The sequence below is a fragment of the Trachypithecus francoisi genome, unplaced genomic scaffold, assembly GCF_009764315.1.
Source record: "Trachypithecus francoisi isolate TF-2019V2 unplaced genomic scaffold, Tfra_2.0 Lachesis_group12, whole genome shotgun sequence".
Taxonomy (NCBI): domain Eukaryota; kingdom Metazoa; phylum Chordata; class Mammalia; order Primates; family Cercopithecidae; genus Trachypithecus; species Trachypithecus francoisi.
In genome coordinates this window covers 120,293,865-120,402,717 of record NW_022681457.1, presented here as the reverse complement: position 1 = coordinate 120,402,717, position 108,853 = coordinate 120,293,865, and the positions used below count along the sequence as shown (strand labels likewise).

Below are 108,853 nucleotides of genomic sequence, written 5' to 3'. Positions count from 1 at the left end.
AGAGTGGACTCTGTCGTGGGCTGGGTGGCCAGCAGGGCCTCAGACCAGGAGGGGAGAGGGTGCCCCTCGGAGACATCCTTCCTGGAGAGGCTGAGGCTCCCACTTCTACCTGCCCTCAGGGGGCTTCCTGAGCCAGGGGATGCCAGCCAAGGGTGTGGCACTCCACTTCCTGGGCACTGCCGCAGAAGGTGGGAGGGAGGATGGGAGGATATCAAGGAGCAGGCCGGGGCTTGTGGGGGCCTCTAGTACCTCTGCTGGGAGCTCGCGATCCAAGGGACACAGCGGGAGGGGGCACTGCAGGTGTTGAAACGGAAGTGGCTGGTGAGCCCTCTGGGGGTGGGAGCCCTCCAGAAGTGGGATCCCTCCAGAGGTGGGAGCTGGCTTGGACTCGCTGGCCCTGAACAGGTACCTGGGTTCTCCCTGTGGGTGAGAGCAGCGGGCTGGCAGGCTGGGAACTTAGCGCTGCAGGACCTGCTGAGTGGGTGCCACTTCATCCTCCCAGGACTTTGAAGACAGAGGTCCCTGCCTAGAGGACGATCTGCTGGTCTGTGTGTGGTCGTTGCACCCTGGGCACTTGGCCTGGAGCTGGGCCTGGGCCTGGGCTGTGCTTCCTGATTCAGTGGGGACAGGGTCCAGGGGACCTCTCCACCCTGTCCCCAGCATGACCCGGTCCAGCTTGTTCCCGAGTGATGTCAGTGAGAGTTGCCCATGGCAGCAGGGCCAGGGTCTGAGCAGAGGCTGAAGGCCTGGCACCGGCAATGTCCCCTTCTCAGGCCAGGGTCTGGGCTCCAAGAGATCGGCCAGTACCCCATGGCCAGGGTGGGGAGCAGCAGGCCTCACTGGGGAGGGCCCCATGACAAGACCAGCCGGTGCTCCTCTGACCTGCAGGCCCTTTGCAGGTCTCCAGGAGCTGCAGAGACCAGTGTGGCTGAAAGCAAGGGCACCACTCTGGGGCCACGGTGGCTCTCAGGGCAGGACTGGGTGGGCAAGCATGGGGTGTGGCTGTCCTTCGCGGGGACTCTGGCTCGCCCGGTGCCGTGCTGTGGGGCCTACGCCAATGGCTGACCTCATGGTCCTCCATGGCCTCGTCTAGGCTTGCGGCAGCCGACGTGGCATTGTTGCCTAATTAGGTTGGACTGTGCCAGCCCCAGCGGAGCCCACGCCCGGCCCTCGCACTGGCAGACGTGTCGGGGCACAGCTCCTGCACTCCCGCTGCCGCAGGAACTGCTCAGGAACCTGCTGGTTGCCGGCCGGGACGGTGGCTGGATCAGCTCAAGCCTCCAGGGCCCTGCGGCTGAGGGACTCCTCATTCCCGCCGCCTCAGGGAACCTGGGCTGGGAGACCCCATGTCTAGGGGTGAGCCTGGAGCCAGGGCAGTGCGGTGAGGGGCGCTGGAGAGAGGGCTGGGCACCACTTGGCTTGGGCAAGGAGGGAGGCCTCTGGTCGAGAGCGAGCCGAGAGTCTTGGGGGCCCTGGGGTGGGTGGCCTGACGCTGTCTCCCTGCCATCTTCTGGGGCCAGGGCTGCCAGAGGCGCCGGGCCAGCCAAGTCCAGGTCTGTGCCGATTGGAGGGGGTGGGAGAGGCTGGAGGGCCGGGGCCTGAGGTGTGCAGGGTGAGGGGACAGGTGGCCGAGGGGTCCTCCTTCCTGGGGATTGGGTGTGAGGAGGGAGGCGAGGTTAAGGGTGGGGATCCCACCTGCCAGGGCTGCTTCTAGAGCCCCAGGGAGACAGACATGCCGCCAGAAGCCTGGCCCTCCCGGCCTGGCTGTTCTTCCCACCTGGTAGAGCATGGCTCTGGGTGTCTGAGGGCCCAGGGCTCCTGACGTGCATCTGTACTGGGCAGGCAGGGAAGAATCCAGGCCCAACGGCTAAGGCCTCCCACCTGGCTCCTGTGAATCCCCTCCCCAGGGAGGGCTCTCATCTCCCTGCGGGGCGGGCACCAAGGAAAAGGTGGCCAGAAAGACTCTGAAAGGAGCTGGCCTGAGAGTGAGAAGTTGGCAAATTGGTGTGGTGGAAAGGCAGGTTCTGGGCAGGGAGGCTGGGCAGAGGCTAGTGGGACGGAACCCCTGGGCCAGGACATGGAGGCTACTTGGAGCCTGGGGCCCCTTCTAGGGGAGCAGTGAGAGTTAGGGGTCTGGAGCTCAGCCAAGCAGGGCTACCCTTGGCAGATGTTACCAGGGAGACCAAAGGGGCTTTGATTCACTGCATGGGCTGAGTGGTGACTAAAAAAGCCTGAGACCCTGGCCCCAGGAGTGACACCAGTGAGACCATAGGGCTGGAGAAAGGAGAAAGGGCTGCCTGCCATGCCTGGGGCTCCTCCTTGGGTCCGTGGGGCTCCAGTGTGCCCTGAGGACTGGCAAGCACCTCTGCACCCAGCACAGCAGTAGGGGCTGGGCCCGGCTCACAGACACCCCAGGCACCTCTTTTTTTTTTTTTCTTTTGAGACGGAGTCTCGCTCTGTCGCCCGGGCTGGAGTGCAGTGGTGCGATCTCAGCTCACTGCAAGCTTCGCCTCCTGGGTTCATGCCATTCTCCTGCCTCAGCCTCCTGAGTAGCAGGGACTACAGGCGCCCGCCACCACGCCCAGCTAATTTTTTTTTGTATTTTTAGTAGAGACGGGGTTTCACCGTGTTAGCCAGGATGGTCTCGATCTTCTGACCTCGTGATCTGCCCGCCTCGGCCTCCCAAAGTGCTGGGATTACAGGTGTGAGCCACTGTGCCTGGCCCCCAGGCACCTCTTGCTTTGCAAATGTGCTCCTGGGAGAGTGGCTGGTTTCTGTAAAGTGACTCCCATTTTGCCTTTGAATTTCATCAAGCTGTGGGGAAAGTGTCAGCACAGAGAAACAGCTGGAGCATCGAGGAAGCTGTGGCCTCAGGTCCCTGGTCCTCTGGCTTCCTCTGTGACTCCCCCAGAGACTTGAGGTTTCGGGGAGGGGTCCTGTGGCTCTCCTCCCCTGCCCTTTGGTCCTTCCCACCTGACTGTTCAGACGCAGCTACCCGACCTCACTGCCTTGGCCTACACCCACTCTGGTGGCCTATTTACCTATAAGGTGCAGTGAAGCTGGGCTGCAATGCAGAGCCTGCCAGCAGGGGTCGCTGGGCACACACTGTGCTCTTTCTCTCTAGTTATGCACCTGCCTGGACAGACCTCAACCGCTGACTCCCTCTGGCCTTCTTGCTCTCTCTAGGTGTGTGATGAGCTGCCGGCCCAGGCTACACCCTGACAAGGGACACCGAGGGCCCTGGGAGTGGAGGGACTTCAGAGAGGCCTCCTCCTGCCTCCTGTGGACGGCTGGCCCCAGCTGGTGATCCCAGCCAGTCCCAGCTTTCAGCTGCTGTCCCCACCGACAGTCCTCAGTCCCTCCATGATGGCTCCCCCAACAGCCGGCCCCCTTCCTGGCCCAGCTTTTCCGCCTGAAGACCCAGGGCCAGATCTGGAGAGCAGGTGGCTTTTCTTGAGCGCCAACATTCTGCCTGTGGGTGAGTGAGGCCCTGGCTGCCCACACCAAGCCAGAGAACATTGTTCTTTTCCTGCTGAATGCATCTGTTTCCTGGAGCCCAGAGACAATATGATTCAGGGTTCAGTTCAGTGACCCTGATGTTCCGTGATGTCACCTGGGGAGAATGGGAGCTCTGCTAGCACCCCAGGACAGGTGGGGTCACCACGTGCAGAGGAGCCCGGTGTGCAATTCAAGAGCTCTCAGTGTGTGTTCCTTCATGTGGGCAGAGAAGGCGTGGGTTCATTCTTGGGGGACGGCTCTCTGCCCACCTGCTGCACTGCGGGGTCTGGGAGAGGTGCCCCTGCAGCTCACGATGCTTCCTTCTTGGTGGTGGTGTCACTGTCAGAAGTGCGAAGGTCTCCCGATGTGGCAGATGGCTCTGGGGTCTAGTGTGGAGACTTTGGGGCATGGAGCTGGTCCCCTGAGCTCCTGAGCTTCTGCTGGGGTGCCCTGGAGCAGCAGGCCTGCGGCTGGCTGCCCTGCGTGTGCGTGTGTTTGTGTGTGCACACCAGTACCTGCCACTTCTGCTCCCCCTGGGGGCCCTTGCTGCTCTCTGGGCAGCTGCTCCCAGGCAAGAACCATGGCAGCGGTGAGCGCTTGTGTGTGTGCATGTGTGTGCCTGCACTCATGAGGGTCTGCACCTGTGCCTACGTGGTGTGTGCCCAAGTGCGTGTGTGTGTGTGTGCTCATGCTCTGTGCATGCCTGTGCCTCACAAAGGTGGCTCCGGCTTGTTAAGCTCACATTCTCCAGATGTGCCCAGACAGGTCTCCGCCATCTGAGGGTGGAACTGCGCCTGTGTAGCTGCACACAGCCCCTGCCGGGCTTGGGGCCCTGGCTTTCAGCAGCTGTCTGGAATGGACTGCCAGGGAAAGGGGAGACTGGATGGGGGAGGGGAGCAAGCTGCGCCCCTCCCTCCAGAGCTTCCAGCTTCCATCTCTGGCAGGGCCTGGAGGGGGAAGGAGCTTGGAGGGGGGAGGAGCCAGCAGTCCTGTGTACAGAAACAGTGTCGAGTCCTGGGGCAACAGATCCCAGGACAGGGGACTCCTGCAGCATCCCCTTCTGCTGCTGGCCCTGCCCCTCATCACAGTCCCTGACTCTCTGTCCCTACCGCTTGTCACTGTCCCCACCCCAGCCTGGTTGGTGGCTGCTGAGGGAGGGCAGTCTTGTGCTGGGTGCTGGCCTACCCTCATCCTGGGGGCTTTCTGGGAGCCTCCTTCTTGGTTGAGCCTGAATCGTGTCCCATCCCCTTGAGTCGGTGTCTGCCCCCACTGATGCCAGCTCAGTTACCTGTGCACATTAGGGCGGTGATTGGCAAGGTGCCTCAGGTGGTGTGGGCCTCCAGCCTGCTCCAGGACAGGCTCGGCCCTGGCCTACTGGGTTTCGGGGTCCCGGGTAGGGAGGTTTGCATGGAACCTTGCGCATTTACCAGGCGTCAGCTTTGTGCCACCTCCTCTGGGACTCACGGCCATGGCCACCCACAGTGAGGCCAGGCCCGACTCTGCAGATGAGGCAGCGAGGACCCCAGGATGCTGGGGCTGGTGCCTGGCTGGCGGCTCTCTCATCTTCCTGGCTCACACCCTCAGCCCTGAAGCCGTGGGCAGTGTTGGGGACGGGGGTCGACTCTGCTTGGGAGTGCAGCTTGAGGGTGAAGAACTGAGCACTCCGGCTGGAACTGGGGCAGGTAGACAGCAGACGGCCCAGGCTGGGGGCCATGGGACAGCATTGGGGCCAGCTCCGTGTGTTGCTGGCCCCTCATGGCTGACAGCACCCCCCATCCCCTGTGCAATTTGCCTTACCCCAGTTCCCGTGTATCCGTGGTAACGGGCTTTCATTTAGAGCAGCTTGATCTAGCTCCCGGGGCTAACGGGTGGGGAAGAATGCAAATAACTGCTCGGCACGTGGCTGGGCCCATGGCACAGCCTGGAGTGTGCACCCGGCCCCCACACTCAGCGCCCTGGGCCTGGGAGCCCCTGCTGGGCATCTCGAGGGTCTGAGCTGCCCGGACAGTGCACCCTCCAGGCTCTGGGAACCCCCCACTCCTGATCCCTGAGCCTCTCAGTGCCTGGGGCCAGATGCCAGAGGTGGAGGGTCAGAGCCCACTGTGCAGGCTTGCATGGATGCACACCACCGCCCTCCCACACAGGGAGGGTCCCCAGCTGCCCCTCTGGAGGAGCTGTCACAGGAGCTGCCCCGGGAGGTGCCTGGCGGTCTTTCCTGTCGGTCAGGTGGGGAGGGGTCTGTGGCGGTGCCCCCTTCTCTTCCCAGTGCACACACGGGCTGGGTGGAAGAACCTGGGGACCCTGCCTGCCTGTGACCCACCAGTGCCCATGGCTGGGCTTCAAGTGCCTGCCCGTGCCCCGTCCTGTCCCTGAGGTTGGGACCATGTTTCCCTCTGGGAGGATCGGGCCGCTTATTGAACTCGGAGGTGAGAGCCTTCTTCGGGCTGCCCCCTACCACTGAGCCAGTGAGGGTAAAGGGGGGTAAAGGGAGTCCTCCTTCCACTGTTCCCCTCCCAGCTCAGCTCCCGGCCCCTGCTGTGTATGTGCTCAGGTGTCCGGGGAGGACCAGTGTGCTGTGGTGTGGGTGGTGGTGCTGGGAGCAGAGGCAGGCAGGTTTGTAGGGCTGACCGCATGTGCACCTGGCCTCTGAGGGCTGGTGGGCCCTCCCTGGCATCTCCATGTGGATGAGACTGGCAGCACGACCCTACTTGACCGGGGGCTGCTGAGGCCTATCCGGGCTGGTGTGATCCTGTCCCCTGGAGTGCTCCAGCGGGAGGCTGTGGCCCTTGGGGCTCAGGGCTGCTGGAGTATGTGTCCCCCCATTCTCACTGAGCTGGAGCTGGAGCGGCTCAGCCTTGGCGCCTTGAGGCTGGCACAGGTGGGAACGGTGTGTCCGCACGATAGGAGCCTCCCCGGGGGCTTTCCGACTTCAAAGTGCACTCAGATCTACGTTTTCCCTCTGACTCGACGCCGGCTCTTCTGTTGGCGGCTCTTGCATGTTTCTTTTTTCCCTGATCATGAAAGCAAGACTCACTCAGAGGAGATACTTTGGAAAATACAGAAAAGGACAAGGGAGAAAATCAGACCAGGCATTGCTGTCCGCCTCTCCCTGCTTCTTTGTGCCTTTGTGTGCCTGGGTTAGGCAGAGCCCCTGCCTGCTCCCCAACCCCCTCAGAGCCACTGACTCCCTCCCTAGACGCGCCCACGCCCACGCCGGGGCCCTGGATGATGCTGGCTGCTTGGTCCCTTCGAACCTTCGACTTTTCCCCTGGAGCCCGGCTTTGAGTGTCTGCCTCATGCTCCGAGGGTGCAGCAGTGCGGTCTCCCCCGGCACCCAGGAAACTCGATGCACTGCTGTCGTCAACGTTGCAGGAGGTTCCTGCGCAGGCATCACGCGTCCCACTTCGTGGGGGTCCCCCTCGGTGGCGTTTGTTATGTGCACCGAGCTCTTTGAAGCTCCCACCTTCAGCTTCTTACTGAGCAACCAAGAGAGGTGGCTGGGTGTGCTAGGGGCTGGTGGGGCCTTCGCCTGGGCGCCTGTGCAGGGGGCACTGCGCCTTCCCTGGGTTAGTCCCTGCCTGAAGTCAGGTCAGAGGCTTTTCTAGAAGGAGGCAGGACATACGGACTCACCTTCAGAGCCGTCTGCGACCTGGGGAAGTGGCCCTGGCTCCTTGTGCAGTGGCAGCATGGGGCCCTTCCTCTCCCAGGCACCCCGGAGGCTCTGGCAGGTGCAGTGGCTGCATGGGGTCCCTTCTCTCCTGGGCACCCATGGGGGCTCTGGCAGGGGCGTATTTCCCCCATGCATAGGTTCCTTATCTGTCTCCACAGCTGTATCCAGAATGCAGTCTGGTTGTGGAAAGCAAAATGAAAAGGCTGCCTCTGTAGACAAAGCAGCTGCTGCCAGGTCCGGGCGGCACAAGCTCCGTCACTGGCCTCGGAGGCCTTGACTTTACTTTGAGTTGTGGAAGCCTGGATACTGGGCCGTGGGACCCTCCAGTCCTGGAAGGGCCAAGTGTGGCAAGGGCCTGGCTTCCAGCAACCCCCTTTCCCCCAGCTGGTAGAGGAGCCCCAGGCTGCCCGGGCTGCCAGCTGCACGAGAGGTGGGGAGAGCCGGTTGTGCCTCCACTCCCTGGTGCCACGTGCACTAATGATGTGCTTCACCTGGAAACCGAGGCTCCCTGTGGAAACCACCTCCGAGCAGAATCAGCTGTGGGTTGGGTATGTCCTCGGGCGCCCACGCTGTGCCCAGGCTGTCCGGGAGACCTGAGCCCACACGGGAAGGCAGGCCCCTAGAAGTGTGTCCTCGTGGCGCATAGCTGGCTTCACAGGGGGGATTTGTTCTAAGAAGTTCATGGCCTGCAAGCCTCAGCAGGCAGCAGGCCGGGCAGAACACCGGGGCGCAGGGACCTGGCTTTGCCAGCAGCAGGATGCAGGTACACTGACCTGGACGGTCCTGCCCGGGCTGCAGAGAAGTGGGCAGTCCAGGAGCTCTGCTGGGAGGAGGGGTGGAGCTCACCAGGATGAGGGAGAGCATGTGGAAGATGGTCCCGGGGGTGAGGACCTTTCTTCCAGGAACCCCTGTCACCTGGGGACAGTGAATAGGCCAGAGGCCAGGCAGGGGCTGTGGGTGGGGGCCTGGGTGCTGCCTCTTGCAGGGAGGGCACCTGGGCTCGGGATGTTTCCTTAGAGAGGACAGGGGAGTCAGGCTCATGCCCAGGGTCCCTGGGCTCTGGGCTGATGGGTGCTCTCACACCACCCTGGGTAGTCAGAGGGCTCCAGCAAATCTGTTTTAGCTTCTGAATGGCTAGAGGCTGGAGGCATGTGTTAGTGAGGTGGGGATAGCAGGCATGGGGCCTCTCTTTGCAGGGACTGGGGAAGGGGCCGGGGGCCTCCATGGGGTCCCTGGGGAGGACAGAGGTGGGAAGAGTTGCTGGCCAGCAGGGCCCGAGTGCAGCGTGACACAGCTCTCAGAGCCCACAGCACGCCTGGCCGGCTGTAATCTCCAGGAGGGGAGACTGGGTTTTCAGGGTCCTTTGCTGGCTGTGGAATACAGCTGGGGTGGAGAAGATGATGAACTGTGGGCAGCTGGGGTACAGAGCCCCTGCGATGGGAGGCTCAGCTCAGCCTGGAGTGAGTGGCCCCACACCTGCAGGGCTCACCTGGGGACACCTGCTCTGCCCGGTGTAGGGCTGAATTTGCTGCTAAGACTTCAGCTTTCATCATCTCTCTCCCTCTGGCCAGGAAAAGAGTGAGGGCCTTTCCTCCCTCCTCCCTTCCTCCCTCTTCCCCTCCTCCCTCTTCCCTCCCTCCTCCCCTCCTCCTCCCCTCCTCCCCTCCTCCCTCCTCCCCTCCTCCCTCTTTCCTCCTCCCTCCTCCTCCCCTCCTCCCCTTCTCCCTCCTCCCTTCCTCCCTCCTCCGTCCTCCCCTCCTCCCTCCTCCCCTCCTCCCTCCTCCCTCTTCCCTTCCTCCCTCCTCCCTTCCTCCCTCTTTCCTTCCTCCTTCCTCCCTCTTTTCTCCTCCCCTCCTCCTCTCTTCCCCTCCTCCCATCCTCCCTTCCTCCCTCTTCCTCCTCTTCCCTCCTCCTGTCCTCCTTCGTTCCTCCCTCCTCCCTCCCTCCTCCCTTCCTCCCTCCTCCCTCCTCCCTCTTTCCTTCCTCCTTCCTCCCTCTTTTCTCCTCCCCTCCTCCTCTCTTCCCCTCCTCCCATCCTCCCTCCTCCTGTCCTCCCCTCCTCCCTCCTCCTCCTTCCTCCCTCCTCCCTCCTCTGTTCCTCACTCCAAGGTCAGTGGCAGCTTCCCAGGGTGGAGCTGTCACCTGTGGCTCTGTCTCCTGGGAGGCCTGGAGAGGCAGGGGTGGGTGGCTCTGCAGGCTGTGCCCGTGGGCTAGGCTAGTCCCTTCTCCTAGTGCCCTGGAAATTGGCACTGAGTGGGTACATGCAGCCTTGTCCCGGGCACAGTGGCTCCTGGAGTCTGGTGAAGCGAGCAGGGCTGGTCTTCCCAGGCCAGGGTGGGTAGCGACCTGCAGGCAGAGGAGGGTGTGGGCAGCATGGCCCATCTGTTTAGAGCGTCCCAAGAGACCACCCAGCTGAGGCCTCGTGGGGAGCTCTGGTGCCAGGGTGCACCTTGGGTGGGAGCAAGCATGGGGAGCTGAGGTCCTGCTGGGGCCCCTCCCGGGGGCTTTGCTCCCAAGACCCTTCCACAGTCCCCAGCCCAGGCAGGGCCACTGGGCCTCTTGCCTTCTGTGGGGCAGGGCAGCCCCCGTGGGTCAGGTGCTCAGTGTTGCCCCGGGCCCAGCGGGCAGATGAGGGAGCAGCAAGGCCAGGGCAGGTCCCCGGGTCATGGAGGGCTTGGCTGGAAGGGAGCGGGCTTGGGCTATGGCCTAGGGTTGCTCTGCCAATTTCAGCGCCTTGGTGGGCTGCAAGCCCCTCCAGAGCCCCCCACATTCTCTAGGGTTGCTCCATGCAGTGCTCAGCCCCTACTCCTGCCCAGGACGGACAGACCTCCCCTGGCCGGCTGGATGGCTCTGCCCAAATCTCAAACTCATCATCCCTGAAAACTCAACCTCAGACCCCGACTCCAGGCCTCCCTGCTGGACAAATAGCACCCACCGCAAATGGGGGGTCCAGATCCTGGGAACACACTCCCGCCCACCATCCAACTCACCCCGGGGGTTGCTCTCCTGTCTTGTGTCCCCCTCTTTGCTCCACCCCTGCAGCCTCCACCCCTTCAGAACCACCTCAAGTCACACCTGGTTAAGCAGGGGCCATAGACAGATCGCCTGCTCCCTGCCTCTCCCTCTAGGGACAGGCAACACACACATGCATATGCGCACACATTTGTGCAGACATGCACATACACGTGTGCACACCACACACATATGTGCACACACATATGTATACCCATGCCCCCCCACACATGGGGAAACACATGTGCACGTACACACAGCACATGTTCACACGCACTCAAACCACACACACACACACAATACATGCACCCAGACACATGGCTGTCCATCTCAGTGGTCTTCTGGAACTTGCCTGTCACCACCTCCTCTGGCCTCGAAGGCCTTCCACAATCTGGCCCCGCCTGCCTCTGCCACCCCACCCCCACTGAGCGGCTGCCAAGGTCCCTCCAGACCCGCCTGGCACCTGCTGCCTCAGCGTTAGTAAAGCTCTAGGCAACTATGTTGGATGCTGGCTTTGCAGGTCCCTGGCCTGAGGCCTCCCCCAGGGCAGGGTCACACTGCACTCCCGGCCACCTGGCTCAGAGCCTGGGGACGCTCAGAGCATGCCTGTCAGCAGCCGTGGAAATGAGCAAGCGCGGAGATGAACGGCACTCAGCAGACGGCATGCACTGGCGCCCGGCCCCGTGCAGGCGACAGTTGATTTATAAGGAAGCGTGCAGTGGGCCCGGCTGGCATGGGGTAAGAAGAAAGGGCAGGGCCCAGTGTCCCTGGGTCCCACCGGTCTCTGCCCCCAGTCTCTGTCCAGGAGGCAGTCCCTCCTGTGCCATTTCCCATCCCCCTGCCATGTCCCCTCCAACTTACCCCCAGCAAGGGTGTGCACACGTGGCCCTGGGCTCCGTCAGAGAGGGCAGCGTGAGGGCTCTGGGTGTGGGTGCCCACAGGAAGGGGAGGGGCCTGTGCTTCTCCACATCGTCCTCGTTGACTGCCCAGGAGGGGGCGCCCCGGCCACCGTGGCTGGTGCAGGTGAAGGCCCCGTCTCGCCCCCTCCTCCCAACACCTGCTCCCCACAGCCTGCAGGTCTATTTTCTTCCAGATTGGCTTGAATCATTCCGGCTGGGAGCACCCCCGTCATGCTGTCTGCCCACCAGTCTGCCACCCTCCCTGTGTGCCAGAGGGGCCTCTGGTCCCATGGACACCTTCCCTGCAGACCTGGGGGCCTCCGGGGGCGCAGCGTGTGCAGGGGGAACCCAGGCAGTTCACGGCAGCATTGAGTGTTTTGCCTGCCTCCGCCGGCGTGGGCTGCCCTGCCCAGGATCTGGGCGGGCCGATGGAGCCCGGCTCTGGCCATATGGGTGGCGCCTGGTAGAAGTGGCTTTGACTGTGCCCTCCCAGCCCTGACCCAGCTCCCAGGGTCCCTGTCTTGCTAGACCTGGATGGAAATATCTTCCTTGCCAATGAGAGAGGCTGTTTCAAGGCAGGGCACCAAGTCTCTGGGGACCCTGGGCAGGTGCCTTTCTCTCGTTGTGCCTCAGTTTCCCCCTCAGAGAAAAAGATGTGCCAGGCCTCGATGATTCCTAAGGGCAGGCAGTGCCTCTAAAGACCTTTGGCCCCCAGAAGGTGTCCTCACCCTTCTTGCTGGCATCAGCCCCTGCAGCACAGTGCCTGGGGGTCTCAGGGCGGGAGGCTCAGCCCTTCCCTGTCAGGGCCTGGGCATGCCCTGTGGGCTCCCACCCACCCCAGTGCAGGCCAGACCTGGTCCCTGACCACAGGGCTGCCCCCCAGCTCTGGGCCTTGTTCATGGGAAGCCAAGCCAGGGCCAGCTGATCCGATCCCACCCGTTCGTTGTCTTGAGTTCTGATTGAGAACCGGACGTCTTCAGACCAGATGCTGGTGGAAAATGAAACCATACTTTCTAAATTTAGCCGCTGAGGATTGCACGTTTACCCAATTAGGCCCATTGATTGGGTTGCGTGCACTTGGTCTCTCTGCAGTGCTCAGCTGTGCCTCTCCGGCCTGGGGACCTCAGGCGGCAGAAGGAACTCTGAGACCTCCCGCCCAGGTCTCTGGCCCGGAGCCATCTGTTCACCTGGAGCTGATACTGCTGCCCGCGGGGGAGAGTCCCAGGGTCTGTGGGGAGAGGCTGTAGAGTCAGGCTGGATTCTTCTCAACTGAGGAAAGGCATTGCCTCAGAGACACCAGGCCTGGCCGGAGTGTTTGAGGGCAGTGGGCACACAGCTCCCTGCCTGCAGGGGCCTCACGATCTTAATGTGAAGGGCAGACTCAAAATCAGGGCAAGGTCGTCGGGACACTGTGGGGGACAAGGCAACCAGGGAGGCTTCCCAGAGGAGGTGCCTTGTTCCTGACCTTGGAAACCAGGCAGGCGTGAGTGAGCAGGGGGCCTGTGGAGCAGGGGGAGTCAGACCTGGGGGAGTGTGAGGGAAGGCAAACAGGATAGAGAAGGCAGCCGCAGCCTGTCCACAGGGCCCTGGGTGCCAGGCTGAGTGGGCTGATGTAGCCTGTGGTCCAGCTGCAGGGGTGGGTGTATTGGAGTGAGGCCTGCAGGCCAGATGGGGTCTGTGGGTATGGCCCAGGAAGTGGCCCATCTGGAGCGCCTGGGAAGGAAGACTGGCTGGGAGGGCTGGAGCTGGGGAGGCTCTCGGGTGGGGGGCAGGCGGTGTGCCCTGGCTGTTGGAGTTGGCCCCAGGAGTGCCCAGCGTGGTGGTGGCTGCCTCCACACAGCCTGCCGTGAGCAGGCGACCTCTGTCCACGTCTGTGACTGGCCCTGCCCAGCCTGCCCGGGGATCTTGTGTGCTTCGACCAGGGATTCTTGGAGCCCCTGGCTCAGGATGGAGATTTCTTTCATAGTTTCCAATTTGCATTTCAGTTTTGGCTTCGTGCAGGAGGCCAGGCTTCTGTCTCATTACTGTTGGTTTCATCTCTCTGCCTCTGTCCTTGGGTCCCTGGTGCTTGGCCACATCCCCCTGGGGACCGAAGGCTGTGGGTTTTTCCTCCTGGGGCCTCATCTGAGGCCACTGAGCTCCACAACTGCTGAGATCTGGCTGTGCCCAGGTGGTCCTGCCCCCAGGAAACCGCCCATGCTGTCCGGGAAAGGGGGTGCAGATGGGCATGATTCCGAGGGCACTGCCCGCTCCAGGTGCCCAGGAAGTGGAGGGGGTGGGTTCCCATCCTGACTGCACCCAGCTCCCGGGGATCTCTAAGCCAGGCAGTGAAGAGGGTGCTCAGGCTTTAGTCTGAGAAAAGCCCTTAGAGGGCCAGGGAATGGGAAAAGTGTTGGAGACAGCCCCGCTGCCAGCCCCGCTGCCAGCCCCTGCTGCCCGGCCCCTGCTGTGAAGCCTCAGAAGCCAAGAGGTGCTGGCACCACAGATGTGGTCCCAGAGCAACTCCCAGCTCCAGGCAGGCATCCCATCCGGCCTGGGCTTGGCTTCTGCCAGCTCCTGGGCCTGCGCTGGGAGGGGCTGAGCGTGGGGGCATGGGGGTGGGCAGGAGCCTGGGCACGTTCATTCACAGCACAGAGCTCTGTGGGTACTCACTCATTCACCCACACCTCATTTATTCCTCCTGCACGTTTCTGAGCGTCGACTGGCACGTCCATCCTCCACTCATCTGCTGGGTCCATTCTCACTTTGGGATCCCAGACCAGCTGGTGCTGTCACGGCGAGGTTTCCTCCTGGGGAGGAGAGGGAGGAGCAGCAGCTCTGCCCTGGCCTGGGCATTGGGTCCCTGGTGTAGGGGTAAGCAGAAGAGCTGCAGGAGCCAGCACCCCGGGAGAGGAAGCCAGGATGGAGTCTGGGAGTCCTGTGTGCTGGTGTGGCCAGGAGAGCCAGGAACTAGCCTTTCCTTTGAGAGGAAGCTCTGGAGCTGCAGCAGGGTTTGCCGGGGGAGGAGCGGCTCTCTTCGCCTTCCATCCACAGCCCTCATTAAGGCAGCCACACCTCAGGGCGCAGGGCTCTGTCAGCCCCTCACGGTAGTGATGGAGGCTTCACTGCAGGCTCATGGCCCTGGGCAGAGGCCACTGGAGCCCGCCCAGCCTCAGCCAGATGAAACATCCGGGAACACACACCCGGCACAGTCTCCAGGGCTGTGTGGAGATGGCACTGCCTGGTGCTCCTGGAAAGCAGAAAGCCTCGGGAGCGGAGCTGGCTCTGCAGGCGGCAGGATGCAGTCTCTCCGTGGTGAGCTTTGCACCAGGAGGAATCCTGACCATGCCCCAGGCTCTGGGGAGCAGCCAAGCAATAGACTGCTTGGGGAAGTCAGAAACCACCTGGGCTGCAGCAATTGGGAAAGAACCATAGACACCAGCAAGTCTATTCCTGGGGAAACTGAGGCCTGGCGGGGAGACTGAGGTCCCTCGTGAATCTGTGGGGAACCAGGACGTGCACCTGTGTCTTCCGTCTCCTCTTCAGTCACTATGCCAGGGCCAGATGGTGGGCAGGGTCTGCTTTGGAGAGCAAAATAGAAACTCTGGCAACACGGGTCCCGAGTGACACGCTCTCACGCACCCCTACCCCGCCCCTGGCCTCCTCCCTGGTTCCCAGCTTGGCGCCTATCTTGGGCCTCATCTCAGACTCAGCCTTTCCTCTCCCTGGCAGGCGGAGCTGACGGGCCCAGGGATGTGTGTGTCCTTAGTGGCCTGTCCCCCTTTTTCAGCTCTGGCAAGGACCCCCTCCCGGTCTGAACCACTCATATCAGACCCAGAGAACAAAGTCCAGGGACCCTTGGGTGCAGAAGCAGCATGGCATGGTGCACCGGGCTGCCTTAGGGTGAACGCTGTGGCTTCCCTCTAAGACCAGAGGCTGGCCTCGTGGGTAAACTGGGGGGCTGAGCGCAGGAGCCCTTCTTATTCCAGAGTCTGCCAAGTTCTGCCTCTCCGCTCTGTGGCCAAGGCAGGCCTGGGGGAGCTGAGGCCTCTCTGGACACAGGCGAGAGCTGGGCAGTCTCTCTTGACTTGTCTCCCCCCTCCTCCTTCATGGCTGCCTGCAGCAGAGTGGGGAAAGGAGGAAGTGCCCGGAAGCAGAGAAACCTGATGGGCAGGGAGGGTCCTCAGGGTCTAGGTCCTGTCTGTGTGGCTACGTTGGGCCTCCAGGTTCTGGAACAGTGAAAGGGGTGGCTGGTGTGGGACTAGGGACCTGACCAGGGGAAGGGTCATCCTGGTTTTCCCCAGGGGCACAGGACGCAGCACCAAGCTCCCTCCTCCCAGAGGTGGGTGGGATGGCCGCCCTATGGGAGCTAAGGGTGCCCTGCCACCCTCTTGGGGCTGGGCTGTACCCCCTCCTCAGCAGTTCTAGGCTTTTCCGCAAGGGTCTGCACGTGCCCCTGACATCTTAGTTGGGGGAGCGGTGGCCCAAGCACCAGTCCTTGAACGCCAAGGTGATGGGGGTGAGGGGTGGGGAGTAATGTCGCCAAGGCCCCTGTCTTGGCTTCTCCCAGCGCCTGGGCAAACGCCCAGCCTGGAGATGGGAAGCGCTCTCGGCCCCGCCCCCTTCCCGGTCCCGCCGGCTGGGGTCACGGGGAGCCGGAGGGAGGCGGAGGGGGAGGTGGGGGAAGCCGAAGGCCGAGGGAGCATCTTTGCGGAGAAAGTACTTTGGCTGCGGCGGGCGCGGGGCGGGCGGGCGGGCTGGCTGGCCCCGCCGTGCGCCCAGCGCCCCACCTGTTCTGCGCGCCGCGCTCTCCCGGTTGCGCCTGATCTGCCCCCCGCCCGGTGCCTGTGGCGGAGCCCGCGCCCCCGGCCCCCTCCCGGCGCGGGGCGGGCAGGGGGTGTGGTGCGGGCGGCACGAGTGACAGCGCGCTCCTCGCGCGGCGCCTCCACGGGGCGCAGTGTCACCGCGCACAGCCCGCCGCGGGCCGCCCGAGTCGGCGGGGCGATGCCGCGGGAGCCCGAGCCCCAGCCCGAGTCAGAGCCCGGCCGCTGACGGCGCCCCCCGGCCCGCAGCCCCCGGCCCCGCCGCCCTCGCTGCCGCCGCCACGGAGACAATGGACGCGGGAGCCGCCCCACAGAAGCGCAGTAGGTGCCGCTCCTGCCGCTGCGCCGCCGCCAGCCGGGATGCGCGGGTGGACGCGCGGGGGCGCCGCAGCCCTGGTGCGGGTCCGGGCTGAGCTGCTTGGGCTTCAGACCCGGGAGCGGAGGCTCGGATCGCGCTGGCACGGGCACGGGTGCGGGCTGTGGGCGGGACGGGCGGAACCGTCTTGAGCTTTCGGGCGGCCTGAGGTGACGGGTGAGGGATCTGGGGGCCGCCCCTCTAAAAACTTTCCTCCCCGGGCTTCCGCGGAGGTCGCACTGGGGTTGTGACCATGCTGAGAATGATCGGTGCTGAGCCCAGGCCGGACACCCCTGACCCCTGCCGGATGGTGCCGCAGGGCACCCTGTGTCGGTCCGGGAGGTGCTGCGTGGACTTGCCGCATGGGCACATCCGCCGGGGCCGCAGGTGCGCATCTCGGGGGAGCCGGCCTCTCCCCGCACTAGCAGGTGGGGCGCAGCAGGCACTGCCCAGGCAGGCGGGAGCTCAGGAGGCCCTGGGGCGACCCTGCGGGGTGGTCTGTAGGACACGGGAGGGGGAAGTGTCTGAGCGTCCACTGCTGAGGGGCCTCGTGGACTCTGGACCTGCCGCAGAGAGCTACAGGGTGTTCTTTAGGGGAGATGGGCTCTGCTGGAGCTGCTGGAGGAAGATGCCAAGGAGATAGACGGCTTCCCCTCCCCTCCACTCCCTGCCTCCCACACTGGTGACACTGGAGGCAGCCAAGGTGGCCACTGATCCCCACGGTGACCCCTGAGACCACTGGAACTGCCCTTCCCCCATGGCCTTCTCCCTCCATGAGAATGGACCCGATCCGCGTCCTCTTCCTCCCCTGACACCTTGGTCTGCTGAGGTGGGGTCACGGTGCCCAACACCCCTGTCTTGGGGAGCCCATGGTGTCTGCCTGCCTGGGTGTCTGACCCCAGAGACTCCTTCAGCGAGGTGCAGCCTCAGAGAGGATTCAGGCACCATGGGAGGCCAGGGAGGGGCAAGTCAGAGGGAGAGGCCGCTGTCCTACCTCCTGCTTGGTTGGTGGGGACAGAACCAGCCTGTTGGTCTCCCCTAGGACCCTGGGCTGATGGGAGAAGTCGGCTCTAAATTGGCCCCACAACGTTCCCTCTGCACTTAAGCCAGGGCCACATTCTCTGCACCGCCCTAGGGGAGGGTCTGGGGTCTGGAAAGGATGAGGGAGGCAGGTGTGCACTGGGCAAGTGGGTGCCTGTGGCTGTGCTGAGGGTCCCCACAGGCCCCTTCCCGGAGGCTGACCGCCTGATGGCCCTGCCCTCTGGGAGGTGAGAGAGCTGAGCTTTCAGCCTTGTCTGGATGAGGCAGGGAGGGAGACTGGTGCCTGCTTGGCATGTCCCCAGGGAACCCAGGGCAGTGAGAGAAGAGGCTGGAACCGGCCTGGGCAGTGGCCGGGGAACTGGTAGGAGTGTCAGCTGGACAGTGTGTGGAAGACATGGGGCTCAGGGCTCTGTCTGGTGGTCTTGGCCTCAGATCCCTGAGCCTGAGGCTGGGGTGAGGCCTGATGTCCAGCCTCTGGCAGAGCTGGCTGTGAGTGGGGAACAGCTGGGGGAACGGGGGAGGGTGGGGACAGGTTGGCAGCGGCCCGTCCTATGGGTGACCAGGTAGGGAGCCCGCCCGGGGGGGGCAGAGGAGCTGGTGGGCAGGAGAAACCCCCTACAGACCCTCCTAGGTGGTGGTGGGGCCCCGGCAGCCCAGTTCCCGAGGCCCTCACTCCCACTGCTGGAGTTCAGGTTACATAATCCGCACCGCACACACGGATTGCCGGAAGCCGCAGCAGCCAGGTCTGACAATACAAGTTGTAATTGGATTTTAATGTTTAATGTCCACAACACCTGAAGAGCTTCGGACCCATTTGCGTATCTTCTGTTACTCTGCACCTAATAGGACCACTTCATTAGCTGCTAACTGTCGCACCCACAGTGCCGTCTGTCCGGGAACAGAGGGAGCCTGGCCCGAGCCCCATGCCAGAGCCCCACGAGCTGCCAGCCACCTGCTCCAGTGATGGGCACGCCGACGGGAGGGGGGCTGAGGACCAGCCCAGTGGGTCCCTCCCGCTGCCTGGCCGGCCTTCCCACCCCCGTCCTGCTCCCTGTCTGCCTCAGACCTAGCCTGGGTGCTGCCCCTGGCTGCCAGGAAGGGGTGGCCACTGGGGGCTTGGACATCAGCGCACCCACTGAAGGCCCAGCTTCCCTGCTGCTGCCCGCTCTGGGGCTGTCACAGACCCAGCTGGGACTCTTGTCTCCAAGGGCCCCTGGGCACAAGTGGCCCTGGATTCTGGGGTCCCACTGCCACTCTCCCCCCTATTCACAACTTGTGGCTCAGCCCTGCCTGCGAGTTGGGGGATTTAGGCTGGAGTTAGGACCCTGCAGCCAGGTCTCTCGGGGCTGGGGGTGGGGTGGCCCTTGACAGACTGGGGCCCCAGTCAGAAGCAGGAGCTGTGTGCCTTGAGCCCCTCCCTCCCCCCAGCTTCAGGGGTCCCAGGAGGCGAGGCAGCTCCACTCCGACCGCCCTCCGGATTATTCTTAGGTCTGTTGTGTAACAGGCGCACATTGGAGGCAGAGGGAGGAAGGGCTCCTGGAGACATCTCCGGCGGCAGCAGCTAGCCAGCCGGGAGAACAGCTTTTGTCCTTTCCACTTGCCCAGCACAAAGGGACAAAGGAGGCTGCCTCAGCTGCCCTGCCCAGCCCAGCCGAGAGCTGGCTAGCCTGGGCCCATGCAGAGGGGTCGGGCCAGCAGGGAGGTCAGAGCTGGCAGAGGAGTCAGGGCCTGCAGAGGGGTCAGAGCCGGCAGGAATGCAGGCGTCCCTTCACTGCCTCATACTCCCCAGAGCTGGGCTGAGTCTGGGCTGGGGCTCCTTCCTCCTCCTGCTCCTGCAGCCCCATGTGTGTGCGCGCGCACACCTGTGTACCCATGCACCAGCACCTCTCTGGGGCCAGCTTCAGGGCAGTACCGTGGCCTGGCGGAGGTGGAGGTGGCAGAGGGTACCCACCCCAGCCTCAGAGCTGCCCTCAGGATTCCTCTTCCTGCCTTCCTCTCCCACCCCCTTATGTGCTCCCAGCAGCCTTTGGGTGTGGATTCTGGGGTCTCCACCCCCGCAGGTGGGAGCAGGCTTCTCACACCTGCCTTCTGAGCTCCCAGTGCAGATCAGACCCTGTGGGTGAGGCTCCAGGAGGAGCCAGGCTTGATGGCAGAAACCAGGGATCCTGGGGGGTTCCAGGGCTAGGGTGGCTGCGAGGTGGGGCCCCAAGTCTGTGTGGGGAGGCCCATTTGCTCACCTCAACTGCATCCTCCAGCACTACTCTGCCTTCAGCTCCTTCTCCCAGATGGCTGGACCTGTGTTCCGCACACACCTGCAGACAATCACTCCCAAGACGGCGGAAGGGGCTAAGCCAGGCTTCTCAGGGCTCCCGCTCCCCCTCCCCCTCCCCCTGGTTCTGCTGTGCTCACAGGGTGCCCTCCCACTGGGGAGCAAGGCGGACATGCATAGTGGGTGGAGATTCCAGAGATAGCCGGCCATGTTGGGGGCCTGCAGCTCCAGGTAGGGGCTGCTGACCTGGGGCTCCATTGTGACCTTTGGCTGTGACTGAGCTGCTGGCCCTGGAGAGACTGGAAAGGAGGAAGGGCTTGGGGGGTGGGGGCAAGTTGCTGAAATGTCCCCAGCTTGGTCCCTCCGGCCCAGGGAGACGTCTGACCAGAGCTTCAGCCGTGGTAACCTGGCCTCACTCCTCCCTGACGTGACCCGGTCTGCCCACTTCAGGGCAGCTGCCCTGAGTCTGGGGTCTTTCCCACCGGGGACCAGCCGACCGGAAACCGAGGAATACGGAGGATGTATTCCCCGAGGATGCGTGTGCCCCAAGGCAAGGCCTGAGGTCTTTCCGTCCCTTCCTGGCTGCAGGACCTTGGCAGGGCATGTCCCTCCTTCCCCTGCAGCACCGGGAGAGCCAGTGAGATCTTTGAGATCAGGCTGCGGCACAGTGCCTGTGGGGGGAATGCATGGTGCCCCTGGTTGCTGTGGCCCGTTTTCCCTGGTGGTGGCCCCCGGGCAGCCAAACCCAGGCAAAGGTGACTCCTTGTCAGGAAGGCTTTGCTGACAGCTGAGCTGCCCTCACCCTCCTGGAGCACCAGGTGCCCCAGGTGTCTGGCACACCATGACGGTGGGGTGTGTTTCCTGTGGCTGCTGGGGCCGGCTGCCGGGCACTGGCCAGTGAAAATGCCACACGCTCATTCTCTCGCAGTCCTGGAGGCCAGAAGTCTGAGGTCAGGGTGTAGGTGGGACCGCGTTCCCCTGCAGGCTCCCAGGGAGGACCTTCCTGGCCTCCTCCAGCCTCTGGTGCCTCCGGCATCCCTTGGGTTGTGGCCGCCTCCTGCTTCTGCCTGTTGTGCCTCGCCCTTCTCTCCGTCTTCTCTTGCACCTCGAGTCTTCTGCTTTCTCCTGTAAGGATTTAGGGCCCGCCTGGGTCATTCAGGACGATCTCCTCGGTGCAGGGCCCTTCACTGAAGCACGTCCTCAGAGACTTTTTTTCCAAGTAAGGCCAAATTCACAGGTTCTGGGATGTGGGTGTGTTTTATGTCGGGGGTGGTCACCCTTCAGCCTCCTACTGTGGCCATGTGCTCCACCCCAGCACCCCCACCCGAGGCAGGCCCTGGACCTCACGCTGCTGGGGTCCCACAGGTCCCCTAGCCCAGCCTCCTGGCTCCCCATCATCCCAGTCTCTCCCTGGGTGGGGCCCTGGCTCCACAGGTGACCAAGAGAGGTGCTGGAGGCCTGGACGGGCCTCACTGCAGCCTCAGGAAGCAGCTGCTCCTGGTTCCCAACCACTCATCATATCACTGCTGCCCCAGAAGGCAGCTGGGGCCTCCAGAAGGCTCGTTTCGTCAACCATTGCACGTGGCTCCTTTGCGGGTGTTGGGAAAGGGCCGTGGTCTTGGGCCCTGGAGCACATCCCAGGATCAGTGGCTCTGCAGGCTCCAGGGCCCACCAGCTGCTCTGAGGAGGCTCAGACGGGGCTGGGAGTCCTGGTCGGAGCTGTAGCAGCTTCACGTCCCCCTGGACAGGGGAAAATGCAGATTCACCCCCCCCACCCCCTTACCCCCAGAGGTTGGAGCTATTTCAGTAGAAAAGGACGTTTTAAACTGGAGTGTCTGGCCAGCCACGGTGGCTCACGCCTGTATTCCCAGCACTTTGGGAGGCTGAGGCGGGTGGATCACCTGAGATCAGGAGTTCGAGACCAGCCTGGGCAACATGGTAAAACCCTGTCTCTACTAAAAATACAAAAATGTATGTGTGTGTGTGGTGGCAAGCACCTGCAATCCCAGCTACTTAGGAGGCTGAGGCAGGAGAATCGCTTGAACCCGGGAGGTGGCAGAGGTTGCAGTAAGCCAAGATGGTGCCACTGCACTCAAGCCCGGGTGACAGAGTGAGACTCCGTCTCAACATAAATAAATACACAAACAAACCAGGGTGTCAAGGCTCACATTCGAGGGAGTGGTGTCAGGTGAGGTGGGGGTCCAGGTCTGCAGCAGCCTCTGCCTGGCCTGGGTGGGGCAGCTCTGCCCAGGTGGCGTCACTAGGGTGGAGGACATGGCTCCGGAGATGGGCAGACATGGATCCCAAATCTGCAACTGTGTGGCCTTGGGCAGTGGGACTCACTGCTAAGATGGGTCAGCAGTACTGTGTTGTGGACAGAACCGTAAGGCTGCTTGTAAGCTCTGCCTAGCCACCTCCGAGGGACAGTGGCTGCTCCATTCTGGCCCCCTCCTGCCCCTGCTCCCTGACGCTCCCTGCAACTCATCCATTCTCTGGAGAACTAGCAGCCCTCAGAACTGAGCTGTAGCTGTGGCTGCAGCCATCTTTGATGCATAAGTGGAAGGCTGGCCTCGGACTATGCTGCTGCCGCCGCCAAGCTCAACCCTGGGAAGTGGGTGGATGAGGCTGTTTCTCTGCACGCGGTGTCTCCCTGGCTCCTCTGAGGTCTCCTGAGCCACCTCAAGGAGCCCCGGCTCCTCCCAGCTGGGCCCGTCCCCTGAGGCTTGTCCAGGAACAGGCGCCCTGGGCAGAGGTGGCTTCATGCGTCGCTGCCCCCTTCCTGGCTGGGCCTCGGCAGGAGGCAGATATTGGGCACCTCCTCCCAGGAGGGAGTTTGGTTTTTGTCTGCAACATGTGATCCTTCCAGAACTGGTTCAAACGCCCAGCCATTCCCTCCCTCCTTGGGGGCCTCCAGCACAGGCGGCCAGTCCTCTGGGCTCCTCTTTAGCTCACCAGGATGTGCCCTGCTTTTCAGAGCCTCTGCTCCCCGAGACTTGCACATGAAGTGAAGATGGGCCAGGCCTTCTGGGATGTTTCCTGGCAGCCTTCAGAATACAGTTGGGCGTTACCAAGTGCCCCCAACTCGGCCTGCCTCCCTATTCAGCCTGCCCCCTACATAGCCTGCCCCCTACATAGCCTGCCCCCTACTCCCTGCCTGTGTCCCACTCCCCGCCTGCCCCCCACTCTCCATCTATCCCCCGACTCCCTGCCTGCCCCCCACTCCCCACCTGCCCCCCAACTCCCCACCTGCTCCCCACTCTCCGCCTGCCCCCCAACTCCCCACCTGCTCCCCACTCCCCGCCTGCCCCCCTACTCCCTGCCTGCTGACTGTTGCATCCCAGGCTCCAGACCCTTGTACCAGGCGCATTTAAGGCCGAGCATGTGGGCCCCCAGCCTGGGCTCAAATCCCCACCCTACTGGTTCCTGGACTGTGGATCTTGGGGAGATACCTGTGCCTCTGGGCCTCAGTTTCCTCATCTGTGACAAGGGGGTGACAGTGGTTGTGAGGGTGAGCAGGTGACTTGTAGAGAAGGAGGGACAGCCCGTCAGGGGGACCCCTGCCCGTGCTAGGGACGTCAGCTCCCAGGACACGGCCCTGGCCCTGGCCCTGCCTCAGGGGCTGTTGCTTGGCCACCTAGCACACGCTGTCTGGAAACAGGACTCAAGGTGCAATTTGGGACAGAGCGCGGGGTCCAGTCCAGCAGCTGGGCCAGGTGCACTCCAGGAGGGAGGCCTGTTGCTGGTGTCCCCGTCAACAAGGTGCCGGGTGCCTCTCCACTCCCCAGGGCCCTCCGTGTCCCAGCCAAGGCAGGCGGTGGTGGGCCTGCCTTGCGTCCTGATTGTGGGGTCTGGGGCCAGAGACGTGTGTGCCTCCCCGGCCTCCCACGATCATACGAAGTTGTGTCTCCGAGGGACGCCACCAGCAGTGACAGGCAGAGATTGTTGTGGAGAACGTGGCTGATGGAGGCGTGCTTCCGGGCTGTACAGATCAGTGCCAGCCCTCTGGACTGATCAGTGCTGCCCGGCTAACCCCTGGTAGCCCCGGTGGGGCCACCACCACACATCCCCACTTCTGGAGGAAGCCCCTTGACTCCAGCCACGGGAACTGGCTCCAAGGCCCACTGTGAGGCCAGAGAGCCGCCACCCACCAACATGTCCTCTCACCGTGGAGGGGGCAGCCGTGTGGGGGTCTGTGCCATGGGTGGGCTCGGGGGCTCTGATCCCTCGAGGGTCAGCCGCCGTTGGCAGCAGGGAGCCCTTCCCCCAGACTGCAGCCCCGGTGATGGGCAGGCCAGGCCAGTGGGACCCTCCCTGGGGGCTGGGCAGCATCACAGGGACCTGGGTGAGTGGGCCCCACCGGCCTGGGACCCTAACGTGCTCTCGGCCCCAGCCCTGCCCCCACTTCGTCTGGGCTGCCGGGGGACGGTGGGTGGTGGGGGGGGGACTGTGATTCAGGCTGAGCTGTCACGGACGCCTGTCATCAGCACGCTGATGGGGAAGTGTCTGTTCACACAGAAAATATGTTCTGAGCCCCGGGATCTTTGTCATCCTTCAGAAATGCCAACCCTGTGAAGTGAGGTCTGCTGCGCTGCAGGCCTGTCGGAGGAGGCTGAGCAGAGGCGTCCGTCTGGGCCCTGAGTCTCGGCAGTGCACAGGAAGGCGCCCCTCCCTCCGGCCCGAGGCTCCCTTGCTGGTAGGGGTAGCGGGCAGCCCCCACTGCACTGCTAAGCCTGGAGCTTAGCAGGTGCATCCAGGTGTGCAGAAGGACGGTGGAGGCTGAGTGCAGCCGGGCCACACGACCCAGGACGGTGGAGCTTCAGGGAGCAATCCGGAGGTTCTCCAGGAGCTGCTGAGGCCTGGGTCCCCCTGCCACCTGCTATGCCCCAGCCCTGCCTGGCGGGTAGCAGTCCCGCGGAAGTATTTCATCTCGGCCCAAAGGCAACAGCTGCCGTCCTGGAGTGAGCCCCATGGAGGGCGACCTCTGTGGTGGGGACGGGAGCCCTTGATCCTGCCTCCTCTTCTCCCTCCTGCCCTGGCCCTTCCTGCCTCAGCCCCTCTGGCCTTTGGGAGCGGCCACCGTGAGCAGCAGGAGGCGAGGCTGGGACTGGGGTGGGTCCACCTCCCTCCAGCGGCCCCCTCGCAGGCATGAGGGGAGCAAATGCATCATTCACTCGACCCCAAGCCTCCCCAGAGAGCAGCAGATGGGCCCAGGGAGGGGCTTAAATAATCCCCAGACCCCAGGGACTGGGGATGCCGGCCTAGGGCTCCCTAGCCAGAGGCTGGGCATGAACCTCCCCTCTGGGACGCCTGGCCACCCGGTCAGACTTGGTCCTGGGAGGGCCTGAAGCCTGGCCAGTCACTGTCCTCAGCTGACTGCCCCTGGGCCTGGCCCTGAGTGCAGCAAGTACACAATCAGGGCCGCGCCTTTGCTGCCCGGAGCTCAGCAGAGCCTAGAGGAGGACAACCTGGAGGACAGCCTGGAGGAAGGGGTGCCTGCTGGCACCTGGTCCTGGCTTCTCAGGAGGGAAGTCCCGGCTCACCCCACTGCTTCCCATGGATCCATTCCCGGTGGGGGCGCCCCCTCAGTGCTCTCAGAGCTGGGACCCTTCACCACCTCCACCGAGGCCTGGGCCGCCCATCCCCCACGGTGGCACAAGCCTCCTGCCTGTCCCCCGATCTTCCAGTGGGGCAGCTGGGACAATTTGCCGAAACGCAAGTCCGCCCCCCGATAGCACCAGTGCCCCCATTGTGCTTGGGATGTGGCCTGCGGGCACCATGCTCCCTGGGGCCCTTCCCCATGTGGTGCTGCTTGGGAGGTGAAGACCCCTGAGGTGTATGTTTCCGGTCTGCCCTGTTATCGCCCATTGCAAAGATGAGGACATTGAGGCTGGGGATGGCAGGCGGTGCAGGGGAGGCCCTTGTACTATTTGGAGGGCTCACTGGAAGCGTCTCTGCACACCACAGGCCCTCCCCAGCCTGGAAGAGGGGGCTGCTGGCCCTGGCACGCTGATGGTGGTCTGGGCTGAGACACGGGGCTCACAGCACCTCCTTCACGTGTTCCGAGGCCAGCATTCTCACGGGGCCCTGTGCCCTTTGCCCTCCATGCTGCCCAGGGCCACCCGCTCTGGCAGGGGCAGGACCCTCCACCACCCCTTCCTTCCACGCCTTGTGGGGCGGAGCTCCATCCTCCTAGCGGAGAAAAGTTCACCTCAGTGCCTTTGTGGGGTCTTTGTTCCTGCGTGTAGCCCCTGGACACCCTCTCCTGACTCCAGCAGACGCCAGTCCTGGGTCCAACCCGGTGCGTGTCCCCGTCTCCCGGTCGGGAGGGCTGCTATGGCTTCTGGGGTCCCCAGGATTTCGGGCAATGGTGGTGGGGGCTGCTGGAGAGGCCTGGCCTGTGTCTCCCGAGTTGGGTAGGGGAAAGAGGGCAGGCACCAGCCTGTGTGGGGGAGCCGCTGAGAGCTGAGGCTTGCTGGTAGTGGGTTCTGGGGGTGCTGCAAGCCAGCCCCACCCCCAGTCTGTCACCCACCTATAGGTGCCCACTGTGGGCAGAGCCGTGAGGGCCACTTGGCCTCTCCAGCAGTCCAGGCTGGTGCTCGGCCTCTCTGGGGGCATGTCCTGGCTTGCCTGGCTGAGCTCCTAGGGCAGGCACTGCCTGTTCCCTTCTTGCCCTGCAGCATTGGAGGTGGTGCGGGCCTGGGCCCTCCAGTTCCCCGCAGGCCAGTGCCCCGCCCACCATGCCCGACTCACCCTGACACCTGGGGATCCCCAGGCAGCCCGGAGACGGAGTCTTAGGGCTGCCTCTGCAGGACCCTTGGAAGCGCAGGCACTTGCTCAGGGAGGGGTTGATGGTGTGGTATGGCAGGAGGCGGCACCACGTGGCAGGCTTGATGTGACACGATGTGGTGTGGCCCCTCCGGGAGGATGGTCTGTGGAGGCTCAAGGCCATGGACCTTCTACTCCCCAGGGGCTGAACCAGCAATGCCCTGAGTGGACCATGTCCTTTTACTGGGAAGGGGTGGCCTGACGGCGGACCCCAGGCCTTCCTGTCTGGGACGCTGCAGGGCCTCTGGAGCTCCCTCCCAGGTGAGGCCTCCGAGTGGGGAAGGGCCAGGACGTGAGTCCCAGTGGCTTCTCCAGGGCCTCCCAGGGTCTGGGATAAACCGGGAATGGCGGCTTCCCTGAGAGCAGCCCTGGCTCAGCCCCTTAGTGTCGCGGCCCTTGCGGGGCTGTTGGGACAGGGCCTGTTTCTGAAGGTCTGTGCACTACGTCCTTGGCCAAGTTTGGGGCTCTGTGGCAGCGTGGGTGGGACAGAGCAGGTGGCTCATGGCTCAGGAGCCCCTTAGAGTCCTCTTACTGTCACCAGCGGAGTGTGCGTCACCCCCAGAAACCTGTTGTCCAGGCTGGGGCCTCCCTGCCTGGGGTCAGCCGGGCCTCGGCGCCCCTGTACAGCCTGAGCACGCACGCCCAGCTGGGTCCTGACCCCCACCTGCTCCAGGAGGCTCTGCTCCTCCCTGCAGCCTCCACAGGCTGGACCCCCATGATGCTGAGCCCCCAGTGGGGCTGGGACCTGGCTCTCCCCTCACCCTTGAGACCATGCTCTTTTCTGAGATAGGAACCCAGTTGACCCATCTGCAGGCTTAGCCCAGGCATGGGACCCTTGGCTGTGGGAGCTGGGACGGGTGGGCACCTGAAACTGGACATTGGCTGTGTGATGGCCAGTCTAGGCTGGGCGCTGCCCAGAGGCTCAGCAGGTCCCTGTTCCCTGGCCTGGCTTGAGCGCCAAGGTGTCAGGGCAGGAGGACCCTCGGCCCTGCCAGGCCCCCTCTGAATCCCTTGGTGCGGGTCCCCACGTTTGACGGTTCACCTGCTGTTCCCAGGGCCTGTGCTAGGTTGTGAGACACCCCCCAGGGAGAGCACGTAGGGGCACGGGGTCCCCAGAGAAGGGCCTGCCGGGGGCATAGGGAGGCTGGCAGCCCGCCTTCCTGCAGGTGGAGTTAGACTCAGTGAGTGTGAAGGACGCTCTGTGGCCACCATAGCTGGAGCAGTTGCCTGTGGGGGTGCCAACGCTTGTTCCCTGGGGTTCTGGGGGGCAGGCGGGGGCAGGAGCAGTCAGAACCTTCAGAGGAGTGGCCCCAGGGCCTTTGCTGCGAATGGAGGTGGGAGGCTCCCAGGGGGCAAAGTGCACCTGCTGCAGGTGTGAGAGGGCCCAGCTCAGGGAGTATGGCCCCCAGGAGCCCCTCAGCCCCTCCACCCCACTGCAGGGCCTCCCTCCCCGGCCGTGCCCCCGTCTTCACCCTCCGTACCTGTTGAGCCGTGCCGTGGGTGGAGGCGAGCGTCCTGTGGGCGGGCTGTGTGTGTGTGCGTGCTGTGTGCTCGTGTGTTTGAGTGTATTTTTAAAGCGACTTTGCAGCTGTGTTTGACTTCATTGCATTCTCTGGTAGGAGCTCGGCAAGAGGCGCGTTGTGGGTTATTTTGGGCTTGGCAATACTGGAATTATTAGATTCCATGTTTGTAAGGAAACGGCGTCGCCTGGGGCAGCATTGGCTGTGGGCGGGGGTGTTGATGCCATGTGGGACGTGGAGCCCCGAGGGAAGGCTCTAGTGTGTCCCTTGGGCCTGTCACGGGGTCATCAGGGTCACCAAGCCGCCAGCACCAGATCACCCGGTGGGCAGTTTCCCCTCGGCCTTTGTCAGATTTAGGCCTCCCCTGGCTTCCGAGCGCATCCCCCACAGTTCGTCCCCTGGGCGTTGGCTCCCACCTGACCTGTGGCCTCTGAGCCCTGCAGGGTCTTGTACTGGAAGGGCTGCAGCCCGGCTTGGAGGCAGGGGTGGCGCTGGGGGGTGGGTGGCGCTCTAGCCACGCACTCTGGCGTTTGTCAAAAAAACTTAAATTGCCCCTTGCTCTCAGCTGTGCCTTAAAAAGCTGCGGGTGGTGACTCAGTTGTCACCATCACAGTCACTGCTGCCGCTGCTTCTGGGGACACCTGAGGTCACTGGGGTGGCTTGTCCTGTGCAACCCCCACCCAACAGACCCGTTGACCCTTTGGGGTTGGGGGACATGGGGGAGGTGCTGGAGCTGGTGAGACTCAGCCTCTGTCGGCTTCCTGTCATGGCTGTAACTTGAGGGAGCCTCCCTCCCTGGGGCTCAGTTCCGCCCTCTGGAGCCAGGGAGCTGGGCCTTCCTCTGGCCTTCATTTGTCCAGGGGTCTTGGTGGGAGGAGCCCACCCTTCCTGAGAGCAGGGGCCCACTTGGTAGGACCCTTTTCTGCCCCTTCTAGGTCCAGCGGAGGGGCCCGTGCTGGGTCTGAGGAGAGCAGGTCTCACAGCCACAAAGGGCTCCCAGGCGGGAAGGGATCCCAGGTTCACACCATGACTCCGGCACTGTGAGGGGTGATCCGCACCTCCCCTAGGCCTTGGGCAGGTCCTCTCTGTCCAGCCAGGGCCCCCGCCTGTTGTCTCCGTTTTCTAAGGGGCAAAGGTCACCTACCTCCAGAACCCCCTGGGGCTCCAGTCCTCAGGCGCCTGGTGTGGCGGTGGTGGCTTTGGGTCCTGCCCTGGTGGTCATCTCACACTGGCCAGCCCTTGTACAGGATGGTCTGCGGTGGGGGGGACCCAGGGCTCTTTCAGGTGGGCTGAGATGTGAACTGACCGGCTGGTAGCTCCGTCCATCAGCAAGGACAGGAATGAGACCTGGGCCTGCCTGGCCACGCTGGGCTAGCCTGTCCTCCACTCAGTGGGGACCCCTCCTCCCCTCCCCGCTGGGCTTCAGGGGACTTTCCATGGCTGGAACCTGTGAGTGGCCAGGGGCTGGGGGCCCCATGCTCCCAGCAGCCTTGTGGCTGTGATCACAAGGGGCTGAGTGCCTTCTGCCTCAGTTTCCTGCCACTGCAGCTTCTCGCCAGGGTTTCCAAGTCGCCTGCTCCCCAGTGTCTCCTGGCCTCCTTCCCAGGACGCTCCTTGGGTTCTAGATCTGCTGAGATGGGGGCTGTGTGTGGCGGGACGGGGCTGCACCTACCCTGGGGGAGTGGCTGAGCCACTGGATGGCCTCCTGGGGAGGCCTCCCCAGCCACTGGATGGCCTCTGAGGGGCCCAACAGCGACCTGCAGACAGTCAGGGAGGACTCCCTGAAGGAAGTGGTTTCCTCAGTGTCTGACCACAGGGTAGTCACAAGTTTCCCCAAAGGTGAAGGGTGGCTCACCCCGAGTCCTGGCTGCACCCTGGCACCCACAGCCTGGCGCAGAACATGAACCATCCAGGTCCCAGGAGGCGCGTGCTGGGGGCGGCTCCCAGCCCTTGGATGGTCTCTCCTCGTGCCTAATAGGCAGCCTGCCTTCTTTTCTGTTTTTGACCTGAAAAAAAAGAAAAAGAACATTTGCCTGCATAGCACTGATGGCCACCCGGCCCACGCTGTCCACCGGGCACGTGGTGGGGGGTCGCAGAGAACGAGGAGTGGGCTTCAGGCACCAACGGGGCCACACAGGCACAGGGCTGGTGGGCGCTGTGCTTCCTGGTGCATCCCTGCACCAGGCAGGCGGAGTGGCAGGCAGGGTGGACCCAGTGGGACCAGCAAGGTCAGTGTGACCCCCACTTCCTGGGCCTGGGGAGAAGCTGGGCTCCATCTGTGTCCCCGGAGTGGCCAGTGGCTGGGTGGCCAGGGGAAGATGCCGGAGGAGGCTCTGGCTCTGCCCTCAGGGAAGCTCCTGCCCAGACCACACCCATATAGGCAGCCCACGCCCGACACGGGCAGCGCCCCAAAGACCCATCTGCACAGGGACGTCTCGAGGTCACGTTTCATTCCTGCATCAGCCTCCTGTACTCCGATTCTCACTGGCTTTTAATCTGCACTTATGCAACCATGGTAAAAGGTGACTACATCTGGGATGTCCCTGTGCACTGTGATGTGTGCTTGACCATCTCTGCAGACGGGGGCCCGAGGGGTCACACCGACCTTGCTGGTCCCACTGGGTCCACCCCACCTGCCAGTTCCTGTGAAAGCAGGAAGGCCACTCGGGCCATGCCCATTCTCCAGCCACTCGGCATGTCCAGGTCAGGCCAGGCCAGTGCCCGCAGGGGCCTGTCCAGCCCAGCCTCCAGCCCTTCCCGCGTCATGGGTCCCGGCTGATGGCCCCTGCTGCAGGTGCCCCGCCCCCTGCTAGCGCCCTGCTCCAGGGTCTCTGCTGTCTGCTCCAAGGGGTCTTCACAGCAGCCTGGGCCACACTGGTCTTGCAGCGGGGCTGCTCCTGGGCACTCTCGAGCCACTGCCTCATGGTGACCTGGCTCCCTCATTGCAGACTCAGCCCTGAGTCCTGCTCTCTGGGGCCGGGTTGTCCCCATCTGGAGGTGGGGCTCAGGAGGGGCTCTGGTGATGCCAGGAGGTCATTGGGTTCTTGCCACCCATCAGGAGCCTCACTGGGGCTAAAACCATGCACCCTCAGCATCCACCCAGGGCCTCCTGTTGGCCCTGCGTGGGACATGGTAACAAACGCCACGCTGGTGACAGGTCCTCTCTGGCTGGTTTATTTTGTTTTGTTGGAGATGCATGTGCCCCCTTGCAGGCTTTCCAGTGTTCTTCCTTGCCGGTGGTCTTCCTTTCTGGCTGTCTTCCTTTCCAGTGGTCTTCCTTGCCAGTTCTTGGGCCGACACTGAGCCAGCACTCATCCGAATGCAATGCTGGTACCTGGGGAATATGCTCCTGAGTCATTCACATGCGGGACAGGACGGCTGTGGGAGGCCCGGGGCAGGCAGTGTTTAGAGGCCAGTTTCCGCTCAGCGCCTCATGGTGGGGCTGTTTTCCTTGGCACAGTGCGGGGCAGGTCCAGACGGCCAGGGGAGGGTCCATCGGCCCCTCACCACTCTGCTGGCTCCCCTCTGGCCTGTTTGGCTCCAAGCAAGCACCCTGAGCTGGGACCTGGGCCAAGTGCTCTTCTGCTCCGGCAGTGACTGGGCCCAGCTGGCGCCGCCCAGCCCTACCCAGGCCCCTTCTGCCCTCCGCTTCCTCGCCTTGCTGCTCTAGCCTAGCCTGAGGGAGGGGCCCGCGCCCCCATGGGACTGGCCCTTCATGCCCCTGGGGCCCTGCTGTCCAGGAAATCAGCCCGTTCTCTCCATGTCTTTTCTAAGGCCATGCTGCCCTGGGGTCCCAGGCCAGATTCCCCCAAGAGCTAGGACCACTGACCACTGCTCTGTGTCTCCCATACCAGAAGCCCTCTGGGTGCGGGTCCTACCTCTGGTTTCCTTACTTCCTCCCCAGTTCTAAGCCATGCCCAGCACACAGCAGGTGCTTAATAAACCCTGGCTGATGGCTGGGGGTACGGAACAGGTGGGCTGGAGACAGGCAAGGAAGGACGCAGGGGGTGGCCAGTCTTGGCCCTGGGGCAGGGACCGTGTGGGCTCCCTCTGGCCTGAGAACCGAATCTGAGGACTGGGATTGTGGGATCCAAAGGCAGGGGTTTAGTGGCATAAAAGGGACACTGCTTCTTTTTCAAGGATTTTCATATTTTTAATGATGCGAGCAGCTGGGAGGCCTGGGGCAGCACCCAGGTGTCAGCTGGGCTGCTCTGGCCTGATGACCCTGGTGGAGGCTGGTGAGGCTGAGGGGCGCCTGGTCCTGGGGATGGGGACTGGCCTGCCTATGGGAACAAGGCTGTGGGGGCCTTTGAGCAGCAGCCAGGGGCTGATGGCGCTGACTCAAGCTCAGGTTTCACAGTGACTGGCTGTGTGGCCTTAGCAGGTCTCACAGCTTCTCTGAGCCTTCGACCTCTCAGTGCAGGGGTGACACTCCCCACCTGCAGGGCAGCAGCCACCGGTTTGCCTTTTTTCTCTCTGCCCTTCCTTCAGCAGGCCCTTGAGGCTGGGGGCCAGCCTGGTGGGGCAGGGGTTCAGAAGTCTGCCCAGTGCTCCTCTCTGGGGCTGGATCTCACACCCCACATGGGAAGGGTCTGGGTGGGGCCAGGTGGCCAGCAGCTCCTGACAGACCCGGCTGAGGGTGTGTGTCCTGGGACGTGACTGCATTGGTGGTCATGTGGCAGTGTTCGTCCTGGAATCCTGCTCACTGGACTCCGTGCCAGGCTGGCCAAGGCTCTGCATGGCTGTTGCACGCGGGCACAAAATCTAGGTCAGGCTGGTGCAGGGGGGTAGGGCTGGGCAGCCAGGGCAGTGCCTGCTCCCTCAAGGTCCAGTGGGGCTCTACAGCCCAGGGCTGGGCACCTGACCCACCAGCCTTGGCCAGGTCCCTTCTGGCGATGCCTGAACTCCCTGGCAAGGCTGTCCTGCGGCAGGGAGGAGGGAGGCATGTGGGCACCTGCTGTGACTGTGGATGCTGCTAGCAGGGCAGGCTGAGCTCGGTCCATGTGAGACCCAGCCCCTGGGCACCGGGAGGCCAGGATGTGTGGGCCCTGCTGAGATGATTCAGGCCAGAGCCTTGCCGAAGCTCCGGTCCCTGAGGCTGCCCCAGCTTTCACTCCCTGCTGCGTTACCTAGCCTCAGGGCCTCGGGGCCTCGGCTCCCCTCCTGCCTGCAATAGGGAACACTGTGGGGACAGTGACAGCCACTGGACACCCCATCCCCATGCCTCCCGCCTCTGTGGGCCTCAAATTTAGCTGTTTCTTGCTCTCTCTTCTGTGTTTCTTCTGCGCCTCTGCCTTGGCATTAACAGTGTTCCCTTTGAACCTGTCTGCCAACTCCCCCAGGCTTGGGGGGACTAGGACAGGGCTGGGGCCTTTGTTTGGGGAATGGCACTGTGGAAGGTGGGCAGGGCAACTGGGGATGTCAGACTCATCCACACCCAGGGCCTCTGCATCTGGCCCTCCCTGGCCATCCACCCGGGACGCCCTGTCCTGTCAGCTTGTGTTTGCTTGAGTCCCACTTTCTTGGGGCTGCCTCCTCTGGAGCCCCCTCTCTGGAACTCTGCCTACACTGGCTGTGCCACTTGGCAGCCCCTCCGCCTGACACCCCTTCCGCCTGACACCCCTCTGCCTGACACTCCTCTGCCTGACACCCCCATGACACTCCCTCCACCTGACACCCCCTCTGCCTGACACCCCCTCTGACACCTCCTCCACCTGACACCCTTTTGCCTCACACCCCCACCGCCTGATACTTCCATGACACTCCCTCCACCTGACACCCCCTCCGCCTGACACCCCCTCCGCCTGATGTGTGGTCTTGTCCCCATGGCCTGCTGTCAGGTGGTCGTCCCAAGGCATCTTGGTCCATCTGGGGCAACTGCAGTCAGTTTGGGTGGCCTGTGGTCAGTCTGGCCAGGTCCTAACTGGTCTGTCTTCCTCCTCAGCCAGAGGCTACGGGCTCCTCTGTGACCTTAGAACCCCAGAACCAAGCTCTGGGCACCGCTGGGCACCGCTGGGGTGGTTCCACGTGGGGTCCTGGGGGCTGAGGGAGTAGGGGGATCTTTTTGTTGGGGACACACCAGGGCCTTAGAGGGGCAGCCCTTGCCTTACCCTGTGCTCCCACCCCCCAGCTACTGCCCAGGACAGGAGGTCGCTCAGCCCGTCCTGGTGCCGAGATGTGTGTCGGGGTGGTGGGGGTGCGTCTGGCCCTTCAAGGCCCCCACAGTGGGCTTAGTTTCCTAACCGAAGCCATAACATCCACAGGACTCTTAAACCAGGCGAGGAAGCAACATGGAGTTCGCTTTGATGTTGAATAATTAATGCAATGTCTGAGGTACCGGCTTCTGGGCTGTGTCTCTCCCAGCCGCAGAGCTGTCAGCACCGTCTCGTCATTGGAGGGGCCTGCATTTCTGTCTTTAAACATGCGCTTGGCACCTCTGAGAGGTGATTAGGACATTCTGTGCACGATGGGGAGGCTGGGGTGCTCACCTCCAGGGGGCTGCAGGGCCAGTGCGACTGTTGGGGACCAGCCCACCCTGGAGGGGGAGCTGCAGGGTCAGCTGGGCTGTGAGACCCTGAGCAAGATTCCCCTGCCTCAGTTTCCCTATCTGAAAAGTGAAGAGGTTGGATCCAGGGACCTCTGGGGGCCCGTCTAACTCAGGCATTCCAAGGTGGTGGAGGAGCAGAACCAGGGACACATGGGGGACCTCGCTGTGTGCCCAGGTCGCCCTGGTGCTGGTGGGCAGGCTGCAGAGCCCTGCCTGCTGAAGTTTGCTGAACTGGGCTGCAGCTGAGAATCTGTTTACTGCAGCAGGTCATCAGGAAGCGTTTCCTTGGAGACATATGTAGGACAGAACTCGGAAGCTGAAACCGAGGCGCCCCACGAAGGCCCCACACCGCTGGCGGGAGGCGGTTCTCAGGGCTCTGCTCCTGGAGGCTGCTGGGACACAGCTGCCGCCCGGGGACTGGTGAGAGCCCGTGACCCGAGAACAGGGCTCCTAGCCCCTCCTCACAGCAGTGGCTACCCAGGGGGATATCGCACTTGGACTTTGGTGCAAGAATGTCTCCCGCCAGACTCCACTGAAGGTGTCCACTGCCCTCCTCCGGGAACCCTCCTCCTCCATGGCCTGAGCCAAGGCACCAGCTGGCCAGGCCCTTGGAGAACTGCTGGTCCTCCCTGGTTTAACACGGGGAAACTGAAGCCAGAGGGACAGTAAACTCCCACGGGGTATGCAGAGTCAGGCAGAGCCAGGGTGTGGACTGGGGTCTCCTGAGCCTGCCGAAGCACTGCCCTTCCTGGCTCCTGTCTACAGTGGCATTTTCTGGAACACACTCAGGGCACCCCTCGCTCACCAGCAGCCCCAGAGGACATGGTGCTAGGCTCCTGAACAGTGGGATCGCTTGGCAGCTGGTTGCGGGTGTGACCAGGCCACTGGCCTCCCCAGCTGCACAGGGTACGGCCCACTGTCCAGGAGAGGGCTCTGGGGCTCTGGAGCAGCTGGCCTGTGGGAAGTCCTGGGGATGGGGTCTCTTTTCGTGGGGTTTGAGTGTGGGCAGGGGGGCTTCACGAGCTTCTTACCTCCCCACTCTGCCCTCACTCTGGTCCTCCCCTGATGTACGTCTCCATCTTCCATCCCTGGCTTTCTCTGGGGCTGTTTCTGCTCAAACTCTGAGTCACCTGCGGGCCCAGAATTGGCGATCCTGACGCAGACTGGTGCATGGAGTGCTTGTCTGGCCCCTGGGCATGCACACGAGTACACATAGGCCCTCGGGGTGCCCGGGAGACTGGAGCAACCCTGGCCTGTCGTGGCCCCCGTCTGTGGGCTGGCCGTGTCTTCCTGAACCTGTGCCCTGGGGCAGGGACCACCTAAATGGTTTTCTTTGGAGATGAGAGGTAAAGGGACTTTTGTTGCAGGATGGCTGAGGAGAGGGGTCACCTCCTGCTTCCCCAGGCCAATGGAGAAAGCAGGAATGGAAGGTGCACTGCAGGGAAGCCAGGGCCTGGGCTCTGTCTGGACTCTGCTGCCTCCCGCCCCTACCCCTGTGAGATGCTGGGCGGTGCCCTGCCCACCTGGGGCCTCTGTCCAGCCTGCAGGGCAAGAAAGCCCCTCCAGCTGAGAGAGAGAGGATGGAGACACTGCGGAGTCTGGGGTGGGCAGCGTGGATGTCAGGGAAGCACCTGGTGCAGGTGGCCTCGGGCTCACGGCTGGCTCTCGGTCAACTCACACAGACTGAAAATGGGACCCTCAGGCTTGGCTCTGCAGGAGGCATTAGGGCCTCAGCAGGCCCTGAGGCTGGGTCTGGTGTCACTGCAGCCCAGGAGGTCAAGGGGAGCGGTTGCTTTTGTGTGCAGAGTCTGGGCCTGGGGAGCAGGTGTGCAGTATTTCCAATGCACATCGAGGAAACTGAGGCACAGGGGAAGGGGGATCAGCTCTGTCCGCCTACAGGCCTAGCTGAGAACCCAGGGCTGCAGGCCCAAGGTCTAAGCTCGCCCTGTCTCAGGGCGTGGTGTCCTCTGGCCTCTGTCCTGGCAATGCCTGTGAACCCAAGGACAGATCCAGCCAGGGCTCACAGCCAGATCCAGCCTTAGACTGTGGGGACAGGGGTAGCCTCTCAGACCCAGAAGGCAAGGACCAATCCCAGCAAGCGGGGCTGAGGAGACACAGCTCTGGGCCCACAGAGTGGGGACCCTCTGCCCTCTGCCATCCACCCTGCGGCCAAGGCAGGAGCTAGGTATGGTCCTCCCAGCTGTGCTGGTCCATGGGCAGGGGCAGGGGCTCTGGCAGGCTCCCGGCTGGCTCTGCGTCCCTGGGCACGTTTGTTCCTTCCAGTCACCTTCTTCAAATGAGGAGAAAATTGAACTCCCGGGGCCTGGTTCCCCTGCCACCATGGCACCTCCCTGCCCGCCACCCGCCGCCCGCCGCCCGCCACCCGCCACCCGCCGGGCCAAATGCTCTCAAAGACAGAATTCTGCTTAAATGCCCAGAAAAGAGATTTAGGAGATCAGAATCTTAAGCAAATTAACATGTGCAGTGGGCGGCTTTTAATCACCGCCTTTAATCGCAGGCCGTGGTGATGGAAATCATCTCCTGGCTGAGTGGCGGGCGGGGCTGGCCCTGAGGATGGATTATTCATTAGAACCTGAACCTGGTTTCACCGACCTCTGGAGGGGGGCTCAGGGGCCTCTGTCCACTCCAGGGAGGTGTGGCTGGGTCGGGACCTGCAGTCCGCACACCTCTCTCCCTCCTTCCCACCCTCGGGCGTGTCTGTGGCTTTCGCCTTCTGTCTCCTCTCCCCACCTCAGTTTCTCCCTTCTGAGACTTGGGGCTGCTGGCCCTTTCCTGAGTGGGCTGTCCCAGGGGACACGCAGAGCCCAGGTGTGGGCGATGCTGGGATGCCTGTTGCTCCTGGGTCACTGGCTGCCTCTGGCACACGCTCACTGCAGTGTCGTTGCCCGGACAGCCCCCATTGTGGCCTGGCCTCCCCTCAGCCCTGCCACTCAGCTCAGCGCCGGGACCCACTGAGACAAGGGGCCCACAGGGAGGGACCACCCCTCCCTTCTCACAGCTGTGCCCAGCCAGGTGCACTCAGGCCCTGGGGCCCTGGCTGTGCCGAACGGGCCGCGAGACTGTTCATTCGCGAGGGCAGGTCCCAAGAGCCCAGGGCATGGGCTGGTCCAGCTGAGGGTCCCAGGTCACCCTGAGTGGTGGTGAAGGCAGGAGGCAGCTCCTTTAAGGGTGCCAGGCAGCTGGGCCCAAGGGCCTTCCCTGGCAGGACCTAGGTGGTGACTGCAGTTGCTGGTGGCTCCCCTCCCCCTCCACACTGGGGCCCCGCCTGGCAGTAGGTGGTCACACCTTGAGGTGGCAGCAGCTCAGAGAGCCCAGAGGTGGCCCCACATCCTCCTGCTCGGGCCTGCGTGCCTGCCTGCCCTGCCCACATCCAGGACTCAGCATCCACACAAGCTTCCCAGGCCACGCTCTGCAATGGGGGCTCGAGGCCCCTTGGGGCAGAGGTGGCTCCTTTCAGAACACCCCTCATGGATGGATGTCTCTTTTGTCTGGAAAATGTTACGTCTCTCAGATGCTGGGAGCAGTGCATGCATGGGGAGGCAGAATGCTGGCTTGGCAAGGGCGAGGACCCCAGGGCAGGCAGCTCAGCACTGGACAGACAGGATTGGGAGGCGAGGGGCTGAGAGAGTGCAGGAAGGCGAGTAGCAGCACGCAGGGCTGCAGCCATCACCATCGCTATCACCAGGAGCTACTGCTGGGGCTCGGCCTCCCCCAGCGCTGGACGCCCCCCAGGGCAGCCAGTGAAATGTCACCTCAGTGACCCTTGGCAGTGCTTAACCCTTCCCAGAGACCCTCCTGGGGTGAGTGGCTCTTCTTGGCTGCAGCCTGCGGGGCCTGGGGTGTAATGACCAGAGGGTCCCTGTGGTGGAGGGGCAGCCAGCCAGGGAACATTTGGCTCTGGTCCTGGGGGTACAGCCACCCCTCAGTAGGAGAAGCCCTGCCGGGAGGGAGGGAGGGCAGGATGGACGGCGGATGGTCGCTCATGCTGCTATGGGAAGAGCCAGCAGGCAACCCGCCTCCCCTTCTGGCCTCTCAGTGGAGCCAGCTCAGCTCCCACCAGAGACACCGGCCCAGGTGCCCTCCCCCGCCACCCCAGCAGATGCTGCTGAGCCCAGGCTGGGCAGCCAAGGGTTAAGTGGGAGGGGCTCCCGCGGGAGAGGCGGTCCCAGCAGCGGCCCCGTCCCGCCCTCCCCTCGCCTTCCTCACGGGCGCAGCAGTGTGTGGGGCTGCAATCGGCATGGGCACTGCGCGCGGGGTGCCCCTGCTCGGGCTGGGGCTCAGGGGACGCCGGGGGCCAGCACAGGGCCCGGTGTCCCTCGGGCCGTGCCGGTAACTGGGATTGGCGCCCGTCGGCCATGGAAGAGCCTGGGCCCCCAGGTGGGCTCAGCCAGGACCAAGGTAAGGGGGGCAGGTGGGGTCCCAGAAGGGGGCTGTGATGGTCCCCGTGGGGAGCCCAGGACAGGAGCTGTTCACTGGTGACCCACTGACCCCTCGAGGGCAGCGCAGGGCCCCTCCCAGCAGGGTCTCCGGGATCACGGCCCAACGACCCCTTTACCTGCACATCCCTCAGACGCGGTCCCAGAGGAGGGATGCAGCCCCCACCCCTTGGCGCCTGCACCTTGCCTCATCTGCCCCTGTTCTGACACCTGGCAGGGAGAGGGTCTGCTCCCTGCAAGGGGCCCAACATAGTCCAGGTGGGCAGTGGGGGAGGCGCCCTCAGCCATGCTAACACAGGTCCTGACCTCCAGCCTGACCCCAGCGGATGCACACTGCCCGGTGGGGGGCAGGTCCGGGGGTGCCAGGGGCTGGTAGGCTCTGGCCTTTTGGGCTCTGGGGGCTCTCCTGGCCCAACCCCACCCCAGCCCCTCATCCAAGTCGGCAGAGGTGGCCCTGAGCTGCAGTCAGCACCATGGACAGAACAGCTGCCGCTTTCTCTGGGGACCTGCAGTTGCTGTGCATCCTCAGGGTTCCCTGGAGTCACACGCTGGCCCGGTCCAGCCCGCTCCGCTCCGGGTTGGAGATTTCTTGCTGTGATCTGTCACGCTTTCCTGACCTAGGAGCCGGACATTGCCCTGTGCAGACAGAGCAGAGTGGCAGGGGTGGCGGGGGCCCTGGGCTGTTCACAGCAGGAGCTTCCGAAGGGCGTCCTGGGCAGGCACCTTCAGCACTGGCTGGGGCAGGGTCTCCAGCTCCCCAAACACAGCGCTAGCTCTGGGCCAGGGGCAGGGAGAGGAAAAGGTGAAGGGGGACAGTGGCCACAGCTGCAGAAGGAGTGGCTCAGGCCGGACACCGGGAGGAAATTCCTGGGCTTCCAGGGACAGTAGGTTCCAGGGACAGTAGGAGCTTGCCTCCTGGTGGTTTGGAACCTGGTTGTTCTGTCCTCTGATTGACGTGGACACGTGGGGTGGGACATGGCATCGCTGTGGGGCAGACTGGGGATGGGTTGCTGGTTTTTGCCTCTGATGAACCTTGTGACCTCACACAAAAGACTGAGCCTCTCCGAGCCTCCATGGGTGAGAGGACTAGCATGGGCTGCTTTCACAGGGTGGCTGGGAGCGTTCAGAGGAAGTGTGTCTGCAAAGTGGTTGTGCTGTGCCTGGCCCATGCCGCTGCTCCAGGGTGCCCGTCCCCTCCTCTGCCCCACCCCTGTCGGAGGTGCCCTCTCTAAATGGAGGTCAGTGTGGCAGGTGTAACCAGGGCTGCTGGGGCAGACACTCTGTTTGTAGGATGGGCTGCATATTCAGGTCACTCCAAGTGCACCCACTCGCTGACCGCGGCCCCCATCCCAGGGCTCTCCTGAGCACATTGTCCCTGGTTCCTGCCTGTCTGGCCTGCAGAGAGCTCCCTGGAGTCACTGCCCTGTGCTGGCCACTGGGCTCAGGATGCCTGCCTGCTGTGGACAGGGGCTGGCTGCTGCCAGGTGGCCCCAAAGCCCCAGGTTCCAGGAGACCCAGCACACCTGGGGTCTGCAGCCAGCCAGGGAAGGGCCTAGTCTTAGGAGGAGGCAGTGGTGGGAGTGGCTCTGAGCTCACCCTCCGTGCCTGCGTCCTCTGGGCAGAGGGAGGGGAGCCAGCAGCACGGTCCTTACAGACTCCACGTGCTGCCGAGGACGGAGCAGATGGGCCGGTGTCCTGGGTCCAGCCCTCCATCTGCACAACTAATGAGCTGATGACGATGGCGTCCCAGTTCCTGGCACCTTCTCCTGGAGAAGCTATGGGCTGGCCCTGCCCGGGTAGTGCCCTTTGCTGGGGCAGTTTTGTGGGGGATGCCTGGGGCCCTCTCAGGGACCCAGGCCCAGCGGCTCCACCTTCATTGAGGGTGGGCTGGGGGAGGGGTTGGGGAAGGGGATGAGTAATCCAACGTGCCTGTTTCTTCCCGGGATTTTGCTCCCAGCACTGTGTACGTGGGCTCCCGCCGGCTGGACGGACTTCCTGTGTGGGCAAGGCGAGTGGGCGCGGGCCTCCCGCGTGGGGGCAGGGTGGAGTTGGTGGACACCATTCTCAGGACAGGACGTTTCCTCTGGTTCCTGAGAAGTCACTCACCGGGGTGGCCCCAGGCATGGGGGCCTCCATGCCAGCTGGTTGAAGACCCCAAGAGGGAGCCTTGTGGCTTACGGTCACTGGAGATACAAGTGAGCCACTCCGGTGGGGCTGTGGGGCCCCCTCCAGCTCTGCCCCAGAGAGCAGCACCTGGGCAGGGGCCACAGGGGCCTGTTTCAGCAGGCAGGTCCTAGGCACCAGGATGCAGCCCTGACTTGGGGACGGTGGCCACACTGTCCTGGGTGTAGGTTCCTTCCACCTGCTCAGACCTGGCCACCCAGGAACACACCTCTGAGGGACTTGAGTGGTTTTGGTTTCACGTTGATCAGACCCCCGGCTGCTCCAACTTTCAGGCCCCTACTGTGGAGTTGACCAAGGGCTGGGTTTTGGGTGGCCCAGTTCTCAGGGGCAGCCCTGTGCCCTTCCTGGGTCAGCTGGTGTGTGGGTGGGGAGCCAACTCAGGGAGCACCTCACTGGCTCCCAAAAGGCAGGAGTGGGAGACAGGGCAGCCAGCCCAGCCCCAGGGCCAGCTTGAGCAAGGAGGTCCAGACAGGGACGGAATGACTGTACAAGATGCCAAAAACTTCAGGCAGGGAAGCTCGGAGGGCCAGCTTCATCTCCAGGACACCTTCTCTGTCCAAGGCTCTCTGGCAGAGCATTCATGAGGCTGCTCGAGGAAGCTGCTCTCCGGCCTGGCAGTGACCTGGGGTGCTCTGGCCGGGAAGAGCAGCCCTGTGCCGGGACGGATGTGGCGGGCTCAGCCTCCTTCTGTTTCCTCGCCTCCTCCGTGGCTCTGTGCCTGCTTGGCCTGGCAGTGGCCCAGCTGCCACCCTCCCTCCCGTGCCTGGCTCTGGGCTGGGGGCAGGGCTGGCCCCGCCCACTTGGCCCGAGGACCCTCCCCTTGGAGCTGCAGCCCCCTCCCCTCACTCAGCAGGTGCTCCCTCTCTCCCAGCTGGCAGGCCAGGCTCCATCTGGTGACTTTTCAGGAAAGCCCCCCCAACACTGTGGCTGCCATGAGCCTGGCTCCCTCTGCAGCTCCTATGGGGTGTCCTGGACAGTGGCTGGGGGCAAGGCTGTACACCTGCCTTCAGAGAGCCCCAGGCCAGGTGGGTGCAATGCCCCGGCTGGCCATGCCCTGCTCAGTGAGGACAGAGAGGCAGCCAGGGCCTCAGACAAGCCAGTGGCTGGTGGCAGGGACAGGAGCCTCCAGGGACACACAGCGGGTGGCACTTGTGGTCGGGGGGACTGTGAAGTGGGCTATTAATAGGGTCCCCTTCCTGACGGGGCTGTCAAGTACGATTAATACCGCCGCTGTGAGCTGGGCTGCCACCAACTGGGGACGGCGAGGGGGCAGGAAGGGGAGCCCACTCTGGGAGGGACCCTCACTGAGATGGGGACCTGGCCCTGGCTGTCCTGAAGCGGCTAGAGAAAGGCCAGATGCTGGGGCCTCCTTGGCCGTAGTGGGCTGGCTGGAGAGTGTGGAGGCCTGGGCCTGTGCTGGGCAGGTGCCCACCTGCATAAGAATGGGCTGCTGTGGGGGAAGGTACAGGGCATGGGTCCCCTGGCCTCAGAGGCCATCCTGCCCACTTGCCACTGCTGGCTGCTTGGAGGGTCCAATGGCCTCAAGTTCCTGATGAGGGGCACCTTTCTGTGCAACTGGGACTGCTTTGGACACCTGTGACCATCATAAGTCCTCCTGTCCATCCCTCCACACTGGGTGGCCGGATGACAGAAGAAAGGTGTCTACTGGCCCTCCCTCTGGGCCCCGTGGGAGCTGGATCTTTCTAGCAGCAGCTGGGCCACCAGGGGAGCATGAGCCTGGCTGCCGTCCCCTCCCTGCTCTGCAGCGGTGGAAGGTGGTGGGCAGGTCAGGTGGTGCAGCCAATGGAGTACGGCTGACCATCGAGAATCTGTCCCCACCCTCTGGGGCGCTGGCAGTTCCAGCTCCCCCAGGGCTCTGTGCATACTGACCAGGAGCCACCCAAGGGGGCAGAACAAAGTCAGGCCCCAGGGCCCCTTCCGGCCTGCTCCCCTGCCGAGCTGGGTACTGCCACGGGGTCAGGCCCTCCCCTCCACAATGCCCCCACCTCCTGCTGAGAGCTGGCATGGCCGCCACGCAGAGGGTGCTGCCAGAGGAGAGGGCAGAGCGTCTGTCCCTGCAGTGCCCTCCAGGCGTGTCTGGAGCGGCCCCAGCCCCACGGGCCCCAGGCACTTGCCCTTGGTTCCCCTTAGGCCCAGCCTGGCTCTGGGATCCCTGGGCTCCTAGCATGACCACCCTGGGGTCCTGCTGCGGGGAGGGCTCGAGGCACCAACTCACACTCCTGATAAAATAAAAATAGTTGGGGACGAGGCTCCCAGACGTGCGGGGGGACAAGTTGCTTCTCTCAGACGTTTAAATAATCTCCGCCATATGTGTGTGGGCCCGGCCCTCCCTCCTGTGCGGCGCCAGTCCAGGGGCCCGGCTGATCTCCAGTGGGTACCGTAGCTGGGGCAAGGCGGCCACTTCCTCCTCCCTCCCATCCACCCAAGCACAGGCTCAGCCCCTCCTGCATGCTGGGCCAGCTCTTGGGGGCTGCACAGGAGGGGGACGCCAGGGCTGTGAGGGGCAGGCGGGGGCTGCAGAAGGGCCAGGGCCAGGAAGGGCTGCAGGAGCGTCCGGCCCTCATGCCTCACTGCTGCTGAGGTCCTCGATCTCCCAGCCCTGGGATGCGGCTGCCTCGGGGACTCTTGGTGGCCCTGGAGGGTGGGTAGCCTGGCCTGGGTCCCATTGGGACGGCAGGTGACAGTCAGGCCAATGCCGGCCAGGTCCAGGCACAGCCCTGTGGGGGCTTCAGAGGGAGACACGGGTGGGCCTGGGGAGGACCTTTGCAAGGTCCTGCTGAAAGGCAGCAAGCGTCGGGAGAGGAGGGGCTTAGAGGCAGCCAGGGCCACCTCTGGACAGGCCTGGAAGAGGTGGGGCCCCTGCCCGCCCCACACGTGCTTGCGAAGGGAAGAGGTCGGTGGAGGGGCATGTGCAGTCCCCGTACCCCCGTCGTGGGAGGGGCTGCGGCACCCAAAGGTGCCCCGGGTGTGTGTACGCGCCGGGAGGCCTGTGGGTGTGATTTGTGGGTTTTGTTGGAAAGTTCCATTGATTTTCCAGCCTTCCCCGGGGAGAGGCGGAGATGCTGAGCCCCCGCTGGCCCCCTGTCGATGACAGCCGCGAGGCCCGTGCTACCTGCTGTGTTAGGACAAGATCGATCTCCGCCATAAAAACAAAATTAAGCCAACACCGCTCTGGCTTCTGACAGCACATGCTCGTCCTCTAATCAGCTACCACCCGCCCGGTTCCAGCCTTGGGAAGAAAGGAAGGGGCTGCAGGAGCAAACTTCTCAAAGTGGGGAAACTGAGGCACTGAGACAGGGAGGACAACCCAAGGTCAGGGGCAGGTCCAGGACCCCCACTTCCCAGCAGCCGCCAGAGCCAGGCAGTCAGGGCGAGCCGGTGCAGCCCAGGTCCAGGACCCCCGCTTCCCAGCAGCCGCCACAGCCAGGCAGTCAGGGCGAGCCGGTGCAGCCCAGGTCCAGGACCCCGGCTTCCCAGCAGCCGCCACAGCCAGGCAGTCAGGGCGAGCCGGTGCAGCCCAGGTCCAGGACCCCCGCTTCCCAGCAGCCGCCACAGCCAGGCAGTCAGGGCGAGCTGGTGCAGCCCAGGTCCAGGACCCCCGCTTCCCAGCAGCCGCCACAGCCAGGCAGTCAGGGCGAGCCGGTGCAGCCCAGGTGCGGGGGCCGAGCCCAGGGGATCATGGGCGCCTTCCTCTGGGTGTCACCGTGGGGCCCGCACAGCCCTCCCGTGCACTCTCCCCACCTGGGGTGCGGCCCCGTCTGCCCGTCCATCCGCCTGTCTGGGTGCATCTGTGTGGGAGGCTTCTCCAGGCCCTGGAGAGCTGGACCCAGGACACCAGTGTGAACGCTGGCTCCCGTCACCTCCTCAGAGCAGGCCTGGTGGCCTTAGCCTCCTCGGTCTTGCCCGTCCCTCCCTGTCCACCTGTGTCCAGCCAGTGCCTGCTGTGTGCCGGGTCATGGCCTCACAGGGGCAGAGCAGGGAGAAGGACTTTGAGGTCCCTGCCCCAGGGATGTCTCGGGGTCAGGCAGTGCTCTGAGGACTGGGGAGCCCCACTGTGGTGTGCAGGGACCTGGGGGAGCAGCGGGTGAGCCAGGGCCCTCCTCTACCCAACGGAGCCTGTATCTGCCGTTGACCAGGACCTCCGGCCCCTCCCGGTCTGGCCCCCGGCATGGGCCCACAGCCAGGTGCATTGCTTCAATCCCACCTGAGCTCCCACATCAGGTGTCCTGGCTCAGGCTGACGGGAGGGGCCGAGGCGGCCTGGGGTGGGTGTGGACCATGGCTGAGGGCTGGGCCCCTGTGTGGAACTGCAGAGCCGAGCATAGCTTCCTCGACTTCCCCGTGGGCTTTCGGGATGGCCGGCCCCTGGCTCAGGGCAGGCAGGGTGAGCATGGGGGCCGGCCAGTGCAGGCTGTGGGGCTGGGCTCGCCTGCCGGCATGGGGGTGGGGCACCCCCTCCGTGACCTTGTGTGGGGGCTGGGCTGGGCCCTGGGCTGGTTCATAGGCAGCACGTGGGGAGGGGTTCTCAAGTCCCTGGGCCTGGGCCCCTGCCACATCTCTTGGCCTGGGGCACCCCTGGCTTCACTCTGTAGCTGCGGTTTTGTGTCTGCCTGAGTTTTGGAGGGGAGTGGTCGGTCCCTTTGGTCCTCAGGGCAGGCAGGGCAGCCCCTGGCAGAGGCCTGCGTCAGGAAGGATTAGCCGGGCCTCCACCTGCCTGGTCAGTGGAGGAGCCCGGCTTGGCTGCTGAGGAAGTCAGGGGTCCTGGGGTGCAGGAGCCTGGGCCCCACATTGAGGGGCTGGGGCCAGGCACTCTATGTGTGGTCCCTCTCAGAACCCCTGCCCAGGCAGATGGGGGCCTCCGAGCCCTAACCCCAGCTGATGGGGGATCAGCTAGTGGCTGACAGCTCAAGGGAGGGAGGGAGGGAGGGTGGGGGCAGAGGCCCAGCCTTGGGGAGCTTCGAGGAGGGACGGGTGAGAGGTGGGAGCACCCCCAGCTGGGGCCAGGCCCAGGGTGAGGGAAGAGCAGGTGTGTCGCAGGCCAGGAGGCCTCTGAGGTGCAGGAAGGAGAACTGGACCCCTGTGTCAGAGTGGAAGCCTGCAGCAGGCCAGTGTGGGGTGGGCAGGGCCCCTGGGCCAGGGCTGTGGCCGTCTGGTCTGTCTCCAGGCCCTCGGGCCACCTCCTGGCCCCTGTGTTGCCCCTTACAAGGTGGCCACGCCCCGAGGCCCTGTCTTCCTGAGGACGCCCGGGACTCAAGCCCCTCTCCTCTCTCCATGGCTCATGACTCCCTAATCTAATTCCACGGCAGAGCCTAGAAACGCCTGCTGACCTGCTTCCGCCAAGAGCAGCAGAGCCTGTGACGGGGCCCCTGGTGGGGCCTGGGTTGACTCTGCGCTGATTGCATCTGATCTGGCTGGGTGTGGCCCCGGTCGTCCGTGGTCAGCCAGAGATGCATGGCCATCTCCTCAGGGACTGCCACCTCCCCGCCTGACCTTGGCCCCGGAGCTCTGCCAAGATGCCCAGCCCTGGCACCTCCCTGTCCTGGGTTCTGCAGGCCAAACTCCTCCCCTCGTGTCAGGGGAGGAGGGCAGCTGCCCGGGACCTTGCAGTCCTAGTTGCTGGAGCCAATAGAGCCTGGGCAGTGGGTGGGAAGAAGGGCAGGGTTCCCCCCAGCATAGTCACGAAGCACGGGCATGGCCAGGACACAGGTGGCTGGTGTTCAGGCAGGGTTCACCACCTCCCATTCCCACAGCTGCCCCTGGTGTCCCGGCCTGGACTCAGGGATGGGACAGCCTGTGCTGTCCTGCAGTGCTGGGCCAGTAAACAGGGTGGGCTGTGTGGTCCTGGTGGCAGTGGGACCCGAGTCCTCACCTCAGTGGGAGCTGAGACGGTGGGGTGGGTCCTCCTTGGGTGTGGCCCTTCTCCAGGTCAGGCGACTTGTCATCCCTGTAGGGCAGAACGTGGGGACAAACGTGCTCTGGGCATGGGGCCACCTCCTCCGCCACGGCTCGGTGACCGTGGAGAAAGGTCAGGCTGGGGCTGCAGCTGCATGAGGGAGACATGGAGACCCCAACCCAGGCTCAGGGACCCACATCCTGGGCCTGGGCTGGGAGTTGTTGCTGAAAGGGCCCCGGCTTGGCTCCCCTCTCCAGCCACCGGGCTGGGCGCTGTGGGGATGAGGTGAGCTTCTGCCCCTGCTCCGGGCCACCTGCCTCTGGACTTTGGGGATCCACTCAGAGGTCCCCATAAGTAGGGATGCGGGGTGAGGGCAGGGACCACTCCAGGCCCAGCCTCGGCATCCGTGGTGGGCACACAGCGGGGAGGCCCACCCCACACAGGGTCCTCTGAGGACGGTGCCCTGCAGGCCTTCCAGTTGCACCCTCTGGGTCCCAGGACGGCCCCCGCTGGTCCTGCTCTTGTCCTGCAGCTCGGATGTGGGTCTGGGCCTTGGGAAACACTGTTGCCTCCCCAGTGCCCTCCTGTCCCCAGCTGGGAGTCCCCTCGGCCTAAATCCTCTGCCAGCTGGGCTGGAGCTGGGATTAGCATAGGGATTGGGCCCGGGGCTGGGCGGGGCTGAGGTCCTTCGCTCCCCCAGCCTTGGGAGGCGGCTGCGTCAGGGACTCCTTGGTGGCCCTGGAGGGTGGGTAGGCTGGCCTGGGGGCCATCAGGCCAGTAGGTGACGGTCAGGCCAATGCCAGCCGGGCCCGGGCACAGCCCTGTGCGGGCTTCAGAGGGCCCTGAGGAGGAGGAGGAGAGAAGGCCCCACAGAGATCCTGCCGCCAGCACTGCCACTGCCTGACCTCTGCTGCCTGAGGGCCGGGGGAGGCCTCTGTGGCCTCCGTGAACCGCCCGGCCGTCGTCAGGACATGTCTGGCCCCTGGCCCTCCCCCGAGAGCCGGACCAAGGGAACGGTGGCCTGGCTGGCGGAGGTACTCCTCTGGGTTGGAGGGAGTGTGGTGCTGTCTCCACAGTGGCAGCTCGGCCCCCTGGGTAAGAAGGGGCAGGGGAGTGACCCAGAATGAGTGCTGGCCCTGTCCAGGTGCCTGGTGGGTGGGGGCTGCTCCTGGAGGTGGGGGAAGCCTGGGCCTCCATCCCATCCCTGCACTCGCCTCTCCCGTCCCGCTGGGTGCTCTAGGGCTCATGTGGGTCCAGCAGCGTCGGCCGGCCCTGCCCTTCGGCCGCTCAGAGGCACGCTCAGCACACCTTGGTCTCCCAGGCACCTGCAGGGCCTGGGGGCTGAACCCAAGGGGGCAGGGGGAGATCTCAGGTGGCTCCAATGCTCTCATTAATGGGGTCCCTTGCACTCTGGGGGTCACTGGTGCTTGCAGCCCAGGCGGCTGGTGCTGGACATAGGGGCCCTTGCTATTAGGAGACTGCAGAGGAGACTGGCTGGGCATGGCTGGGAGGGGGAGTGTGTGTCTTGTGGTGGCCTGTGGAGGGCCCTGGTCCATGCTGGCCTGCCAGCTCTCTGCTCCAGCGGCAGACGGGGTCCCATCCAGGCTGCCCTGTTGCAGGCCTCTGCCCACCCCCTGCCCCCATGTCCTGCCTCATCCCTCTCCTGAATCCCTGCAGCCACACCTGTGTCTTCACCTGCCATGTGCCCCGGAGAGCCCAGCCCCGTATGCCATGCCTTCCATCCCTTCAGTGCCCCTCTGCTTGTGATCATGTATAGCTTCCCCAGGAAGGCCTGGCCAGTACTGCCCTTGGTCCTCCACAACGCCCCGCCAGTGTCCCTCAGTGTGCAGACCTGGGGTGGGGATTAACGTCTCTGTGCTTTAGCAGATGGTACCTCTGGGACCCGGGCTTTCTGTGTGCAGGTGCACAGGAACCGAGGGGGTGGGACCAGTCTGTTCCTGGGCTGGGACAGCTGACTCTGGCCTGGACTCCCTGGAGCCTGCAGCCCCCTCCCCTGGGACAAGATACAGCAGGAGGCTGAATGGGCAGAGGAGGGGAGAGAACGAACGAGGCAGGCGGCCTGAGGGAGGGGAGGGGTTGTGAAGCTCGGATCCAGCACCACAGCCTCTCAAGTCCATACTGCTGTGTGGGGCCTGGGACGTGCACGTTTGTGGCACCATTCGTGGCCCTTGTTGCACATGAGGGGTGAGGGCTTTCCTGGAGATGCCCCAGACAGGGGCATAGTCACTCAGGAATGCGACTTTGCTCCCAGGAGTGGCCTGTGACTGGGGGCAGGGGCGGGGGCGGGGGCATGGGGTTGCTGCCTGTTAGGCCCACCCTGTGCCTGGCAAGGGGCCTCCACCACACTGTGGCCCCAGACAGCAGGCCCAGCCACCTCGTCTGTCTTGCCTCACGCCCGGCCTTCCCACTGTTGAGTTCAGTGCTGGCTCCGTCTGAGTGGTGGCTCTGGGGGCCCCAGGCCCAGCACCAGTTCCCAGGGCTGCTGGGACTGGTCCAGGAGGTGTTGGGAGCGGCAGGTGGCTGAGCAGGGTGGGGAGCAGCGTCCTCAGTCCCCAGGACCATCTGGGGAGGAGTGGCAGGGCCCAGCTGGGCTGTGTGACCCAGGCAAGCCAGCACCTGGGGTGGAGGTGGCCCTGGGCTCTGGCCTTTGCCTTGTTGCTGGCAGGGCGGTGTGGGTGGGGCCGGGCGAGGTGAGGTGTGGCTGTGCCTCCGCTGATGGCCGTGTCTCTCCTGTGAGGAGTGGCTGTGCCTCCGCTGATGGCCGTGTCTCTCCCGTGAGGAGTGGTCGTGTCTCTGCTGACGGCCGTGTCTCTCTCATGTCCAGTGGAGCGGTGCATGGGTGCCATGCAGGAGGGGATGCAGATGGTGAAGCTGCGTGGCAGCTCCAAGGGCCTGGTCCGCTTCTACTACCTGGACGAGCACCGCTCCTGCATCCGCTGGAGGCCCTCACGCAAGAACGAGAAGGCCAAGAGTGAGTGGGAGCCCTGGGCGGGGGGCAAGTCAGAGTCCCTGGGGCAACACAAGGGTAGGGACCTTCCCAGGGTAGCCACTGATGGCTGAGGAGCAGCGAGACCCTAGGCCTGGACACCTCTGGGCTCAGTGACCTTGGGGATCCGCAGTGACCTCTGGACTGTGGGGTGGGAGGGATCCAGGTCCCCTGCCCGCCTGGCAGAGCTCCCTGGGACTCAGTGAGGAGCGAGTAGCGCTGCGCCCAGCCCTGTGCTGAGTGTTGGGCTGGGAGAAGGGGCACAGCATTGTCCGTCTAGCTGGGGAGGTTACAGCTCCCCATAACAAACGAACCCCACGGGGGTATGCTGATGGGTGGCCCAGGCAGCCACTGGGCAGGGCCGCTGGAGGGAGCAGGGGCCACCCGAGATGGAGGCTCTGTGCAGGGGGTACGCGGGCAGGGTTGAGGCACACAGGGAACGGGGTGGGGTTCCATGGTTTGGGGAGAGACATGGCAGTCCTCAAAGGCTGGGATAAGAGTGCGACCAGGGTCTCCGTGGGCTTTGCTGATGGGCAGGACCCAGGCATGCATGGCAAGGCCTCAGCCCAGCAATTGCCAAGCATGTAGCCACTTAGGGCCCCTGGAGAGAGCTGCGCTGTGGAGCCCCCGGGGGTCCTGAGGTCATGACAGCCTCGATGCACCTGAGCGCAGAGCTGGGGGTCCCTGGAGCCGCTGTCCTCCCCTGTGGCACTGGAGCCCTGGAGGTGGCCCGGGGCTTTCTTGGAACGTGGAGACGTGCTGGTTAAACATGGAGCCCTGGGCCAGCCGGGCACCGGGGGCTGCAGGTGGGGGCAGGTGGATGCTTTCCTTCGTGGGGGCTGTGTCTTTTCCACAGGAAAGGGAAAGGGGGAGGGACACGGGTCAGCAGTGGGGGGCTGTGCAGTCTCGCAGATCTTCACCCTTTGTTCTTGAACCCTGCACCCTGGGCCCTGCCGAGGGTCCCGCATAGGTGGGCAAGGAGCTCCCAGCTGCTTGGTCACTGCTGTGTTGGGGCTGCTGGCAGGGGGACGCTGGGCCCCGGCTGGCCTGACCTGTGCTCCCTCCCCACCCTGCAGTCTCCATCGACTCCATCCAGGAGGTGAGTGAGGGGCGGCAGTCGGAGGTCTTCCAGCGCTACCCCGACGGCAGCTTTGACCCCAACTGCTGCTTCAGTATCTACCACGGCAGCCACCGCGAGTCGCTGGACCTGGTCTCCACCAGCAGCGAGGTGGCGCGAACCTGGGTCACTGGCCTGCGCTACCTCATGGCCGGCATCAGCGACGAGGACAGCCTGGCTCGCCGCCAGCGCACCAGGGACCAATATCCTTGGGCGCTGAGCAGGCAGGGCAGACCCAGGGACTGGCCCCTTGGCTGCCCACCCTGGGAGGGCCCCTACCCTTTGCTGGGTCACATGTTGGGGAAGCGGCCGGTAGGCTGGGGTCCCCTATTCCTTCCTCCCTAGGCCAGAGGGTGGGGGCGGTGGAGCTGGACTCGTGGATCCCTGTTGGCCCCTAACTCGGCACCAAAGTGGCTGAAGCAGACATTCGATGAGGCCGACAAGAACGGGGATGGCAGCCTGAGCATCGGCGAGGTCCTGCAGTTGCTGCACAAGCTCAACGTGAACCTGCCCCGGCAGAGGGTGAAGCAGATGTTCAGGGTAAGGCGAGCCTCGAGGGGAACACCCCGCCCAGTTTCTTGTTCCTTTCCCCATGCGGCCCTCGCCCAGCCACCCTGATGTTAGGAGTGATGAAAATGCAGCCTTCAGCTGAGCTGCCGCCTTTATTGTCTGTAATTAGTTTCTGTTTCCGGAAAGCTGCTGGGCCGGGGGAGAGAAACTGCCCGTCAGCAGGTTCTGGTTCCGGGCGGCGCTGGCTGAGCCAGCAAACCAGGCCCTAGGGCCTTGCTGCTTTGCTGCAGCTTGGAAAGTGGGTTCTGTGGGTGCAAGCGCCAGGCCCCAGGGTCTCTGACACGCACACGGGTGCACACACACGGGCACATACACATATGCACACAGGCACGCACATGCACACGTGCACACATGCTCACAGTCTGACAGCCCCGCCGTGTCCAGCCTGTCAGCTTCTGCCTGCTCCTGCCTATTCTCGCTGTAGATGGCTGGTCATGCCTGGCTGGAGCAAGGGAGGCTGGACTGTTCACAGCACTGAGTTTGTGCGTGAGTTAGGGGCTGGGTGCTCGCAGACACTCTGGGGACTGTCTGGGGCTCGTGAAGGCCCCGGTGGGGAGACAGTCTGCCTGGGCTGTGGTGGCTGGCAGGTGACTGAGTCTGCACGTCTGCACCCCCTCTCCCTGCCTGCCTAGGGCCATCCCCAGCCACATTCTGGGCTCAGGGGCAGCTCTGGGGCCAGCAGGCCCCTCCACAGGGTTGAGACTGTGCCAGGGCCCGGGCAGCAGGCTGGCTTAGGGTGCGGGCTCCAGAGTAGCCTCGAGTGGGAGGAGACAGATGCCCCTCACTGAATCCAACAAGAGTGTGCACGGCTTCTGGGGCCTGAAGGTCCAACCAGACCTCCCTCAGGGAACCCCAGGCAGGCGGAGGCAGGACCAGGCTGCAGGGCTGGCTCTGGAGAGGAATGGCAGGGCAACTGTTGCTGTCACGTCACAGGCCTGGCACTCCAGCCCTATGCGGTGGAGGCCCAGTAGCCCTGGCCTTTGGTGGTCAAGCCAGGTGGAGATGGCCCCAGTTTCAGAGTGCTGGGCCTCCCCGCCCATCTGTGCTGCATCCTCTGTGGGGCCTGCAGAGCCGAGAGAAGGAGCCTGCAGCCAGGCTGGAGGGGCTCTGAGAAGTGGCATCAGCTTCACTGTAGAGAAATCTGGAAACAGCTCCCATTGCCTGGCACAGCCGAATCAGAGAGACGTGCATGGTGGATAAACACGTGGCTTGAGGCCAATTTCATCAAGCCTAAGATAAGGCTGGAAGTGGGCTGGACCCAGTGGGGCCTAATTGCCAAAGAGTGTGCTGGGTGGGCACCGAGGCAGGCTCGGCCGAGGTACATGTTCAACAGCGGTGGCTTCCCTTTGTGGAAAGAAGATACCGCGTGATTGTCAGGGGTGTTCTAGGGTTGGGCTCAGGCCCCCTGAGGGCCTCACTGTCCGAGCATTTTTGTTCCTGCTCAGTGGTGAGTGGCTCACCCTGGCACACAGCCACTCTGTGGAAGGGCTGCATCTCTGCCCAGCTTAGCCACAGGCCCTGGGAGGGCCACCAGCCCAGACTCTGTCCCACGGGGGTCCTTTGAGCTGCAGCCTGTCCCCCTCACGGCTGTCCTGGGTACAGTGAGTGGGCACCCCCAGACTTGGGGCTACCCTCACACCTCGCACCAGGCAACCGGGGGCTTCATCTGGTGTTGCTGGGTCCCAGTGCATGTGGCTTTAGCTGGGCCCTGCATGCCATGCTGGCCTCATCCCAGCCTTCGTGTGGGCACACAGCCTGTCCCTGGGGTCCTGACCTTCATGCTAAGCCATGGGTGTAGGGCGTGCAGCAGCCAGGGCTCTGCCCTGGGGACAGGGACAAAGGGGTGATGGGGCCACCCGACTAGTGACTCCCCTGGCACCACCACCCCTGGCCACCCCAGATCGTGGCCCCAGGAGGAGGCAAGGCTGTTCCCCAGTGGCAGGCTGGTGGCTGCTGCTGTCCATGGTGCTGAGCCGGTCCCTGTTCAGCTGAGGCACATCTGCAGGCCGAGGCGGGGCCCTGGGCACTCTCCTGTGGACCAGGACATTGAGCTGTCCTGAGAAGCGTGGCCAGCGTGCAGGTAGCCCTTTGTGGCCTGCTCCCTCGACCCCACTCTGGGCTCCTCGCAGGCCCCCTTGGAGCCCCTGGGTGGGATGCTGAGAGCACGCCGTCCTGAGCCTGTGTGGGCTCTGGGAAGAGGACCCGGTGGGGCTTGTCTGAAAGCCTGAATCACGAAGCCTCTAGGCTACCACTGTGGTGGATGTGGCACCTCCTCGACTTTGGGAGGCATTTCCTGATCTCGGGGTACCCAGTCTGGGGCTTCCGTGGAGGCCCGAGGACTCAGCCAGTGTAGGTGGACACCTGCCGGCTGGGTGTTGGTGTGGCCAGGCCTGGGGTGAGCAGGCACAGGGCAGAACCCTGCCTTCAAGGTACATCTGATCACTCCATCCCATCACTGGCCACATCCTCAGTGGGGGGCGGGGGCCGAAGCAACAGCAGGCGGCTCACTGGGAGTCTAGGACCCCTCAAGATGTTGAGCAGCTGGGCATGTGTGAAACGAGCTGTCGGGGCTGCCCCTGCCTGAAATGTTGAGCTCTGGAACTCGTTGAAGAGCAGGGCGAGGCACTGCGTCTCTTCGGGCCTGGTGTTCCTCGTGAGTGTTGACTGAGCTGGGGCGTCACACTGGGGCCATGTCATCTCCAAGCAGGTCGTGCTCTCACTCTGCCCTGCCCAGCCCTGGGCTCCCATACCCTTGTGAGGCAAAGGCCTCAATCCTTAGGGCTCAAGGATTTCAAGCATCCCCTTCCATGGGGACTTTATTGCCGCCATGGGATTCCCATGGCCCCTGTATCACCTTGGGCTTCTGCTGGGCTGCCCGGCCGCCAGCCCAGGGGATGTTGCTGACCCCCATGTAGGGGGTGCTGGCTCCCGTGTGGGGGGTGCTGGCTCCCGTGGGGGGGGTGCTGGCTCCCATGTGGGGGGGTGTTGGCTCCCGTAGGGGGGGTGCTGGCTCCCGTGTGTTGGGGGTGTTGGCTCCCGTGTGGGGGGTGCTGGCTCCCGTGTGTGGGGGTGCTGGCTTCCATGTGGGGGGTGCTGGCTCCCGTGTGTGGGGGTGCTGCTCCCGTGTGTGGGGGGGTGTTGGCTCCGTGTGTGTGGGGTGTTGGCTCCCGGTGGGGGGTGCGGCTCCCGTGTGTGTGGGGTGTTGGCTCCCGTGTGGGGGGTGCTGGCTCCCGTGTGTGGGGGGGTGTTGGCTCCCGTGTGGGGGGTGCTGGCTCCCGTGTGTGGGGGGTGCTGGCTCCCGTGTGGGGGGTGCTGGCTCCCGTGTGTGGGGGGTGCTGGCTCCCGTGTGTGGGGGGGTGTTGGCTCCCGTGTGTGTGGGGTGTTGGCTCCGTGTGGGGGGTGCTGGCTCCCGTGTGTGTGGGGGGTGTTGCTCCCGTGTGGGAGGGGTGTTGGCTCCCGTGTGGGAGGGGTGTTGGCTCCCGTGTGGGGGAGTTGGCTCCCGTGTGTGGGGGTGTTGGCTCCCGTGTGGGGGGGGTGTTGGCTCCCGTGTGGGGGGTGTTGGCTCCCGTGTGTGGGGGGTGTTGGCTCCCGTATGTGTGGGGGGGTGTTGGCTCCCGTGTGTGGGGGGTGCTGGCTCCCGTGTGTGTGGGGGGTGCTGCTCCCGTGTGTGTGGGGTGTTGGCTCCCGTGTGTGTGGGGTGTTGGCTCCCGTGTGGGGGGTGCTGGCTCCCGTGTGGTGGGGGGTGCTGGCTCCCGTGTGTGGGGGGTGCTGGCTCCCGTGTGGGGGGGTGTTGGCTCCCGTGTGTGGGGGGTGTTGGCTCCGTGTGTGGGGGGTGTTGGCTCCCGTGTGGGGGGTGTTGACTTCCATGTAGGTGGTGTTGACTCCTGTCTGGGTGGTGTTGGCTCCCGTGTGGGCGTTTTTGACTCCCATGTGGGTGGTGGTGGCTCCCGTGTGGGTGGTGGTGGCTTCCATGTGGGTGGTGTTAACTGCTGTGTGCGGTGAGTATATGGAGTTGGCTGTGGGTCGAAGGTGAAAGGCATATGGCGTCGGGCAGGTGCGTCAGTTCTGCATTTTCATGGGGCTGTCCTCATGGTGGGTGGACCCGTGCCCTGGGGAGTGACGGGACGCTGTGACGAGGGCAGTGGAGTAGAGGAGGGTGGGCTTGCGTGTTGGTCTTGACTGGGGAGCGGGTGGCCCTGAAGGACCCCTGTGCATGTAGCCCTGGTCGAGGTGCCAATGAGGACCCAAGGCCTTGCACTGCAGGAAGCAGACACGGACGACCACCAAGGGACGCTGGGTTTTGAAGAGTTCTGTGCCTTCTACAAGATGATGTCCACCCGCCGGGACCTCTACCTGCTCATGCTGACCTACAGCAACCACAAGGACCACCTGGATGCCGCCGGCCTGCAGCGTTTCCTGCAGGTGGAGCAGAAGGTGCGCGGCCCGGGCAGGTGTTGGGGGGCCAGCCATCAGGCCTCGCCTTCTGTTCTGAGCTTTGAGCTTCACAGTCGGGGGACAATGGTAACGGGGGAGCTGCCTGAGGCTATCCCAGGCCATTCCTGGGCTACCTGGGCTCATGCCCCTGCTCTGAGATGGAGAGATTAGGGTGGGGCAGGTCACAGCCTGGCATTTGAGAGCCCCCCAAGTTGGCTTTAGTTTTGATACTACAGGGTGCACCCTATGGGGCAGTCAAGCATGTAGGGAAGGTTTGTGGTTTCTCCTCCAGGGGCCTCTGAATGGCTTGGTCCTGACTGTGGATACCCTGTGCCTCCCACAGCTTGACCACACCTCCTGCCTTGGTGTTGAGCATGTTGTGAACTAGCGTTCTGTGGCCCAGCCTTTCAGATCTGCCCCTGTGTTCCAGCCACATGGGTCTGGCTGACTCGCTCCCCTGGGGTGCCAGGCCCGCCACAATGTCCACTCACGTTTGTCCAGCAGATACTCAGATGCCTCGTGGAGTCCAGAGGGGCATGTTCACCCCTTTATCTAGACCCCAAGAAGTCCTGGCCATCCTTAGAGACCAATGCAAAGGCCACGTGCTCCCTGGATGCTGCCTCACTGACCGGGGACCTCATGTCCAGAGGTTCAGGGCTCTGGCCATTTTGTACCAGGCCTAGGCAGAGACTGGGTACCGCGTGCCCTGGTGGCAGGAGTTGCAGGTCCAGCCAGGCAGTGGAGGGGAAGGCCAGAGCCCCAATGGGGACAGGGCTCCGTGGGAGGGGCTCAGACTCTGTGTGGCCACCCTCCGGCCTTGTAGGAGTGCAGGTGAGGACCCTGGACCCTCCTCAGGGAGGACAGCAGGGACAGGGCAAGCCTCAGGGGACCAAGATGGCTCGGCTTGGGGGTGCTGCTCAGGGACCTCCACTCTACTGGCCACCTGCGCTGCATCAGCCTCTCAGTGATGGTCTGAGGGGGAGGATGGGAATGGCAGGAGGAACCTTGGGAATCCCAGGTAGGGTCTGGGTGGGTTTTACCCAGGATCTCCCAGCAGTACCCCACCCCCGAGCTTACCACAAACCCAGAGCTGGCCTTTGGGGCTGCCCCTGGGCCTGAGCTCCCGGGATGCCCCCACCTGGCCGGCGCAGCTTGCCAGGTTCCATCCCGTGGCAGCTGCTTCTCCAATCCTGCAGGCACAATGCCTGGGAGGCATGGCCCAGGCTGGGGAGGCTAGCATCAGCTGGCTGGACCCCACTGTCTCAGATGCCCTGTGCCCTGGCCACCAGGGGTGGCACCGGCATGTGTCTGTGGGTAACCTGGCTGCAGACAGTAGGTCCTCTGTCCCAGTAAAGGCAGAGGTGGGAACGGGGCCTGGATGGGGGATTGGCAGGCAGAAGTGACCCTTCCTTCCCTGACCTTTGCCCCAAGCCTTCTGGAACCCTCCCTGCAATCAGGAGCCAGAGTCCTCCAGCCGGCTACTGGTGCCCTTTCCTGGCTTCCTGGTGGCTGGGCCTCCCCAGGGTCCCACAGCTGGCTCTGGGGTCCCCCACCTGTTACCTCACCATGTTCCCAGGGAACTCGGAGAAGCCCCGTCGGTGGGCTGGGTAGCTCCTGGCCCAGCTGCACCATAGCGCCCTGGAGATTCCTTAGCCTGCGATGCCTGGGGCGGCCTGGGCTAGGCTGGACTGTGGTGTTCAGATCTCTTGGGAGGGTTTGTGTGTGGGGACTTGGGCAGACAGTGGGAGGGGCTGCATAAGGGAGCTGCCTGTGTCTGCCTGGCTCTGCCAAGGGGGCATGAAGATTGTCGCTCTCCTGTGCCCACCCATACACGGCCTCTGCTCCACGCCAGGCCCACTCTGGGCCACAGCTCTTGCACTGGTTGAGGGTGGCCCAGCTGGTGAGGTCAGAGGCCCCTCCTGGCTCTTGCACTGGTTGAGGGTGGCCCAGCTGATGAGGTCAGAGGCCTCTCCTGTGCTGTCAGAGTTCACAGTCAGAGCAAGTCATCCAAAAGCCACGTGATCCATGGTAGTCCCAAGTCAGGTGACACTGGGGCTGGCTGGCCAGTGCCCCTGGGCACCATGGTCATCCCTGGTGTAATCAGAGACGGGCAGGGGATGGTGGTGATGGGGGAGCTGCCTGAGGCTATCCCAGGCCAGGGATGGACTACCTGGGCTCATGCCCCTGCTCTGGCCTAGATGACGGGGGTGACCCTCGAGAGCTGCCAGGACATCATCGAGCAGTTTGAGCCATGCCCAGAAAACAAGAGTAAGGGGCTGCTGGGCATTGATGGTGAGTGGGGCGCTGCCCTCAGCCCAGCTGTCCTGGGATGCTGAAGGGGCAACGAGGGCCCAGCCTGTGGGCCGGGACAGGTGCTCTGTGTTCTGTGTGGCATGGGGGCAGGGGGTCATGAGATGAGGCTGGTGGTGGGCTGACATGGCCCCTATGCCACGCCATCCCGCAGGCTTCACCAACTACACGAGGAGCCCTGCTGGTGACATCTTCAATCCTGACCACCACCACGTGCACCAGGACATGACGCAGCCACTGAGCCACTATTTCATCACCTCGTCCCACAACACCTACCTCGTGGGTGACCAGCTCATGTCCCAGTCGCGGGTGGACATGTACGCCTGGGTCCTGCAGGCTGGCTGCCGCTGCGTGGAGGGTAAGCCCTGGACCTCGGGCAGCGGCCGTGGGCTGGCATCTGCTGTGGGAGATGGGCTGCCCTGAGGAGCCCCCTAGGGGCATCTCTGGGCAGAGGCTGGGAGGGCCTCTTCTGTGTCCCTCACTGAGCAATGGGACAGGCCCTCTTTGGGTCAAAGCTTAGCCTGCCTGGGCTGACCAAGGTCTGCCTGCCTACAGTGGACTGCTGGGATGGGCCCGATGGGGAGCCCATCGTGCACCATGGCTACACTCTGACCTCCAAGATCCTCTTCAAAGATGTCATCGAAACCATCAACAAATACGCCTTCATCAAGAATGAGTGAGTGGCTGGGCCTGGGCAGCTGGCTCCAGAGGTGGGCAGCGTAGGGTCTCCAAGCTCTAGCTTTTCCTGCCACACCCACACGTCCTTTCTTTGGGAGCAGTGACTGTGGTGACCAGGGGGCTGGTTTCATTCTGGCATCTCTGGTTGAGGAGAGAGGGCAGGGAGAGATTGTGGCCGCAGGTCTAGGCAGGGGCCTCGCAGGAGCAGCTCATCTACACGCCTGGTGGCACCTCCCAGTGTCAGTGCCCACAGCAGCCGTGGCTCCCACACTCATCACCCCGAGAAGCCACTCTGTGTCCAGACTCAAATTGCTGTCACTCAGCTGTGGCTGTAGACACTGTTGAAAAAAATCCAATTTCTGGAATTGGAAGACCGCCTCCCCATGTGGTTTGAGTTACCTTCGAATCTTGGCTATACGAGGCTCGCAGGTGGGGAAGGAGCTAATTGCATGAAGGAAGAGAGGAGAAGCAAGATTGATTTAGGAGACAGAAATAGATGGGCCTCTCCTGGAAGAGCTGGCCCTTGCTGTCACTGTCTCAAGCCGGCCCCATCCCTGGGACTGTAGGTGGGAAGGGCATTACAGGGCACAGGGGTGGGGATGGGGGGAGGAGGGATGAGCTGGGAGGAGCCAGGGGCCTGCTGGGATCTCAGGACAGGGTTGCACCTGTGACCAGTGTAATTTGTGCAGGCACAATGTTTTCCTGTAGGCCCTGGGCTTCAGGCCTCAGTTTCTTGCCTGAGAAGTGGGGAGATGAGCCCCTGCACCCCGGTGCCCTGCCTGCTCCACATCACAGGACTTGCTCATCTCTTCCCCTGGTTAACCTCTTGTTCTGGGTCACTTACATTTTCTAAAATAATCATGGCTGCCTTTTGGTAAAAATCCAAGTAAAATGTATACATGGTTGAAAATGAAGCTGAAAATCTTCCAATTAAAAGTCCCTGCTACACTCCCCATTCTGCACTGTGCAGGTAATAACCATGTTCCACCAGATGGTGTGTGCCAGGCTTATATCTCCTTCTTTATGGGACCAATGTCAGGACCCCAGGGCCATTCAGAGGACAGTGTCCCCAGCATCTAGGTCAAAGGGATTCTATTTCCCAGCCTATCTGTTGCTCCACACTGTACCTTGGTTTTGTCCACATCATTTTAACACCATGACTTTTTCAAATGTTCCTTTTATTTTCCTGGAGTTTCTAGTTGCCTTTGGTTTTTTTCTTACTGGGGAAAGAAACTCATGCTGTCTTTACCAGTCCCTAAGATTCTCCCAGCTCCTTTCCCACCCACTCAGTTGCTTTTCAAAGCTGTTGATGGGTGGGCCACCTCCCAGAGCTGCTGGTAGTCCCAGCTATCCTGGGTTCCTGGTGAAGACCCCTCCTCATTCAATGGTTGGGGTGGGCCCTTGCAGAGGTGGGGCCTACCCATCCTCTGAGGCCCTGGCCTCATCCTGCTCCTTCTGCTTTGGGGCCACAGGTACCCAGTGATCCTGTCCATCGAGAACCACTGCAGTGTCTTCCAGCAGAAGAAAATGGCCCAGTATCTGACTGACATCCTTGGGGACAAGCTGGACCTGTCATCAGTGAGCAGTGAGGATGCCACCATGCTCCCCTCTCCACAGATGCTCAAGGGCAAGATCCTCGTGAAGGTGAGTGAGCCCCTGCCCTCCTGGGACAAGCTCACATAGAGTCTCGGGCCTGGGGCAGTGCCCTGCTCCAGACAGGCAGGGGCATCATGCCATCTGTGGGCAGATCTGGGGGGCTGAGGGCTGGCCATGCTCCTGACCTGGCTCCATCTCCCCATGGTCCTGGCTCAGGACCTCCTCATGCACATCCAGGCCTTTCCCTCCACACTGCTGCAGCCACAAGGAACTGGCCAGTTTGGCCCCTGCCCCATGGCTGAGATTCCAAAACTGAGCTTGAGAAAAGGCCCCTCTCCTTGGTCGGCGGCTCTTTGTAGGTGCCAGGTGCTGGCTTCCCAGCCTTTTGTCCAGGGCCCCTCCCATCGTGCACCTCCTCCCTCAGGGGAAGAAGCTCCCAGCCAACATCAGCGAGGATGCGGAGGAAGGCGAGGTGTCTGATGAGGACAGCGCTGATGAGATTGACGATGACTGCAAGCTCCTCAATGGGGATGTGAGTCGGGCTGGGGGTGGGGGGGCGAGTGGAGCCTGCAGTTAGTTCTCAAGAACAGCTGTCCGTCCTTGCTACTGGGGCGAATTAGAAAGGGAGGTGTCCCGGACAGAGGGACATTGGGACAGATGTGCACAGTGGCCCAGAGCCTGGGGGGGGTCCTCCCTGCCCACCCACCCCTCTGCATGAGAGCTGCAGGCCTGCCTGTTCCGTTTCAGCTCCCACATTTGAGCTGACTCTTGGGGTGCCATCCACTCCCTCTGCCCTGTCCTCTTGGCCCCTCAGTAAGTGGGGGCAGCACTGGGGGCTGTGTCCCACGCCAGACTCCACCCCATTCCCACCGGTACCTGGCCCACCCAGGCCCTGGCACAGGATTTCGCAGCTTCCTATCCTTTTTCCCACCAAGTCTGGCCGGACGCTGAGTGGCTGGTAGTCCTGCCCAGCCACCCCCGTGGCCAGTGCTGGCCTCATCTCCAAGCAGTGCCATCTCTAAGGTCAACTCTGATGTGGGGTTCCCACCAGCAGCACCTCCACAAAGTGCTGTCACCATGTCCCCACCAGGGCCCGGGCAGGGGGCTGCGGAGTCAGGAGCCCCTGACTGTGAGGTGCTGGGCTCGGGGGCGCCGATCTCCTCTCCTCTGGACACTACTCTGGGGTTGCTGCTGCGAGGCAGCGAAGGCCGTTGCTCCCAGAGGGGCCGTGCGTGGGAAGATAATTGTGTGGCGTGCTCCTGGTCACGCGGCCAACCATTTTAGAAAGTCCTGAGGCAGCAGCACTCTTCCTGCCTGGGATGTGCGGCGCACACCTCTGTGTGGTCTGTGTGATGGCAAAGCCAGCTCCACGGTGCTCCTGGCTCTGTGCCCACTCCAACCTGGCACCAGGGGCAGATGACACCCAAGGCCCGGGCCCTGCCCTCAAGGATTCCAAGTTCATCAGGGGCACCTGAGGGGCTGCACTGGCAGGGAAGGGCATCCAGCCCAGCTCAGAGGCCACCCTGAAGTTTGCCCCTGGCCCTGCCATCTTCTGAGGCACATGGCGGCCAGTGGTGGGACTCCAGATCCTGTGCTGCCTGCTGGCGCACTGACCTCTCAGGCCACAGGGTCACACACACATTCTGCTGAGGGCAGCCTCGTGCTGCTGGAGGAGTCAGGTGGGCCTGGGTTCCTGTCCTGCCTGTGGCTGCCTGCAGGCCCCGAAGTGACTCACGCCTTCCGTGAGCCTAGGGTGGGCAGAGTGCTGTGACCCTGCAGGTTGTCACTGCCACTGCTCACAGGGCTGGGGACAGATGCCAACAGGCCGGCCTCTGGCTCCTGCAGGCATCCACCAATCGAAAGCGTGTAGAAAACATTGCTAAGAGGAAACTGGATTCCCTTATCAAGGAGTCGAAGATTCGGGACTGTGAGGACCCCAACGACTTCTCCGTCTCCACACTGTCCCCATCTGGAAAGCTCGGATGCAAGGTAGAGGCCAAAAAGGTGACACCCCTGATGCCGATAGGTCTCCCTTACAGCCAGCCTGTGGGCCAGCCAGGGCCTCCGAACATAAGGGTCTGCGCACACACCTCCAGGTGTGCACTCACACCTGTGCGCACACAAATCTGCACATAAGCACACCTCTGTACACACCTCTGCACATACACCTGCATGATCCACACCCACCTACCAGCGGGGTCTCAAAACCCAGTCAGTCGTGGGAGCTGCCCAGCTGTGGGGAATTGACCGCCTTCCCTGCCCAGCCCACCACACCCCGCCTGGAGCTGCCTGTGGCCACATGGGCAAGCTTCCACATGGAGCAAATGGCCCTCGGGGGCTGTCACAGCAGTCACAGGGGAGTGTGTGTGGGGTGAGAGGTGACAGGCAGGGTGGGCCGGGTCCTGTGGTCACAGAGCCTCCTTGCAGACCTCAAAGGAGCCAGGAGCTGTGGCCGGCAGATCCTGCAGTCCTGCTGTGGGTGGGACCGAGTGGGGAGCGTGGGTGGGCCCTACAGACCCTCCGCAGGTGACAGTGCTGGTGGGCGCCTGTGCTGGGGACAGTCTCCTGGTGCCTGGAGAGCCCTGCCGTGCCCTGTGGCACTGGCTCGTTCTGCCTGTCCCTGCAGGGACCTTGCTGTTTTCCTAACCTTTGGAGAGGGTGGGAAGGTGACTTCTCCCTGGCCAAGTGGGGGTGCTGTGTCCCCTTCCAGGATCAGTATTTTTAGACTCAGGTGTTTGTGTTACCGCCCACGGGCCTCGGAGCACTCGGCACAGCTGACACCGCAGGAGAGCTCGAGGAACATGTCCTGTGCAGGTGGCTCTTGCCGGGCCCGAGCTGACAGGCGTTCCTTTATTTTTATCCCAAGGTGTCTAGGTGGGGGAGAGTGGCCATCTGTGGCTCCGCTGGGCAGCCAGCTGGGCCTGTGCAAAACCTGGAGATGCGTCTGCAGGTCCAGGAGAGTGGTCCCCTGCAGACCTCACGTCTGAGCTGCTGATGGGGGTTCTGTGCTCAGGGAAGGCTTCCTGCAGGAGGAGGAGGGGCTCAGGCACAGCCACTAAGGTTGCGGGAGGAGCGGGAATCCCGCTCTGATGAGAGACACTCCCTGCTCGGTGGGGACACACACCCCAGAAAGGTCCCAGAGCCTTTGGCACAGGAGGGGGTGGAGCTGGTCCCAAGGCCAGGCCGGGATGCGTTCAGCCCTGGAGCTCACTGGGGGCGTGGCCCAGCTAAAGGGGGGTGTCTGTGCGTTGGGGGTTGTGGGAATGGCATATCCCACGGAGGGACACCTGTGCCTCTCTGTCCCCCTGGGCCAGCCGGTGTCCCCTCTGCCCATGAACCGTGAGGACGTGAGGCGTCTACTCATGCGTCCCTGAGGCCCGGGAGCAGGAATGGGTATCTTGGGGAGAGAAGCTGGATGGGTAAGGAGGACACCCACCCCCAGACAGCTGGGCACAACCCAGTGAGTGCTTGTACTGCCAACAGCCTCGCCCGGCAGGGACCCTTCCCTGAGCACTCCCTTGGGGCCCAGCACCCAGCCTCCTCGACAGAGGCAGGGCTGGGGGGTGGCTGCGACCCTCCACCACCATCCAGGCCCCCTCGCCTCCTGGGCCTTCCGCTGCCCGCAGCCCCTTGGAGCATGGTCGGGTCTTGCTATCTCCTCTGGGAGTCCCAGGGGTGACAGCGGGTCTGGCCATGCAGTACGGGCTGTGTCTGGCCGTCTGTCTCCTGGGTCTGTGCGTGCCTCTCCTCGGTCATGCCTGGATTTACAGTCACTCATGGTTCTGGGTCACTGCGGCCTTTTGGGGATGTTTAAGGAGCTGTGAAGTGTGGTGGCCCCGACTGGCTCCAGGCGCACTGTGAATCCGGCTCCTGGCGCCTCTCCCTGCAGCTGTGGCATCAATAAATTAAGAGGAAATCGGGGCTGGCTTTTCTGGAGGTGGAGAGAGACGAGCATGTCTGAGAGCCATGTGGACCTGGACAACCCGGAAGCCTCCTGCTGCAGTGCACGCAGGGCCTCCGGCTCCGGCCAGTGCAGCCTGGTGACGGGAGGGCCCCGCGGCCACTCTGGGCTGTGGGAAGGGCTGTCTGATCCCATCCTCGCTCCCTGTGAGGGTGAAGGAGGGGCAGGGCACACCTCCGGGCACCTCCGGGCCATGGTACCAGAGCACAGGGAGGCTGGTGGGAGCTCCCCGGCCGTGTCAACAGGACTGAGAGGCCTGCCTGGCATGGGGCCTGTGGATGCAGTGTGTCCTGATTTCCGATGCGTCTGGTGAGGGAGTGTCCAGGCAGGCACAGGTCCAGGCTGGTGAGAGCGGGGAGCAGTAGGAGCGGTTTGCTGCGGTGTGGCTGAGCGCTGAGTCTGTGGTCGTGAGAGCTGCAGTGGCCTCTTTGCAGCAGTGTGGGAGTATCCGTGGGTGTAGGAGGGCGTGTGTGCAGGGGCGTGTTGTGGGTGTTGCAGGGGTGCGTCCAGAGGGGTGGGCGTCGACAGGGGCATGGCCACGGGTGGGTGCTGTGTCCGCTTCTGGCGGAAGTTCCTCTCTAACAGGGACCCTGCTGCAAGCCCACAGCTTCGCTGTGTTTCAAAGAAAGCAGCCCCCACCCTTGGTGGGGGACAGGATGTGTATGGGAGCCCCTCCTGAGCACAGACGGGCCATGTTTTGGGGGTGTCTGTGGAAGGGGCTGCCGGGGTCACGGGGCAGCACAGGCCCTGCTGGTTCCATTGGGAATGAGCTTTGGGATGAATGAGCCGTTTGCGATGTGGCCCGAGGTTCAGCGGGCGGCAAGTAAGGGAGCCCCGGATGTGCCTGCTGCTTATACAGCGGTAGGAAGGCTCGGCCGGGCGCGGTGGCTCAAGCCTGTAATCCCAGCACTTTGGGAGGCCGAGACGGGTGGATCACGAGGTCAGGAGATCGAGACCATCCTGGCTAACATGGTGAAACCCCGTCTCTACTAAAAAATACAAAAAACTAGCCGGGCGACATGGCGGGCGCCTGTAGTCCCAGCTGCTTGGGAGGCTGAGGCAGGAGAATGGCGTAAACCTAGGAGGCGGAGCTTGCAGTGAGCTGAGACCCGGCCACTGCACTCCAGCCTGGGCGGCAGAGCGAGACTCCGTCTCAAAAAAAAAAAAAAAAAAAAAAAAAAGGAAGGCTCACCGTGGCTTCCTGGGGTTTCCTGGTTCACGGCCCGCCTCAGGGAGCGCCCACCTGGAGCTGTTTGTCTGATTACGTGGGATCTGCGTGTTACGGGAACAGGTCAGGGCGGCAGGGCCACAGAACGCTTGTAAAAGGGTTACGCAAGCAGGCCTGGCCGAGGAATATTCCAGACACACAAATACAGTATTATGTAGTCACCACTGGTGGGGAAAAAAGATTCAGAACTTAATGAGTTTAAAATAACACAGGAGAGACGCTGAGGCAGGTGTGAGCAGGTGTTTCCACTGGGGCCTGCCTTCCAGGCTGCTGCTCCTCAGCAGCTGGCTCTGCCCCAGGGCAGACTGGGAACGGTGGCCACGGGGCTCCCCAACCTGTCCCCGCCCTGCCTCTCCTCCCCGTCTGCCTTACTTCAGACCTGGCTCAAGCCCACCTCTTCCAGGAAGGCCTTCTGTGGCCACCAGGGAGCTGTCCCGGCCTCCCTGCCTGGTTCAAGGCTGGGCTCACCTTGTCCCTGTCTCTCCCTTGGACTCAGAGCAAGGCTGAAGAGGACGTGGAGTCTGGGGAGGATGCCGGGGCCAGCAGACGCAACGGCCGCCTCGTCGTGGGAAGCTTCTCCAGGCGCAAGGTCCGGCGCAGCTCCCAGACCAGGGTCCCCGTCTGGGCCCAGTGTTTTCCCTGCTCCAAGTGCCCCAGTGGGCCCTGCCCCAGCCCCCAAGGTTCCCAGCCTGGCTTGCAGGATCCCTTCTGAGTTGGGCTGAGCTATCGGCTGCAAGTGCCAGGGACTGGGCCAGGAGCCTGGGCTAGAAGCTGGTGGGAGCAGGTGCCTCGCTGGCTCACATCCCTTCTCTGGCCCATGCTGGCCCTTGTCCCAAGCTCAGGTGCCCTGTGGCTGCCCTGGGTGTCCGCCAGAGCCCAGATCGAGAGGGCACCGAGGCGGCTTTGGCAGGCCCAGCCAGGCGGGATGGACATGGGAGGCTGCGTGGGCCACTGGGGACCCTGGAGGACAGGCCCTCCCCAACCCCCAGCTTCACCAAGGCCTGACCTGGGCCAGGTGCCCTACAGCTCATGCCTCTGCCCCCCGCACAGAAGAAGGGCAGCAAGCTGAAGAAGGCGGCCAGCATGGAGGAGGGAGATGAGGGCCAGGACTCCCCGGGATGTCAGAGCCGAGGGTAGGTGCCCTGCCCCATGGGGAGGCCCTGTACACTCCTGGGAGCCTGGCCCAGCCAGCCCCTTCTCTGCGGTGACCCCACCAGGGCCAACCCTGAGCCGGGCAGGACCCACCCCCTCCTTGGCCCCTGGAAGCAGTGGGAAGTGGTGGGGAGTGTGGTGTGCAGGGCAGGCTGGTGGCTGCGAGCAGTGGGGGCAGGGGTGGCCGAGCAGGTGGCTGGAGGGCCCAGGTCCCCACAGGCCTGGATGCTGCTGGGCTGTCGGCCCTTGGTCCTCACCTCCTCCTAGGAGGCCCCCAGCCTCATGCCCTCCCCAGGGGGCATGAAATGCCTGCCATGAAGTGACTCCCCACTTCCCGTCCAGTCAGGCTGAATTCAAGGCCCGGGCCCCTGTGTCTGAGGCTTCCCTCAGCACTATCTGGGGTCTCTTTGGGATCTCAAACCTACAAGCCCAGAAGGAGCTTCCACCCCTCCCAACCCTGGGCTCCCCCGTGCTGCCCACTCCCTCCTATTGCCATCTCCCCTCACTTCCATCCCCCAACGGTTCCTCTGTGCCCCTCGCCTGGGTACAGCCCCTCCTGTCCAGTCCCGTCCCACGTGCCAGCCGGGCTCTGCCCTCAGCACACATCTGATCCACACGCGCTGCTGCCACCTGGGTGACACGGAGGCCCCCTTGGACCCCAGCCTCCTCTCCACAGAGTGATTCTAGTCCAGACCCAGGCCCTGACCCCGGCTCTCCCCTGCTCAGAACCTTCCAGGAGCCCCCACCTGCTGCGCTGGGCAGACCACATCCTCCTCCACTGCACACAGTGCCTGGGGCCTCTGCCTCTGCTGGTAGCTCCGAGCCAGCCCACATTCTGCCTGGCACTCGGGTTTCCGCAGCCTGCAGCCCAGTCTGGGGTCTGTCTCTCAGGGTTCAGGGCCCACTGCGTGAATTAATGAACCTGCCTGAGTCCTGGAGCCCGTCTCACGGAGCTGGGTGCCAGGCTGGCCCTGGATGGGAGGGGTTCTGACACCCTGTACCTGCCACAGGACAACCCGGCAGAAGAAGACCATGAAGCTGTCCCGGGCCCTCTCTGACCTGGTGAAGTACACCAAGTCCGTGGCCGCCCACGACATCGAGACGGAGGGTGAGTGGCTCCGGGACCCGGGCACGGGCGGAGGCCTCCCTGTCCCCAATCCCTGCTATGCTGCTGGGCGCCGGGTGACGTCGAGGACTCGCAGTCTGACGACCGGTCACCGGTGCCACAGCGGTGTCCAGCTGGCAGGTGTCGTCCTTCAGCGAGACCAAGGCCCACCAGATTCTGCAGCAGAAGCCGGCGCAGTACCTGCGCTTCAACCAGCACCAGCTCTCCCGCATCTACCCCTCCTCCTACCGCGTGGACTCCAGCAACTACAATCCGCAACCCTTCTGGAATGCCGGCTGCCAGATGGGTGGGTGCGGGCGAGGCGCACTAGCTGTGGTGGGGAGGGCTCGGCTCAGATGATCCCTGGAGCCCAAGGGGTGAGCAGGGGACCTGCTGGGGCCTTGGTTCTGTCCGAGCTCTCTTGCCCTTGGAGCCTCCACACCTCCGCGGCACGCTGCCGACACAGGCTGCCACTGACACCAGGCTAGCACTGGGGCAGGGTCCTTCAGGCCTCAGGGGGATGTGGGAGCGATGATGCAGGCCTGTCCACATACTCCCAGGGTCACCTGCCTGTGAGGCTGGCTGTGCCAGCTCCAGGAACATTCCTCCAGGATGTGCTGGCCTCAGTCCTGCACAGGTGCGAGCCTCAGCGTCCCATTCATACTGGTGAAAGAGCAGCAGACAGCAGATCCACGGCAGCTGTGCAGGGGAGGCCAGCGTGTGGTGGCAGGTGGGTGGGGGACACACCGGGAAGGTCGGGTGCTGACCAGGGCAGCCTTGTGTCCCCCTCACAGTTGCCCTGAACTACCAGTCAGAGGGGCGGATGCTGCAGCTGAACCGAGCCAAGTTCAGCGCCAACGGTGGCTGCGGCTACGTACTCAAGCCCGAGTGCATGTGCCAGGGTGAGGCGCTCGGATGCTCAGGGCTCGGATGGGCCTCCTGGGTGTCCCCAGAATGGAGATTGGAGCCCCACGGGCTAGCAAGGGGGTGGGGTCGGCTTTGGCAGAGTCCCCTGGAGGGTCAGGTTGGGATGAAGCTCCCAGAACGCTGGGGAGGTGGGTGGGGAAACCCTCCTCGTTAGGGTTGCAAAGAAGGGCCCAGCTCTGCCAGGAATCCAGGGATGGAGAATTGGGGAGCCTGGGCCCCATGTGAGATTCATGGCAGGATTTGTCTGAGAGGAGCCCAGGGCCAGCGACCCAGCCCCCTGTGCCTGGCCCCTCTGTGGGTCTCAGAACCTGGGTCTGGGCTGGGTGTTGGAGGGAACCTCCTCCCAGCTCTCAGACACCTCTCTTTTGTCTGCTGTGGATGACTTCCAGCTTGGTCCCCCTGTGGCCCTGGCAGGAGTATCACCATGGGAGTGGGCAGGACAGGGGCCGGGCAAGTGGACCTTCCGCTGGACCTGGCTACTCCTGCTGTGGACCGGCCACTTCCACTCTGCCCTTGGCTTACCCTCCTTGGAGTTCTCAGCCTGAGCGGGCCCCAGGGCACTGTCACCAGAGACCCCACCCCTCAAACCCCCAGGAACCCAGACCCAACCCCAGAAGCTGTGTGACCTCCTCGGCTCAGCTGTGGGAGGCATGGGCTCTGTCCCACGTGCTGCGGTGGCCACAAAGGTGATCCATACTGGGCCAGGCGCACCTGCCCCCCCGAGGTGACCCCTGGACCGCTGCCTCCCTCCCTCCACCTGGCACTGGCTCCAGTCTCCTATGTGGGGGCCGGGGAGGGGCAGCCGTGCCCCAGCGAGTAGGGGGCTTGCTGAGGGCTGGGCCACTGACCACCTGCCCGGCAACCCCCTAGGTGTGTTCAACCCCAACTCGGAGGACCCCCTGCCCGGGCAGCTCAAGAAGCAGCTGGTGCTCCGGATCATCAGTGGCCAGCAGCTCCCCAAGCCACGCGACTCCATGCTGGGGGACCGCGGGGAGGTGGGGGCCAGCCCTGCACAGCGGGTGGGGTGGGAGTGGGGGGCGGGCCGGGCATCGTGATGGGCCCCGAAGCTAGCCCCGCTCCTGTGTCCCAGATCATCGATCCCTTTGTGGAAGTGGAGATCATCGGGCTCCCTGTGGACTGCAGCAGGGAGCAGACCCGCGTGGTGGATGACAATGGTGAGGCTTGGCCGTGGCTCTGTCTCGCTGGTGATGGAAGTCTGAGGGGGAGGGTTGGGGCTACCTGGTGTGCCCGGGTGCTCTGCCCAGGCCTCCCTCGGTGACAGTCCTGGATGCCGCTCCCCTCTAGGTGGGCAGTCCCGGAAACAGCACCGGGAGCGGCATTGGGAGTAGTGCTGGGCTGGGGCTCCAGGCCGGAGTGGTGCGGGCCGGGGGGCCCCAGGCTGGAGTGGTGCGGGGCTGGGGCTCCAGGCTGGAGTGGTGCGGGGCTGGGGCTCCAGGCCGGAGTGGTGCGGGCCGAGCCCTGCCCATGGGACACTCCTCCTGGCGCTGCTTCCCCAGGGTTCAACCCCACCTGGGAGGAGACCCTGGTGTTCACAGTGCACATGCCGGAGATTGCACTGGTCCGCTTCCTCGTCTGGGACCACGACCCCATCGGGCGTGACTTCATTGGCCAGAGGACGCTGGCCTTCAGCAGCATGATGCCAGGTGGGCAGGTGTGGACACGGTGCCCCCCACACTGGCCGAGGGCCCCCGGGCAGGGCAGGTACTCTTTCCCCTGCGAGTCAGTGCCTGTGTGGGTGGGCCTGCACCTGGCACCAGAGACAGGAGCTGAGGACAGGAGGAGAGGTGGCCTGGGGCTCTGTGGGTCAGATGGGGACACAGCCTGTGCAGGAGAGGTCACCCCCAGGAAGAGGGCTGAGGACAGGACAAGAGCCAGCCTGGGGACCTGCGGGTCGGGGGGGGCATGGCCTGTGGGGGAGGGGCCACCCCCAGGAAGAGGTCCCTGCAGGCTGGTGCAATGCCAGTGGGCTTCCTGGAGGAGGTGGGGGAAGTGCTGGGCCCACGGGAGGCAGAGGTCCCAGGCCTGGGTTTGTCGGCTGTATTTGGGGTCTTGGGACCTTTGAGTAGAGTTGGGGGCAGAGCAGGTGGAGGCCTCAGGAGGCTGTGACCTCATGACCCTGCTGACCCACACTGCTCCAGGCTACAGGCACGTGTACCTGGAGGGGATGGAAGAGGCCTCCATCTTTGTGCACGTGGCTGTCAGCGACATCAGCGGTAAGGTGAGTGTCACCCCCTGCCACCAGCCATCATGGGGAGGGGCCGCACCAGCCCCTTGTCCTATGCACCCTCATGTGTCCCCAGGGCTGGGTCCTGAACTCAGGCAGTGAGGCCTAGGGTCCCCTCCCTGGGCCTCTGCTCCTCTACCTGCAAGAGGGGGTGCTGTGGGGGTCTGGATCCTGAGCCACCAGTACCCACCTCTGACCCCAGGGCTGGCTGTGGGCATCTCCGGCAGGGTGGGTCCCGAGTGCTCTGGGCCTTGCCCCGCCGGCCTCGCAGGCTCCACCCCCACAGTGCTGCCATCTGGCTTCTCAGCAGGGACTGAGTGGTGCCCCCTCCCCTCTCTCACCCCCTACCCCTCTACTTCCTGCTGTCACATGGAAGGCAGCTGCCCGGGTTTTCCTGTCACTCCACACCCAGCATGTCTGTCCTCTGCCCCAGGTCAGGGTGCGGCCTCTGCTTCCGCAGGAAGGGGTCCTGGTGCCGGCCCTGCCGCCCTGCAGAGCTGGCTGCCCTGGTTCTCAGCTGAGGCCCAGTGCCCTCTGGGTCCTGCTGGTTGCAGTTGGCCCTCGGAGGACCCTGCCCACACAGCATAAGGGGCCTGCCCAAGCCCAGTGCTGACTCTGCTGCCATGCTCTTGGGCCCAGAAGTGCCATCCGGCCTCTGCCGTCTATCCACTCATCTGTTCCTCGTCCCCCAGGCCGCAGGGCTCCCCACGCCGCTGCTGTGGCCGCCTCACCTGCTCCCTCTGTCTCTTTGGTCTTGCAGTCGGCTTCTCTATGGCCTCAGTCTCTACCTTTAGAAGCCCAGCTCTGTTAGGAGCCTTGAAGGTACCCGGTGCGCGGGACAGTGCCGCCCGCCACTCCTGCATGCCCAGGCCATGCCCCATTAGCATCCGTGATTCCTGGTAGCATTTGGGGACTGTCGCTCTTGTGACGTGGATCATGACATGGCTCTGGGGGCCCTGGCTATCCCCCGCCAGAGTGGCATTTATGAGGCAGATCCAGGGTTCAGCTGGGTGGCCGCCTTCTCACTGGCCTCCCCTCTCTTCCTCTCCCTCAATCCTCCCTCCCCTCCCTCAGCCCCTTCCCTGGTGGGGAGCCCACTGGAGCCCCCGCTGTGCCCCTCCTATCCCCCTCCTTCTCTCTCCTGCTCCCATCTCGGACCCTCAGGCTGCTGGTTCTGAGTTCCCCTCCCACTCCTTCCCTGTCCTTGCCAACCATGCCCAGTGCCTGGGATGAGGGCACCCCTGAGGTTGGTGCTCCGAGCTGGAATCCCGGATCTGCTTCTAAATGGCTTCCCAGTCACTGTGACCAAATGCGTGGATTTGGAATCTTGAATCAGGAAGCTGATTCAAGTGCTGGCCATCTGAACGCATCTGCCCAGAGGCGCGCCTGCAGGGAGGTGACCCACCTGCTGGGCCTGGGCCACTCTGTGCACAAGCACGGCACGTCATGGGGGCACAGTGGGTGCTGCCAGTCTCGGGGGCATCTGGCATGTGAGGGCCCCTCTGGCCTCTGCACCCTGGAGATGCAGCTGCCTCCCTCTCAGCAGCTGTTCTGCTCAGGCAGGGACCTCCTGGACCTAGCTGTCCAGGAAGATTGGCTGTGGCCAGGTACTGGTGGGCCAGGAGCCTGAGCCCATCTTGGCAGGGTTCAGGGGTCAGCAAGCCAGTTGTGGGCCTTGGGGGTTCACATGAGCAGAGGGCAGGGCAAGACCAGAAAAGGCTGCCTGGGGGAACTCAGGAAGGCTTCCTGGAAGAGGTGGTACTTCCCAGGGCAGGAGTCTCACCATGAGAGTGAGCAGGACAGGGGCTGGGCGAGCAGGCCTCCCACTGCACCTGGTTACTCCTGCTGTAGACCAGATACTCCTGCCTGTTGGTGGGGCACACGCAACCAGGGAGTGCCACACCAGTGTCCCCTGCCAGCGATGGGGCTGCGGGTCTCTGAGCAGGTGCAGGCTGTGGTGGGCCAGGCTGGGACTGGAGGTCTTTCCTCCGGAGGGAAGGACCTTCTCTCCATGCCCCTCACAGGCCCCACCTGCCCAGGAGGGTGGGGTGGGCCATATGTACTTAGATCTGTAGCAGCCACTGTCCCGGGCAGAAGTGCCCTAGGGACCCTGCTCCTGAAGGCCCAGGTGTGTCCACACGCCCCCAGCCAGAGGTGGCCCGGCCCCTCGGACTGAGACATGCACGGCACGTCTGTGGCATGGTCTGGAGAGCTGGCCCTGGGGGTGCAGCTGTAGCTGGGCTGGGACCCCTGGCAACAGCTATGCAGGCTCCTTCTCTTGCAGGTCAAGCAGGCTCTGGGCCTAAAAGGCCTCTTCCTCCGAGGCCCAAAGCCCGGCTCACTGGACAGTCATGCTGCTGGGCGGCCCCTGGCCCGGCCCTCCGTTAGCCAGAGGCTCCTGCGGCGCACAGCCAGCGCCCCAACCAAGAGCCAGAAGCCGGGCCGCAAGGGCTTCCAGGAGCTGGTCCTGGGCACTCAGGACACAGGCTCCAAGGGGGTGGCAGACGACATGGTGCCCCCCAGCCCCAGACCTGCTCTGGAAGCCCCAGCCCAAGAGGGGCCCGGCAGCGGCAGCCCCCGAGGTAAGGCACCAGCTGCAGTGACAGAGAAGAGCCCTGTGCGAGTGCAGCCCCCACGTGCCCTGGACGGCCCCGGGGCTGCTGGGATGGCCGCCACATGCATGAAGTGTGTGGTGGGATCCTGCACCGGCGTGAACACCGAGGGCCTGCAGAGGGAGCGGCCACCCAGCCCGGGGCTTCCGAGCAGGCAGGCAGCCATTCGCCAGCAGCCCTGGGCCCGGGCTGACTCACTGGGGGCCCCCTGCTGCGGCCTGGACCCTCAAGCTATCGCAGGGAGAAGCAGAGAGGCCCCCAAGGGTCCCGGGGCCTGGAGGCAGGGTCCAGGCGGTAGCGGCTCCGTGTCCTCGGACTCCAGCAGCCCAGACAGCCCGGGCATCCCTGAAAGGTCCCCCCACTGGCCTGAGGGTGCCTGCAGGCAACCGGGGGCCCTGCAGGGAGAGATGAGTGCCTTGTTTGCTCAAAAGCTGGAGGAGATCAGGAGTAAATCCCCCATGTTCTCCACTGGTAAGCCCCTCCTGCCCTGCGCGGTCCTCCCGCATGCCCCTGGCATGGCTGGGCCTGGGTCACCTGCTGCTGCTTCTGTGTAGACAGCATCGTCTCGTGTTCTCGTGGCTCTGTCTCCGTGGCACTGTCTCCGTGGCACTCTGCTCCCTTGGCTTGCCTGTGGCCAGTAGCCCCAGCCCTCCTGTCTGACCTTGAGACCCTGGGACTTGGGGTGGAGCTGGTTTGAGGCCCGACAGGCTGGAAAGAACCAGCTGCTCTTGCTGAGGGTCCGTCCGGGGCCAGGAGCGTGGCCCTGACTTCCTCAAACTCACCTCCCGGGCGGCTGGTGACTGAAGCCCTTCCTGGGACTGGGGGCCACGTCCCATCCCATTCCCACCTCCCTCCAGGGCAGGCTCCAGGGGTCCCTCCTGGGAAGTCTGATGTGGTCCGGTAGTGTGGCTGCTGGGTGTCTCCTGCGCCCCTGGGACACCTGGAGTTTGCCGAGTGCTGTGGGGAGTGGATTCCCTGGGCCCTGGGGCTTCGCTGCTTTGGGCTGAAGCACCCCACTAGGAGGGTGTCTCCTTAGCCTGGAGGGAGGGACATACACGGAGCCCACCCCACACCACCCCGCCCCTCCGGAACCCCCTGACCGAGCTTTCCTTTCTGCCCCCACCCACGCTGCCTCCATAGTTAGGAACTGAGAGCGGCGAGCGACAGGTAACGGGGCCCAGCCCTGGTGTCCCGTGCTGTCCCAGCCCCAGGAGGGCCCCATGTGTGGCACAGGGCATAGACTGGGCCTCACCAGCAGCAGGGTGGGGACACTGAGTGTGCCGCGCCTGGGGGATGCCTCGGGGTGGGAGCTGGGCCTGGCGACCCTCGGCACAGGGTACTGGGGACACCACCCTGATCCAACTCTTCTCCACCTCTCTCCCTGTCTTCCTCTCTTTCTCTCTTCTGCTTCTTCCTCTGGCTCTCTCTCTCTCGCTCCCCTACCTCCCCACAGACACCCGCCCCCTCTCCACGCAGCGGCCGCTCCCTCCACCGTGCAGCCTGGAAACCATTGCCGAGGAGCCCGCCCCAGACCCTGGCCCCATGCCACCAGCGGCCGTCCCCACCAGCTCTTCTCAGGAACGGCCCCCATACCCCACAGGACCCGGAGCCAATGTGGCAAGTCCCCCAGAGGACACTGAGGAACACCAAGACAGCAGGCCTCGGCCGTGCAATGGCAAGCGTCCCGGCGGGGCCTACGAGGGGGCCCCCGGCAGCCAGTCGGACGGCAGGAGCCAGCCCCGGACCCCAGGCCACCTGCCCGTGATTAGAAGGGTGAAGAGTGAGGGGCAGGTGCCCACAGAGCCCCTGGGAGGATGGCGGCCCCTGGCTGGTCCCTTTCCAGCCCCTGCCGTGTACTTCGATGCCACGGGCAGTGACCGGCTGTGGCAGCGGCTGGAGCCATGTGGCCACCGAGACAGCGTTTCCTCCTCCTCCAGCATGTCGTCCAGCGACACTGTCATTGACCTCTCCCTGCCCAGCCTGGGCCTGGGCTGCAGCCGTGAAAGCCTCCCCGGAGCCCACGTGGGACGCCTGCCCCCCAGGCCCCACTCAGCTTCAGCTGCCCACCCAGACCTGCCACCTGTGACCAAGAGCAAATCCAACCCCAACCTGCGGGCTGCGGGCCAGCAACCTCCCACGCCTGAGGCACTGCGGCCCAGGCCCCTGGCCCCACGGATGCCTGGCCTCCCACTCCGGCCGCCCTGGGGCTGCCTCTCCCTGGTGGGCCTGCAGGACTGCCCTGTGGCTGCCAAGTCCAAGAGCCTGGGGGACCTCACTGCTGATGACTTTGCCCCTAGCTTTGAGGGCGGCTCCCGCAGCCTGAGCCACAGCCTGGGCCTCCCGGGAGGGACACGGCGGGTGTCGGGGCCGGGGGTGAGACGGGATGCCCTGACAGAGCAGCTGCGCTGGCTCACAGTCTTTCAGCAGGCAGGAGACATCACGTCACCCACCAGCCTGGGCCCGGCTGGGGAGGGGGTGGCGGGGGGCCCCGGTTTTCTGCGGCGCTCCTCCTCCCGCAGCCAGAGCCGTGTGCGTGCCATTGCCAGTCGGGCCCGCCAGGCCCAGGAGCGGCAGCAGAGACTGCAGGACCTGGGCCGGCAGGGACCCCCAGAGGAGGAGCGGGGCACCCCCGAGGGCGCCTGCTCCGTGGGCCATGAGGGCAGTGTGGATGCGCCAGCACCCTCCAAGGGAGCCCCTGGGTCAGCATCCGCGGTCACTGAAAACCTGGTCCTGCTCCGCCTCTGACCTTCTCAGTGGTGGGAACCTGGGCGGCTGTGGAGGCCCAGGACAGGGTGGGCGTGTTGTGTTTGCTCAGGAAACAGGACAGCCAGGCCCCCAAAACTGTGTCCCTGGTTGCCCTGTGTCCCCTCGGCCCCTGCCTCCCTCCTGCCCCTGCTCCCGGGGAGGAAAGGCTCAAGCTGCCGGCCTGGGGCCCACAGGAGGGGTTCGAGGCTGGCCCCGCCAGGCAGTTTTTCCGGTGTTTTAGGATCGATCCATACAGAAATATTTAAATTTTTAGAAGCAAAACTAATACATTAAAATGATACCAAATCCCTTTCCATTTTTACCTGGCTTTTCGCCCCGGGTGTGTGTGGTGTGCATCTGTGCACACCTGTCCTGAGCCTGCCCTGGGAGATGCAGCTGGCCTGGCCACGGCACAGGCTGGGGTGCTTGTGAGGCACCAGGGCTGCTCAGGATGCTATCTGGGCCTTGCCCTGAAGGCTGCATCTGCCTTGCTCCGACCATGCTGCCCTCTGCACCAGGCCTAAGCCTCTGGAAACTCCCAAACATGGTTCCAATAAACGTGCTCACCAGCACGCGTGGGCTTCCTGCTCGCTCAGCCTCCTGTGCCACTCAACAGGTGTCCGTCAGAGCCTGTGCCAGGCCCAAAGGACACCCCAAGAAAAGACCTGGCCCGTCCTCAGAGGGCTGAGCTGGATGGGCTCCCAGCAGAGGCTGCAAAGCCTGCTCCTCAGGGCGCAGACCCTAACCCCAGGCCACAGGGCCCCCGACCCTGGGGGCTGCTCTGCCTGCAGCCTTGGAGGATGGTGGTACCAGAAAGGCCCCTACCCTGGAGAAGCTGGGGCGCTGGTTGGGCCTCTAGAAGCCTGTGCTGCAGCCCGTCCTCTGCTGCCCCAACAATGGGAGTGAGTCTACCACCTGCTGCTGCCCAAGGGGCCTGCCCAGCCCACCACCCGGATGAGTGCTGCCGTCGGGGTGTTCCATCTCATCCCTGGCTGCGTTGCACCTAGGCAGGGCCCTTGGGAAGGTGGGCATGAGGTTCGGAGGCCAGAATCCTGAGGTGCTGGGGAAGTTCTAGGGGGTTGCTCTGCCCTCATCATGTTCCTGCACTGGCAGGGATCATGGGCGGCCACAGGAACTGCTGTCATCACCTCCCCAACTCAGCCAGGCAGAGGGGCCACTGGTGCTACCCTCCCCTGAGCCCCAGCAGGCCCCTGAGAGCCTGGCAAGACGTCATCATCCTCGAGCCCTGGGACGTTTGCGTGTGGGCAGCTGTGGCCCCACTGAGCAGGGGTGTGGTGAGCTGGTTGCCTGGGACCCAGGGCAGCACCTGAGCCTGAGGAGTCTCAGTTCTGGGACAGGGGACTCACAGAGCCCGTGGCGGTGACATGGACAGCAGCCTGATGACCGAGGCCTCCCAGTGAGCCCCTGAGTGGTGCCGTGGGCAAAGCAGGACTTGAGGAGCCAGCTGGGGGTCTGCAGGAGTCAAGGATGGGCTGAGAGCCTGGGGCCAGAGCCCTCCTGCTCCGGCTGGGGAAGGGCTGGGTTCACAGAGGCTAGGGTTACCCGCAGGAACAGGGTGCCTCGCTCATAGGCTGGGTGGCTTCTTGTGCAGGAGGGGAGCTGAGGCCAGGGCCACAGGCAGACCAGCAGGGGGTGTGCAGGGCTCACTAGCCTGGGCTGGGCCCTGGTGTCCTTGTCCGGGCTCTGTCCTCCCAGGGCCTCTGTGCATCCCCCACCTCCTCCTGGGGATCCTGTCTAGGCCAGGCTCTGGCCAAACCTCTGCAGTGGGTGCGTCCCCCAGCACCGATGGACTCTCCAACCCTGGGGCCAAGCTCTGTGGACGTCAGGCTGGGCAGTCACATACCCGGGTGCCCAGAGCAGCCAGGCCACTGCTGCCATCCGCCACCAGTGAGGAGGGGCCAGGACGGTAGCAAGAGCTGGAGGGGCTGAGGAGTGCCAGGGAAGGCCAGAGATGCAGGCTGGGAGGGCTTCCCCATCAGAGAGAAGGGCCTGAGGAGACGGCCAGAAAGTGGTGAGGGCCGATGGGATCCTGGGGGCTGGGCCTCTGCCCTGGGGACCCACAGGAGGGAGAAGCGGAGCCAGGTGGACAGTCAACCTCAGGACAGGACAGGAGCCGCCTTGGTGGCTGCTGCGTGAGGGCTGGGCCTCAGGCTCCACGCAGACTCCAAGGGTAGGCCATGAAGACCCACCACCTTGAGGTCCAGAAATGGCCACTGGGCACCTCTGGGCAGGCCAGGTCTCCATGAGGCAGGGGTCTTAGCCTCTGCAGGTTCCAGACCACCCAGCAAAGCTGTCTGGAAGGTGGCCCAGGCCACCCCACCTCCTTGGCCTAGGACAGCCTGTGCTTGGGGGTCTCAGTGGAGCTTCCAGATCTGGGGGACCCTAGTGGGGAGGCAAGGTAGCAGCTCAGCCTGCTCAGGGCCTGCCCAGCAGCTCAGCACCAGGAACAGTTCCCGCCACATGAAGTCAAAGCCGGGGCCTACCGCCAGCCCACCTCAGCAGCGCCTCTGCAAGCTCTGCGCCCTCCTGTCCTCTACACAAGGCTGTGTGGTCTCAATCCCACACCTGGGCTGAGACGGGAGGGACCCCCAGGCGCCTTGGAGCTCCCAGGGGCCAGGACCAGCAGGCCTCCCTGCTGCCAGCTCCCCCCAGCCATGCCCACCCTAGCCACAGAACAGGGCCCCAGGGAGCCTGATTCCAAGGCCATAGCAACAAAACCCACACGGTCCACACAGTTCCTAGCAGGGTCTGCGTCAGCGCCCGGCTGCCTGAGAACCCTTGAGGGTGATCGATGCCGAGGGCTCCTTTCCCAGGCACTTGAGTCAGGAGTGCTGCTCAGCACCCACACGTCCTGCAGGTGCAGCGGGAGGGCACTGGAGGGACGCGGGCAGCTCTTCTGGCCCAGAGGGAGCAGTGAGACACACCGGGGCCCGGGTCTGTGGGGCAGCTGGCGCTCGGTGCCCACGAGGTCTAGAAGCAGTGCAGGGAAGGGCTCCCGCCCGGGGCTCCCCACACAGGAAGAGTCGGGACAGGCTCCTGCTCCAAAATAAAACAGCGCAGGCGGCTCCGGCCTCTTTTAAAAACTCTATTTGGTGCATGCCCACGGCGCTGCGTCCCGTCAGACATGCCTGTATAGATCTCTCTATTTATACATATATATAAAAGGTTCTTTAGCAGTTAAATAGATTCCAATACGAATGTCTCCCAGGACAAAGCTGCGTCTCGCCTCTCGACCACACGCATCTGTGCGGGCTGGGGCGTATGTGCCGTGTCACAGTAGTACGATATAAATATGTTGATTTGAACGCAGTTTCCCTGTGGTGGCAAAATCACATTTCTGACAAGTGACAAGCGGAACCATCCGGCGGCCGCGGTGGCTCACTCGGCCGGGACCTCATACTTGAAGATGACGCTGAAGAGTCGGCCGCCCAGCCGCTCGGCCAGCCATGCGTTCTTGATGACGGCCAGCTTGAGGCTCTCACAGCACAGGGCCGCGTGGTAGTTGGTGTGGACAGCACGGCCCATGCCCTCGATGACCACCAGGTCCGCGCCACGCTCCCGCACCAGTGCGGCCAGCCCCTTATCCAGGCGGCTTTGGGGAGGAAGAAAGAGAGACTGGACGAGCGGACCCCAGACCCCACCTCCCATACAGTGCAGCGACCAACGTGAAGGCCGAAACCTCCACCCCTCAATTCCCTGCTGTGGGGGCCTCCAAACCCAGCCTCAGCCCGGGGCCTCCTCAGAGCAGCAGCTCCTGCAGGGCCAGAGCAGCTGCAGCCTGGAAACTCTGCCCGAGATCTCCCTCAAACTCTAGGGACTGATTCCTTGTCTTTTTCACGCCCTCCCTGTTGGTGAGGGGGGACTGGAGCACAGATGAAGCCAGCACTGGAGAATCCCATCAAGCAGAGACGACCAGTGGCCCCAGCACTCAGAACCCGCTCATTTAAGGGGTTCCTTTCTCTGCAATCAGCAGGACAGAGAGCACCACATACAATCGACTAAGGACCTCCAGAAGCACAGAAGCAGAGCCTGCTGTCTCTGCGGGACGCGGAGGTAACAGACACCGGGCAGCTGCCCAGGTCGCCCTCAGCCTCAGCTGAGTGGCCACAGGGACATCAGCCCCTCCTGCCCCAAGTCCCCCAACCCAGCCCAGGTGTAGCCACCTCAGACCCTGAATCCGTTCCCTCTCTCCAGGCCACCTTGGGGGATGGTATCTCTGTCGCCTCCTGAGGTCAGTCCAGGCCTGGGGTCAGGAGAGGCCCTAGGGGCCGTCCTGAGGTCGGTGTCCCGCATGCGCCTGGGTGCAGGTGCACGGCACAGAGGGCATGGAGCCCAGGAGGAGAGAGCAGGTGCAGGGTGCGGGGTTACCTGAGGTCGAGGCACGGGGAGCTGGAGCCCGTCTGCACCAGCAGCAGCCTCTCTTCCCGGAGCGCGGAGCTGCCAGACACAAGGTGGTCAGCGCCCCCAGGAGGGTAGCCCCCGGGAGCTCCCAGTTCAGAGACAATCCTCGTGGCCCACTCTGCCCAGCTGGTGCCCCTCCCCATCAAGGCCCCCCAGCAGCACCCGCCAACACTCACTGCACGACAGGGTCCATGCCTGCGATGCGCTCCGCCACGATCAGAGACTCGCTGTGGGTCACATCGTTCAGGGCGGGGCCTGAGTTGCACGCCAGGATGACCTGCAGGAGGAGGGCCCAGGCTCTTTAGGAACCTGTGCTGGCCCAGCATGGTGCCTGTGTGCACCCCAGTCTTTGAGTGGCTGGCCTGGGTGAGGGTGCTGTGCCCAGTGGGCCTGGGTGAGGGTGCTGTGCCCAGCGGGCCTGGCCAGCCACCTGCTGCTGAGGAGCAGGGACCTTGTCTGACCTTGCCACTCTGTGGCCCCTGGGAGGGAACCAAGCCGAGGGGCAGAGCCGAGTTCACAGCCTGCCCTTGGGACCTGCCTGTCTCCAATTGGCATGAAGTCACAGTCCCAAAGCCTCCTTGCTGGGATCACCCTTCCAGGAGCCTAGCATCAGCCCTGGGCTTCAGCACATGGACCCTCAGCCTGAGCCCGGGGGGCTGGGAGCCTCCACCCCAGCATATGAGGGCTCTGAGCCACCTCCCACACGCTGCCACCTGCACCTACCTGCTGCGTCCGGAGGAGCCCGACCACCGCCAGAGGCCCAGGGCGGCGCCAACCCCACCAAGAGCAGAGAAGCCCAGGGGAAGGGCCCCACCCACCACCTCGCCACTCACCTCCGTCCCTCTAAGGAGTAGCTCCCTGACAAAGGGGAAGACTCCCAAAATGATGTCTATTCCACTGTTATCTGCGAAAATTAAGGCACATTTATGAGGGGGCCCCTGTAAGACAAAACCAGGACGTTCAGTTGGGAACAGGTGCATCCAAGCGAGTCAGACCCCACCCCTGCCACCCGCCCCGCTGCCCTGCAGGGGCCGAGACTGGGGGCTTCAGGGCCGCAGAGGCACCGGGGATGGGCTCCCCTGCAGGGGCTGAGACCAGGACTTCAGGGCCCAGAGGTGCCAGGGATGGATCAGCCTGCAGGGGCCAGTGACTGTCTCTTCTGGCAAGGCTTTGTGCCTAGAGCAGGCGACCTAAGAAGTGGTCATGACAGGAGAGCAAGTACGGAGCAGGGGATGCTGAGGCCCTCGGCTCGCAGGACTGTAAGACTCTAACAGGAGGGGAGGGCCTCCGGAGGCAGCCCGTGCCTACCTCCCTCCAGTGACCACCCGCCCCCCGGGCCCCACACTGTGTCCCCGGGGCAGAGGCGGGAAACCCCTCCACATACCTTTAATCTCTGAAGCCACTCGCTGTAGGAGTCCACGAGCCAGGGTCTTTCTGAGAGAGAGGGAGGGACACACAGTCAGCTCAGCGCTCCAGCTCAGGGCTTAGGGAGACGTGTCTTCAGGTGTTCGTCTCTCCAGGAAGCGCGTTCTCCCCGCCCCTGAGCCTGGCTAACAGCCTCGAGCAGGGGAGGTGCCTGGACCCTGACCGCGACTGCGTTCGCTGTTGCAGAGAACGCCCAGGCCAGGCCCCAGCACAAGACACGGGTTACTTGGCCGTCCGTACCTTGTAACTTCCTCTTCGCTTCTTCAAACCCAAAGTAGGGGTCGGATTCAAGGACACTGCATGCAAGAGGAGAAAAGAAAGTCAAGAAAAAACAGAACGAAAACCTTCGGCCAGACTGCTCAACGTGAAGACCCCAAATCCCTCCCAGGCGGGACAGAGGCAGCTGCTCAATGTGAAGACCCCAGTCGCTCCCAGGAGGGACAGAGGCAGCTGCTCAACGTGAAGACCCCAGTCGCTCCCAGGCAGAACAGATGCAGCGTTCTTGATACGCGGTGATCAGCAGAAGGCTCAGGGCGCCACCGAGCAAAGGTCTGAGAGAGCGCGGGCTGTTTGTTAAGGTGGACTCGGAGCCACGGGACCAGGGAAGCCCATCGGTGACTGGCAGCTGCAGTCTGTCCCCGTGCTCGGCGCCCACGCAGGCGGTGTGGGAGCCCCCAGCCACAAGGCCAAGCCCATGGGTCAGGACCCTCCAACGCTCCCGACAGGCTGCGGGAGGGACCTGTGTCCCAGAAGCGCAGCCACGGCTGGGGGCAGCATTCTTGTCTATGTCTAGAGACACGAGTGGAACCCAGGGAGGGCCGGGAACCCAGGGAGGGCCGGGAACCCAGGCATCTCCCTCCAGCCCCACATGTAAAACAAGCAGGGACCACAAGACACGGTGCGGCCGCCTGGGGAGGCTCAGAGACTGGAAGCAGCTTCTTTAGGAGTGAAGGTAAATTACGGTGGGAATGGTTCGTTTTCAAGATTCAGAACCCTGGGCTTTAGACACCTGCCTTTCCCACAGGCCAGACTAGGGAACTCCTTTGCAAAGCACCCTTTGATCATCACAGCAGAAATGTTTAATTCCTACCACACATAGGAAACATGAATTTGGATTCTGACAACATAAAACGTCAGCCCCGTATTTCGGGAGCCACAGCCCTAGGGCTCCTCAGCACCTGTGCTTAAGGAAGGGGCATCCTCAGAGCCTGAGGGGACAGACAAGGGTGCTGGGCCCCGCACAGCCCCTGGGGCTGCTGCCTGGGCCCCAAAGCCCCAAACCACCAAGCCACCAAGTGCCACACAACCCCGGAGGGAGCCGCTCCACCTCCTTGCACGCAAGCCTGGGGCAGGACAAGGACCTGCAGGCTGCAGAGCCTGCCCCGAGCCCGCAGACACCTACTCAGACACGGCTTTGGCCCCCCAGTCGAAGACGTTCCCCGCCAGGAGGCCTTTCACCAGCGCCAGCTGCCGCTCCTCCCAGCCCAGCGTGTCCAGGGAGCGCACGACCCCGGGGAAGCACCTCAGTGCCACGCCATTCTCCCGCTGCTTCACCTGCGGAAAATGCCAGACGCCAGGCCTGAGTGGAGACGGCCTCAGCCCACAGGGCTGCTCCTGGCTTTCCGTCAGGCCGTGTCTCTACAGGCCCCCGGCAGAGCACCATCCCGGACACCTGCCAGGCCCAGGCTGTTCCACACCACACCCCTCAGGAGCACAGACTCAGGCCCAACCGGAAGCCCACCAGGCACAAGCCTATCGGCCCCGGGACAGCAGCCAGCGCGCAGCTGCACGGGGCTCTGAAAATGAGGCCCAGGACAGCTTCAGCCCCCACGTGACAGCAGTGGGTGAAGGGGAGGACGCGGGTGGAGGACAAGGCCCCCACAGGTAGCCACAGCCCTGGCCTCAAAACCCTCCACACCCAGACTTTCCCTGTCATAAGGCTCAGCATGTGAGGGGAGGGGGGGCGTGGCACTGGCCATTCCCAGAAGGGGTGGGAGAAGTCCATGCCTCCGCTGCTGCCCGCTGCCTCCTGGCAGAAGGGGCCAAGGAGGGCTCTGGCCGCCAGACCTGGAGGAAGCAAGATGGACGCCCAGAAAGGCCCACCTCAGAGGGCTCCCGTGGCCTGCACATCGCCGGGGTAAAAGGTCTCTGGTCACTGCCCAGCCTCCTAGGAGGCAGCGAGGGTGCCCCATGAGAGGCAGGCAGGCAGTCCCCAACCACAATCGCCCACCCTTGCAGAAGCTGGGAGGCCCTTGGCTCCTGCAAGCAAGCAGCCTGTGTCTCTCAGGAACCTCTTCTCCAGTCACAGCGGTCCCCACCCCTAACTGGCGCCAGCATCTGTGGGGGTAACACAGCTCCTCAGCAGATGCTGCCAACAGAGACCCTGGCTAGTGTGGTGCCAGTGCCGGAGGTGGGGCCGCTACCAAACCTGCATGGCCTCAGAGAGGACAGGACGCCCCAAGTCAGCGGGAGAGAGACAGGACCCACAGAGCCAGCGGGACGGGGACAGGAGCGAGCGGAAGGCCAGGGCACACTGCACTTACTTTGGAGTAGGGGTCCGGGAAGTTGAACTCGTTCAGACAGTGCTCCCTGGTGTCCAGCAGGCTGCGCACGGTCAGGGTCCCATAGGCGCTGGGGACAGACACGGCAGAGGGCGCTGAGCAGGGCAGGCCGAACACCCGCCCATCCTGGGCTGCACCACGGATGTCCTCGGGAGCCCGGCAGTGCAAACGCTGCTTGAGGTGGGGCCCGGGGGGACTGTGCCGCCGGGGCCCACACCCACCCCCAGCCAGCTGGGGTCTGAATGCCAGCATCACAGCCACTTTCTCAGAGGTGCAGGGGCCGTCTGGGCAGAAGAGGCAGTCACGCACCAGGACGCTGGGCACTTACAAGGGCTGCTGTCTCAGGGTCTGAAGCTTGTTCCAGTACTTCTGTTGGAACTTCTCCGCCCTCTCAGCTGCGTCCACGGAGTCTGGCTGGCTCGCCACTGCGCGCTTCACTACCTGCCAGCGACAGGAGGGGGTCAGCCAAGCACGGCCCTGCTGCTTGGGAATTCCTCATGTGACAGTGGGGGCTCTGGGCAGAGTGGGGGCTGGCTGTTGGGGGCTGCCCAGGTCATGGTTGGGGACAGCTATAGGGGGCCTGAGGCAGGGTGGGGACTGGCCGTGGGGGGCTGCCCAGGGCAGGGTTGGGGCAGCTGAAGGGGGCCTAGAGCAGGGTGGGAGCCGGCTGTCGGGGCCTGCTTGGGGCAGGGTAGGAGCTAGCTGTAGGGGGCTGCCCAGGGCAGGGTAGGGGGCTGCCCAGGGCAGGGTTAGGGCCTGCTGTGGGGGACGTGGGGCAGGGTGGGGGCTGCCTGGGCTGTGGTCAGGGCAGCTCCTACTGGAACAGGAAAGGCTGACGGTGACAGTTCACGGTCCCCTGAGGCTTCCCTTTGCCATTCGTCCCTCCCAGCTGCCCTGGGAGGCAGGAGCAGGAGTGACCCTGGCTCCTCACCACTCAGGAAATCCGAGGCTGAGACCCATGTCCTTGGACTCCAGCCCCACCCTGTGCCGGGGACACGGGGCTCTGGATGCCCAGAGCTCACTCTGGGTCCAGGCAGGGCTGCGACTCTTCCCTCAGGACAAACCCCGGCAGCACCCGGCCTCTCCGAGGGCTTCAGGAAGAATGCATGTTGCTACTGGGGTTCCCTGGCCGCGAGCTGAGCTCCCGGGAGGCAGCATGGCCCAGGGCCTGGCATGTGCTCCACAGGACCACCCCGGCCTTGGAGGTGGGACGCAGGAGCCCCCAGGTGGCCTCAGTGGGAGCTTGTTGGGGCTGAGCCTCACCCCACCTCAGAGTCAGAGTCCCGCAGGGCCTCCTGCACCTCAGGCACACTTCCAAAGAGCAGAAAAGTCTACTAAATTGTTTTCTGAAGAAATGTAATAGCTAACAAAAGTACTGGCTGCCCTGAGAAGAAACGTGCCTCGATGACGTCACGTCCTAACTGACCCACCAAGTGACCAAGAGCGATATTTTTGCTTGAGAAACAGAAATCACCCCTCTCACACTCAGACGCAGATGAAGGGGTTTCTGGAAAATACTGGCCTGTCCCACTTCACCACCTTGTCTTTGCCCCTGGGAGCCTTGGAAGGTGAACCCAGGCCGCGGCCTCGGAATCCTCTAGTCGGTACCCAGAGTCCTCACCCCGTCCAGGGCCTCCTCGAAGCAGGTGAGCCAGTATTTTCGGGCCAGAGCGTCGTCGGTGAGGTCCACCGTGTCGGGCACATAGGAGGGCGGGTCCAGGAGGAGTGGCAGGCTGACCAGTGGTCTCTCCAGCCGGTCCATTTCCAGCAAGTCAAACTGGAAGACAGGCAGTGGCAGGGTGGAAACGTCTCCACAGTTCAGAACAACCTAAGCCACGCTCAGAATCTTCCACTCGAATAAAAGAGGAGACGTAACGCCTTCTTCCGCCATGCCTCTGGGCCACAGAGAAGACCCCCACCGGGCCCCCGCAGCTGCCCGGCGGCCTGAGCCGGATACCTTGACTTACCCCCTGGTTTGACACTGGGGTTGCGTCTGCTCACCACACGCCTCCTGCCCCCATCACCTCCCCGCTGCAGCCATCCCTCCCCAATCACTGCTGCAGTCACCCTACCATCCCTCTCCCTATCACCACCTCCCTGCAATCACCCCTCCCTGTCACCCCTACAGTTTCACCTCCTCCCCGTCACCCCTGCAGTCACGCTGTTCCCACCTCTGGTCCTCCAGGTGGCCACGTTTGCACACAGAGGTTTGGGGTGCTGTCCTCACTAAGTGCCGGGCAGTGCTCCACCCCGCGCCAGGCAGGCAGCCCCCATGCACCTTCCTTTCTCCATGAAGGGCTATGGCAAGGCCAGGCCACTATGGGCCCAGGGCACCCCGGGGCCACCTATACCCAGCACAGACGTGCTCATGGGCCCTGCTGGCTCCTTCTACCTTATTCCGGGAGGAACTGAACTGAGCTGAGCCAACGCACACACCAGTACTCAGTTCTCTGCACGCGAACTGCAGCAGCCGCTGCTCTGGGACCAGAGGGGCTGTCGGGGGAACTGTGCAGCTGGCCGCCTCTTCCCACCCTCCGGTGACTACCCCACAGGTCACATGCCAGCCCTCTGCCCTTCTCCACCAGGGCACCCCTGCCGGCAACTGCTGGGGCTAGAGAAGCAGCCTCCGGGTGGGCAGGGACCTCCAGGCAAGGAACTCCACAGCAAGGGGATGCCTTCCAGGTGGGAGGCCCACGCCAGGCAGAAGCTCCACATGGAAAAGCCAGTGACTTCCCAAAGCCAGCGCAGAAGGCGGCAGGAGCCCCACGTTAACGACCACGGACCACAGCCGGGACCGCCCGGTGCTGCCTTGCCGGGTCGCAGGCTCCTTCTATCCTGACAAACGGGTTCAAATCTTTGCTTTGCCTTTTTTGGAGAACAAACTCGAAGAAATGACTCCATCTCTCTGCACATCAGTTTGATCCTCAGTAAGGTGGGGCACCTCCTGCCTGGCAGGGCTGTGCCGCTGGTGGGCACCAAACAGGTAACAAGCGCCTCCTGAACGGGGCCCCCGAGGCGCTGTGGCCGCCCACGCAGTCACTCCAGGTTACAGTACAGGACATTTGGCAAATTATGTACACGTGGCAGAAACGGAGGCTGGGAGACACCAAGCCCCTCTGCCCAACACCAGGGCAAAAGCAAGAGGCTGGGGCTCTGCCAGGCCCCGGGCCTAGTACGGGCGGAGGGAAAGGCAGGCCAGGGCTGTGGCCAGTGTGACGCATCTGTGCAGGGCCGTGGCCCAGGGTGAACCGCAGGACCCACACAAAAGGGAGGTGCCCTTCTGAGAAGCCAGAACTCAACCCGGCGCGGTCTTGAAAATACTGACACGGATTTGTGAGGAACCCCGTGTCTACAAATGACAAGCAACTTCCTGCCAACAATGCCAGTGGCCTGTCCTGAGGGGTCCGACTAGCTTTGTAAGTGACCTCGGGTAACTGTTCACAGCTACAGAAGGCATGAGCCCCCCGGGGGGACACGGTCGAGGACCCTGACAGCCCGTGACACGGGGGCGGTTTCCGCCACGTGGGGCTGTGCTGGGGGCATTCCATGTGGCTGACACAGGTCCTGGCGGGGAACCCTTCCGAAGCAGCTCTAACTCGGCAGACATGGGGTGCATCTCCCAGCCCGCCAGTGCCACCCAGCTTGAGCCAGGGCAAATCCACTGGGCATCTGAGGAATGAGCCTGGACATGCCGAGGAGAGCAGACGCCCGACAGAGACCGTCACCGACAGAGACCAACAGAGACCGTCACCGACAGAGACCGTCACCGACAGAGACCAACAGAGACCGTCACCGACAGAGACCGTCACCGACAGAGACCGACAGTAACTGACAGAGACCGTCACCTACAGAGACCGACAGTAACCGACAGAGACCGTCACCGACAGAGACCGACAGTAACCGACAGAGACCGTCACTGACAGAGACCGTCACCGACAGAGACCGACACCGACAGAGACCGTCACCGACAGAGACCGACACCGACAGAGACCGTCACCGACAGAGACCGACAGTAACCGACAGAGACCGTCACCGACAGAGACCGACAGTAACCGACAGAGACCGTCACCGACAGAGACCGACAGTAACTGACAGAGACCGTCACCGACAGAGACCGACAGTAACTGACAGAGACCGTCACCTACAGAGACCGACAGTAACCGACAGAGACCGTCACCGACAGAGACCGTCACCTACAGAGACCGTCACCGACAGAGACCGACAGTAACTGACAGAGACCGTCACCTACAGAGACCGACAGTAACCGACAGAGACCGTCACTGACAGAGACCGTCACCGACAGAGACCGACAGTAACTGACAGAGACCGTCACCTACAGAGACCGACAGTAACCGACAGAGACCGTCACCGACAGAGACCGTCACCTACAGAGACCGTCACCGACAGAGACCGACAGTAACCGACAGAGACCGTCACTGACAGAGACCGTCACCGACAGAGACCGACAGTAACTGACAGAGACCGTCACCTACAGAGACCGACAGTAACCGACAGGACCGTCACCGACAGAGACCGTCACCTACAGAGACCGTCACCGACAGAGACCGACAGTAACCGACAGAGACCGTCACCTACAGAGACCGACAGTAACCGACAGAGACCGTCACCGACAGAGACCGACAGTAACTGACAGAGACCGTCACCTACAGAGACCGACAGTAACCGACAGAGACCGTCACCGACAGAGACCGTCACCTACAGAGACCGTCACCGACAGAGACCGACAGTACTGACAGAGACCGTCACCTACAGAGACCGACAGTACCGACAGAGACCGTCACTGACAGAGACCGTCACCGACAGAGACCGACAGTAACTGACAGAGACCGTCACCTACAGAGACCGACAGTAACCGACAGAGACCGTCACCTACAGAGACCGACAGTAACCGACAGAGACCGTCACCGACAGAGACCGACAGTAACTGACAGAGACCGTCACCGACAGAGACCGACAGTAACCGACAGAGACCGTCACCGACAGAGACCGTCACCGACAGAGACCGTCACCTACAGAGACCGTCACCGACAGAGACCGACAGTAACCGACAGAGACCGTCACCGACAGAGACCGTCACCGACAGAGACCGACACCTACAGAGACCGTCACCGACAGAGACCGTCACCTACAGAGACCGACAGTAACCGACAGAGACCGTCACCGACAAAGACCGACAGTAACCGACAGAGACCGTCAGCCAGAGTGCACAGTCCTAGGGCAGGGCCCTGGGTGGCTCCTGAGCTTTCAGGTTTCAGCTGCAAAGTGGATGGGCCCCTGGTGTGGGGAAGGCCCCCCGGTGTGGAGAGGCCCCCTGGTGTGGGGGAGGCCCCCGTCACCCCTGAACTTTAGCAATCTCTCTGCAAACAAGAAGGCCGGATCACACAGACTCCGTAATTCCTGCTGAATGTTTCCAAAACACGAGAGCACCCAACGAGAGAGAGAGGAAAGCAAGCCACAGTGTCCTCCTCCGGCCTCTAGTTATTCCCCAGGTCCTTGGAAGGATTCGCCACAGGTAGAGGCGCCTTTCAGCCGCGACAGCCACAGGAGGCTTCTCTCAGGGACAGGAGAGGGGAGCGCGGCACAGGCCGCTCCCTCGGGGCCCGGAACGGCCAGAGCCCGCTACTCACGGTGCCACTCCGTGCCCGCTGTGCTGGGCCGAGCTCCGGTGACGTGCTCATCAACCCGGAGCTGCCTGCGTAGTTCTCTCCCCAGCTGTACTGGTTGGGATCTGGAAAGCAGAGAGTCAGGTCACCTGTGTTAACCTTGCCCTTGATTCAGAAGCAAGAGAGTGGAGGAGGAAAGGGTATAAAAACCGACTAACTAAATTGTTAAAACGTCAGCCATGCCCGCTGCTGTCACTTTGGGAGTACTCACGCTCCCCACCCCACCTCCACCCTGGGCCGCTCTGGCCCAGAGCACAGGCCCAGACCACAGCTGAGGCCCAACGCTGCTCAGGGGCACCAGCACTGCGACTCACTGTCCTGTTCAGCTCCTTTCAGGAACGCTCCAATGGCTCCCAGGTAGCCTTCGTGCCTCAGAAACAGCGCTTGCACTTCCCCCTGCCATGGCCAAAGCACACGTGCTGCTGTCGGCCCCACACAACACCCGATGCCTCCGCAAACCAACTCAACACGGGCGGGCCTCGCACTGCGCAGCCCAAACCCTCCAAGAGGCATCCACGGCATACTTGCCAGTGAAACCGCGCCAGGCGCCAGAGGCGGGCTGCTGTTTGAAGAAAGCTAAGGGTAAGATAGCTTCTCCCATGCGGCGAGTCCCTAGCCCACAAGTCTCTGCGTCAGGGACGCGGGTGGGCACGCCTCTGCAGGGGCACGGGCACCCTGACCCCAGCGCAGATCGGCGGACTCCCCCAGAACTCTCTAGAATGCTCATCACTGGTGATTTGCTCAGACTCAGGCGGCCACGGTGCCACAAAATGTAGGCTCCCCAGAACCAGCCAGAAGAGAGGGGTGCTGGGCTTCTCGGCCCCGCGGCCTCTCAACCTCCCTGGGGCTGCTGTGGTGTCTGACCAGCATGACTCTGATTTTGAAACCCTGGGGGTCCGCGTTAGAGGCTGGGGCAGGCGCGCCCGGTACCTTGGAGAAGAAGTTGATGCTGTAGGTGATGGTGCGCATGGTCACGGGGTGGCCCCGGATGAAGAAGCCTCCGAAGTACACGCGGTCCAGGCTGTGCAGCCGCGCGTGGAGACAGGCCAGCTGCCCGATGTCATTGCTGATCATGTGCAGCAGGCTCTTGGCCATGTCTTCCTTGGAGAACTCTGGAGAAGGGAAGGAAAAGGCGCGCGCGTCCAAGCACAGCAAGTGCCTGGTGTGACAGCGAGCGGGAGCGGAAGGGGAGAGAGAGCTGAGTGGGAGGGGAGGGGAGAGAGAGCTGAGTGGGGGAACCGGAGCCCCAGCGTGGGAGGCTGTGTATGATGCGTAGGAGGGGAGGCGAGAGAGAGCTGAGTGGGGGAACCGGAACCCTAGCGCGGGAGCGGAGGGGGAGAGAGAGCTGAGTGGGGGAACTGGAGCCCGAGCGTGGGAGGGGTGGGGAGAGAGAGCTGAGTGGGGGAATCAGAGCTCCAGCGTGGGAGGCTGCGTATGATGCGTGGGAGGCTGCGTATGAAGCGTGGGAGGCTGCGTATGATGCGTGGAAGGGGAAGGGAGACAGAGTTGAGTAGGGGAACCGGAGCCCCAGCGCTGGAGGGGAGGGGAGAGAGAGCTGAGTGGGGGAACCTGAGTCCGAGCACGGGAGGGGAGGGGGGGGGGAGAGAGCTGAGTCGGGGAACCAGAGCCCGAGCGTGGGAGGCTGTGTGTGATGTGTGAATCATTCCTGGACAGATTAGGCTTTGTTTTCAAGGAGAAAAAAAACCGAATCGCTTTTCCTAACTCAGAGGAACTGTTTCTTCCTCTAAAACCAAGACCACGGTGTTTATTCGCCAACCTTCTGAGCACTCGGCCTGCGCCATGGTGACTCGGCAGGAAGAGGTTGCAGGGCTGACACCCAAGACCCCGACTCTCCAGGGAGTGGGTGTGGGAAAGTTAACAGTGGGGGAAGCTCCTGTCCCCAAGACCCCAAGTGTCCCCACCCCCTTCTCTCTGGCGGCAGAGGCTAGGGCCGGCACCTTGGTCGGCGGTGGCTGACTTCCCGAAGCTGCTGGCGATGAGGTTCCCGCTCAGCCCAAGTGTCTGGTGGGCACCACCGTAGACGTCCCGCACCAGCATGTCCACGTTGCTGTGCTGGCCCCTCGAGGCCAGGTGTAGGAGTTCATCAAACTTCTGCGGGACACGGCGAGGGGCGGGTGAGGCACTGCGAGCTGCTGGAATATCCCCACGGCCCCAGAAACCAAGCCCACGGGAGGAGGCACGCGTGGCAGGGGGTGAATGGGCCCTCGTCATGCGGGACCAAAGGCAGGAGGCAGCAATCGGGACCTCAGGCCACCCAGTCAGGAGCAGCTCTGGCTGCTGGGACGCCCGTCCTTCAGGGCGCAGAGTCGAGCCGCAGAGGCCAGAGACCCGCCGAAGCGTGTCAGGAGGGAGGCCCAGAAGCAGTTTTTGCACCTCCCAGCCACGGGCCTCCGGAGGACAGGAAGCAGACATCTCTGCAGACCCTGGAGGGCCTCTGGCAGCCGCCGCATACCTTCGTTTTGGTGAGCAGAGCCCCGAGCCCCCAGAAGGTGCCGCCTCCGATGGAGCTGCCGCCGACCCACTCGAACCTGTCCTCCGTCTCCACCTGCAGCAGAGCCAGGGCAGGTGCGTGCACGGCAGGCCCTCAGCCACACAGGTCGCCCACCCGCCGCCATCCCCGCACCGTGCGCTGCGCTGGGGCGAGCCCCGCCCCCTGCCCCAGAACCGCCAGTGGGCAGACTCTCTTGATGGCCGAGCCTGGGGGCGCTGATGCCCCTCCCACAGCGGCTCTGAGCTCATGGCTTCGCCCCCCACCCACTGGGCCCCGTCCACGTGCCCAGTCCTGGCTCCTGCTCCTGCACACAGCTTAAGAAACTGTGGCTGAACCATCCACTCATTCATTCACGAAGCCGGGTCTCACCTTCACAATGGAGACTCCAGAGCCAATATTGACAAGAAGATAGGGGAAAATGTGGGGGTGGTTGGTCTGGAACCGGAACTCAGGGTCGGAATCCTTCTGGTACACGAAGGCCTCGTGGGGGATGTTCTTGAGCACGAAGTTGCACCCCTTTATCAGGCATGTCATCACGTCCTCCTTGTCGACTCTGAAAAGAAAGTGCCAACCCCTTAAAGAGTACAGGCCACAGGCCGGGCGCGGTGGCTCAAGCCTGTCATCCCAGCACTTTGGGAGGCCAAGACGGGCGGATCACAAGGTCAGGAGATCGAGACCATCCTGGCTAACACGGTGAAACCCCGTCTCTACTAAAAATACAAAAACTAGCCGGGCGAGGTGGCGGCGCCTGTAGTCCCAGCTACTCGGGAGGCTGAGGCAGGAGAATGGCGTAAACCCGGAGGCGGAGCTTGCAGTGAGCTGAGATCCGGCCACTCTGCACTCCAGCCTGGGGGACAGAGCGAGACTCCGTCTCAAAAAAAAAAAAAAAAAAGAGTACAGGCCACAGACGGGTGCAGCACGCAGGCCTGCCCGGCCCAGAGGGGCAGCCGGGCCCGTGAACAATCCAACGCATGATCGGACGCACGAGCACCAGGGACTCAGGGGCAGCCACATGTTCCTTCCTCGCCCTCGAGGTCCCCACTCACTTCAGCCGCAGCTTCTCTTCGATGAGGTCCTTGAACTTGTAGGCCCCGCCCCCGGTTGCCTGGATGACCTTGGTCTCTGTGTTGACGAGATGGTCTTTGATGAAGTCCAGGCAGGCTTCGATGTAGGTATTCTCAAACTTAATGAAGTGCAGTCGAGCAGTGATCTCTTCTTGAACTGAGATCTCGTAGGGCGGCTCGTGGTCACGTTCTGTGTCCTGAAAACAGAGCAGGGGAGGCCGCATGAGTGTGGGGCACCGTGTTGGGCTGGGCCGGGCACACCCTGCCCTAGTGGAGCTGGCCGTTCACACCAGCCTTCAACCAGGCAGGGCTCTGAGGCAGAATCCTGGGCAAGAGGGAGGAGCCCAGGACCGTGGCGACCTCAGGGCCACCGAGCAGGAGCAGAAGCCTCCCCCAGCGGGAGCACGGGTGGGCACAGGTTCCTGAAAAGGGTCTTAAAGGGACACGGTGGAAGGCAGGGGAGGCTGTCCGTGCTAGAAACTCCCAGGACATGGAAGCCGAGGTCTGCAGCAGCAGAGGGGTGACTTGAGTGACAAGGGCCAGGTTCAAGATGACAGAGGAGCGGCTGTCCCACCCCGGGAGGTCACAGCGCAGGCTCACCTTTCCCGAGTGGTCGAAAGACCGCACCTTGGCGACTTTGTGCTGTACCGTTGAATAGTAGGCCAGCTTGGTTAACGACCCGCCTGCAGGGGAGACATACACCCGGCAGAATTCAGGACCAGGACAGCGCGGGGCTGGGGTCCATCCCCCACGCTCTCTGGGTGTCTTGGAGACTAAAATCTCTGTGGATGAGGGGTTTAGGGCTACAGGAACTTAAAAACCCTGTGGGCGCAAAAGAGAGGACGGGAAAATGAACAATCAGATCTACACTTTTCTTTTCCAAATTCTGCTCCTCCTCAGCTCCCTGGCCAAACTGAGTTCAAGAGGTCCCACTTCCCCACGGCACCAAGTCCTGCAGACGAACGGGAGAGCTGTCTTGCTTTGGGTAACCTTGGTTATCCTCATTGCTTTAAGAAAATTCAGTTTCAAGTGATCTTGCTAATGACCCAAAGCGAAAAGCTGACAAATCCAGGCGTTTTAAGAAGTACACCCTCGTTTTAAGAAGTACACCCTCGTTTTAAGAAGTACACCCTCGTTTTAAGAAGTACACCCTCGTTTTAAGAAGTACACCCTCGTTTTAAGAAGTACACCCTCGTTTTAAGAAGTACACCCTCGTTTTAAGAAGTACACCCTCGACACAAAGGAGGCTCTTTTCACAGGCTAGGGCAGTAACCCGGCCTGAGCAGCTCCCCTACCCTGGAGAGGCAAACAGTGCCGCTGGCTACTCTTGACAGGCTCTGGGCAGAAAATGCAGTCCCAGCCCCAAAAGTAGCCAGAAGAAGTCAGAGGCCACCAAAGTCTCTTTCCCCGTGGGCCAAAGTCTCTCTGCGGTTCCAGAGAAGCCCTGCGGCTCCCAGGATGATGCTGTGATCAAAGGCTGGAAGGGGCTTTACGCACCTGAACCATGTTTTAGGGAAAGGTGAAAAGATTCTTGGAAAGGCCTTTTCAAGGATAAATTCTTCTAAGTTAAAAAAAAAAAAAAAAAAAGGACATTTTTGAGGCTAGAGGTGTGTTCATAGATTTGAAGCTCCATGAATGACAAATAGAAAAAGAAACAAAACGTGTGACTTTAAGTTCACTGTGTGGCGTACAGTGACTGAACAGAGTACATTTTTTACGGGGCCTGAAAAAAAGAGGCAAAAATCCCGCATCATGAGAGTAAGGAGGCTAAAGCTATGTTCAAATGGTTGTGTTTTGACAAAATACTATAAGGTGGAGAACAAACACTCGTCGGTAAAGAGATTTGGAAACACCAAGGAAACAGCCAGTGTTGTTCCTGTAACAAAACCCATCATGGCCAGGCCCCACAGCAGCCGTCTCATGGCACTGCCTGCCTGCTGGTGAGCGTGGGCTTCCCGACGGCCGGCGTACAGTCCAGTGGATGCGTCACAGGTTCAATCTGATCCCCTGGCCTGTGGCTTTAAGCCTCCTTATCCCTCCCCCGCCCCCAGACCTGGCCAGGCCTGGAGAGTCTCACTAAAACACACCATGTTGTCGACTCCCCTCGGCAAATAAACCGTTTTCTAAAACGACAGATGATGCAAGAGGATGAAGATCTATTTTAAGAGACTCATCAAAAGTCACTATAAACAAACTCTCAGGTCACAGAAATCCAATTTCAGGACCTGGGTTCTTTGTGTTAAATACACGCCCAAACAGGATGTACTGGGGTTGGGACTGCGGTGGGGGTGGGTTGGCTTCTGCAAGGTAGGCATCCTCCCTCCCCTGCACTGAGAAGCTGAGCAAAGCCAGTGTTCCGTCTTCCTACTCCCCACACCCGGGGGGGAGCAAAAGGGGGCCTGAGGCGCGAGGAGGGCACCCAGGGCAGGAGGTCTGTTGGAGCAGAGGGAGCCTGTGGGCGGGGATCCTTCCGGGCTGAGCTCAGGGGCCCCTTGGAATCACAACACACCGTCTGGCAAGGCAGTGACAGGCTTGTCCCCGGGCTCCCCAGGCTGCCAGCGCTCCGCTCCGAGGCCAACAGCATCGCCTGGCTGGTGGGGAAGGGGGCTTCCCAGAGGTTTGGTCACCTGTGCTCTTCACACCTGAGCCAAGGTCTTCTAGTTCTCTCTGTTCCACAGGCCCCCGTCCCTTCTTCCACTCTCTCTGGTCCTGTCTTTCCTCTTTGGGCACCAATGGAGGGCAGGACAGCCCAGCAGACACCATGGCACTGTGGCCCCTTCCTGTCCCACATGCCCCTGAGAAACCCTCTCCACGGCCCACAGAAACCTAAAATCAGATCAAAGCTGCAGGTATGTTTTGAGAAACACAATGTCCCTGCTGCTTTCAAAGAGGTGAATCTGCTCAGCAGATATCAGCGTCCCATCGAGGGGAAAACAGCTTGCCAAAACCCAGGGCAGGTGAGCTTTCCTGGATCGGGAAACATGGGCAAGGGAAGAGGAAATGGGAGAAGCCTGCTTTTAAACAGTACTGTTGGCCGGGCGCAGTGGCTCAAGCCTGTAATCCCAGCACTTTGGGAGGCCGAGACGGGCGGATCACAAGGTCAGGAGATTGAGACCATCCTGGCTAACACAGTGAAACCCCGTCTCTACTAAAAAATACAAAAAACTGGCCGGGCGAGGTGGCGGCACCTGTAGTCCCAGCTACTCGGGAGGGTGAGGCAGGGAATGGCGTGAATCCGGGAGGCGGAGCTTGCAGCGAGCTGAGATCCGGCCACTGCACTCCAGCCTGGGCGACAGAGCGAGAAGACTCCGTCTCAAAAAACAACAACAACAACAAAACAACAACAACAAAACAATACTGTTGACAAGCACATTGTCTTTGAGGGTTCCTGGGTTGAAGACACCCCACCCTCAGCCATGGCCTCCCAGCAGCTCAGTCAGGAGTAACAAACAAAAGGTCTTCTCTCAGCGTCAGTCAATAGGTCCTCCTAAGAACCAGAGACACAGGACCCAGACACAGGGAGGAACTCTGAAGAGAGGAAATAAATACCAGCACTAAACAGACCTCTTAGAGTGTCCTTCTACCAAGAAACCCCCTGGGCTCAGCCCAGAGAAGAGGCTGGTGCTCCAGGGCCCTCCAGGGCTGCGACAGCCCTTCCTGGATGGTTCCAGCTCTGCGGTTTCCCTGGCCTCTGGTGGCCACACAGAACATCCATGGTGAGCCCTGTTCTCCTGGCCATTCCCCAGGTGACTTATGCAGGTCAACTGCAATTGCATTTCACAAATATTTAATCCCGACTTGTTCCCAGTAACAGAATCCCCCAGTGTGAAGGCAGCAGAACCTTTGAGAGCACACGCTCTGCCGAGCCCGAAGGTCTCAGAAGGCTGGGGAGCCTCTGGCCAGGCCTGCAGTAGACCATCCCCTAGGCTGGGGCTGCAAGCTCAGCACCTGCAGCCCAATAGCCAGGCGGTTCCAAGTCCTATCAGGGTTCCCTAAAGATGCTACTCACACATCCTCATACCTGGCACCAGGCCACACCCCCTAAGACGCACTACCTCTCATAAGCTCACTGCAAGGTAGGAGCCAGGACCTACAGCTGCTTCCATTCTCATGCCCCCACTTCCCTAGAGGACACCCTTCCCTGGCTGGGCACCTCACAGAGATGGTGACACCAACGACCCCAAGGACACCACAGCAGCAAACATGCTGGATGCACCAGGAGCATACAGTTCAGAGGGAATGGCTTGGGTCTGAGTCCCAACTTTTCCAGGGAGGTGGGAAGCAGTCAGCACAGCGGCAGGCCCATTCATCCCAGTCTTTACCGGGCGGCAAAGACAGGTCGGGCATCCTTTTGGGGGCTGGGGCTACAAGACACACCCCCGCTTTTGTGGGATTCACACATAAGCGGACTCAGCCTACAGCAGAAACATGTGCTAAGAGGGAGAGATATGTGAAGCGGCAGTGGCTATTCAAGGGGGTTTCTCCTGGTGAAGCTGCCCCCAGGAAGCCCTCATGTCTGAAACAGGGGAAGAGTAGGAGAGCAGGGAGTGGCAGGTTCAAATCCTGGTTCTGCCACTTTCTAGCCGGATGACCCTGGGCAAATTAGTTCACCTTTCTGGGTCTTAGTATCCTCATCTAGGAAATGGGAGTAATTTGCTTTCCTCCTCTAGAGGTGGCTGGCTGGGAGGTGTCCAGGAAGTCAGGAGCGTGGGAAAAGGGTCTAGAACAGAGCCTGGCCAGCCGTCATTACTAAGAGCACTGCCATCAGGCAGGAGGGTCTGCAGCGGACCCTGGAGAGGCCAGAGCAGAAATGTAGGCCGCCTTGAAGGCCACGGAAGGCACGGGTGACTTTTAAACCAGAGGCACGAGTTCCCAGGACCTACGTCCACAGCCGCCTGAACTCACGCCCGGTGTCCACTCTCCAGAGAGCGGGGCCTATGCACGGACTGTCCGGCCCGCGGGCCACGGCTGCCCAAGCCTCGGGAACACGCGGCCTTTTCGGGGCCACTCTGCCAAGGGCTTCCCGCCGAGCTCGTCCTCATCTAGACCAGAACTAAGGACCCCAATTCTCAGGCCAGCCACCGGCCAAGCGGCGGAGCCGGGGCGCCCAGGTGCCCATGGGGCCAAAGACATAAAATTCCGTCAGCTCCAGGGCCAGGCTGGCCGCCGACCCTCCCACCTCGCGGCGGGTAACGCTGGACCCCGGACCCCAGCCTCCCAGGACGACCGCGCGAACTACCAGGCCCGGCAGGCCCCGCTCTGGTCCCTGCGGGGCCTGCCGGGAGCTGTAGTGCGGCCGTCGCCCCGAGCCTGCGCATCGGCGCCACCGAGGACTACAAGGCCCGTGAGGCTGTGCGCGGGGGTCCGCGGACTACAAGGCCCGTGAGGCTGTGCGCGAGGCCCGCGCCCCCGCCCTTCGTCCTTCCCGCCGCCCCCGCTCGCCGGCCCACCGCCGGCGCCCCGCCCGCCCCCGCCGTCCGCACCCAGCTCCCGGCCCGCGGCTACCTATGTCGATGGCGAAGCGCTTGGCATTCTCCAGGTTGCGGAAGATCTCGTCGGGGGGCAGCGTGATGCTCTTGTCCAGGCTGTCCCCGCTGCTCCCGCTGCCGCTTGCTCCACACTCCGCCATTTTGAAAGTGCCCGGCCAGCTCATCAGCCATGGAGATATATGCGCATATATTTGACTGCTAAACGCCCCTCGCATAGATTATGTTAATGAGACGGCGGCCCCGCCCCCCGGCCTCTGAAGTCTCGGCCGCTGACTAGGGCCAGTCCTGGACAGGGGTCCGAGAGGCCCGGGGCGGCGGGCAGGCGGGCGGTTATCCTCCAGAGATCGCACATCAGCGCAGAACATCTGATGTTCTTTTACCGCGCTATCCACAGGTTTAGCTCAGATGCTCTGAGCCTTGCTGAGGGAGGCCTCGGAGGCCGCCCACCTGTTTCTAAGGGGGCAGGTGGGTCTGCAGACCGTCAGAGAGCCCTGCCCTTCAGCGAGTGCCTGCTGTAAGCTTGGCCTTGCACACCAGGGCGAATGTGATGCGGTCTTTGCTAGGGTGACTCAATCCTGGCCTCCCAGGGGCGTGGGACTTTCAATGTTAAAAGTCCCATGCAAACTAGAGGAGCAGGGAATCGTGCCCCGCCTGGGAGGAGCCCAGCCTGGCATAGCACCTGCGGGTAGGGAAGATGTGTGCTGTAATGGCGATCTGTGGAAAGTGCTGTGGTCGGGGGAAGCCAGGCAGGCTGCCTGCGGGCAAGACAGGTGCCTGGGAGGCTGCAGGAACAAGCCTCGGAAGCAGCTGGAGCCAGGAGAGGGGTGTAGGTGGGGCAGGCCAGGGTTCCAGGGTGAGTGGCTCGGAAGCCCTGCTGGCATGAAGAGATGCATCTTCTCTAGAGTCTCTGGGCACCTTGGGAAAGAGTCCAGTGTTGGAAGCAGACAGATCAGCCCCTCCCGGGTAACCCGGGGTCATTACTGCATGTCTCTGGCCCTCAGCCTCTATCTGCACGTGGAGAATGCCACCAGCTGCCTGGCAGGGCTCCTGGGAGCACAGGCCTGGGGGGCAGCACAAACTCCAGGGATAATGCATCTGTGTGCACGGGGCAAGGCTTTGGAGAGGAGGCATCCTTGCCTGTGTCTTCCAAGGGTGTGGGTGTGTGGCTCTGGACGCGGAGCCTGCCCCAGGGAGGCCTGAGTGGAAGAGTGGAGCACACCCCAGGCAGCTTAGACCTCTGGCAGCTCAGACCCCTGGCAGCATGGTGTGCCATGGGCCAGCCTGGCAGGAGGTGCCCTCCATGGGGGGCACCCACCTGTGTGCCCACTGAACATGCGGGAAAAATGCAGGCGAATGGGGACCCTCCTTGTGCTCTGCCCACCATTCCTGGCGGCTTGGTAGGGACTTCAGGAGGCCACTGGCAGACACTGGGTTGGCCTGGCGGGGGGGACCCTGTCTAGACATTGCCTGCGGAGTAGCCAGAAACGGGCTGAAGGCTGAGCGGGGTGAGAAGGGCTGAGCAGGAAGGAGCAGGCAGGGCAGGCCCACACCCGTGGCTGCCACTCAGCGAGGATGGGAATGCGGCCCACTCCGGCCCAATCCTTGCTGGATGGATTTTGTCCCCTGGGAGCTGGTTCCTGGGAGCTGTAGGCCTCAGTTCTTGCAGACTCAGCCAACACCCTGTGGCCTACCTAAAAATACATGCCCTTTCTGAGGCAAGGGATGGCCCCGCGCAGGCTCCTGCTAGGACTGCCGGATTCCCCTCTGTCACAGTGGCCAGTGGGCAGGTGTCCCTGGAGCCCATGCCAGGACTGGCGCTGCAGGCCGTGGGAGTGTGGCAGCAACTAGGGGCAAATGTTTTCTCCTGTTTGGCCCTGTCAAGCCCCCTATGACTGTAGCGAGAGGTCTACTGTGGGCTGTGGCCCTGGGTCCCCTCTCAGTGAACAGAGCCTAAGGTCCTGCATTGTCATCTTGCCCCACCCCTACCTTCCGGGAGCTAGTGAACGGCCTGGGAGGGAGACCCACCCAGGGCTCTGACCACGTCCACCCCTCCAGCCCACCTTCCCCTGCCCCTGCTCCTCACCTGCTTTCCCTCCCTTCCTCCCTCCCTCCCGCTGTTCTTCAGGAGCAAGGACCCCACCCTTCTTCCTGGGTCCAGGGGGCCACTGGCAGGGGTCCCTCCCTGCTTAACTGCTACCATGGCCCTGCCCATTCCCCTTCACCCCCTGCAGACCCACCCCGTGGCTGCCAAGGACAGGTATGAGGCACAGCAGAAGATAGACCATGGGCGGGGGGTGGGGGGGCTGAACAGTCAGATTTTATTAGCGGCTTCAGAGCAGTCCCGTGGCTTCCACGTGACCGAGAGTTCAATTTCTGAGTACAAAGTCGTGCCCACACGAATCCACCCACACAGAGGAATCCTTTAAGGATCATAGTGGAGGCACCCACCCTCCCCAGACAGCCCAGTGTGAGCTCCAGCCAGACCACCAGGCACACTCGGAGCCTTTTGCCCACAGCCGGCAGGGTCCTGGGCGCCTGTCCGGGGTGATCACTGCTTCCTATGAGGATACAGCTCAAGTTCGGCCTTCACAAAAGGCAAATGTGCCCGCGGCACAGCCCGCCTGCCAGGGGTGCGCCCAGCAGCTACGGGCCCTGAAGAAAGTCCTCTACAGGCTGGGGGCACCGGCGTGCGAACCCGGCACTACAAATATCATAGAACCCCGGGCGGCCGGGGACTTCCCAGAAGTCGCTTGCTTAAATGCAAACACAGAACAACCCCATGGGGTCAGACACTTGGCAGAAGATGGGCCCTGATTGTCCTAAAACGGCAGGGACTCTGCACACACATTCTCTGAGAATGGGGCTCCTGCGGGCCGGCCGGCCTGGGGCTGGAGCCTTCCGGAGAAGGGCGCGTCCAAGCCCTGGGCGGACGACGGCGGGAAGGCGCTTCCCTACAGGCGAGAGGAGCAGGCTCGCCCTCTGGTCCTCGGGCCGCGCGCCCTCAGGTCCCGCCGGGTCACCAGGGCCGCCAGAGGCCGCAGGCGGGCTGGCGCGCGGCGGCGGCGGCGGCGGTGGCCTTGGCGGAGAGCGCGGGTGGGGTCGCGGCGCCCGGCGTCTTGGGCTCCTTGGCGGGCGCGGCGGGCGCGGCCGGGGGCCGCTGGAAGTGGTACAGCAGCTTCATCTGCGTGTCGCTGGCGGCGTGGAGCGTCAGGAACTGCACGGCCTCCTGCAGGCACCACGAGTAGCCTTCGCTGTAGTCCTGGTGCAGGCTCTTGGGGCCGGCGGCGGCGACGAAGGCTGCGGGGAGACGCGGTGGCGGTGAGCGGACGGCGGGGCGCGGGGAGCCGGGGCGCGGCGGGAACTCGGGGCCCGGGGGGCCGGGTGCGCTCACCTTTGCTGTGCTTCAGGTAGCTGACAGCCATCTCCAGGATGTCGGCCTTCTCCAGCTTGGAGTTGGGCTGGTGCCGCGCGAACTCCTGCTCCAGCAGCAGCTTCAGCTGCTCGATGCTGCTGTTGATGCGGTCGCGACGCATCTTCTCCACCACTGGCTTCCGCAGCTGCGGGAGGAGGGGAGTCAGGCTGGCCCGGCCCGGCGCGGAGACACCCGGGGACCAGACGCCGCGGGGACAGCGCGCTGGGCGAGCCTGGTACTTACTCGGTTTTTCTCTTTAGGGCTTAGCAGCTCTACGGCCACGGTGCTGGGGGCCATGCCTGGCGCGGAACAGGCGAGGAGACAACGCGGGGAGGCCGGACAAGACGAAGCGAGCGGGCGCGGGCAGGGCCAAGCGCGTCCCGGGCTGGAGCGGACACCGGCCCCGCGCGCCGGCGCCCTATATAGGCGCGGGCGACGGCCTGGCGCCTGGGGTCCGGGCGCAGCCGCCGTTCCCACACTCCGCGGCCAATGGCTGCGCGGGCCGCACAAAGGCGCCGGCCCATTAGCGCACGCTAAATTGCCTGTGAATTGGCGCGGGCACAATGGGCGCTCCCCAAGGAGCAGGTGGGCCGCGCGGCACAATGTCCGGGCTGTGGGAACGCGCTCGCCCTCATTAGCATCCCGGGGCCTGATGCCGGGAGCCCGGCGCCTCAATATGCTGCCTTTTCCCAGGCCGCCAAGCGGGAGGGAGGCAGGAAGGAGGGCCCCCTCTCCCGCCCTCCCCTCAGCTCCCCTCCCCTCCCCTGCCTCTCCCCAGCGGCTCCCCACTGCTGGCTGGCAGAGGCCGCAGGCACAGATAAGGGAAAAGCTGTAGAATGAACAAGTGCCACTGCTTCCTGGGGGATGGGCGTCTTCCCTGACTGGGACCTGCTGCCCCTCCAGGGGAGGGGGACAAAGGGATCTACACTCAGGATCAGCCCTACGTGCCTATGTTACAAGTCCCCTGACTGTCACCTGGGACTCCTGACATCTCCAGACCTAGAAAATGGGCCTCACGCCTTCCTGGCTGGGCTCCCGGCAGCTCCACGAAGCTGGGGCCTGTGCTCCACGTGGAGCCCGGCACCCGGCAGCTCTCTCCGCTTCCTGCACCCTGTCCTCCCAGGAGCACTGTAACCCACAGCAGCAGTGGGGCTGCTCCACGAGCTGGCAGATGTCCCTCAGGGGCCTCTCCCCAGCCCTATCTGGCCAGGGATCTGACCTCGGTGTCCACGCAGCTTGGGAGGTCTCGGCTCTTGACATACTTGCTGTGGCCACTGTTCCTGCATGCCACAGCTCCACCTCATCCCTCTGGCAGCCAGGGCACTTGTAGGGCTTGCTTTCATCCGGCATTTTGCCAGTGGGAGGGGAGTGGGTGCCAGGTGGCAGATTTGAGGATCAGAGGCCATGCCAGCCCTAGACCCCCCTCCCCCCCTACCGGTCCACGGGATGAGCTAATAACCCGGGTACCTGGCCAACTGAGCCGAGTGCCCGCAGCCACTTTGGGGCAATGAATCCCACCCTGGGTCCTTAGGGGAGGGTCCCTTGGGAGACCCCCACCCCCTAGCCTGTGGCCACAGTTCCTCTGATGCTCTGCAGCAGAGACTAGGAGAGGATTCGGGGCCTGGGCTGCCTCCTAGGGACAGGTTGGGACCCTGCCAGGTCCTAGCGGAAGGGCCTCAGCCCCCGGAGCTGGGGCTGGCATCAGGGCTGGTTAGGCAGAGTCTGAATCCAGGAGTGGGGTTCCCTGGCCAGCTGGCAGGGTCCAATGAGGAGCCTTCCCCTGAGGCTCTTGGCAGTGACCCCCGGCTCTGAGTGACCCGCTTCGTGGGCCTAGCTCCAGGAGGCCCTCAGCACAAGGATAGATGGTCCAGGGGGCAACCAGGACAGTGCTGAGACAGCAGGGGAAGGCAGGACTTCAAGCCAGTGCAGGGTGGCCCTCCCACAGGCCAGCTGGACGCCATTGTGAAGAGTTAGGCTGGGAGGCTCCCAGGCAGAAACATCAGGTGACTTTGGAGGTGGCAGGAAGGGAACCCCTATTCACCGTCATACCCCCACGGGACTCCCATAACACCTCCCTTGAAGGGGACTCATGTCCCAGCCTGTCAGAGGGAGGCGGTGACACTGGGGGCTGGGACTGTTGCACCCTGAGCTGGGGGCTCTTCTCTGAGCCGGTGGGGTCCCACCACAACGCTCTGGCCCTTGATGGGTGCAGGAGGGCAAACTTGTGTGGGGGTGTCCAGGCCACACGCTCATGCCATGGCTCCCACAGCTCTGGGCACTGATGGCGGCTGGCACTGGCTATGAGTGGTGGACTCCTAGCTACACAGGGGATCTGGTAGTGTTCAGTGGAGCCATTTTGCAGCCAAAGTGGGGTTCATACTGGTGGCAGTGACATTGTGGCATGTCCGTTGCCTGGCTATGGGCTCCCTGGGGTTGGACTGGGGATGGGGAGGGCAGGATGAGGTAGTCACCTGTGTGCCCATGACCTACACCCTGCTGGTCCAGTGCCCACACCAAGGAGGTGCTCAGCCAGGGGCTAGGGGATGCAGGAGCATGGGCAGGTGGCCCCAGCCCAGGCAGGCCCTGGCCACCACCTCTGCCGGCAGGAAACAGAACCTGAGCCACGTGTGCCTTGACCACCCGGCTGCTGGCAGCGAGGATCCGGGCCTGTGCCCAGATATGGGGGTGGCACCCAGGCCAGGCCCTGTTCCCACAGGCTTTGGAGGGGCAGGTGGCTGGGGATTGTGTCCTGGTCCCTTCCCCTGAGCCAGCTCTTCGGCCCACAGGAGACACGTGCCGCCGGGAGATGTGGTTCAATCCCCCTCACCCCCACGGCCCGCCCACCCGCAGTGGGCCAGGACGGCGGCCTGCCGGCGGTGAGGGTGGTGGGTGGGCCGTGTGGGGGCTGCTGCCTCCCGCCTCCTCCTCCCTCCCCCTGGACTGGAGCAGCTTTGATCCAATTTTCAGTTGTGGGAAATATGAAATGAATGGTGTTGAATCCTGGCCGGATGAAAGGCTGGTTCCCTCCCTGAGTTCGGGCCAGATGGCAGCTCTGGCGGCCTCCGAGGCACACGCCTGGCCTTTGTGGGCCGTTTAACACTGTGAATGGGGCCAAAGTGTGGGAAACTCACTAGGCTCTCGGCTCACACCATCCACGGTGGGCTGCGGAGGGGGCTGGAGGAGGGAGGGCTGGAGGCTGCTCTAGGCTGACAGGCTCTGCCACGTAGCAGCGCTGTGGAGGGTTGGGGGCTGGGAGCCTCCACCTTGGCTGCCTCTAGCAGTTCAGTGTGCGGTGGGGGAGTTCGTTCCCCAGCCGGCCTTTGAGGAGGGAGGGAGTTTGTCCTGCCTGCACCTGTCTGAGCCCCCCACCCTGGAGGGCTCAGTAAGTCTGAGGGGCTTGATAGTTGGGGTGGGGTTGGTGCATCTAGAGCTGGTAATACTCCTCCCGCCTCTACACACACAACCATCCAGGCAGGGCACTTTGCTGCCTCAATTCACGATGCTGTGCCACCATCACCACTGTCCATCTCCAGAAAATGTCCTTCTCCCCAGGCTTAACCTCTGTCCCCACAAAACAAGGACTCCCTGTTCCCCTCTGCCGCTCAGCAGCTGTTGAGGCAGGCACTTTGCTGGGGGCCTTCAGGCAAAACCTACGAGTTGGGCATGATTAAGTTAGAATCCGTGCGTCTAGAACCATGCCCCGTTTCTAAATAATCCACACGCCCAGCACCACTCCTCTCCAGGGCTGACAGTAAAGTGAAGAGCTCCTTGGAGAGGAGGGACCTGTGGGGCTGGGGGGCGGTGGGAAGCTCCAGGGGCATTTGCTCCCAGCTCCAAAGCAGAACGTGAAGCTGGGAAGGTCAAACAGCGCAGACATTAGAAAACAGCCTGGCAGTTCTCCAAAAAATGAGGCACAGGACAGCCATAGGACCCAGCAGCTCCTCTTGTAGGTCCATGCACTAGAGAATGGAAAGCAGGACCTCAGGGAGAGATCAGGCCCTGTCTTCAGAGCAGCGCGGTTCCCTAACCCAAGAGGCGGCCCCACCCCAGTGTCCGTGAACAGACAAATGTGGTCCATCCACATAGTGGACCGTTCTTCAGCCTCAGAAGAGAAGGAGCTTGTGACGCAGGCCATAGCAGGCCTGCACCTTGAGGACACTGCTCCGTGACATAAAGCCGTCACAAAAGGGTCCATCCCAGGTGACGCCATAGTACGAGGCCCCTAGAGTCGTCAGATTCACAGACAGAAAGTGGAATGGTGGGTGCCAGGGGCTGGGGAGGGATTAGGCAGAACCTCCGTTCCTAGGGACAGAGGTTCGGCTTGGGAGATGGACATTTTCTGGAGGTGGACGGTGGTGACGAATACTCTTAATGGCCCGGAACTCTATGTTGAAAACTGGCTAAGATGGTTGTTTTATGTTTTATATATATATATATAGCCACAATTGGAGAAAACAAGGAGGAGGAGCTTTTTTGGAGAAGAACCATGAACTCCCTTCTGCTGCCCCTTCCCCACCCAGGCAGTCATAGCTCCCAATCCCTCTCAGGCCCCGCCTCCTTATGGCCATACTCCTGCCTCCAGCAGAGGAGCTAGGTGTGGTGCCGTGCACCCCCAACCTGGTGTTCCTGTCCCCAAGGGTTTCCAGTTTGGGGTGTGGGGAGCAGGCAGGCTGGCGGGATCCAGGAGCCAGGCTGACCTGGGGAAGGAGGGTTGGGGTAACTACAGCTCCCAGCTTTTCCCTCTTTCAGCCCCTGAAGCCCTTGCCTGGGGGCCTCTGGGTGGAAACTCTACTTGAAGTCTGCAAAACGCCCTGCTGCCTGAGAAGCGAGTTCAGGGAGATGGCCCTATTCCGGATTTCAGAGACAGTGGCCTCCCCCACATCCAGGACCCCTGCCTGAATGGTGGCCGGCACTGCCTGCCATTGCCCTGGGCCCATCCACACACGGTGGCCCTGGGGCCAGGCCACCCTCCTCCATTAGCAGCCAGTCCATCTGCTGCAAGGAGGCACACGGCTTGTTTCCCCAGGTGTGAACAGATGCAGCTGGATCAGGTGTGGCTCCGAGTCTCCACTCGAGGCCAGGGAGGACACCTGTTCACAGGAGGAGGAGTGGCTGGGAGGGGGTTGAGATCTCTCTTTGAGGCTCCAGGCAGAAGCTGCAGCGGGGGAGGGAGGAAGAGTCCCAGGCGCTGAGCATCTACCTGTGAAGCACCAGGCAGGTATGGAATGTGGAAATCCGACTTCCTGCACGTCCTTTGCTCACTCTACCGCTGGGGGGCTGGGGGCAAGAGCGTCACAGAGGTTAAGTGACGTGCCCAAGGTCACATGTATTCTGGGTCAGCTAACAGGAGGAGTCAACACTCGAGTATTTATTATGCACCTCACGTGTGCTTGCCAGTTTAGACTTGACTACGAAGCCGGGAGGTAAGCACCGTTTATTTTCTGTTTACACTGAGTCTGCAGCGCAGAGAGGTGCTCACACCGCACAACTGGTGAGGGTCTGACGTGAGACGGGAACCTGCAGTGGTGCACCCCCTCTTCTTCCTGAGGAGCTGAGGGAGGTGGGGTGGTGGGAAGGGAGGGGTGTGTGGAGCTGGGGAAGGGAG

The 108,853-nt window shown here is 63.2% G+C and overlaps 3 protein-coding genes across 8 annotated transcripts; 1 reads left to right on the top strand and 2 right to left on the bottom strand.

The window, feature by feature from the left end:
- The first annotated feature begins 1,163 nt into the window (after positions 1-1,163).
- PLCH2 (phospholipase C eta 2) lies at positions 1,164-76,993 on the top strand. 5 transcript variants are annotated; one of them, XM_033228649.1, is made up of 24 exons: positions 1,164-1,356; positions 3,187-3,478; positions 49,838-49,984; positions 51,076-51,319; positions 51,527-51,656; positions 55,950-56,120; positions 58,319-58,412; positions 58,585-58,788; positions 58,986-59,106; positions 60,581-60,752; positions 61,129-61,236; positions 62,550-62,693; positions 66,390-66,482; positions 66,944-67,026; positions 68,056-68,153; positions 68,275-68,457; positions 68,945-69,052; positions 69,948-70,072; positions 70,168-70,252; positions 70,595-70,741; positions 71,237-71,316; positions 73,607-74,405; positions 75,075-75,101; positions 75,388-75,742. In XM_033228649.1, the coding sequence occupies exons 2-23, from the start codon at positions 3,364-3,366 to the stop codon at positions 75,083-75,085; spliced, it is 3,462 nt and encodes a 1,153-aa protein (XP_033084540.1). In that variant the 5' UTR covers positions 1,164-1,356; positions 3,187-3,363; the 3' UTR covers positions 75,086-75,101; positions 75,388-75,742. The 5 variants fall into 5 exon arrangements, with proteins under 5 accessions (XP_033084540.1, XP_033084536.1, XP_033084537.1 ...); XM_033228645.1 differs by lacking the exon at positions 75,075-75,101 and having other exon boundaries at positions 75,388-76,993; XM_033228646.1 differs by lacking the exon at positions 75,075-75,101 and having other exon boundaries at positions 1,164-1,381; positions 75,388-76,993.
- Positions 76,994-79,770: 2,777 nt separating this feature from the next.
- PANK4 (pantothenate kinase 4 (inactive)) lies at positions 79,771-100,012 on the bottom strand. Of its 2 annotated transcripts, XM_033228651.1 has the most exons (19): positions 99,853-100,012; positions 94,948-95,030; positions 94,330-94,544; positions 93,653-93,836; positions 93,245-93,337; positions 92,730-92,883; positions 91,702-91,883; positions 91,086-91,167; positions 90,736-90,836; positions 86,709-86,864; positions 85,416-85,528; positions 85,070-85,157; positions 83,929-84,080; positions 82,767-82,822; positions 82,486-82,535; positions 81,935-82,039; positions 81,278-81,378; positions 81,069-81,137; positions 79,771-80,292 (listed from the first exon to the last, which is right to left on the bottom strand). In XM_033228651.1, exons 1-19 carry the CDS (start codon positions 99,998-100,000, stop codon positions 80,079-80,081), a joined length of 2,346 nt encoding a protein of 781 aa, XP_033084542.1. In that variant the 5' UTR covers positions 100,001-100,012; the 3' UTR covers positions 79,771-80,078. The 2 variants fall into 2 exon arrangements, with proteins under 2 accessions (XP_033084542.1, XP_033084543.1); XM_033228652.1 differs by having other exon boundaries at positions 94,330-95,169; positions 99,853-100,001.
- Positions 100,013-102,134: 2,122 nt separating this feature from the next.
- HES5 (hes family bHLH transcription factor 5) lies at positions 102,135-103,648 on the bottom strand. The gene is made up of 3 exons (XM_033229373.1): positions 103,492-103,648; positions 103,228-103,393; positions 102,135-103,133 (listed from the first exon to the last, which is right to left on the bottom strand). Exons 1-3 carry the CDS (start codon positions 103,543-103,545, stop codon positions 102,853-102,855), a joined length of 501 nt encoding a protein of 166 aa, XP_033085264.1. The 5' UTR covers positions 103,546-103,648; the 3' UTR covers positions 102,135-102,852.
- Positions 103,649-108,853: the final 5,205 nt, after the last annotated feature.

Excerpts from the sequence above, each read along its gene's own strand:
- PLCH2 (XM_033228645.1), top strand. The coding sequence starts at position 3,364 with ATGATGGCTCCCCCAACAGCCGGCCCCCTTCCTGGCCCAGCTTTTCCG. Across the intron at positions 58,789-58,985 it reads TGGCTGCCGCTGCGTGGAGG|TGGACTGCTGGGATGGGCCC; the intron begins GTAAGCCCTGGA and ends GCCTGCCTACAG. Across the intron at positions 59,107-60,580 it reads TACGCCTTCATCAAGAATGA|GTACCCAGTGATCCTGTCCA; the intron begins GTGAGTGGCTGG and ends TTGGGGCCACAG.
- PANK4 (XM_033228651.1), bottom strand. The coding sequence starts at position 100,000 with ATGAGCTGGCCGGGCACTTTCAAAATGGCGGAGTGTGGAGCAAGCGGC. Across the intron at positions 94,545-94,947 it reads CTTTCGACCACTCGGGAAAG|GACACAGAACGTGACCACGA; the intron begins GTGAGCCTGCGC and ends CTCTGTTTTCAG. Across the intron at positions 90,837-91,085 it reads GAAAGGAGCTGAACAGGACA|ATCCCAACCAGTACAGCTGG; the intron begins GTGAGTCGCAGT and ends TCTGCTTTCCAG.
- HES5 (XM_033229373.1), bottom strand. The coding sequence starts at position 103,545 with ATGGCCCCCAGCACCGTGGCCGTAGAGCTGCTAAGCCCTAAAGAGAAA. Across the intron at positions 103,394-103,491 it reads GCCCTAAAGAGAAAAACCGA|CTGCGGAAGCCAGTGGTGGA; the intron begins GTAAGTACCAGG and ends CTCCTCCCGCAG. Across the intron at positions 103,134-103,227 it reads CTACCTGAAGCACAGCAAAG|CCTTCGTCGCCGCCGCCGGC; the intron begins GTGAGCGCACCC and ends GTCTCCCCGCAG.